Source organism: Rhinolophus sinicus, linkage group LG05 (genome assembly GCF_036562045.2).
Source record: "Rhinolophus sinicus isolate RSC01 linkage group LG05, ASM3656204v1, whole genome shotgun sequence".
In the NCBI taxonomy this organism is placed as follows: Eukaryota; Metazoa; Chordata; class Mammalia; order Chiroptera; family Rhinolophidae; genus Rhinolophus; species Rhinolophus sinicus.
This window is the reverse complement of record NC_133755.1, coordinates 99,944,092-100,088,270: the sequence shown is the minus strand read 5'-3', so window position 1 is coordinate 100,088,270 and position 144,179 is coordinate 99,944,092. Positions and strand designations below refer to the sequence as shown.

At 34.6% G+C, this 144,179-nt stretch overlaps 1 protein-coding gene and 1 non-coding gene across 2 annotated transcripts; both read right to left on the bottom strand.

Moving 5' to 3' along the window:
* Positions 1-26,640: 26,640 nt before the first annotated feature.
* On the bottom strand, positions 26,641-120,902 carry HCRTR2 (hypocretin receptor 2). The gene is made up of 7 exons (XM_019734592.2): positions 120,188-120,902; positions 60,028-60,206; positions 51,360-51,603; positions 46,719-46,834; positions 31,987-32,207; positions 29,176-29,297; positions 26,641-27,125 (listed from the first exon to the last, which is right to left on the bottom strand). Exons 1-7 carry the CDS (start codon positions 120,408-120,410, stop codon positions 26,896-26,898), a joined length of 1,335 nt encoding a protein of 444 aa, XP_019590151.2. The 5' UTR covers positions 120,411-120,902; the 3' UTR covers positions 26,641-26,895.
* Positions 56,912-57,015, bottom strand: LOC141571932 (U6 spliceosomal RNA). The gene has a single exon (XR_012496974.1). It is a non-coding gene; the product is annotated as a U6 spliceosomal RNA (small nuclear RNA).
* Positions 120,903-144,179: the final 23,277 nt, after the last annotated feature.

The window sequence follows — 144,179 nt, the reverse complement described above, 5'->3', positions numbered from 1 at the left end:
AGTTGGTCGATGAAAAATATAGATTAAAGAGCATTAGTTCAATAATTAATTCTACATAACCTGAATATTTAATGGCATCAGGTTAGAATAGTCCCCAGGTATCACTCTTTATGATAATAAGGCATATGCCATATTCTTGCTTTCTTTGGATAAATTGATGCACTCAATCAGAGCCTCCCGATCTGCTCACAGTGCTACTACCTCTTTCAGCTAAAATTAGACATCTCTCCATGGTTGTGTTTTGTTGATTTTATAATTTAACTTTCAGTAGATAAGCTTTCTCCCAAGAGCTTGATAAACATTATAACTCTAATGTTCTAATAATGTCTTTTGCTTTGACACAGATATTTTAAATTTAATTTAGATTTTCTTTCTTTTTTTTTTTTTTTTGTAGTGGAACATCATTTACAATTGGCCTAATCACAAGGGTATGCCATGGAAAGTTTTGTCTGTAAAGCAGCTAATATTCCCATCTGAAAATAGCAGTTCTGTAGATGGCTTTGACATTTTCTGTAACTTCTATGAGTTGGGTCTGATTTTCAGAAATTTGTGACACCTCTAAAAACATAATCAAGACCAACTATGGAAAATATTTTTAATTCCTTTAAATTTTATATCCCTAACTCTGTGTTCTCTGCTTCCCATTTCATGCTAACATTAGAGTTTATTGCACATTCTAATTATCAGAGTGGAAAAATGTTATGTGCCTGCTGATTCAGCAAATTTATTATTAAATGGAGAAGAACGACTAGTCACCAGATCACCTCAAAGCACCATCCATTCATATTTAAATTTAATATATGCCTTTGAAAATGAGGTCATCCACAGTGCAGACACTGTGGATGAATGATTGAGGTAAAAGATGCTTTTTGCTGAATTACAGACTGAACGATTTTTGTAAGATCAATTTTCCCCAGGAAGTGTTGGAGAAAGGTACTGGACATCCCGTGGGAGAGATGTCTGAGAGTAATATACAAGGACATGTTCTTTGTAATATATGTTCACACAACTGGAAACAAATTTATACTGTTTAAATTACCTTCTTCTCTTTTTCAAGGTAATATATTTTTTTTCCATTGTAAAACAGTTGGTACTTAAGTATAGGGTTAGAAAAACAACAAATGAAAATATTTAAATCACCAAGCGATATCCACTATTTACCTTTTGTTGCAATTTCTTTAAATCAGTTTACTTATCATTATTTTTAAAGCATCATTGTAATCATATTTGTATATACATTTGTACATTAAAATGTTAATAGCATCTTTTTTTTCTGATTGCAAATGTCAAGGAAAAAATCACAAAGATCCTACTACTTGTGGGAAACTAATGTAAATGGTTATATTTCTTAGCTTTTTTTTACATATATACATACATGCATACATATGTACCCTATATACCGCTTTTTAAAGCATAGATAGCACAAGATTATTCACAAATTATAGATGAAAATAATGTGGGGGAAAAAGGTGAAAGTTATTATGGAGTTTTAGCTATTTCCATTAAAATTCTACATTCGCTTCTTGGATTTAAGGAATTAACATTTTTTTCTTAAACAGGCTTTCCAAACTCTAAATGTTAAAACAGAAATCCAAATAACTGAAATTCCATGAGTAGCACATAAAATAAACAGTTTGTCCATGTAGTGCTGTGTTTTTTTTTGTATGTGGAAATTACTCAGTTTTCTTTCATAATTATATAAGTAAACATATAATCATTGTTAAAATTTTGGAAAATACAAAAAATTATAAATAAGAAAATAAAAACAATATGTAATTTTACCCCCAGAGATAAATGATGTTAAGATTTGATGTACAACTTTCAAAATTTTCTAGGCATGTTTATAAATATACATCACATATATTTTAACATCATTTTCCACATACTGTTCTGTAATTTGATTTCTTCCCTTAATGTACCATGAACACCTTTCCACGTCCGTATGTCAATATTACTACTGTCATGTATGTCTAGCTAATATTCTATTATGGGGATGTTTTAAACTTTATTTAGTGGAATACTCATTCATTTACTTAACAAATATTTATTGAGCACTACATTGCAGGCACAGCTCTTGCTTTTGAAAAAGGCAATTAAAGACACATAGCTCCTGCCTTCATAAAGCTTATATTCTAGTTGAAAAATACAGGTGTAAAAAAATAAAAAGCAAATACATCTATACCAGGTATCTGTACATCTAACAAGAAAAATAGAGAGGATAAAGGAGCTAAGAATCACCTGAGTTGCAGGACAAAGAGTTGCTATTTTATATAAGGTATGTAAAGGAAGAACAAGAAACGCTGCCAAACAAATGGGGAGAGATTCCAGGCAAAGGGAGGAACAACTGCAAAGATTCCAGATAGATAAGTGTTGGGTAGGCTCACACACCAGCTACTAGGACACTGTGGCTGGGGCAGAGTGAGCAAAGGGGAGAGTGACAGGGCTGGGGGTCAGACGGGCTGTGGGGCCAGCGTAGGTGGGAATTTGCAGGCTCATAGTAAGGCCTTCAGGCTTTTTCTGTTTGGTTTGGTTTTGTTTTTTAACTTGAGTTAACATTGGAGAGTATGAGTAGAGCAGATAATTTGGTTTGGTTTTGCTTTAAAACGATCACTATTGTTACTGTGTGTAGACTACAGGGAGTGAAGGAGAAAATAGGAAGCCTACTTTGGAGGCTAGTTCAGTGTTGCGGGGTGCACTGAAATATGAGGGCAAGAAGACGACGGGAAACTGAGCAGGAATGGCCAATGAAGTGAAAGGAAGTCCATGAGAACAGGGCATCCTAGAAGCCAAGTAAAAATGTTTCAAGGAGAAGGGAGTAATCAACTACTAATGACTCAAGCACAGTGAGAAGAGAGTAGTACTAAGTTAGCAATGTGGAGGTCAGTGGTGATGATAATAGGAGAAGTATTTGTGGAATTTGGGGGACAAAAACCTAGAAGGAGTAGGTTCAGGATAAAATGGAAGCAGAAGAATTTCTGAAAATAGGCATCACCTATTTACAGAAAATTTGCTTTAGAGAAGAAGAGAACTGGGGAAGAATCTGGAGAGGGATGTGAAGTCAAGGGATATGTTGGAGATAGTGGATTATATTTGTTCTGTACCTAAAGCACTTTTCCTGACTAAATAAAAACCAGAAAAGTTTTTGAATCACAGCTATAATCACAACTATTTGGCTCTTTCCAATAGCCCTTCTGTCTCTAACTTAGAAGCACCCACGTGAGGATAGAGTTCTCCTGTTGTGGTGTTATTTCTAGTTTTTCTCTCATCCGTAGTCTACATTTGTCTGCTGCTTTACTGAAACAGTTAACATGTTATTTCATTTTAAGCAGATCATCGTATCCTTACTTCCCTTTAATTCCTTCCTGAAAAGGACTTTGTCTCCTTAATGGCATTATCGTTAAAAAATAAAATATTTTCCAACAGCTTTTGCTCTTTCCCTCCTATTATAGATTGCCAAATAAGATAAACTTTGTTGATGTAACATTCATTTCCAACGTTCATTTTCCTAATAGTTGAATTGCTACAAATAGAGCCTGGAATGAATGAGACTTGAACCTGAAGCTTTCCATGTAATGTCACTCTTTATTCATTAAGATGCTGAGTATAAACTTTCCATTGAGAGCCATTCCATTGCCTTTTTTTGCAGAGTACTGTATTATTTTTTCAGTTTTTTATCTGCCATGTTCTCCTACTTTGCATTTTTCTCCACATTTTCAATTCATCAGTTTTTTTTCTATTGCAATATAAAAAATCACCCCAAAACATAGTGTCTTAAAACAATAATAATTCATTATTACTTACTGTTTCTATGAATCTGGAATTTGGTAGTGGCTTGGCTCCGTGGTTCTGTTGCAGGACTCTCTAGGTGCAGAGTTTTTTCAGAGGGAGGATCTCAAAAGCCTCTTCATCACGTGTCTGGTGTTTGAATTGAGAGGACTTGACCAGCTGGTAGTCATTGGACATAGTCTCTGCCTCTACGTAGTTTCTCCACAAGCTCTCTCCAGCACAGTAACTTCACGATAACTGGACTTCTTACATGTTAGTTAAGGGCTCTCACTACACATGACCCAAGAGAAAGCCAGATGGACACCAGTATTTTGCATTTTGTAAGTTGAGTTTGCCTCGGAAATCATGCAGCATCACTCAAACTGTATTCTACTGGTCCAGGCAATTACAAAGTTCTCCTTAGTTTCTGGGGAAAGAGACATTGACCCTCACCTCCTAATAGAAGAATGTCAGGTAGTATTGTAAAAACAGTATGTGAAACCGGATGTATATTGGTGCAGCCACCTTTGAAAGATTACAATTTGCCACACCTTCCAAGCATACCAATCTCCTTTCCAAATCTTGTTTCTCTTTCTAATTATGTTCTTGTACTTTAACATAGTCTCTAGTTCTACACAGTTTTCTTAATCTCTCATTATTCTCCTGGCTTCACTTCCATGCTTCCCATCCTGAAGTCTATGGTAAAGAATTTCTTCCACATGCTTTATTTTCCTCAGATGTCTTCTATTTGTGATCCTTAAATACACTAAATATGTCAGTCCCGAAATCAAATTATCTCTGCCTCTGTACCACTGAATCATACTGGAGAAAATTGCATTGTTGTGTTTGTTAGCATTGTTATTATTATTATTATTATTATCATCATCATCATTAATGTCTATACTCAAAGTATTTTACACTGCCAAGCACTATTCTTTGTCAACTAGTTAAAAATACTCCCCATTTTCAAAGGTAGTTACAAACATTTACCACTTTCCACAACTCTCTTATCAGCAGAAACTTTGGTTGGTTTTTCACAGAAATTATCTTATTTTCTGATTTAATACTGCCAACATTTAATTTCTAAAATTCAAATATTAGTTTGCTTATTTTCACCATTTTTAAGAAATAAAAACATGTAATACTCTAATTTTTAAATAGATATAGCTATTTTATATCCATTGTTTTTGAATTGCCCTTTTTTATTTTTTAATAGATATTGCTATTTCAGTTTTAATGCTCACAACCTATGTATAGCACTGCTTCCATTTATACCTAATGTTATTAAATTATTACTAAATTGGCTTGTAATATCTCTACCTGCCTAGATATATTAAGGTTTCTGACCAGCCAAATAAATTACCAACTATTTTAAATGTTTCAGCCTCTTAAAAAAAAAATACTTTAGGGATTTCTAGTCAAGATGGCAGAGTAGGTAAACACTGGGCTTACCTTCTCTCATGACCACATCAAAATTACAACTAAACTACAAAACAACTATTATTGAGAATCATCTGAAGTGAAGCTGAACCAAAGTACTACAGCTAAGGACATACAGAAGAAGCCACCTTGTGACTGGTAGGAGGGGCAGAGATGCTGAACGATCTGGTCCTACACCCGTGTGTGACCATTAAAAATCAGGAAGGATATCTCAGGTGTGGAGGTTCCCCTAGGATGAGCAAGGGGCCTCAGCATCACACCAGGCTCCCCAGCCCAGGGTTTCAGTGCCAGGGAAAGAAGTCCCAAAAATTTATGGTTGTGAAAACTAGGGGAGATTGTGGCTGAGTGAGACAGAGGGTGGCTGCACTCCCCGGCACATCGGTTGGAAGGCCTGTACATGGACTTACCTGCTGATGGACTTACTCCGAGCTCCAGTGCTGGGGCAGCAGTTCCAAAGGCAAAAGGGAGATACATGGAAAAACTAAATTGTCTCGGGGCAGGGGGAGGGCTAGAGGAGCAGCTTTCTCCCAGATAGAGGAGCTGATGAAAGCTATTGTTTCTTTGTTGAGCCCTCCCCCTTCCCAGCATGCAGATGCAGGGAGCCACCATATCTGCGTCGCCATCAACCTAGCTAACACTATTTATTTGTCCCATCCTAATGATTCTGAGGCCCTGCCCCATCCAACTTTCAGGCACAACCAAGCCGCTTCCAGTGGTTTTTTTTGTACAAATCACCTGCCTTGGCTTATGCTGCAGAGTTTCCTAATATGTCTCAAAGTTTCACAAAACCCAAACAAGCAGCATCTGGCTTGAGCATGTCCCATACCACTGGCTGAGCAGTCCTAAGCCTGGCACTAGCAATAGGTGGCCTTGGTTCGTGGTTTGGCCTCTCAAGGCACCTCTAGCACAGGGCAGGTGACAGCCATCTGTGTATTGTTTTGTGACTCTTGCCAGATGGCCCTAGGCAGGGCACAGACTGTGGCTGAATTTGGCCTGCAGCAAGTCCCCACCCAAGTGGTTCTGGGGCTGGCATGCCCAATGGCCAGCTTCACACTGAGTTAGAGCATTACCTGGCTGCTTTCAGGATGACACACCCAAAGGGCAGACTGGGCAGGCACCAGAGCCCTGCTGAAGTAAATCCTGTGTAGAGTCAGCCCCTCCACAACAGCTCCTTCACTGTAGTAATAGCCAGTCCTTACAACTAATGAGCTTGAAGTCAATCCCTTCTATTGATGTGCAAACAACAGGAGGACACATACAACAAACACAATGGAAACACCTGAAGCACCCAGGTCTGGTGACTAGGAAGATTGTACCACTGGGCCCTACAGGACACCTACTACATAAAACCATTCTACTAAAACCAGGAGACATAGCAGCACTACCTAATATATAGAAACAAACACAGTGAGGAGGCAGCCAAAATGGGGAGACAAAGAAACAAGTCCCAAATAATGGAACAGAACAAAGCCCCAGAAAAAGAACTAAACACATTGGAGACAAGCAACCTATCAGATGCAGAGTTTAAAATACTGGTTATAAGGATTCTCAATGATCTCAGGGAGAATTTCAGCTTTGTTAGGAAACATAAAAATTGAGATAGAAAAACATAACAAAAGAACCAGTCAGAAATAAAGAATATAATAACTGAAATGAAGAATACATTATAGGAAATCAACAGTAGATTAGGTGAAGTAGAGCATCACATCAGCAATTCAGAAGTTAAGGTAGCAGAAAACACTTTTTAAAATTCTTTTTCTTTCTTTCTGTTTTTTCCTGTTTTCTTTACATGTTTTCTGCTACCTTTGATTTCCTGTAATGTAGTCTTCATTTTAGCTCCATTGCCAATGCCTTTGTTTATATTTCATCATTACTCTGGAAGGTGGAAGGTGGAAGTTGAATAGTTCCATGAAACCTTCTGCCCAGAATGCCTCCTCATCTCCACATTCAAACTCCAGCAAAACCTGTTCCTTCCAAAGCTACGGTTTTTTTAGGCAGAGCCTAAAGTTGCACCCTGTCTGGTATCTAGCACTTAAAATTTATTTTTAAACTTTGTTTATATTCTTCCTCACAAATGAGTTATCTTAATATGGGTGGGGTTTAGTCCTACTCATTTGTATATCCTCTCTTAGTACAGTGTTTAGGTAAGTAATACACACAATTTTTTTTCCCTTTTGCTCCTAACACTTTTTCACAGAATTTAGTGAAATAAAGTAGAATAGTGGATACATTATTTTTCATTAATTAATTTAGTCAACAAAGGTTTTTTGAGAGCCTACATCTTATAAGGCACTGTGCTAGTCCCAAGTGCTAGCATTCAAATTTTATGAATAGAGCCTGGTTCTTGCCTTTAAGTAATGTATGTGCTAATGGGAAGGAAATGCTTAAATTAAAAGACACAAATGAACAATTTATTGAAAAGATAACTGATACTGCAGGATTCCGAAATAGTATCTAGTAGATTACTGAATTAATAATTTTTGAGAGGACAGTTGCTTATCCTTTCTCGAAAGTGTTTACCTTTACAATCTTAAAAATAATCACAGACCTGAAGCTATAAAACACCTGGAAGAAAACATAGGCAATAAATTCCTTAGCATTGCTCTTAGCATTACCTTTACAGATATATCTCCTTGAGCAAGAGAAACAAAGGAAAAAATAAACAAATGGTACTACATCAAAATAAAAAGGTTTTGCACAGCAAGGGAACCAATCAATAAAATGAAAAGACACCCCATTGAGTAGGAGAAGATATTTGCAAAAGATACATCCAATAAGGGGTTAACATCTAAAATATATAAAGAACTCATACAACTTAGTATCAAAAAAACAAATAATCCAATTAAAAAATGGGCAGAGGGCCTGAACAGACATTTCTCCAGAGACATACAGATGGCCAACAGACATATAAAAAGATGTTCAACATCACTAAACATCAGGGAAATGCAAATTAAAACCACAATGATATATCACCTCACACCTGTCAGAATGGCTATCATCAATAAATCAACAAATAACAAGGGCTGTGGAGGATGTGGAGAAAAGGGAACCCCCTGCACTGTTGGGGGGATTGTGAATTAGTGCATTCAACATGGAAAACAGTATGAAGATTCCTAAAAAATTAAAAATAGAGCTGCCATATGATCCGGCAATTCCACTTCTGGGTATTGATTTAAAACACACACATACACACACACACACACACACACACACAAAAACACACAACACTAATTTGAAAAGATATATGCATCCTTCTGTTCATTGCAGCATTACTACTAATAGCCAACACGTGGAAGAAATCTAGATGTTTATTTATATCTGAATGAATAAAGATATGGTATGTATATACAATGGAATATTATTAAACAATAAAAAGAATGAAATCTTGACATTTGTGACAATATGGATGGAAAACAATAGAGAGTATTATGATAAGTGAAATAAATCAGACAAAGGAAGACAAATACCATATCTCACTTATATGTAGAATCTAAAATAAAATAAGTAAATGAGTAAACAAAACAAGCAGACACATAGATATAGAGAACAAGTTGACACTAGCCAGAGGGGAATGGATGTGGGAATGGAAAATAAAGAAAATATAGATATTAAGTCAAATATACTTAATTGCCCCCAAATTAGTTTTTTTAGGGGAAAATATCACTGAAATTAAAAAAAAATAGATTTACTGCATAGCACTGTAAAAAAAAAAAAAGTAACTGATATGTTCATCAATATTTCAAATCCGTCAGTTGGACAAGGATTTAAATTTATTTGACAGTTCAAAAATCCTTTCTGGGAGATATTTTTAAAATAATGATGATTAAAGAGTGTCTCTATGATGCAGAGGATTACCAAATTCCCCTTGGGCGTTCTAAGATATATAAAGCAGGGATGTTCACTCTTCAGTTGTGACATGGGCTGGGACAACTTATCCAATCAATAAGCGGTGGAATTTTGAGCCAGCACAATCTTTTCCACAGAAGCCACATTCAGGGTAAAATGGGACTCAAAATATGCATTTGTAACTAACTCATATGTATATATTTTAAATTCAAGTTCTCCCTCTGTGTTATAGGTTATCGACAGAAATCATTTGCTAAACTATATAAACTTATATGCAGTTGTAGCTAATTTTCAGATTTGCTTAACATTAATCTCTTTAATTTTTTCTAGTTATATTTATCTTTTGTGCTTTCAAACAGATATATTTGTATTTATTTGTTTCAAAAAGAATTTAAGCACAAGGTAAATATTTAAAAATTAAAATGCCAGGGAATGGAGGCAAATAAGGAAGGGAGGTAAACAAAGTGGAGCTACTTGGGGATCAGTCCATACAATGTTATTCATGACATCCTGTATATTTGCTTAAGTATGAGTGGATAGCTTACAAATGTGCCTCTAAACTTTCTAGCAGACAATTTGAAAAGTGAGCACAATTTTTTAAAACTAGCAAATCGTTCAATGTTCTTAAGATGAAAGCAAGCTTTCCTGGTATTAAGTCCAGGCAGAAATTTTTCCTTATGTACTCCTTAATAAGATACCTTGGAACACCTTGAACAATGTCCTAAACACTGCTAAGTGGACAAAGTAACATGTTCTTAGTAGTGCTCTTCGTTGAATACTTCTCAGTGACCAGCACTATCATCACAACAATGAACACTAAGACATACAATGTTTATATTAGTGCGAATGTGTGTGTGTGTGTGTGTGTGTGTGTGTGTGTGTGTGTGTGTACTACACTAAGAAGGAATGAGAGGACACAGCTCCACAGGGAGATAATATAAGGATGAATTTTAAAGTAACTGGAGGAGGAAAAAAAGACTGCCGACCTTACAGAAAATTCTCCACAGATACTGTTTTCTGTCAAAGGTTTTGATATGCAAAAGACAATAGTGAGTTCTATAAGCTCTTCTAATTATCTTCTGATTATCTCCAGTTTCTGAAAGACCGTTTGGAAGTCTATTTATAGGTAAGTCCAAAGTGACACCATCTGGTGATGGTAGCAAGAGTTATTATCAATTGTTATTATCAAATGTTGTTAGTTAAAAACTTGTGATTTTCCAGTCAAGATGGTAGAGTAGGTAAACTCTGTGCTCACACGTCCTCTCAAGGAGGTAGTCAATTACAACTACAAAACAACCGTCATTGAGAATTGACCGAAGTCTTGCTGAACAGAAGCCCTGCAAATGAGGACTTACAGAAGAATCCACCTTGAGAATAGGAAGGACAGGGACCTGGAAGGGCTGGTGCAACACCCATGTGTGACCAGTAAAAATTGGGAGGGATATCTCAGCTATGGAGGTCCTCCCCAAGGAGTAAGGCATTCCCGGCCCTCCCCAGCCCAGGGTTTCAGTGCTGGGGAGAGAAGTCCCCGTAACTTCTGGCTGTGAAAACCAGCAGAGATTGTGGTTGAGTGAGACAGAGGGTGGCTGCACTCCCAGGTGCTCCTCTTAAAGGGACCACGCACAGACTTATTCGCTGATAGACTCACTCGCTCTGAGCTCCAGTGCTGGGGCGGCAGCTCAAAAGTTGCCAGGGATATACGAGGAGGAACTGAATTGTTTAGTTTCAGGGTGAAGGCTGGAAGAGGCAGCTTTCTCCCAGATGGAGAAGGTGGCAGAAGCCATTGTTTCTTTGTTCAGCCCTCTCCCTCCCTGTATGCAGACACAGGCAGATGCCAAATCTGAGTCTCCATCAAACTGGCTGTCACCTTTCATCTGCCTGACCCTAGTTATTCCCTGAGACTATGTGCCTCCCAACTTTTGGACACACACATACTGCTCTCAGAGGCTTTTCCATATAAACAGCATGCCTTGGCTCATGCTACAGACTTTTCTAAAATCTTTCAAAGGTTCACAAAACCCAAACAAGCAGCATCTGGGTTCAGCATGTCCCGTACCTGTGGCTGAGCAGCCCTAAGCCCAGTACCAGCGACAGCTGGTCTTGTTTTGTGTCTTGGCCTCACAAGGCACCTTTAAGCACAATGTGGGCAGTGGTCGTACCTTGATTGTTTTGTGGCTCATGCTAGGTGGCCCCAGGCAGAGCACATACTGTGGCTAAACTTGGCCTGCAGTGGGTCATCTCTCAGGAGGCCCCAGGGCTGGCAGACCCAGTGACCAGCTTCAGACTGAAAAGGAACATCACCCGGCCACCTCCAAGGAGCAGACTGGCAGGCATCAGAGCCCCCCTAAAGTGAACTCTGCTCTGTAGAGTCAGACCCTACATGACAGGTCTTCTACTGTAATCACAGCCAGTCCTCACAACCAATCAGCCTGAGGGTCATTCCCTCCTATTGACATGTAAACAACAATCAAGTTTCAACTACAACACGAGGGCACACACAGCCTACACAATGGATACACCTAGAGCATCTGGCTCTGGTGACCAGGGAGACTGCACCACTGGGTTCCACAGGACACCTACTACATAAGACCACTCTGCTAAGACTAGGAGGAATAACAGCTTTACATAGAAACAAACACAGGGAGGCAGCCAAAATGGGGAGAGAAAGAAACATTTCCCAAGTAGAATAACAGAACAAAGCTCCAGAAAAAGAACTAAACAAAATGGAGACAAGCAGTCTACCATTCACAGAGTTCTAAACACTGGTTATAAGGATGTTTAATGATCTCAGGGAGAACTTCAACAATGAGAAAACATAAAAATGGAGGAGAACCAAGATGGCAGAGTAGATAAACACTGTGCCTGCATCCTTCCCTGAACACATTAAAATTACAACTAAATTATAGACCAATCAGCCTGAAGAACCATCTGAAGTCTAGCTGAACAGAAGTCTTACTGGTGTGACTAAAAATGTAAAGAAGCCACTTCAAGACAGATAGGAGGAGTGGAGACATGGAATGGGCCCCAAACCTCCCTGTGGCAGTTGAGAATCAGGAGAGATATCTCAGTTTTGGAGGTTCCTCCATAGGAGCAAGGGACTCTAGCCCCCCAAACAGGCTCCCCAACCCAGAGTACTGGTGCTGGGAAGAGGAGCCCCCACAACATCAGTGGGGATTCTGACCATTTGGGTCAGATTTGGGTGAGACTGAAGGTGGCAGGAAACCCAAATATCCTCTTAAACGGCCTTTGCACAGACTCACTTGCTTACAGACACTCACTTTGGGCTCCAGTGGAGGGTCAGTGACTCTTGAAGGAGCCTCATGGACATACGGGGAGCAGGCTGAAGTGTGTGGCTCAGGGGGAGGATGGGAGGACAGTTGGCATTTTCCTGGTGAGAGATCCTTCTCTCAAGCAGCCAGAAGGTGGACGCCATCTTTCCTATATTGAGCCTGCCCCAACAGGCCAAATCTGAATCTCATTGGCTTGATGGTATCCACTGCTCCACCCCGCGGACTCAGCTGGGACCTCACTGAACACAACTCTCTCACCTCTGGACACACTTTCTCTGCAAGCAGCCAGCCCCTCCTGCATTGCACTGTTTCTTGGAAAACTATTGGAGTTCATGGGTTTCAGGTGGGTGGCAACTGGTCTTGGTATGCTCTGAAACTTTTGCTGAGTTGTTTCAGGCTCAGCACTTGCACAAAACCAGAGTCTACATTAACCTGGTGACCACACCTATTCCTACTCTGCCTCAACTAACTCGTGTACCACACGAGGCTTTATCAGTGGCTGATAAAGCTGGCAGGTGGCAGCAGGGCACCAGTTGTCTTGGCTTTTTGCAGAGTTACCCCAGAACTAGTACTGGTGGCACCCATCCTTGGTTCATAGTGTGTTTTCTCCCACGCACCTCCAGATTGAGCACAAGCAGCAAACAACTGCGGATAGCTTTGTAGCTCCTACAAGGTAGCCACCAGCAAGTCACAGGCAGTTGCTTACCCAGACCTCCACTGAAGCCCTTCCCAAGAGGGCCTAGGACCAACATGCTTGGAGGTTGGCTTAAGACCACAGCAGAGCACTGCCCAATTAGCCCCACAAGTGGCACACACAAAAGCTGGTCAACAGTCACCAGAGCCCACTGGGACAAATCCCACTCAGTGGCATAAGCTGTAGACATGACCAAACCCTACAGCCAATCAGCCTGAGGGTAAATCTCTCCCACTGATGTGTCAATAGCAATCAAGGCTCAACTATAACAGGAGAGCACATACAACCCATACAAGAGCCATTCCTGGAGCACCCAGCTCAGGTGACGAGGCAGATTGTGCCAATGGGCCCTAAAGGACACCTACTACATAAGGCCACCCAGCCAAGACTGGAAGACATATCAGAGCTACCTAATACACACAAACAAACACAGAAAGGCAGCCAAAATGAGGAAACAAAGAAAGGTATCCCAAATGAAATAACAGGGGAAAATTCCAGAAAAAGAACTAAAAAAAATAGCGGCAAGCAATTTTCAGAGTTGAAAACAATGGTTATAATGATGTTCAAAAAACTTAGTGAGAACTTCAGCAAAGAGATTGTAAGCACACACAAAAAAAACCATAAAAACCAAAAAGACCAGTCAGATGTGAAGAATGCAATAACTGAAATGAAGACTGCACTAGAAGGAATCACCAGCAGACTACGTGGAGCACAGTATCAAATCAGTTATTTTTGAAGATAAGGTGAGAGAAAACACACAATTGAAGGACAAACAAACAAACAAAAAAACAGAATCCAAAAAATGAGTATAATTTAAGAGACATCTGGGTCAACACCAAGCATAACAACATTGGCATCATAGTGGGCTCAGAAAGAGAAGAGTGAAAGCAAGGGATTGAGACCCTATCTGAAGAAATAATAGTAAAAACTTTCCTACCTGGTGAAGGAAGTAGACACACAAGTCCAGGGAGCACAGAGTCCCAAACAAGACAAACCCAAAGAAGCTCACACATAGATACATTATAATTGAAATGGCAAATGTTAAAGACAAAGAGAGAATACTAAAACCAGCAAGAGAAAGGCAACCAGTAACTTATACAGGAGTTCCCATAGACTATCAGCTGATTTCTCAACAGAAACTTTGCAGGCCAGAGGGACTGGCAGGAAATAGTCAATGTGATGAAAAGCAGGACCCACAACAAAGCCTACTCTACCCAGCAAAGCTATTTAAAATTGAAAAACATATGAAGAGCTTCCCCAACAAGGAAATGTTAAAGGAGTTCACTACCACCAAACCAGTATTACAAGGAATGTTAGAGGGACTTCTTTAAGATGGAAAAAAAATAAAAATTAAGAATAAAAAAAAGACAATAGCTATATATCTATTAACAATTGCTTTCAATGTAAATGGATTAAATTCTCCAATCAAAAGACATAGGAGAGCTGAATGGACAAGAAAACAAAATCCTTACATATGCTGCCTAAAAGAGACTCACTTGAGACTGAAAGACATACACAAACTTAAAGTAAATTGATGGAAAGAGATATTTCATGAAAATGGAAAGAAAAAAAAAAAGGTGGGGTAGTAATACTTATACCAGACAAAATAGACTTTTACAACTATAAGGCTGTAAGAGGTAATAATGAAGGACCCAGTAATCCCACGTCAGGGTTTGGGTATCTGAAGAAACCCAAAATGCTGCTTTGAGGGGACGATGTGCATCTATATATTCATTACAACATTGTTTACAATGGCCAAGATGTGGAGGTAACCTGTGTGTCTGTCGATGGATAAGTGGATAAAGAAGAGGTGGTACACATACTTATATACAATGGAATATTGCTTGACCAGGGAAGGAAATCGGTTCTTGCTGTCTTGCTGACCTGGAGGGTGTTGTGCTGAGTGGAGTATATCAGACAGAGAAAGACAGATGAAATGTGATTTCGCTTATATTATGTGGAATCTAAGAACAAAACTAACAAACAAAACAGAAATAAACTCATAGATACAGAAAACATTTTCATGATTGCCAAATGGGAGGGGATTTGGGGGTATGGGTGAGAGAAGGGGAAGGGATTAAGTACAAACTGGTTGTTGCAAAGTAGTTATGGGGATGTAGTATATAGCATAAGGGATGCAGTCAATACTATCGCAATAACTCTGTATGGTGTCAGATGGGTACTACATTTGTTGGGGTGATAGATGGAAGAATGTTGAAGGACAGGGTGAAAAATGTGAGGGGATTAAAAAGTACAAATTGGCAGTTGCAAAAATAATCAATGGGATGTAAAGTAAAGCATAGGGAATATAGCCAATGGTATGGTAATTGTAAAATGCTAGGTGGGTACTAGACTAGTCAGCGGTAGCATTTCTTAAATTATATAAATGTGTAACCACTATGCTATACACCTGAAATTAATATAAAATAATAATAAATGTCAACTGTAATTGAAAAATTACAATGAGGGAGAAGGGGAATAAGAGGTCCAAATTTCCAGGTATAAAACAAATAAGTCATGGGGATATAATATACAGCATAGGGAATATAGTCAACAATATTGTGATAGCGTGGTACAGTGTCAGATGGTTCCTGGATTTATGGTGATCACTACTTTAGGTATATAAATGTTGAATAACTATGGTGTACACCTGAAACTAATATCATATTGTATGTTAGCTATATTTTTAATAAAAATCTTTTTTAAAAAAAGAAAATTTGTAATTGGGAGAATACCCATGAATTTTAATAAAAGCCTATGTTAACCAGAACAGAGCAGAGCTATATGATGTAGCTTTCATGAAACTGGGATTATTTTGACATTTTTTGAACATAAGAAGGCAAACAAGGATAACAGCTTAAATGAAATACTACTTATTCCAGTCAGAAGTGGGCAGAGAGACCCATGGATTACAAATATTCTCAGAATATGATGGGGTCCAGTCTATTGATGGAAGCTATTGATCCCCTAGTCCTAGGGTATAAATCAGTGGTTAAATGTCAGCCTAGAAGAGCTGAATTAGAATTTCTGAGTTTTACCCTAGACCAACTAAAATATGGTATTGGATGGTGTCAGGGGATCTGCAAATTTAACAAGAATCTCAAGGGATTTGAAACAGAGATGGGTTAGTAGTCCCTGCCATGAAAGTGTGGCCACAATAATTTTAGTTTGGAAATAAGGTATAATCAAACACTGCAACCATCTTAAAATGTCCCAGTAAATCATTCACAGAATGCCCACCTTCAAGCATCACTGTGTTGACATATCCTCAAAGATCATCTGGTGGAAAAATGAAACACAAACATTGTTGGATGAGGTGTCTTGCTGTATGGGTGACCATGGTTTACACTAGCTAAAATCTGAGGTCAGAAGCATTACATTGTACAACTCTTGGTGGCCTTATTGGGGCATACTTATACAAAATAATGATGTTTATTCAAAATATTTTATTTAAAGCTCTTTTTGATGGTAGTAGCTAGAAAGCTGTTTCAGTGGTCTGTTTTGGATACCCCTTGCAGCGATGTGATTTTGTCATATGTATATAAAATATTAACTAGCATTCTGTGCTATGTAACAAGTGAAGGTGTTCTATAGCTATCAGATTTAAACACTGTCTTAAATCATTTTTTTCAAATATTTAAAGGAGGGGGCAGCACTGTGTCATCCTGTTGGAAAATCTTATTAGGGAACATCTTGACAAATCCTGAATCTTGAGGAAATATTGCACTTCAGAACCTGTGTAAGCATCACTAGCAGGGCTTACCTGCACTCTTTGAAAAAGTCATAGGAAGGTGGTTTTGGTTTCCTGAACAAATTGCATTCAGGACTGGCTTCAACCTGCATGTGGGTTGTTGATGTGTGATAAGACTCCCCCAAAAGAATCTCCCAAAAGGATATGCAGAATGCTGTTAAATTTTGAACTGGATTTCTGCTAAGAGACTGAAATAAATATTTTGTCTTTCTCAATCTTCTGAACTCCATGATCTCCCTTCATTCCAGTTATGTACAAAATAAATCATTATAAGAACACTAATTAGGGTAAAGAAGGTAAGAAAAGGCCCCTTTCAACAATAGACATGTAAAGACCATCGAGTATCATTTAAAGTTAAATATTCAGATTCTATTGGTAAAACAAAACAGAACAAAAATATGCTTTATAGATGCTCCCTTACACTAATACATCCTAAAGGCCTAAACTGGACTTTCATATGAAGAAAGTGGGCTTCTAGGATTGGTGGAATATAGATGTAAGGGAGGATACTTACATTGTGAAGTAAAGAGAAAGGTACAGTTTTTTAATAAAACATATTTTAACTAATTAAGTCAAGTCTTAAAAACCAAAACGTTTGACAGAGCACATGGAGAATTCTCCTCTTGGAGAGGAAAACTGCCATATGATTAGTTTTATCATCAAATGAAGGGAGCTCTGCTACCCTTTCATGATGACAGAGAATGGGAAGGTAACTTCTCTTATTACAACAGCTCTCACAGCAGGACTAAAACCACTGAATTTATAAAGTAAAAGAGTGCCAGCCACAGACACATTTGAAATGGAGAATTTACTATTTTTAGAAGATGAATAAATAAGGAAATTATTAATGGCTAGCCAAGAAAAAAAAAGAGATGACCTACCTCTGCCCCCAAAAGCCAAGATTGGACAATAAGAAGTAAGAGTTGTGGAGGATTTGCAGAATCAAATTAGGCAAATTTATATAGTCTTAAAGAGAATTTGTAAATAATGAAATTATTTTCAGAGCAGCTTCTGACGCAGGAGAAGAAATAATATGGGCTGATGATAACAGAGTTTGGGTAAAGCAGTGCTGTAATAAGGCCGTAGCAGACTTTCCACCTGGAGATGTGAGTCTCTGGAGGGCAATCCCAAAGAAGAGCACGTGGCTGGCTCTGCTGGCCTGGCAATCTAGCTCAATAAGGCCTTTACGCCTTGCACGAATCATTTGTTTTCAACGCTGTAGGAGGGCGGCTTTTTGGTTGCATGTGGACTATCATGATCTTCATCAGGTCAAAGAGTAAGTTTTTTTTTTAAAAAGTAAACAATATCTAGTAATGAGTGTAATACCACCTGATTGTCTTATTTGTCTCTGGATGGGGAGCAAGGTAAGTCCAGGATGGGACTGATGAACTAGGATAAAATAAAAGGGTCAAGAATCCAGTAGTTCTTTTGGAGTTGAGAAGGAAAGTTGTAGTAGGCACATAAGTATGACATTAAAGGATGGATAAGTGATTGTTGCCTCAGATAGCCTATTAGAGTTTTTGTCATTTCAGAGGAGGATCTGTTGTCATAGGAGATAACGTACAAAGAGCAACCTAAGAGCTGCACTAGGCAAAACTATGAGAGTGATTTGATAAAAAAGAGCGAATACAAGTCTTTCACATAAAGGAGACTTAGGAAGTGTAAAGATGGATTCTGGGAGCTTCATCCCTATGAACCCAGGGCTGGAGGGTCTGACTTCAAGCTAGGTGCTAACATATGTGAGTGAAGGGAAAAGAGATCAACAGGCTGACGATGCTAGTGACAGGGAGAGGTTGATAATGGTAAAACCCCACAAAGGGGCCAGGTTTTACTTATGAATGAAAGAGTGGTCATCAGGACCTAGGATTGGTGAGGAGAATGCTGGTGCTGTTTTTCAGTTTGACGGTGGTTGGAGAATGGGAATTGGTGTTTTCAATGTGTGGCTTAATTTTGGTAAAAAAAAAAAAAAGAAGAAGAAGAAAGTATGAGTGAGTGGTGTAAACTCTGAGAATATAGGCTATGGGGTATTTTGTTCTCAGTGAAAAGGAAGTTCCAGTGGGTACATGAAAACAATTGGGAGAAAACAGGACAAAAGGAAGAAGTGGGGAAAGAACTGCCATGCGATTATTATCAACTCATTAATTCAAGAGACATTTATTAAATGACTTTTATATGCCAGGCACCATTCTAGAAACCAGTGATATAGCAGTAAACAACACAGAGAAAGTCTGTGGCATAAAAAATACTTAGTTTCTTATTGACTATTTACATGAAATTTTGGAAGGGATGGGAAGTTTAGAGATTTCTCTTTTTCTTCCCAAATTGATATAACCATATGAGTATTAGCTAGCTAGCTAAATAAATAGAAAGAAAAGAAGACAGGAAGGACGGGAATGGTGTTAGGGAAAAGGCTGTCTGGAATAGCAGAAATATGGAACCTAGCTATTTATAAAAGCCTGAGGAAAACTAGTCACCAAACTAAAAGCTATAATTTAAGAGAGGAGTAAACGAGATGAAAAAAAGAAATCTTTAAAAGGCTGGGAAATAAAATTAATATACATTGTGAGATATTCTCACACTAAATAACTGAGTGATTTTATTAATACACATACACACACACACACACACACACACACACACACACACACAGGGTGCCAAAAAAATGTATACACATTTTAAGAAAGAAAAAAACTGTACTTTGTAATACTAAATATATAGCAATAACAAAAGGTGAATACAAGTTATCTGTATACATTTTTTGGCACCGCCAGTGTATATAGTCATTATATATGTATATAATATACACATATATTCATATATATGTATATATGTGTATATTATATACGTATATATGTATATATTACATATATATGTATATACATACATATATGTATATATATATTCATATATTCATATACATATATAGTGATTTTATACATATATATAATCACTTGGTTATACACACATATGCATACACATATGTATATGTGTTGATAATACTCTAAAATAATAATTTTTTCCATTCCTTAATGGATATTCTGCATGATCTAGACACAGCTTTATAAACAAGTTCTCCACTTTGTCTATCTGAACCATATAAGGAGAGCATTTAAATCTGTGCCCCTATGAAAGGGAATATTACTTTTTTCTGGAGAAGCTCTTGTTATCACAGCTGCAATAAATTAAGATTCATGTTGCCATGTACTGCTAAGGATTTCCCAGTCCCACAAACATTTTGTTTATACGGTTCACTCTTTGGGAATTATCGTATTAACTCAAACATTGTGAAATTAATTTGAAATTACATAATAAACAACAGCTTGTATTTTTTTTAATTGAGCATTATCTGTGTTATTGCCTAGAAGTTGGCCCTATGAAAAGATATGAGGGAATAGACGTTTGCTTCCAAAAATGGCACAAACAGTATCTCCTCAGGCAATGTCCCTAGTGATGTGCTGGGGCCTTGGCCTAAGAGTATCTCAAGGCAAGGGAAGTAAAAGCTAAAATAAATAAATGAGACTATATCAAACTTAAAAGCTTCTGCACAACAAAAGAAACCATCGACAAAATAAAGAGGCAACCAACTGAATGGGAGAAGATTTTTGCAAACAATATCTCTGATAAGGGGCTAATATCCAAAATATACAAGGAACTCATACAACTCAACAAAAAAACAAAACAACCCAATTGAAAAATGGGCAGAGGACCTGAAGAGACATTTCTCTAAAGAGGACATACAAATGGCAAATAGACATATGAAAAAATGCTCAACATCACTAATCATCAACGACATGCAAATAAAAACCACAATGAGATATCACCTCACTCCATTTAGAATGGCTATCATCAACAAGACAAATAGTAACAAGTGTTGGAGAGGCTGTGGAGAAAAAGGAACCCTCATACACTGTTGGTGGGAATGCAGACTGGTGCAGCTGTTATGGAAGGCAGTGTGGAGGTTCCTCAAAAAATTACGAATAGAGTTACCATATGACTCAGCAATCCCTCTCCTGGGTATCTACCAAAAAAATCTGAAAACATTTATCCATAAAGGCAAGTGTGCTCAATGTTCACTGCAGCTTTATTTATGGTGGCCAAGACATGGAAACAACCAAAATGTCCTTCAATAGATGAATGGATTAAGAAGTTGTGGTATATATACACAATAGCTGTAAGAAAAGATGAAATAGGACCGTTAGTGACAACATGGCTGGATCTTGAGATTATAATGCTAAGTGAAATAAGTCAGACAGAAAAGTAGAGAACCATCTGATTTTACTGATATGTGGTATATAAACCAAAAACAACAAAAGAACAAGACAAACATCTGAAAGAACAAAAACTCATAGACATAGACAATAGGTTAGGGGTTACCAGAAGGTATGGGGGGAGGGGGAAGCGGGGCTCTAGAAGAGGGTAAACGGGGTCTAATATATGGTGTTGGAAAGAGAACTGACTCTGGGTGGTGAACACACAATGTGATCTATAAATGATGTATTACAGAATTGTACACCTGAAATCTATGTAACTTTACTAACAATTGTCGTCCCAATAAACTTTAATTTAAAGAGAAAAAAAAGAGTACATCGAAATTGGAATCCTTTCCAAGTTGAGGCAGCAAGCTTAGCTGAAGTTTGAAAAGGGAGCTGACACAGATTCAGAAGACCACTGATAAACAGATAGTCTGGGAAGAAAATAAACAACTTTTTTTAGACGTAAAATTGTAAAAATTTTTGGATATAAAAATGTGAAGTTTCATCCTTTTTCCTTGCGCTCACCTTCATTTGTTCTCAAATTAGCCACTTGCCACTGGTTCACCACTGGAGATAAGAGCCTGAGGCAGTGAGGCATACCAACTGGCTGTGGTTGGGCTGAAGGAGGATTAGGGAATTCTGTAGGGCAAGGCAGGTGGTGGAGGGGGGTCAGCCCATGTTTAGCTTGAAGATAGGACTAGGGGTAAGGATTACAGCTGGAGAGTGAAAAAACAGTGAAAAAGCAGGTCAAGGTCAGAGAGGTGTTTTAAGAAACTGTTCTCTGTTGCCCTACTTCCCATTCATGGTCACTGGTCTAGATGAAGTGAAGATGGGTGTCCTTTCTTCAGGGCTGACCCCAGCAGGAGGCGTGGCCAAGTATCTAGTTGTGATAATGGATTACTCCAAGCAAAACATCCTCACCACTGAAATAGCTAATCTTTCTTGGGATTTTACTCTGAGAGTTTTACTTTGTCTTTAGAAACCACCCCATCCTCAAAGCACAGTTCCCTAGAAGGTGTGGAATATTTGCCTTGCCCAGTTACTCCGGCTCCATTTTTTATACAAATTTGAATAAGTAGTGCTGAATAAAAATGGATTTTTAAATTAAAATCCTTGGTAGTTGATTCTGTCATTCATCAGAATCTACGTAAATGAAAAGCAGAAAATATACATTTTAAAATGCGCCATTGAATTGAAAATAGTCCTAAAAGTTTTATATATAAGGACCAAGAAAAAAATTGCGTAATTATATAAATGCTGTACTTAATGGTTTAATAATAAGTCAAAAATCACATGGTCATCATTTACTTTTGTCAAAACAATATCAAATCTTGTCAAAACAAGATTAAATTTCTTGACTCAGATAAAAGCTCCAAATTTTACTGCTCTATGTACATATGTGGTTTTACATAATTTTTATAAAATATTTCTGTATTAATTTTAACTGTCTTATAGTACTGCTCTTAAAACAACATTAAAAATCTTTTATATCATGATTATCCCTGGTTATATAAACTTATTGGTAAAAACATTTTGGTTAAGTATTGTACCAGAGGGCTTAATTGAATCCTTAACTGCAAAGATTTGACACTAGTTATGAGTGAATATCCAACTTATTGAATCAAGGACAACAACATTTTTCATGCAATAGAGAGGACAGTGTGAATGTGATTATCAAATTCTCAATATGGTTTTTACTTAAAAACTACATAATGGGCATCGTTCACAGTAGTTGGTGCGCTGTCACATTGGATTTCATAAAAAATGTCTTCATGAAGACACAGTAAATAACACATAAATAACTTTAAATGTATAATTGCTAAACAAGTGACAATATGTTACACACATGGGATACAAAAATTATAGAAATACATTTCATGAAAAATTTAAAGACACTCTAACTCCAAACTGTATAAAGAAAATTTAAAGTAATAGAAATATGTGGCAAATGGGAGGAAGCTTTTTGCCCTCTGTGACTATAGTTCTCTAGAAAACAATTCCCTTTCAAGCTTGGGAGATAACAGTGTTTTTCATGCCTTTGCAGTTCATTTTCTGTAATAGCATAGACTTACAGTAACAGTGTTTTCTGTTTATATATTGTCTCTAAAAAAATCTATTGTTTTGTTTCATGCCATTTGAAAATTAACTGCATACAACCTAATGGAATTTGCTCTTTTTTTTTTAATTTGTAGGAAATAGAACAGTCATCTGTTATAAAATTAACTAAAATTGAGAAGTTTTCTAAATTCTAATGAGTATCCCGATTTTTTTTGAAATGCAATTGATTATTATTATGATTTATATCAAATGTGAAACATTCTATTATTACACTAATATTAAAACAATAGCCCTCCTCACAATTTGTGTCCATAAACATCTTCAGGGTTTATCATTCTGATATTTCAGGTTTATATGTATTCAAACTATATTTTATAAGCATATTTACCTCTATCTTCATTAAAACAATGTGCACTGGGAGTGAAATTCAATGTCAGTGTGCCTAACACTTTGCAATTAACTCATCAATGATTTGTAACTGTTATTTAATATCCAAGAAATTCTCCAAGGCTTGGAGATTATAGAAGTCATTTTCCTCAGAACCTGAAGTCATATTTTGCCAAGAATAAATAAATTAAACTATCAAACTTTTCATCGGTTTGTAGAAATTCGAAATTCAAATGGATTTCATATTAGATAACATTATTATCTCATCCTATCGATAACAAATTTTAGTAACATTAATGACATTTTTCATTAAATCTTTGAAATATAAAAAAGAGAGATACATATTTTATGTATAGCATTAAATAGTCACAATACTTTCTTTTTATAAGAAGCCTTCTCATTTGTGTTATTAGCACATAATGAGGTAAGTAGTTGACCCTTTGTTCCATAAGATTGGCAGCTTCGGGGAACACATGTTTCTTTACCATTTGTTCCATTAAAGTAACCATTAAGGTAAAAAGATTTAAACCTAGATCTCTTAGGAGTCCTATATCACCATGTTGAGAGAGATGTACACAATCTCTTATTCCACTCTTGCAATATCTAGTAAGTACTGGTGTTTGTTTTTCCTTCCAGTCTATATGCACTTAGAAACTGTCTGCTTCTGCAAAACTTAACCTTAGTAAGTGTAAATAAAATAAAATTAGAAATTTGATTTTTTTTTCTTCTTTTTTTGGTTAGAAACTCAAGTCATCCAGGTAGCCATAAAGCACACAAGGGTTTTTTAAAACCAGTCTTCTTTCACACTGCCCATGTAATTCAGGGACCATTGTTTTATAAACCATAATCTCTGAGTGAGATGACATTGAATGATATTCAACATTGATACTCAGCCTCTTCTCTCCAACCAGATTGACAGTAGTGATGACAGTGGTCCCTGTTGTAGATACCTGTGCAGTAAAATACTTTATTTCACATGGGTTAATAAACAGGTGCCAGGTTGTATTATTTGGAGGAGTGGGTCTCAAATTTTAAGGTCTCAGAATCACTTGTGGGGCTTATTAACATACAGATTCCTGGATACCACCCCCAAAATTTCTGATTCAGATCTGGGATAGGGTAGAAATTTGCATATCTAATTTGTTCTCAGGTGATGCTGATGCTGATGCTGAGGATTCAGGAACAACACTTTGAGAATCACTAATTTAGTGCAAAGGAATTCTGACTTCTGAGTCTGTCCTCAGCACACAATCACAAACTCCTGCCTCTCTGAGCCTTTCTCTTTTCTCTCTCTCTCTCTCTCTCTCTCTCTCTTTCTCGCTCTCTCTCTCTTTCCTTCCTTACTTCCTTCTTTCCCTCCCTCCTTCCCTCCCTCCTTCCCTTCTTTTCTTCCTCTTCCCTCCTGTTCTCTCTTGCTCTCCCTTTCTCAATCTCTCTCCTTACATGATAAAGAACTAGATATATTAGGGTCTAAAGGATTTAACTCTTACTCTGAGATATTACTTAGCTATTAAGGCATATTATCAATATTATCTGAAGTTATCATCAAAGTATTTAAAGTGCTAGTTTCCATCACAATCTGAAAATTACAACTCTCTTTTCATGCAGCATAAATAAGAAAAAGTCCTCAAATACACAAAGGGCAGAACGAACAGTTATACTACTTTGTTTTCATTTATATTGTTCTGATAATTAGCAATATAATTTCAAAAAACCTCATATTCCAGAGTAGTTGTTGCTTTTAGTTGTAAAAGCACAAAGTAATCCCCAATTATAAGGTACGAAACAACTTGTGGGTAAATTTGGCTGTATGATTTCTTTCTGAAAGTGATGAGTTGAGTAAAAGCAAGAAAAGAACAAGATAATGTTTGTCTTCTATGAAAATCTTTCTTAAATATTGTTCTCCATATCTTTTGTTTCAATAAAATAAGAACACCTCCTACTATAATATGCGAAGAACAATTTTTCATGAACACTGGGAGTGAGCATATCTTTTACATTCAGTTTAATTTTAACATGACTATTCGAATCAGAAAAATTTTGCAGAGGAACAAATATGAAATATCTGGTGCTTTGAACCCCAGAGCTCACATCTGTACAAAATATACTACATTTCTATTCATTTGTGTGTAGGTTAAGAGCAAACCTCTCCATTCTCCTAATCACTTGGCTTTCAGCCCAAGGCCCAGGCGGAATTCGCTGACATCAACAGTGTCACTAACTGTTGTGTCACTAACTAAACAGAAACAAAAAAGCCCTAATGTCCAGGTAAGGAAGAGCATCGCTGGTTTCTTTATTGCTCTGTCCGTGTCGGAATCCATCTCCCAGAATGCTTTGCTGCCCTGCAGACTCTTTCAAACTGTCTCTCTCAGTAGACTAAAGCTCTTTTAAAGGCACGTTTACATTCACCCCCAACTCATTTCCTAGCACCTAATACAGCGGGTGCTTTGTGATAGGTGTTTGACAAATGTTTATGAAATTTAAATAAATGCAATTGTTTACCACCAAATCTCCATGGCATTAACCTGTGCAGTACAGGACCCAACTGTGATTTACTAGTCCACTATCCCCTGTCTTTGTAAATTGCATTCTTAATTTAATTCCCCATAGCCAACTACATTATTTTTATTGGTTAAAGACTATAACAGTGTAATTTTATCTCATTTTTTAAATGCTGAAGTCTTGGAGATGGAAATCATTATGTATTCATAGTTACTCTAAAAGTTTTATTTTAATACTGAGTCTTACTGGCCATATGTTGAGATGAGAAATGCTAGCAATAGTAAAGTTACAAACCTGAGAAAATTGTGTTGATGCATGATAAAATTAATGGAAAATAAAGTTTAATAGTATATTTATATATATATATATATATTTAAAGGTAGCTTTTGAGTAATATAATATGCTATTTTGTATATAAATATTCTCTCAGATGTCACATCATAATGACAGTCTTTTGTGACTTTCTTTTTTTTAACTATAAACTGAAATGTCTGTTGTTGATTCAGTTAGTGATTGCTATTTCTTTTAGTAGTTGAAAGAAAATCACTGGATAACTCTTGGTTATTCTTAGCAACAAATTTGAATTTCGAGATTGAAATAACAATTAGAATTGGAAATGTTTAAACATTTAATTGACACAAATCATAATACATGAAGCTAAAAGTGAAATAGCCCGAAATAAATTCAGTAGAAGGTTAAATGTCTAACATATTTAAATAAAAAATTGAGAATTTTTTTTAAACTGACATTTTTATTTCCAAAGAGCAATAGATTTTTCTTTTTTAAAAAAAATGGGTCCACAGAGTAACTTTAGCTTTAGGTCATGAGGATAATAAAATTTCTGTGCACAGAGATATTTTTAAAAAATAATAGTTTTACTCAGGTATCCTTCTCATATGAATAAATATTCTACCAGTTTTGAAGCGTCCCCGTTCCATTGGCTGCTGGGAGTGTGCTTATACTAGTGAGCACAACTTGCTCTGAGAGTTTTGATATGTTATCAAAGTTGCTGATCTGGGTGGTCAGCGACTTCCGGCTCTCTGTGCTTGTTCGCCCCCTGGTGAGCCGGTCCTCGGGGTGATGGTGAACTCCAAGGCAACAGCAAGAAAATGCAGCTTTAAATTCCTCTCGAAATTTTCCTGGCAAACCAGGGAGAATGAAAGGAAAATGAATTGTGGTAAATGTTTTAACAAATCATGAATAGGGTACAACTGAGTTGCTCCCTTGAGCCAAACTAACAACGAGGTGTAACATTTTGCAAAGATGGGGAAAATAGGAAAAGGAAATTGAGTTACTGGAAGCTTGGTAGACTCCTGAAACAATGAGGTATTTTTATAAAATAATGAGACTGCTTTTCATGTGCGATATTTGGAGTTTGTTTCATTCCTTTAGAGTCAAAACTCATATTTATGAATATGGGTTATTTTTAACTAGTTAACTATACATAATAAAAGTGATCATCAATAGAAGAAAGCCCAGAAATATTTAATAATTTCAAGAATGATAAAACTTATACTTAGCCAAAACTATACTGAAATTACCCCTGCATTTTACTCTGAAGAAACTGTTCTACTGAAACAATCAATTGAAAATATCTAGAAAAACATCTTCAAATACTTAGAAAATCTCTAAATTTTTATAATTTGCATAGACAGAACAACAAACAAAATGGGAAAATAAACAACTTTTGAAGTTATTCCTTGTCTTTAGATAACTGACATGAAATTAGAGAAATATGAAAATGAAACAATTACATTTTTAAGGGTAAATGGCAGTGTTGGGAATAATTTCTTTTGTCCAAGCCTCAATTACCAACTGGGTTACTGAGTGATTAAATGAGAAGATGAAGGTTAAGGGCCAACACAATAGCAGGGACATAAGTCCCCAGTGATTATCAGCCTCCTTTCCTGCTTCGGTCTTAACTACATAATAGCACTTGGACTTGGTTCTATGGCTTCCAGCTTCCATTTCAAACACTTCTCCCTACTAACTCCTAGTAGGTTTTACCTGCTTGGTGCAAGGCTCAGGGCTTTAGTTACCCTCAACCCCTTGGCAATTGCTTCCCAGCGGCTTAACAAACCACAGCTCCACGTGGTCCCTTCTCCCTTCAAACACTGCACCTGAAGAGTCCTATCCGTTGTCTCAGACCTAATGTAGTCTTTATTTTGGAGACTGGAATTGGGTGTGGCAGGGGAAAGCATGAAAAGGGGCAACTGAATACAAAACAAACCTCACATATATACAACCTGATTCTCTGACAAGTGAAATAAAACATTCATACATATAGGGTGCATGCAAGGTTTGAACAAAGAGTTATTTTTAAAAAATCTAATTGACTAGTTGGCTGTCTTTTTAATTTTTATAACCCAGAAAGTCAGATATGAAGTTGGAAAATGCCCATACTTTATTAAGTATGCAATAAAATAAATCACTCCTCCATATATAATTATAATATATTTGGAGATAGAAATGAAAAAGAAATAGCCAACCAGTTAGAGAAGAAAACAATGCAAAGATGTAGCTAATTAAAACACATTTTTAAAAGTCAATCAGGCAAAATGTTTTTAAATAAAACAATAATTAGTTAAATGATTTTTATAACTATATTGATGCCATAAACAGAGATAGATGAAATAAGTTACAGATATATGTATCATTTAGTTGAGGTGTTATTTAGGAGTAATATCATTTGGTCAGTGAGAGATCTTGAGAAAAACCCGAGATGTTACCCACAAAAAAAATGTAAATTTAGAAAAGTATCTAAAAGTGCAAATGTTCCAATTCAATCTCAATTAGGCTACGAATGTTGGCCAAGGGAATAATATAACAAGGCTGTTTTAGTTTCAGATAAAATTAACTAACATTTTTAAAATTTAAGTTTAATGTATGACAAGCAAGATTCCGTGTTATTCAGTTCACACAATTTTCACTTCCTTCCTATTTCAACATTTCTTCCAAATTTTAGGGGGAAAAATCCCTTAGATAACTTTCTCTGATGACTCAGGTTACATGTTTTCCTGTTCATAAGGGAAAAACCTGAAGACAAATCAGATCAGGGAAATATTTTTCTCCTTGTATGGCATCTAAGCTCTTCACACAGTTCAAGAGTATTCAAAACCTTCAGGCCATTGGTCCCTCATCCTTGGTTAGAATTGTGATTTTCTATAGAAAAAACAGTTGAAAACTCACCACTGAGAAAATTATAAATAATTGGGTTCGCAGCACTATTGGCATAGACAAGCCAGTGTGAAAATGTAAACCAGGCATACACAGTCTCTCTGTCTTCAGTGTGGGTAAACATCCCAAATACTCTGTAAGAAAAGAAACAATAACAGGATAACTAGTGTGATTCTGGAGAATACCTTTTAAATAATTCAATTCAAGGATGAACAAAGCCCTTGAAAGAAGCTGCCTGACTCCCCTCTTCCTCTGTGGCAGACATTGATGTTGGTAGCTTTATGGCACCACAGTGAGTTTAGAATAACTTCAGCTCCTAAACAGAACCTCTAAGTCACGATTAATAAATCAAAAGTCTAATCAGGTCAGAGAAGCCGGTCTCTGTCTTTCTTATAAACAGCAGATGCAATATTATTTCTTGTGGGCAAGAATACAGAAGTTGAATATGTAGCTATTAATATTTCTTTCATTTTGTCTGTAAATGCAATTGAGCAGTGTTTGTTGTTATTCCATTAGCATTTACAAAGCACTCCTAAATTGCGGTGTCTAGGTACTTCTTCCTACTTTTATTTGTGCATTGATCAAAGTATTAAATTTCTTCAACTCCAATCTTCCCATGCTGAGATTTACCGCTGGGATGTCTTTATATCCAGAGGAGAGTTAGTTTTCAGTAGGCAAAATTCTGGTAATTTCTTAAAATGTATGAGTTTTAATTATTTTATTATTTCTAACTCTGAAAAATCTTTCATTATGATACCTTTAACGATCATTTTTAAGATTTGTCTGTATTTAGAATATCCTGTCTATGTAATTCTATTCACTAGCCAACAGCAGGTAACTTACAACTACTCCATCAATTTATAGGCTGAGGATTATAATGCGTTTCCTGTCAGAGATTCCACCACTGATTGTGTGATTTGTGACCATGATAGATATGCATTTCCAGAATAAAGTGATGCTTTATGGATGACTGGAATTCTACAAAAACTACAATATAGTGTGAAACAACATGGACAAATGGAATTAGTAATATGTTATGACTCTCTACCACAATACATCTTTGAAATCCTAGACAAATCAGAACTGCTTTAAAAAAGTTGGTTTTGATAGGCAAAAAAATTAATTAATTGATTTCAAAGAAATGAATTTAGAAATTTATATGAGAAAGAAAACAAGTAGATGCAAGGGTAAACAAAGAGATACACATTTGAAGTAAATGTGTGTGGCAAAAAGAAAAATAATTTTTGAGGTTATTTAAAAATTTTTGTATTTTGTGAAAAAGAGCAGGATGCTCAAAAAATTGAAAATATTTTAAATTAAACATGGATTTTCCCCTTAGAAAGCAATTTTCTTTTCTTGGAGAGAAAGGTGTTTAAGTCAGAAGAATAAGTGAAATATTATGGACAAATAGGTATTTGGAAATAGCCAAACAAAAGGTACAAGGGCTGACATGCTGGAAATCCAAAGGAGCAACCCAGAGAGCAGTAAACTTAATTTTCATTGAATTTAGACTGACTAAACTAAAAGGAAAAAAAAGGAAGAAAAAAAAAGAAGGAAAAAGAGAGAGAAAACTCATCCAGTATCACAGCATATTTACTAAGTTCTTAAGGGAAGAAAATAACATCTAGCAAAAGACCACAATACATTTGTATAGGATTTCTGTGGTCAAGAAAAATAAGGGGTATTATGAAAAGATATGGAAAGCAAAGTAGCTCATTTTCTTGTGAGCTAGTTTATGTTTCAAGAACCCAAGCTGCCAAAAGTCTTTTACCTTTAAGACGATGTCTGTAGTAAATAATATTATTAAACGAAAGGGCATTTTGCATTTTTTTCTCCATTTAAAAAGGCATGAAGCAATCAAAAACAAGGGCCAAAGACAATTAGGACTCTTTACAGCTGATTATACCACCTTTCATATGCGTGACTCCCCCCAAAGCTCTCTCCAAAGATCCCAGCTGTGAGGAACATGATATTGACTCTAAATCAGCAAGAAGTGAGAGCAGCAATCCTAGTTTTAGTTCTAAGTCTATTATAAACAGAATTAGTATTACCTTGGGACTAGTCTATGTGCAACAGTTATGATAATTCTCCATAAAATGGCTTGCCGTGAAGTTCAAATGTACCATTGCCCGGCATCAGCTGTGTTGTGTTGGTCAATTGTTTGAACTTAACTGTGTGTCTATAGTGTAACAAATAACATACTTTCTCTGACTGAAAAATTTAGTGCTGATTTTTATTAATATTCATCCTGAGTTTGATTCAATGACTTTAGGAAATGGATTTTCTTTCTTTCTGTTTAAGCGTTCAAAACACGGTATGTGTCACAGTGTCATTTTTATGTGCCTGTGCTCACAAACACATTTTTAAGTATAATTAGAATACTAACAGAACATTCTTATCTCTTTTTTTTTTATCCTTTAGAGAGAATTCTGTCACAATTCCCTATGTCTTTGAAAACAAAGTTTGGGAAAACCCATTTGTTTTGATCAAAAGAGAACTCCAAACTGTAAATGAGATTTTTTTTTTTTTTTCATTAGAATTTTTTTCCTGCATCTAAGGCTTAGCAATTAGCTTGAAGAGGTCAGGGGACCATCTGTTTTATGTTTGCCATTTAAAAGAGAATTTGCATGGACAAGAGAATTTACAATCTGAGCACTCTACAAGGCTGTTTCCCTTACCTGCTGGTAACAACAACAGAGTTATCTAGCCTGACAAGCTATCTAGACAGGGTGTAGATTTTTCTCAGGCTTAAAAAACAAAGCTCTTCATTAAGAACCAAGAAATAATAGGTCACTACATTTTCAAATAATAAATGAACTTTACCTCTTTAGCACATTGAGGATGCTAATTGGTAGATAGCAAATTGCAAACACCAAAAGCACAACCATCAGCATCCGGGCTGTTTTCCTTCTGGCTCGGATCTGCTTTATTTCAGCAGCCACAGCGCTAATCCTGGACTTGGTCTGCTGTCCTGGCCCTCGAGGCTGTGAGACAGGCTGCAGGGGCTTCCATTTTCTCTGAACTACAGATGATGTTCCAGGGATCTGAAAGGAGTGGAGACCCTTTATTGTTACCTGACTGAGCAAAGTTCCACTTTGGAGAAGTGATTATAAGACACAGAAAGGAGAGCGCCCCAGGCTCCTGTGGTCTGAGAGGTTTGAGGGCCTATTTCCCCAGAACATTTACTGAACAGAGTGTGCTTGAGTGATACATGTGAGTGCCAAATAGGAGATTGAATGGAAAAAACAAAAAAAAGTTGAAACATTACAATTTTGTCAAGGTCTAAATTAGAGAGCTGCAAATGGAATAGATATCTCTTTATAAAAAGAGAAGTTGTAGAGACAATGGAATATTCAATGCTATAAAGAAATGAGCTATCAATCCATGAAAAAAAATAGAGAAAACTTAAATTTACATTTAACTAAGTGAAAGAAGCCTAACTGAAAAGACGACATATATGGTTCTGACTATGTTAATCCTGGAAAAGGTAAAACTGAATACAATAAATAGATCAGTAACTGAAGTAGGGAGGAATGAAATTGGCAAAGTACACAGGACTTTTAGGGTAGTGAAAATACTCTATATGATATCATAATGATGGATTCATGTCATTATATATTATACCATGTATTTGGATACATTGTCCAAAGCCACAGAATGTACAACATTAAGAGTGAACTGTAAAATAAACTATAGACTTTGGGTAATTATGCTGCGCCAGTATAAGTTCATCAGTTGTAACCACTTTTGTGAGGGATGTCATAATTGGGACGCTGTGCATGTTGTCAGCTGGGGAGTACATAGGAATTCTCTGTACCTTCCAGTTAAATGTTGCTGAGAACCTAAAACTGCTCTAAAACAAAACAAACAAAAAAACTCTTAATTAGAAAAAAAGAGAGAAATAAAAACTGGAGAAGAAGAACAGTAAAGGGATGGCAACCATATTATCTTTTTAGGAATTCTGTTTCGGCTCAGATACCAAAATTGAAAGAAAAACCTAACAGGTAATTGCAATGGGAACCTGAAGGATTTTTCGTGTATCAATACTGCCACCTGCTGCTAGGTGGCGGGATAGGACTTAACTATTGCTTTTTATTAGGTTTTCTGCTTCTCCGAGTTGGCCAATGTAAACCTTTGCATGAAGGGAATAAAAAATAAAATATTCTCTGTTGCTTACTATGTATTGTTACGAAATAGCTTGAAACCAATTTTATGGTGTGTCACTTTAACATGCACACAAACACACTGAGAATCCCTGTGGTCTTACATGAACATTTCAAATACCTGGAATTAGTAAAGACAGTTACACAATTTTTCTTTTCAAGTTATTTGATAACAGCAAGGAGTCCCTCCAAAAATAATATTTTCTTAATTATAAGCTCATGGAGATTGACAGTGTTTAGTGAACAAAACAATAAAATTCAGCACGTGTAATTTTTTTAAAAAGAAAATGTGCCAGTAAGCTTATACATATGGCCATCTTAGTTCTATTAAGATCATTCAGCTGTTGTTTTTATATCTGGGCTGCAAACTGGGATAGACAACTGTGTCCCTGTGGTCTCTCAGAATGGATGTTCGATGGATTATCATGTTTTATACATCAAAAGATTGAGGTCTGTTAGATGATCTTTGAGAGCAGAATTTTACTTTGATATTTACACAGATGAATTAATATAATGCTTCTTTTGACCATATCTATTCTCTCTCAAAAAAGAACAAATGAAGTTAATGATACCTGGCCTTAAATAATGGCCTTAAAAAAAAAGGAAAATGATTTATCTTCTTTCTCTGTATGTCCTGCCATGTAGGCCGACCTTTCCATATAGTGGTAGCTCCACCTGTGATTCTTATCCGTGATTGGCAGGTGATAGGAGCTGAGAATCCTTCCTCCTCTGTAAGTCTCTTTTTAAATAATCTTTAAAATAATTGAGGAGAAACTGCAATAGATGTTAGAAAGTTCCAGAAGGACTTCAGCATAGGTAACCCTATAAATGTCTGCTAAATGACCTTGAACTGTTTTCTAAATGATCTCTGAGAGATCATTAGACTTTAGCAATTGTATTATTGAGTGCTCCCCTGAAGGAAAGAATCAATACCCTGCATCTGATGACCTCTACAACCATCAGACACAGAGTTCCCATAAACAGAAATGGCCACAGGGAATATGGCTATGGTCCCTGCAATCAAAAAAAAAAAAAATAGCCGTGATCACATCCCCTTTTAGATGATGATCTAAATAAGGACAGAAGATGTTTAATTCTGCACTTTTGTTGAGGATACATGCAAATACCTCATTGATAAGTTGTCTCTGTCTAGAGAAAGTCAGCATAATATTAATAGAAATCAGTGATACTAACTGAGCACCAGGAACTATGCATAATCTTGAAAAATCTAATGCATTCCTGACAGTAGATTATTATAAATTTCATATCATAGATAACCAAGCAGGCATTGAGGAGAATGAAATAAAATATCCAAATCTGTATCTTTAATAATTGATAAGCTAGAATTAGCACTCAGTGCTGTCTGACTATAAAGCTCATCTTTTCCCATCATGATGCAAGGTTTTCATTTATAAACTTCACATTATAAACACAATGTGATATAAATGTCAGTAAAGTTTAAACATATGTGTAGTTATATGAAAGCATTAATAATAATATAAAAGAGCTTTGAAAAATCCAGCCTGGGAAACTGTCCACATGGACAGGTCTTTTTCCCTGCCATGTCAGTATCTGGAAAACACACACACATACACACACACACACACACACACACACACCACTTTTATTCCACCATTATAAATAAACTTTAAAATCATCTTTGACATGAAAATACATCCTGGAAGAGGTATGATTATAGCTATGAATTGAAAATATCATATAAGTGATGGAGCTTGAAATCTGCTGTCTTAAGAAGTATTTATGACCAGGATGAAGTTTTAGGTAAAGACAAACATATTGCAGACATTAAAAGGGAATAAAAATATATTATGAATAACCAATAGGTTTGCAAACGTAAATGGATACTTTGAAAATTTAAAATACAAACACTAACATTACGTATTGTTATAAACCTTTCTACAAAGAAAGTTTGGATCCAGATAAATTCACTGATGAATTCAATCAAAGAGTAGAGAATAAACAATACCAATCTTATTCTTACTCTTTCTTAAATAAAAAAAAAAAATGATAATACTTCCAACAAACTATGGCCTCATTTGATTATCCTAATAATCAAAGATATGACAACAAGGAAAAGAACCCACTGATGAAATATCTCTCAAGACTAGAGATGAAAAGCTCCTTTAAAATATATGATCGAATCAAGAAACATACAAAAAGGATAGTAGATTTCAGTCAATAAATCAATAAGAGTTATTACAGCAATGCAGTGTAGTTTAATATTCAAAAATCAATCAATGTAATTTATCATATTAACAGAATAAAAGAAAAAATATGATCATTTCAAAAGATTAAGGAAATGAATTTGAAAAATTCGATACTTTTTCAACATAAAACTCTCAGTAAACTAGCAAACCAGTAATAGAAGGAAACTTTCTCCACCTGATAAAACTATTGATGAAAAACCTCTAGTCATCATCCTACCTAATGGTAAAAGATGAACACTTTCCTCTAAGATTGGAAATAAGACAATGAAGTAATCTGTCATCACTTCTACTCAACATTGTACTGGAGATCCTCACCAGTACAAGGACACCAGAAAAATAGATAAAAGGCAGAGAGATTGAGAAGACTTTATTGCTTACAGAGACAATCATAAGGAATCTACAAAAAAGGCACCAGAACTAATACACGAATTTAGCAATAGGCAAGAAACAAACTCAGTAAATAAAAACTGGTTCTACCCCAGCAATAAACAATTGGAAAATTAAATAACACAAGTTTCAACAGCAAAAGCATGTATTTAACAAAATGTGGACAAAATATGTATCCAGAAAGTTAAGAAAATTCCTGAGATAATAAAGAAGACCTAAATAAATGGAGAGACCTAAATAAATGTTCATGGATCAGAAGACTTAATATTGTTAAGTTGGCAGCTGGAAGGGTATAAGAGTTTGAATGATGGCTTTTTCTTAGGACTTACCAGATGTCCAGGAGGACAGTTCTTTGTCTTTCCTCTATTCTTTAACTCATTAAGCACTTTATTATAATAGAGGGCAACTGATACTTAAGAGGTGCTGTCTCATATGAAACAATAACCTCCTTATATTTCTCTGTCTGGCAGGAACAGAGACTTTTTTCTTGTTCCTTACACGCAGTGCCATTTGAGGAGGATTGTGTTTAGAAGACCAATGACTTCTTTCTGTTTACCTCTGACTTCTTGACAGTTTTTATTTGACCTTGGCACTGCTCTGTTAGAGTTTAGAGGCACATGCTAAGTTTTATGATGAGGATCATAACTTTCTTTGTCCCAGCCCTTGACTTCATTCTCACAGTAAATAGCTCTACTTTCAGATGCTACAGAGAGCCCTATGGACTACAACTGCTCTCCCTGGCCCAACCCCCACAAACCATACTTCCTGTCCCTTGTCAGTTCCCAGATCTGTTGTCTCTCAACATTATTCCATCACAAAGTCAATTAGCAATTTGTTTGTTGTTGTTGCTTTGTTTCTAGAATTTTTTTTCCCCTCCTTCCTGGGATCCAACAAATGGTTTTCAAAGAATAGGCCCTCTTATGCTTCTGAACTCTTATGGACTTTAAAATCTACAGGTACAAACAACTTTTGGCTAGGTCCCATTATATCTGCAACATGTTGAATTGTGTGTTTATCTTTTTTTCCTTCCCTAAAATTTCAGCAGAATTTTCTAAAAGAAATTTCCCTCTATCTTCAGTGTGTTTTTTAAAATTTTTAAAAACCCATCATTTTCTTGTTTTTTCTTTTTAAAAAACAGATTTATTGAGATCTAATTTATATGCCATAAGTGTACCCTTTAAAGGGATACAATTAAGTGGTTTTTATTGTATTTACAGAGCTGTGCAATTATCATACCATCACTATCTAATTCCAGAACATTTTCATCACTCCAACATAAAACTGCAAACCCATTAGCAGTCACTCTCCACTGGCCCATTCTATGACCGCGGTCAACCACAAATCTGTCTGGCGCTATAAAGTTGCCTATTCTCTATATTTCATGTAAACAGACTGTTACAATATGTGGTCTTCTGTGTAAGGTTTTTCTCACTTAATGTTTTCAGGATTCATCCATATTGAAGCATGTATAAATACTTTATTTCTATTTATAACTGAAAAATAGTATGCATATATCACAATTAGTTTATCCACACATAAGTTGATGGACACTTGGATTATTTCCACTTTTTGGCTACTATGTATAAGGCTGCTATAAACATCCACATTTAAGTTTTTGTGTGAACATGTTTTCAATTCTCTTGGGTATATACCTAAGGAACGAATTGTCACATGGTAATTATTTGTTTAAGATTTTGAGAAACTGCCAACTGTTTTCCAAAGTAATGGCATCATTATTTTCTATTCCTACCAGCAATGTGTGAGAATTCTAATTTCTCTATATCCTCACCAACAGTTGTTATTATCTGTCTTTTTAAATTTTATTTTAGCCATTCTATTGTGATGAGGTATCTCGTGGTTTTGCTTTGCATTTCCCTAATAACTAATATGGTTCTGATGTGCATTTCCCTAATAACTAATCTTTCAATGTGCTTATTGGCCATTTATATATATACATTTTTTTGAAGAAATGTTTAGTCAAATCTTTGCCCATATTTAATAGGTTATTTCTTTTTATTGGTGAATCACAAGAGTTATTTTTGTATTTGGGATACTAGTCCTTTATCATATATGTGATTTGCAGTTCTCCCATTCTGTGGGATGCCTTTTCACTTTCTTCATGGTATACTTTGAAACACAAAAGTTTTTATTTCAAGAGCACACAATTTATATATTTAAAATTTTTTTTTTGCCTGTGGTTTTGGTCTCATGTTTATGAAACCATTGCCTAAACAAAGGTCATAATGATATGTGACCAAGATCACATAATAAATGTGATTTCTTCTAAAAATTGTATAGTATTAGCTCTTATATTTGGATGTAAAGTCCATTTCAAGTTAAATTTTATATGTGGTATAAGGTGAAGTCCAACTCTATTCTTTTGCTTATGTATATATCATTATCTCAGCACCATTTGTTGACAAGACTATGATTTTCCCGATTGAATTGTATTGGCACCCTTGTCAAAAATCAATTGACCATAAATATAAGGGTTTATTTGCAGACTCAAAATTCTATTTCATTGACCAGTATGGCCATCTGAATTCAAATACCAGATTGTCTTGATTCCTTTAGCTATATAATTAGATTTATCATTTAAGCAGTGAGTCTTCGAACTTTGTACTTTTTGAAGATTATTTTAGCTATTCTCTATTCCTTGTATTTCCATATTAAGTTTAGTACCAGCTTGCCAATTTGTGCAAAAAATAAAATAAAACAAAATAAAAAACAGCTGGGGAATTCTTCAGTTTTAACAATGTTAAGTCTTCTAATCCATGAACATGGACTATATTTTCATTTGTTTAGTCCTTTTTAATTATTAACGATATTTTGCAGTTGTAAGAGTAAAAAACATGTACTTCTTTTATTAAATTTATTCCTAAGTATTTTATTTTTTGTGGTTCTGTTTTAAATAAAATTGTTAATTTCATTTTTCAATCATTCTTTGCTTGTATATAGAAAATAAATTGATTTTTGTCTATAGATCTTTTATCCTCAAAACTTGCTGAACTTGTTTATTAGCTCTAACATATTTTTGCATGTGGATTCTTTATGATTTTCTCTATACAAGATCATGTAATCAACAAAAAGAGATGGTTTACTTTTTACTTTACAAACTTGATTCCTTTTATTTTATTATTATTAATATTATTTCTAGACTGGTTAATCTGGAAAATCTAGTTCTATTCAATATTGAACAGAAATTATTAGAGCAGATACCCTTGTCTTGTTCCTGATTTTAACAGTCAAATATTCCATCTTTCACCATAAAGTATCATTTTAGCTGTGGGGTTTTTTAGATGTCCACTATCAAATTGAGTTGCTTAATTCTTTTACCTTGAAAGCGTGTTATGTTTTGTAAAATGTTTTTACTACATCTATTGAGATGATCGTGTGTTTTTGTCTTTTATTCTATTAGTATGTTGTATTACATTGATGATTTTCATGTGTTAAACCCATGTTACTTTGCTGAACTACATTATATTTGGTCACCATATATAATCATTTTTATATATTAAATTTGGTTTACTAGTAGATTGTTGAGTATTTTAACACCTATATTTATAAGTATATTAGTATATAGTTTTCTTATGTTGTCTTTGTGAGGCTTTAATATCAGTGTAATTCTGATCTCATGGAATGAGATGGAGAATATTCCCTTCTCTTCTATTTTTTGGAAGAATTTGTGAAGGTTTTGTGCTACTTCTCCAAATATTTGGTAGAAGTCAATTTTGAAGACATCTAGGTTTTTCCTGTGGGAAGTTCTTTATTACTAATTCAATATTTCACTTATAATGGGTCTATTCAGATATTTCTATTTCTCCTTTGGTCAGTTTCAGTAGTTTGTCCTTTTACAATTTCTTTCCATTTCTTCTATGTTATTTAATTTTTTGGCATATGTTGTTTTATAGTATCTCTGTATTCCTTTACACTAGTTTTGTTGTTGTTGTTGTTGTTGTTGTTTGTTTGTTTAAATTTCCGTAGTGTCTGTAGTGATGTCCCTCTTTCACTTCTGATTTTTGTGATCTGGATCTTCTTTTTTCCTTGCTAATTTAGGTAAAGTTTTGTCATTATCTCTGATCTTTTAAAAGGACAAACTTTCAGTTTTATTGACTTTTTTTATTGTTTTCTTATATTTTATTTATTTACACTCTAATCCTCATTATTTCCTTCCTACTATTTGCTTTGGTTTTTAGTACTTTTTCTAGCTCATTTCTTTTCTTTTAATCTTTATTAAATTTATTGGGATGATATAAATAAAGGTTAGTATTAACCTTTATATAAAAGATTAGTAAAATTATATAGGTTTCAGGTGTGTATTTCTATAATACATCATCTATATATTGCCTTATGTCTCATTTCTTAAGGTAGAATGTTATGTTATTAATTTGAGATCTTCATTCTTTTTGAATAGTTATTACAGATGTCAAATTCCCTTCAAGTACTTCTTTTGCTGCATTTCATAAGTTTTGCTATTGTATTTTCATTTTCATTCATTTAAAAGTATTTTCTAATGTGTTTTGTGATTTCTTCTTTTACCTATTGATCATTTAAAATTGTAACGTTTAATTTCCAGATACTTGTCATTTTCTCAATTTTATTTCGATGATAAATTTCCAGTATAATTCCATTATAATGGCAGAAAGTACTTTTTCAACACTTTCAAGTGTTTTTAAGCTTGTTTTATGGCTTACTATATGATCTGGCCTGGAGAAGATTCCTTGTGCACTTGAAATGAATGCACAGTCTCCTGTTTCTGACTGATTATTTTATAGATAGCTGTAAATCTAGTCAGTGGATAGTTTTGTTCAAGTCTAGTTTCTCCTTGTTAATCTGCTGCCTAGATTTTCTACCTATTGCTGAAAGAGGAGTATTGGCGTTTTCAACTATTATTGTTGTATTGTCTATCTCTCCCTCCAATTCTGCTAATTTTTGCTTCATGTATTGTAGGTTTCAGTTGTTAAATGAAGATAAGTTCATAATTTTTATACCTTCATGATGGATTGACATCATTATAAAATGTCCCTTTTTATCTATAGCAATACTTTTTGTTAAAATCTCTTTTGTCTAATATTAATATGGATACTCCAGCTTTCTTTTGGTTACTGTTTGCTTGGTATGTCTTTTCCAATATTTTACATATAACCTATTTGTCTTTGAATATAAGATATATCTCTTGTAGATAGCATAGAGTTGGAACATGGTTTATTGTTTGTTTTAAATATTCTGCCAATCCCTGGAGTGTTTTACTTATTTACATTTAATGTAATTATTGAGAAGCTATGATTTATATCTGCTATTATGCTATTTGTTCTCTCCATATATTATATCTATTTAGTTGCTTTATTTTATATTAAACAGATAATTTCTAGTAAACCATTTTAATTATCTTATTTCTTTCCATACATTCTTAAAGTTATTTTCCTAGTAGTTACCCCAGGGATTATAATTAAAACCTTAAACAATCTGTTTAGATTAATGTCAACTTTTAAAAATCAACTTTTATTTTTATTGTGGTGAAATCTATATAACAAAATTTACCATTTTTTAATAGCTAAGACTATTTTTAAATGTATTTTTTAAATTACAGTTGACATACAATATTATATTACTTTTAGGTGTACAACATAGTGTTTAGTCATATACCTTACTAAGTGATCAGCCTGATAATATGTCTAGTACCCATCTGACACTATAAAGGTTATTATAATATTATTGACTATATTCACTATACTATACATCCCCATGACTATTTTGATAACTGGCAATTTGTATTTCTTAATCTCTCAACTTTTTCATTGATCCCCAAACTCCATCCCATTTGGCAACCATCAATTACTTCTCTGTATCTGAGTTTGTTTCTGTTTTGTTTGTTCATTTATTTTGTTGTTGTTGTTTTTTGTTTGTTTGTTTTGTTTTTGTTTTAATTCTACTAAAAATTGGTGTTAGCAATATTTTTTTGGATGTGTCTCCTAGGGCAAAGTAAGCAAAAGCTAAAATAAACAAATAGGACTTCATCAATCTGAAAAGCTTTTGCACCATAAAGGAAACCAACAACAAAACAAAAAAAAAGCAACCTACTGAATGGAAGAAGATATTTACAAACAATACATCTGATAAGGGATGAATATCCAAACTATATAAAGAACTCATATAGCTCAACATCAAAAAACCAAACAATCAATATAAAATGTGCAGAGGATCTGAATGGACATTTTTCAAAAGAGGACATACAGATGGCCAAACAGACACATGAAAAGATGCTCAATATCATTAATCACCAGGGAAATACAAATCAAAGCCACAATGAGATACTACCTCACACCTGTCAGGAAGGCTATCATCAATAAATCAACAAATAACAAGTGTTGGTGAGGATGTAGAGAAAAGGGGACCCTCATTCATTGTTAGCTGGACTGTAAATTGGTACAGCCACTATGGAAAACAGTATAGAGGTTCCTCAAAAAACTAGAAATAGAACTACCTTACGACCCACTAATTCCAGTTCTCGGTCTTTATCTGAAGAAATGCAAATTACTAATTTGAAAAGATATATGTACCTCTGTGCTCACTGTAGTATTATTTACACTAGCCAAGATACGGAAACAACCTAAGTTTCCATTGATAGAGGAATGGATGAGAAAATACGGCACATATATACAATGGAATATTACTTAGCCATAAAAAATGAAATCTTGCCATTTGTGACGACATGGATGGATCTAGAAGGTATTATGCTAAATTAAATAAGTCAGAGAAAGACAAATACTATAGATTAATGCCAACTTAATACCAATAGTATGTAAAAACTTTCCTACAATATACCTTCATTCCTTCCTCTTCCTTTGAATTACATCTTTATAAATTATTAGTTTAATCTTCAGAATTTTATAATTATTGCTTTATGCTGTTGCTTTTTTGTCAAATATGAGAAGAAATTGCTTACAAACAAAAATACATTTATAATCTTTTACATTTACTTATGTAGTTACCTTTACTGACGCTCTTTATTTCTATGTGTAGAATTGAGTTACTGCCTTTTGATTCTGCCTCTGCAATTATAATGTTCTATTTCCTCACACTAAACTAACTTGTCATCACCAAGTATTAATTAAGTTCTCTTAGAAGAGTGTTGAAGAATAAAGGTCAGTAGAAGAGACTATAATAAAAATTGGGACAAGGAAGTGCTTTCAAAATTGGAAAGAACTTGGACATTTTAAATTTAGTTTTAAGTTAAAATATCTGTTATAGTTCATCTCCAGTTCCTCACACAGTACCAGATACATAGTAGTTGCTTAATAAATATTTGTGGAATGAATTAATATGCGTTTACATGATGATTAAGTTTAAAGTGTTGAATTATATGAGGACTAGAACTGGAAAAATCGCTGACAGATGCATACAGGCCAAGTAATCAAAGAGTAAGTAGGTCTTAAAAAGAAGAGTTTTAGAGAAGACTGTAGAATTTCAAGACTGACTTCTCTGAGTCACATTTTCAAAGAGAGATTTAATTAGATTATAGCAAAGCATAGAATAATTCTCTTAATGGGGCTTAAAGTTCTTGAGAAAGCCTTCTAGGACAAACATTTTGCTCACTAATAATGTTACACTTACTAATTCCAAAGTATGGAGCTGATTTCATGCATCTTCCTAATAATATGAGCAAACAGGACAGGCCCTCCATTTGATGGCTCACTTGATTTAGCCTATGTGTTATTTAGCACACATAATGCCTTGGAACTCTGTATGCAGACATTAACAGCTGGAAATTGAGAGTTGCTCCAGCAGAATTCTATATAATCACCCACTTGTGGTTAATTTAGTTTATTGTGGCTGCTAAAGTGAACTGAGCTGAACTTGACATTTTCTATTCCAATATGTTTTGTAAATGTTTTCAGCTTCCCAGCCCAGGCATTTTACTGCAAATCTTCTGAATCATGCAGCTTAGATTTACCAGGACAATTCATCAAAGGAACTCAAAGAAATGTGGATTATTTCTGAACTTGTAGTATAATTTTGAACTTAATTTAGAGTTTGAGAAATGTAAAATTATAAGCTTAAATAACAAAGCGGTAAATTGGTTTTGAGTACTGTCATTGTGCAAGTTACCATGTTAATGTTGGGGATACAATGATGAACAAGACAGACTCAGGTACCCTCAAAGAGTTTTAAAGTTATGTCAATCTATAAATAAATGAATAAGCAAATATACGAATCTATGATATGTAACATTTCTCGTCTAAATCTAAAAAACATATTTCTACTTCTATAAGCTCATTAAATGCTTTTTCTCCTTCAAGAAAATTTTCAAATTCTATTTTTTCCTCTCAACTTCCTCACTGACTGGGCAATGGATTCTGTTTGTCCTCCTTTATCTAAACTTTCTAAGTATTGGGTTGGTGCAAAAGTAATTGCAGTTTAAAAGGTTAAAAATAATTGCAAAAACTGCAATAACTTTTGCACCAAACTAATACTGTGTCATTATTTTACTCACTTTTTTCTTACAAAGTATTGATTGAGCAACTGACACAGGCTAAGCATGTACTAATTGGAAGGATACAAGATGCTGGCAAGAGTGTACTGTCTTCAAGTTAGTAGAGGAGATAGACAAATAAAAAGTCAATGTAATGTTATTTAAAAATGTATGAAAGAGATCGATTTAAGAAAGTAGTCACAAACACCAAGTCAGCACATGCTTCTTATTTTAGAAATATAAGCAGAATTAGTTGAAAGGTTGAATAACAGCTTATATTGTTACAGTATTTTATTTAATAAAAACTTATTATGCTCAAGATACTTGAATGAATCTACCTAGTAACTGTAACAATGCTGTATTATAGAACTTTAAACCCCACTTTAAAGATGAAAGAGAGAATTTAGACAGACATTTAAATAATTGAAAAAATTCATGTATCTATTAAGTTGTAGAGTTTGGTTTTAAACTCATATAGTTTGGACCTTAAATCTATGTTTTTTACTTTGCTGTACTATATCATTCCGTATTATTCACGCCTTAGCTTATAAGAAGATCCCCATTGTCCTTTGACTTGCAGGGTCTTCCTGTGATAAAAGGATGCCTCCCTTCTTTGTGGTCAAGCTCAACCACATGACTTGTTTTGACCAATGAAAGGTGAGGAGACATAACAGCCAGTTCAAAGCAGAAACTTTAAGAGATAGTACATATTTCTTCCAGCTGTATAACCCTTTCCCTCAGTCCCAGCATGGCATGTCCCAGGAAATGCTTGCTAGTCGTTTAGACTGAGTTTTGGAGTGAGAGGACAAGTGGAGGCTATTCGTTTAGACTGAGTTTTGGAGTGAGAGGACAAGTGGAGCATAGCCACAGCCCGTCCTCAGGACTGACATGGAAGCCAAGTGAGACAAATTGTTGACACAAGCCACATACTTTTTTTTTTTTTTTTTTTAACAGCTGAATAACCTAGCAAAAACTGACCAGTATGATAATAGTCACCAAGAAGCAGGGTACAAAACTAACAAACACTTGAAAAATACATGACACTGACTTCATGGGCAGGTGAAGAGTGTTGAGGATATAATCATCAGGAATATCACCATTTATGGTTTACAGTGGTACACATTTGTTATTTTAGTTAAAAGGATTATGGCAGAGAATACTAATAAGGGTTGGTATTAGTCATATTTATTAAGTCATAAAAGAGATGACTTATTTGCAAAAATAGAGGAAAAGAAGAAAGTTGGAATTATGAGACATATAGAGTTGAAAACTGCAACTGTTGCTCATATCCAACCAGTAAAAGACGATCTTGAAAACCGCTTTGAATAACAAGGGTTGAAGAGGAACCAAATTAAGATTCATCCTCAGACAAAAACCAAATGAAAGGTTTGCTAAATTATTTTAATGAATTAAAGTGGCCCAATAAATTCTTTCAATTGGATCAAATATGTCAGAGCAAATAGACTAAGGGCATGGCTTTCCACAAGCCTGGAAATCTCAACGTACTGGCAATACGTTTAGAGAAAGAGAGATATACATCTTTAAGTAATGTGGCATTTTAATATACAGTTTACAAGATGCTGAGCTATTTTGTTTGTACCTTTATAAACCATTACATGTTTGTTGGTGATTCCCTACAAATCATTATGGTTTAGCTTAAATATTACCTGCTCTGAATTAGATCCCCCTACACTAAACCCTCCTCTGACTCCCTGTGCTTCCATTTGTTATGGTGATTTTCGCTCTGCATCTGACTATTTCCCTCCTGTAGGCTATGAATTAATCAATGACTGACTGGAGCATTTAGCTTTTACTCAGACACATATGCAAAAGAAACATGATAAATATTTGATGAGTGAACAACTGAGTGAATGAATACATTCATTGATGTAGTAAAATTATCTAACAAATTTCACTACTCTCAAATCAGCATTATAAATAGTTTCTCTAATTCTAAATTTTGCTTGATTCTTTTACTGTTCTAAAAAAATTTTCAAATTTGGAGATTTAACCCATAAAATAAAAATGTATTACATAAATCTCATAAAAAATAATGTTCTTTACTTACAGTATCAGGAAACTTTAAAGGAATTTTTATTTGTTATTTCTCATAAAAAGTGAAATTTATAATATTAGTCCCAGACAAAAATTGTCAATCAATCACAGAGATTTGAAATTTACAGTTATTAAGTCAGTTGACAAAATATATTCCTTAAATATATTATGCTGATTCAATCTACACTTAAATTTTGTTTTTAAGTACATCTCGAAGAAAACAAAAAAAAAATTATTTAAAATACGTACCTGTCGGCACCACAGTTTACGAAATATTTGCAGATAGGCCAACACCATAAGACACAGTGGTGCCATGTATGTCACCAGAAAGAAACAGATATGATACATCTTGGGGTAAATTTCACCTGGAATGAAAGTGAAAACAATAAAATTTTATAATTCATAGATTCAAAGAAAACTGTCAGTGTTTTGCCTTCAGAGTACACATTTACCTTCTATATGATTTCATTGGCATGTATATACATAAAAGGGAAAAATAATGTACAACATTATCTACTTACATTTACTCATATACATATATACATATATGTGTATATGTGTGTATGTGTGTGTGTGTGTATATATATGTATATAGTCTGGCTAGGTCTTATTTTTGGGAAAACACGGTACATATACACATATATACATACGTGTGTGTGTATGTGTATATATATATATATATATATATATATAAAATACTAAATGTGAAGGCTTAATTTCATTTAATGTACTCAGAGAGGAATAATAAGCCATTTCTTAAATTGTGCTGCCAGTCGATACAAAGAAGCGTTCATTTATCAAAGAGCCTTTCTTTTTGTTTTGATTATATGTGGCTAATTAACAAATATCCCGTTGAATTATCCTATACTTGCATTTATAAGAAAATACATGACTCAATTACAACCTAGTTACTACTGCTTTTGTTAATATGGGAAGAAAATGTAAACTCAGTTGATTCCTTCTTATTAGAATATGTTTCCTGAGAAATGGGAAGCATTCCCAGCTGTACTTTCAAATGTGGAAAAAATTCAGAAAAATAAATGCAGTAAACATTCGATAATGATTCTTTTCATTGACCTACTAGAATATATACAAAATTTCTCTTTAAGTATGTTGTGTATATACGTATGTGCACATGGCTAATTTCTTTTTTTATATATTTCACTTATTAGGTAAAAGCACCTCTAGGATTATAGTGGTTTCTTATTTACCATTAAGTCTATGTACACAACTGATACCTATCACAGATTAAGCATTTATAAAAGAGTCAATTAGTAAATGAATCAATGGCTTAACCTTATTATTTTAGATTGTTCTAAAAAACATATCCATTACTGAATTTTTAAATGCTTTAAGAGATATTTTCCTTACCTGGTTTTTTTTTCTTTTTTTTTTTTCTTACCTGGTATTTTAATTTATTAAAGTGATCCCATTACTTTTATTTAAATGCAAAACAGAAAACAAAAAATATCCTACATGGATTCCATGAATATTAAATGCAATAGTTAAATATAATTCTAACTGAATGCTAACAAGAGTTTGTTTTCACTTCTAAAAATTACATAAGTTACTTTGACTTTGATTTTGGCAATGGGTTCCAATACTGTCATTGAGGGATAATGCCATCACCTCATGCATTTTATTCTTTTCATTATTTTAGAAAGAGCTTCTAGACGCATTAAGAATTGGTTATGTGATCAAATGTGGTAAGGGCAATTTATAGGCAGGATTAACTAACAGTAATTTTGATGATGACCATACTAATGATAACATTTATTGAACAACAATTCATTTAATTCTTACTGAATATATTTTAAACATATCTACGAGTTGAATATCCTCCACTTTCTTGATTCCACAGCCTTATCTTCTGGAGTTAGTTGAGTTTAATATTCTCCTTATTCTTCCTTCTAAAACTCTGTCTACTTTCTCTGATAGATGTTTTTCTCCACCATAATCGTCAGAGGGGACAGCAGAACGCCTGTGTTGCTAGGTCTAAGAGACCAATTTGAGGTGTGACTTTTAGCTTCTTTGTGGCCCAAGACTCTCACACCTAGCTCATCAGTTTCTAACTTCCTTTCAAGTTTATCCTATCAAACAGGCTAGTTACATAAAAACTGATAGAAACCAAGCAGCCTGACTGGAGGAATAATAAACAGCCTTTCCCTTTGAAGTGCTACAGCCCTTGCAGCATTTGGTGAGCCAGATTCAAAGAAACTGGAGATTGACTTCAGCACTTTGCAGGGACCTGAGTGGCTTTGAACTTTTATTTGTTTTGAAGAAGGTGTCACATGAACCCACATAAAAATATACCTTTGAAGCTTACATACCTGTAAAGTCTTGATGTCTGCCTCAGACTAAATTGAGTGAGTAGAGGAAGGTAGATTGATAGGTAACTTTCTTTTTTTTTAAACTGCTGCTATGGATACCATCATGGTGATAACAGTTTGGTGTTTAAAACAGATGGGAAAGAAAACGCATTCAGCAGTCTGTATACTTATAAATAGTTGGAAAAATATGTAATTGGTTGGTGAGTGTGTGTTATCATAATGAACACCCACCCAGAGAAAAATTGGCCAAGCAAAATTATACTTTCAGGCTATGATAGGCTGTTTCAATAAAGGGATTATTATAGATAATTGGTGACACAGGATAGTCTCAAATTCCTCATTTCACACTTAGTGTCTGACCTCATTGGAAACCTGGAAATACAATTGAAATTTTAAATTGTATGTGTTGTATGTGTTGAAACTATCTTTGAAGTCTCTCTGCACTTGATGAGCAATGTCTTTAGTACATTTAAAAACATTTATATATGTTTCATGTAGCTGCATGAAATTTGTTGCACTTAAGGATTACCTAAATTACAAAACATTTTGAATGATTGACACATTAAAAATTGGTGTCTGTACTCAACTGATGAATAGAGGCATATCTGAATAAATTTTTGCACATATATCAAACCAACAAATAAGGATCAAATGCGGATCTTTATTTAGGCTTTGAAATCAGAGATAAAATAATAATATGTATTAGACAAAACTTTATTAAAAAATATCATATATCAGACAGACAAACCTTAATTTCTCTCAGATGAGTTAAGGTCCATTATTGAGTCAACATGTTAATCTAATTATCTTAAAAAAACCTACCAACATTTTCTCCTTCATGTTACACCTATCAGGGTCTTAATGGACAAGTAAGTGAAAATAATTTCCAAAATATGTAACTTGGATTATCTTTTCAAAGCTAATGGATTCATTAAAGTTTACTTGAATCTATAATTTAATATCGTCTGCCTAATAAATATTTTCAATAAACGTTCCTATTAATACACATACACACACATTTATATACTTTCAAAATCTCATAATAGGCCAGATGCCATAATTAATTTGGCTGTAAAGAAATGATCCATTATGATTTTTTTCAGACCACTAAAGAACAATTTGGCAATAAAATCCAAGAGAGAGATTGTGAACTCCCAGTGTCCAGAACAATGTTTGACAAATATACATGCTCATTAATCGTTGGATGAATGAATAGTTAGACAATTAAATCTTTGATTTAGTGCAAAAAGAATGTTACTTTTCTTCCAATAGGATCCATCTGTGAAACTGCATTTATAAACAAGGAATCAAGAGAGTATGGATATAATTCTGGAAGGATTTTTAAATTGTAGAAGCATGAATTGAGTGACTAAAGCAAACAATGAACATATACAAAGACATATTTTAATATCATTAAAATAAATATTCATACATTTTATTTCTGTTTGAGTGTCGAATGTGCCTGCCAAAAGTTATAGTTTGTGGTCTATTTGTATTTTTTAACAAGCCATAGGCAATGATGAATACAATGAGTTGCAGACGTAATTTATCCATAAAATATTACATCTTTCTGGTAATATTTTCAGTAAAACAGAGTTCTCAGTTATTTTATACCATGAGTGAGACAGCATTTACAAGACTTTTCCAAATGGAATATGATAGATATGAATCAAGTGACCACATTGTTTACTGATTCTTTCTATAGTGTAATGTTGGTTGTAAGACAATTATGATATCATTGTCTGCTTTTATAACCATGTTATTAACTTAGGTTAAAGAGAAGAAACAGTTCATAAATTAATCTCAAAAAGAAGATATTTCCCAACAAATTTTTAATAATTGGGCTAAATAGCATTCAGACTTTAAAGATGTTTGAACTTTAGAGAGCTGATATTGTAAGATATAATTTCTTATGATGTGTTTCAGTTGTGACTATCACACGTGTCCAAGTTTTAACACTTTCAGTTGAACATGAACTTATAAATAGCCTAAATTAACCAAAGCTTATGCTATGCAAAATTATTATAATAAACTAAATGTCTAATAAGCAAAATGATAAGAACGTGCTTTGAATTCTTTTATATTCTTCTTGAAAACATTAAACGATTAACAATTTCACTCAATATTTGAAAACTGATTTCATAGATTTTATTGTTTGATTTTAAAGACGATCAAATTCAATTTGGTATCGCTTACTTTTAGCCTTTGTAATAACTTTAAGTAATTATGGGCTAATATAAAAACATTTGTAAATAGTTTTACTAAGTGATTTCTGAAGGCTGAGTTTAGATTTTAAGGTATTCAATAACAACTGCTTTTGGGGGGTAAATGTTTTTGCTAGAGGTAGATAACAAAAATGTTCAAGGTTGAAATCATTTTTATATATTTATTGCTCAAAAGTAATTAGAAAATGATGTGGCTATTTACTTAATCATAATAACTAACAAAATTCCCTATGTTTTCAATTTTTTTTTTAATGGGAATGAATGCTACTTGATTATTCAGGGAAACATTTGCAACTCTAACATAAATGTTGGCTTGGGGGCCGTCATGTACTTACCGCCCCAGTGCTCATCGCACACTGTAAAGAGGGTGGTTTTATTGGCTAAGCCAGGGAGCATGGTGCTGCACTCCATGACAATGGCCTGAGGAATCATTATAATGCAGGAGACAATCCAGATGATGACGATGCTGTTCCGGGCTCGTTTGGCGGTGCTCTTGAACATCAAAGGGTGACAGATTGCGTACCATCGATCCAAGGCAATGCAGCTCAGTGTGAGGACAGACACAGACACTGACACCGTCTGGAGAAACAAGGACATAGTGAAAGAGATGCACCAGCGGTTCAATGGGTCACTCTGAATATTTTTTACCTGATTAGAAAAGCAGTCAGAACAAATAACCATTTTCGAGGTTGCCAAACAACATTTCATGCAGTGCTTTCTATTGAAAACAAACTTTGCCAAAAATAATATCAAAATGTTAAGAAAAAAAGACAACATTTCTCATTAAACATGAAAAAGATGCTCTGAAAACACTGTAACCTTTTATGCAAATGTTTTAATTTATAATATGGTATTCTTTGAAGAATTACTGTCATTATTTTGTCCTAAAACTTTTCCACTGATAAGGAAATCATATCCTCAAAGGGAAATAAAACACATACCTGTGCATAGCCTGAACTTGAAAACTCTCTTTCACTTAAGAGAAAATAATGTGACGCATCGTTTAAAAAAATAATGTAGTCATTTGATTGCAATTGCATTTAATTACCATTTTCGAATCATGGATATCTCATTTTATGTTTTCAAATAACAAAGGCCATTTGTACATCAATTCATTTCTAACATGTTACACACAAGGAAAGGCATGAGATATGTTAAAAGAGAGTTCTATGTGTCAATCTCCTTCTCATAGTTTGCGCAGAGCAGTTACAAGCAACTTGCTTCTAAAATGCCAATAGGCTTATCTAGTCCAGATTTCTACATAACTAATAACACCACGAATGATATTTAAACTTGAAAATTTAAGGAAATAGTAAGGAAACATGTTAAGCATGCCTATACCCACATGATCTTATAATATAAATTAAATATATTTACACAATTATATTTAATGTAGTTTGCTATACTTGATGAACCATTGATTCTGATACCACTCTCAAAATTCCATCTTTAAAATGAAGCCTCATTCTCTTTTCTGTTATTTTTTTATTACAAATTTTTATTTATTTTTTTTCTCAGTACTTCTAATACAATTATTTTGTTTATTGATTTATTCTCTGTCTTCTCTTTTGAAACAAATCTCTATGGCAGGAGGAATAGCTATTGTATTTTTCCCCACAACAGTGTCCCCAGTATCTGGCACAGTGTTTTCTGTGTTTAATAAATACATTTTTTTTAAATTAATGAATAGTTGCAAGGCTCCCTGTAAGGTGATAGATGCAGTCCAGTCATCCTTCTTTTTTCTTTCCTACTTGTATTGCTCCATTGTTGTATTGTATGTAGAAGGAAAGGTATCTCTGTTTCTTCCATCAGGACCTTCCTTACTGATGAACTGACTATTGGTGAGGGTGAGTGAAAGGGACCAGAGAGCCCACACAGAACAGGAGAAAAGGCTCTGGGTTAAGCATCAGGATGACCCATCTATTCTCACTCTCCTGCCAGCTACGTATGCAGTGTTGGGTCACCCACTTTACAGCTTTTGGCCTAATGTGTATGTGTTGTTATTTTTTCTGTTAAGTGAGTGAAATTGACAGGATAAGATTCTTGCCACTCTGATTGTTTTCATTCTCTCTGGAAAGGCAGCAGAATATAGTTGGAATCAATTATGCAACCACGTTTCCTGGGCATGAATCCCATCTCACTTGATAAATGTGTGACCTTGGGTAAGTTATTTAGCCTTTCTATGACTCTGTCTTCCCATCTGTAAAGTTACATGATAATAATACCCAACCATGGAATTGTAGGGAGAGTCAGTTAAGACGTGAAATGCCTAGACCTGTGCTAGCATATAAATGCTGTGTGTTTATTACTTATTGTGATTATGGCAATAATAATGATGATTGTACTATTAGTTTTTTCTTCCCTTCTCAAGCATGGAGTTCTAGCTTTTAATTGGAAAAGACCACTTTTCAGTGAAGACTAGTCATAGAAATTACAAGTAAAGGCTTAAACTGTATTGAATTCTTGGAAATAAATTTCATTTTAACTATAATCTTAAAGGGCTGAACTCTATCAGAGTAGGCTTAGATTGGAAGACACCTGGGAATTCCCTGGTGATGCCTTAGAGTGCATTCAAGTCTCTTTCCCACAAGAGTCCTCTTCTCTTCTCAACCTCCATTTCCTCCCTGTAAATATGCCAAGCACCCACTGCCCCCCAATACTCTTGCTATTTGGGAATAGAATTGTGACAGTCTAGATCTGCACAGTTGGGGGGTTAGGGCTATATTTATCCAACTGAGAAATTAGAAGTGTAAAATGTTCAACAAGGATTAGTGATTTATCATTCATGGATTCTAATCAATATGGGTGAATATGATAGAGGTAGCATGATTCAAATTACAAAGTGCAATGCCTCCTCTGTTATGTGCCAATGGGAGAGAATATGCTGCTATGGTTAATCTAATGGTAGAATCCACTAAATGGACCCTTGCCAATCAATAGTTAATGTACTGCTACATATTTGCTGATGTATAATACACACTAGCTTCCAATTTCCAAGGTTTCCTTGGGGGAGATATAACATTGCATCTTGTCCTAAGTGATTATAAATGAATTTTGTTGCCGCACTTTTGGGTGCATCTTTCACTTAGATTTTGATATTAGCTTAAATCAACCTGATAGTTAATAATTTGAGAAATGAATCTACTGGGTATTATAAATGTTGTGAATGAGAAGAAGTGAGATGATGTGAATTTCTGCTGTCAGATGCTTGATCGTTCATCTATGGGCACCCTGTGGCCAGGGTCATGTTTAGAGATTTCCTTTGGCAGAGAATGAGTCTATTGTATGTGTGCATATAGGTATGACAGAAGGACCTCAGAGATCCATGACAAGTAGAAACAGAAACTGTGCCATATCACAGATTTGGATGACCGGCTCTCTCTGACCACTTAGCACCTGCCACCTACATCTCAGTTGGCTTTTGTTCTTCTTTTCCTGGAATTTCAGGTGCAGAGCCTTTCTTGCAGTTAAAAAAAAAAAAATCACTCTGAAAAGTAGGCAACTGCTCTTGTGTGAGAAGAAAAATGAAATATAATTTTCCAAGAAATTGATGATAATTATTCAGCAAATAACTCAATAAATGTTAATGGTCATGGATTTGTAGAATTATTAAAGAAATAAAAGTGTCATTTTAATTATTCATATAAGATTTGTTAAATTTGTGGGACTTCTAAGATTTCTGAACATTTGCCAAAGTACTATATCACTCATAAATCTAAAGGTTGTATTGTATTATATTTGGAAGAAAAAGAACCTATAAATCATAGAAAATTAGCAAATGTCCACAGAATTTTATAATATATAGTTTTTCAATTGTACAGTTGACATACAATATTATATTAGTTTCAGGGGTACAACATAGTGATTAGACATTATGTAACTTACAAGGTGATCACCCTGATAAATCTAGTGCCCGCTGATACCATACATAGTTATTACAATATTATTGACTATATTCCTTATGCTATACTTTACATCCCCATGCCTATTTTGTAACTACCAATTAGTACTTCTTAATCCCTTCACCTTTTTCACTCACCCTCCCAAGTCCAATTCCATCTGGCAACCATCAAACAATTCTCTATATCAATGAGTTTATTTCTGTTTTGTTTGTTCATTCATCTTGTTCTTTAGATTCCACATATAAGTAAAACCATGTGATATTTGTCTTTCTCTGTCTGACTTACTCCACTCAGCATAATACCATCTAGGTCCATCCATGGTGATGCAGATAACAAGATTTTAGTCTTTTTATGGCTGAGTAATATTCCATTGTATGTGAGTATGTGTACCTCCTCTTCTTTATCCATTCACCCATTGATGGACACCCAGGTTGTCTCTATATCTTGGCTATTGTAAATAATGCTGCATTGAACATATGGATGCACATGTCCCTTTGAAGTAGTGTTTTAGGTTTCTTTAGATAAATACCCAGAAGTGGGATTCCTTCTTTATCTCTTATAATAGCCTTTGTTTTAAAGTCTATTTTGTCTGGTATAAGTATTGGTACCCCAGATTTTTTTTCATTTCTATTTTCATAAAATATCTTTTTCCATCCCTTTATTTTCAGTGTGTGTGTCTTTCCATCTGAAGTGAGTCTTTTGTAAGCAGCATATGTAAAGATCTTGTTTTCTTACCCATTCAGCCAACCTATGTCTTTTGATTGGAGCATTTAATCCATTTACATTTAAAGTAATGGTTGAAAGATATGTAGTCATTGCCATTTTATTATTCATAGTTTTGATCTTTCTCTTTTCTTCTTCTTAAAGAAATCTCTTTAACATTTCTTGTAATACTAGTTTGGTGGTGAACTCCTTTTGCCTTTTCTTGTTTGGGAAGATTTTATCTGTCCTTTGATTCTAAATGATAGCTTTGCTGGGTAGAGTAATCTTGGTTGTAGATCTTCGTTTATCATCACTTTGAATATGTCATGCCAATACCTCTGGCCTGCAAAGTTTCTGTTGAGAAATCAGCTGGCAGTCTTATGGAAGTTCCCTTGTAGGTAACTAACTGGTTTTCTCTTCCTGCTTTTAAGATTCTCTCTCTGTCATTAAGCTTTGGCATTTTAATTATGATGTGTCTTGGTGTGGGACTCTTTGAGTTCATCTCGTTTTGGACTCTCTGTACTTCCTGGGCTTGTATGTTTATTTCCTTTTCATCATTATTTGTTAGGAAAGATTTCCATCAGTATTTGTTCAAATATGTTTTCAATTCTTTGATCTCTTCTGTCTCTTTCTGGTACCCCATGTGATGTGAATGTTGATATGCTTGATGTTGCCCCAGAAGCCCCTTAAACTCTCCTAATTTTTTTTAGTTCTTTTTTCTTTTTGCTTTTCTGATTGGGTGTTTTCTGCTAACTTATCTTCCAAATCACTGATTTTATCCTCTGCATCATTTAATCTACTGTTCATTCCTTCTAATGTATTGTTTATTTCAGTTATTGTATTCTTCATTTCTGACTTTTTTTTATGCTTTCTATCTCCATTTTTATGTTTCCTATCTCTTTGTTGAAGTTCTCACTGAGATCATTGAGCATCCTTATAACCATTGTTTGGAACTCTGCATCTGGTAGATTGCTTGTCTCCATTTTGTTTATTTTTCTGCAGCTTTGTTCTGTTCTTTCATTTGGGACATGTTTCTTTGTCTCCCGATTTTGGATGCCTCACTATGCTTGTCTCTACGTATTAGGTAGGGCTGCTACATCTCCCAGTCATAGTAGAGTGGCCTTATGTAGTGCGGCCCAGTGGCACAGTTTCCCTGGTTATGTGAGCTGGGTACTCCAGGTGTATCTCTTCCGTGGGTTGTGTGTTCCCTCCTGTTGTAGTTGAGCCTTGGTTGCTGTTTACACATTAATGGGAGGGATTGACCCTCGGGCTGATTGGTTGTAAAACATATGGAATGCTTCATGAATGTGCATGTTTTCCTTGCACAGGGGCTATGCTAATCTTCTCTGTATGGTTCCAATTTTAGCATATGTGCACCCAAACAATCTTAAGTGCCACCAAAATTTGGCTGGGCATTTTATAATATGTTTCTAAGTATTCAGTAAGACATGTGTATCATATACAGGGAAAAAGCCATCAGTTTCAAAATAATACAATTAAGGAAAAAACTACTTTAGTTTAAGAATGGCTTGTTGACCATTAGTACTGTTTATTCTATTTGGGAAAATTCTACAGAAAATAAATATTGCGAGAATTTGGAGATACTAGTTTTACTAGTGTGCCAATATTTTGTGCATTTACAACTGTCTATCAAGAAGTAATATTGAATGAGGTAATGACTGGATCTAGTCTTTTCCATCTGACTTAGATCTTATGGTTACTCAGTAGTTTTCTCCTTGGTCTATGGAGAAGAGTATCAACTGAGGAGTTGATGAGACTGGACACTGTTTATAGAGAAGCAGAATCTATCAGGAGGTAAAGATGTTCCTTTAACTGTAGAACCTGGTCAGTTGTACTATGTGAAAAAATACTGCCAATAACTTAAAGAGAGACCAATACCCTACAGCACTCACTGTTTCACACTGCTTTCAGTCTGTCATCGAGTGCTCATAGGAGAATCTGGAATATTTTGCCTGTATAAAGTTATCACTGTGCATTAGAGCAGGACTGCGTCATCTTCAAGATGATACATCCCTCCATCACTCATTCTCCACCAGGGAATCTTCTGTTTCATGGAAAGAGCATGAAATAGTCTTTCAGCAAAGATAATTCTAAGCAACTAAAGCCACCTTGAAACTTAAGAGGATTCCTCAAATTTCCCTCTAGTTGGTTACTGGGACCAAGAGCAATGCAAAGGTTGCTGGAAGTACCACGGGGATAATGAACTATTAAGACTTTTCTGCTGTTATGATTTCCCCAGTGTTTCCATGCAATACCATAAAACCCATTTTTTACAGATTTTTTTTTTAAATGAGGGTATTATTTTTTTCTGTTGCCCATGTACTATTTCTCTCAAAAAATTTTGGTACAGTTTATTTTTGTAACCCATTCATGGTTTTCAGCCAACTGACACAAGCTAATCTCATAGTTAAACTTAATGTTTATAATGAAGCTTATAACTTCCATGGCATTTCCCACTTAAATATTCCATCAATAATGTCTGACATAAAAAATCATCATTTCTTTGTATAAGAGGTCATTGAAGAACTAATGGGTCATTGAAGAACTAATCTCTGTAACATTTCAGATCCAAAAGACTAATTAATATAATTTCTATTAATGGGCTATTTGTGGTCTTCCTCAACTTTTGTTTTTATTAAGATTTTATTTTTTTGGAATAATTTTAAGATCACATCAAAACTTAGGAGAAAGTACAGAGATTTCCAATATATCCCTTGCCGCCACTATGCATAGCCTCCCGTATTATCATCACCCCCCACCAGAGTGGTGTATCTGTTACAAGTGATGAACCTACATTGACATATCACAATCACTCAAAGCCCACAGTTTACCTTATGGTTTACTCTTGGTGTACATTCTCTGGGTTTGAACAAATGTATAACACGGATCTACCACTATGCATTATTGTTATACTGCTTTAAAAATCCTCTCTGCTCTGTCTATTCATCCTTCCCAATCCTTGGCAACCCCTAGTCTTTTTACTGTCTCCATAGTTTTGCCTTTTCCAGCATATCATATTATTGGAAGCATACACTATGTAGTCTACTCAGATTGGCTTCTTTCCCTTAGTACTAATAAGCGTTTAAGGTTTCTCCTTGTCATTTCATGATTTGATAGTTCATTTCTTTTTTATTTCATTTTAAATTATTTATTTATTTATTTATTTATTTTTATTAAATTTATTGGGGCAACATTGGTTAATAAAAGTATATAGGTTTCAAGTGTACAATTCTACAATACATCATCTGTACATAGCATTGTGTTTTCACCACCTAAAGTCAAATCTCCTTCTGTCACCATATATTGGAACTTCTTTACCCTCTTCTACCTCCCTGCTCCCCCCTTACCCTCTGGTAACCATTAAACTGTTGTCTGTGTCTATGAGTTTTTGTTTGTTTTTTTGTCTTGTTCATTTGTTGCTTGCAGCTCATTTATTTTTCAGTGCTGAATGACATCCTGTTTTCTGGATGTACCACAGTTTATTTCTCCATTCATCTAGCGAACAACATTTTGATTGCTTCCAAGTTTTGGTAAATATGAATAAAGCTGGTATACACACTAGCTTGGTAACTTTTTTTTTTTCAAAGATTTTAGAGCTATGAGAATATCAATCAGAAAATTACTCTCTGAAAGTATTTGTTCTTAAGTTCTTGTAGGGCAATTAGTTATAGGCAATTTTCTTTCACTACTGCACAATAAAACATCTAATGATGACGATGACTGATATTTATTGAGAACATTATTATGGTTTTATAAGATCATCTTCCAGAGGGTAATCACTATGCCAAGTGATTTATATAAATTATGTAAGTAGACTAACAATAACCATAGGTAATAGCTTTAATTAAAATTATTATCCTTTTAAAATAGGTGAATCACAAAAAACTTATGTATTTGGCTCAACATACAGTGTAGTGAATGGCAGAACAGAGATTCTAAACCTAGTAGTTTGATTCAGAACCTACATTAAAACCTGTTCACTATACTGCTTTGATCACATAGCTCTTAATGTCTCAGTATGAAATGAAACCACTTCTAAAAACAGATAATCCTCAATTATTTGTTCTGGGAGTGGCTCAGTCATTATTTTGTTCCAGTTGCTTATTTTATAATCAGAAAATTAGAGATCAAAAAAGTTAAAAGTTTATGCAGCATTTAATAATGACTTGAGGATTCTGTTGCTTTATTGTTACCCAGAGCTTAACTTGTTTACCCAGAAAGTCTCAAGTACTATTTTCCTTAAGTTTGCCAACTCCTTGGGCAAGTATATTTCTTTCTTAACTCACTAGTTAACTTAAGAGAGCACCGTGACTATACATGAAAATGCTTTTTCAGTAGCTTCTGTGTTTGAACCCCACAAAATGTCAAAAACAATTACCTGTAAATAAGGAATCACTTTACAGAGGGACTGTCCAAAGAACCATGTCTCAGTGATGTCCACAACCAGGGTGGCTGGAAGGCAGGTGATGGTCACGAGCACATCAGCCAGAGAAAGGTTAACTATGAAGTAGTTGGTTACCGTCCTCATGTGGTGGTTCTTCCACACTGCCACACAAACTAAATTGGAAAGAAAAAGGAATAGTAACTGTTGTGGACCGAATGTTTGTGTCCTCCCCACATTCATAAGTTGACGTCCTAATCCTCAGTGTGATTGTATGAGGAGGTAGGCCTTTGGAAGGTGATTAGGTCATAAGGGTAGAACTTTCATGAGTCAGGTTAATGTCCTTATAAAAGGGACCCCATAAAGATCCATTGCTCCTGCCACCATGTGAGGACACAGCAAAAAATCTGCTGTCTATGAACTAGGAAGTGGGCCCTCACCTGATATTCAATCTGCCAGCACCTTGATCTTGGACTTCTTAGCCTCCAGAATTGTGAGAATGCATTTCAGTTGTTTGTAAGCCACCCAGGTTATGATATATATTTTTTTATAGTAGACCAAACAGACTAAGACAGTAACTAAACAAAGAAAATAGGTACTGATGAAGAAACACCATCGAGCTAATTAATATTCCTACAAAGTCCACAAGTAAATATTGAAAAGGAAAGATAATCTAAGGCTGGGCTGTGTTTTCACTGAATTGGTTAATCTGTGTGAATGCATGCTTAAAATCAGCTTGTTTACCTTGTAAACATTTCTCAATGTATCACAAAGCTGTGTTTATGTTTACTTGATTTTGAATGGTTCTTTGCAGAAGTTAAAGAATAACTGTTTGTTCTTCTTTCTGTTCCTCAGTGCTCAGCATGTAGTAGATACTCAAAAACTATTTATTGAATTGAGATGAATTAGTAGCTAGCTATTTTCAGTGAACTGTAGTGTCTGCCTCATCGATGACATTTACCCTTATCTGCTCCCAAACTCTGCATTTGGAACTTTAATAGATGAAGAGGCTTGAAAGACAAACATCAACAATTATTCAGCTCCTATTATTGCCAAATACTGAGCTAGATAGTTCATATACTCAGGTCATTTACTTTTGATAACGATCCCAAGGGAAGATGTCATTGCCAACATTTTACACGTGAGGTAATTGAGAAACAGGAAATTCATGGAACTTGTCTAAGTTCCACGGATAGATGTCTCACAAAGCACAGAACAACTGGGATTAAACACCATGTGAAGAGTTAGTTGACTTCTTTTGTCAAAATGAAGGAGTTATAATAAAGTACATATAAATTCTAGAAACTCAATACTCCTTTCAATTACTCCCAATGGCCTCTAAACATCACCTTAAATCAAACATACTTTTCAGTACTTTCATAGTTGGGCCTTCTTCATTATCTTTCAGTATATCCTTATGTTTAAAAGCTGAGCTATATCATTGAGTTGCTCTTTATACAAACAGCATTCAGTGCTGGTCTCTCTGCCCTCCCTCTGTCTGGTATATCCAAAGGTTCCATAATCACTGGCTTCAGAATTATATAGGTATAAGCACTGCTACCACATTGACTGATGTTTTGCTTCACTGAAAGTTACTGTGAATATGCCTGGAGTATCATTAATCTGTCAGAGCTGTCTCCTATGCATTCAGATGATGTAGTGATTAGTAACCTTACACAATGAAGAAATAAAAGCACATTTTGTTAAATTTAAATCACTGACTGAGGATTTATTTTTGACAATTATGCATCATTTATTAAGAGTATCATATACTGAAAATACTTTTACTAACTCCTGAAGCTGAAATTACCCTTCAGTCCCCAGCAGATGCTAATGTAATAAAATAACTATATTTCTGAAGATTTAATTTTGAAAAACTTCGTATCTTCCTCTAAATCCAGTACCCTAGTACCCAAAATTTCAGGTGAAGTTTATTAAACTGGTAGTTTTTATTATCTGAAAATGCTGCTGCTGAATGATTTATTTCTCAGAAACACTTGAAACACACACACACACACACACACACACACACACACACACACACACACGCAAGCACACTTATGCACAAACCCATCCTAGCAGTTGACTAACACATCATCACAGCTCGTTATGTGAAAATTGACAAAAGTATCATGCTGCTGGTACTTGGTGAATAAATGGTCCAAACAATGCAATTTTGAATCTACAAAAGAAAACAGACCAAAAAATATAACAAGTTCTAGTTTGTCTCCCAATTCTCCATACTTTGGAGGTGAGAAATGGCAGTGATGGAAAGACAATGTTACTGCATTATGTCTCACCAATATGAAAGCAAGTATATTTTCAACCAATACTACTATACGACCTACTATGTGCCATACCCTGTTCTGAGCAATTTAAGTTATTAAGTATCTTAAGCCTCATAATAATACCATGAAGTGATTACTATTAATATCCCAGTTTAACAGGTGGGAAGCCACGGCCAAAGAAGCAATGGAATCTGTCAAAGGTCTAATAGCTAGTTAAGTGCTAGAGCTTAGATTTAAATCTTATCCAGCATGCTATGTGATTATATTGTGCCCTTTATTGAAGCAGAGGTGAAAATGAATGTCTGTTTGACAGGACCTTAACACGTTCATAGAATTTTGGAGAAGGAGATCATTCAGTCTAACTTACCCTTTGATATATAAAGCACCTCTGTAAAATCCCCATCCATCCACTTGAACAATTTCAACAGTAGGGAATTCATGACTTGCTAAAATCCCTGAGTTCATTTTGTGGTGGCTTTAAGTACTAGCAAGTTTTTATTCATGTTGAGTTGATACCTGCTTCCCTTTCATTTCTGCTCAGGGGTTTTTAATTCTTCCCAGGAAGCAAAGAAATAAGCCTTACCTATTTCTCTACATTGCACCTGCATTAGTTTCCTAGAGATGCTGTAAGAGAGTACAACAAAATGGATGTCTTAAAACAACATACATTGATTGCCTCACAGCTCTGGAGACTAGAAATATAAAATCAAGGAGTCAGTAGGTCCATGCTCCCTCTGAAACCTGTAGAGAAATTGTTCCTTGACTCTTCCCTGCCTCTGGTTGTTTGCTGGCAATCTTTGGCATTCCTTGGCATGCAGCTGCAATACACCAATCAATCTGCCTTCATCATCATATGGTGTCCTTCTGTGTCTCTGTCTTCACGTGGCTGTCTTCTTTTAAGGACACCAGTCCAATTGGATTAGGCACCCACTCTACTCTAATATGACTTCTTCTTAACTAATTATATGTACAATGATCTTATTTCCAAATGAAGTCACTTCTGAGGTACGGGTTGGCACACTTCAACATCTTTTTTGGGGAGGGACACAATTCAACTGATAACAGTCTGCCCTCTGGTCCCTAAAAATTCATGTTTTCCCATATGCAAAATACATTCACTCCATTTCAACAGTCCCCAAATTCTTAACCCATTCCAGCATTAACTCTAAATCCAAAGTTTCATCTAAACATCATCTAAATCAAGAATAGGTGAGATTTGGGGTAGGATCCTTCCCAGGGCAAAATTCCTCTTCATTTATGGACCAGTGATACCTAGAATACAAGTTAACTATCTCCAAAATACAATAGTGGGACAAGCATATGGCATATGTTCCCATTGTAAAAGTGGGAAATTGGAAGGAAAAAGGGGTCACTGGTCTAAAGCAAGTTTGCAAGTTTGCAAGTCTGCAGGGCAAATCCTACTAGGTTTTAAAGCTTAAGAATAATTGTCTGTGGCTTAGTGCTCTGTTCTTCTGGCCAAGCCAGGTGATGGCCATAACTCCTCAACCATGAGTGGTGCCCTGCCCTCTGGAAACAGTACAGAAATCCTTCTATGACTCTTCCTAACTTCTGATGGTTTGCCACAAATCTTTGGTATTCTTTGGCTTGCAGTTGCATAATGCCAATCTCTGCCTTCATCATCACATGCTGTTCTATGTTTTTATCTTCACATAGCCATCTTCTTAGAAAGGTACTACTCCTATTGGATTAGAGGTTCACTCTACTCCAGTACAACTTCATCTTGACTAATTATACTTGCAATGGCCTAACTTACAAATAAGGTCAACATTCTGAGGTACTGAGGGTTAGGACTTCATCATATCTTTTTGCAGAAACACAATTCAATACATAACGGTAGTCATTCAAATATTTAAAGGCCACAGCTATGACTGTTCCCCAAGCCTTTGATTACTCAGGCTAAATATCTCTTGAAGCCTCATGTTCAACTGCAGGGTTTTGCATCCCACATCACCCTGGTCCCTTTATTCTCAACACACAAGATTATCAGTAATGGCTTGAAATGAGTTACTATAACGGCAAACACATTTACAGGTGTGATCTAACCAAAGCAGCAAGCAACAGGATGATTGCTTTGGTCAATATCACTCTATTAAGACAGCCCGAGATCTTGTTAGCTTTCTTAACAGCCAGGTAATACTTTTTTGGGTTATATATGAAAACAGTTACTAGAAATTTGTTCTGTTGTGTAGATGTTTCTTTACTTTTGAATCTTGGGGAGAAAATGACAAAACAAAATCTATAAAGAACATTATTTGGACAATTGAAGAAATTTGAATTTAGACTTCATGTTAGATAATACCACTGTGCCATTTTAAAATATCTTAAGTATGGTCTTCACATTATGTACATTCAAATATTAAAGACTATGGCCAGGCCTATTTCCCAAGACTTTGCTTCTCTGGGCTAAATACCACCAGACCCTTTCTATATAATAGCAGGATTGGCCCTCTCAAAGACTAGGATTGGCCCTAGTCTTTTTACTGTGAAAACGCTTCAGATTAACAGTAGCTAGCTCTGCATGAGCTATCAAGAATTGCACAAACATCTTTCAGGGGCCATGCGCATATTTCCTAAATTTGTGTTGAACAAATATCCATTTGTTCATTCATTAATCCATTCAAAATATTAAAGGTATAAGGCGAACACTACCTTCTCTTGAAAGCACATTACATTTATGCAAAGTTAAATTTACCATCTTTTCCTAAATTCTCAGCTCGGCCTTCATATTTCTCTGAAGTATAATATCCTTTCTTTTTCTCCCCAGTACCTATGTTTGAAATCTCCTTCCTCTGTAATTTTATTTCTACACCTATTGCAAATATCTGTTCAGATTATGGTAATTATTAGCTAGAGTACTGCAATAACCTCCTAATAGTTCACCTTCACCCTGTCTACCTTTACTCCTATCCACTTTATTTTTTGATATCATTCTCTTCAGTTACAGTATCTCTTTCATTTCAACAGGAGCTCTCATTTTCTTCTTTAGGTAAAAAATCCTCAGATGGCCATTCTACCATTAAATTCTAGTTGAACTTTCTTTCCCTCTACATCCTGCAATGCTGCCCATAAAATCTCAGAGCTGCAAGATAAGTTTGATATCTCACTTTATAGCAAACGTATTCTATGGCCAGGCCATTGTAAATGCCATAGCTTTGTTAGGAAATGACCAAACTTCACATCAACCCATTTTTTCAAGTAACTAAATTCTACCTAAAAACATCCAAAACCAATCAAACATAGAAAAAAAGTTTATTTCACAAAATCTCTCTTAATTAGCCTAATACCACATGACCTCATTCTTCTTTAAAAGCCTATCAGATGGTGTACCATTCCTGGTCACGAATCACATTCTAGAATTATTATAGATTACTATGGGTATTTCTATATATATTTTCTTATTTCCCTACTGGTACAAAGGCTTTTTTTAATTATTATTATTATTTTTTTATATCATGTTGACCTGGCCTTTCTCTTTTTTTTGCACTTCTTGTTTAGTATAGCTTTTCTCCCAACACAAACATGGCCTAGAACATACTTTGCAATAAATAAATATTCATGGCATTGATTTGTTCATAAATTATAGTATGTTGCTGCCATTGGTATGGTACATTTACCCATGAGCTTCTTTAAAAAGAGAGAGAAAACTTTGTTACTTGTCAATAAATCTCTTTGTTCACAATTCTCCATATACTACTTTCTGATAAGCTTTGATAGGTCCCAAGACATGAATTTGATACTACTTTTGAAATCAGTTCTTTGAATGATCATGATACACCAATATTAAAGTTCATTTGCAGTGAGTTTGTACTTGAAAGTCTGCCTTCATTAACCAAGGACAAGGGAGGATTAGGTGATCAATAGTTGATACCAGAAAGTAGGAATACAGTCAGTGAAACTCCAGCTCTTAGAAGATTTTATTGACATAGAGATTTCTGAGATTCAGAAGTGCCAAGAAGCTAAAAGTCTGTTTAGTCCTTTCTCTCTCACCCCTCATTTCATTGACTTTCTCTTCTATAAAAATCTAATGATATATATCTCCTGTCTTTTCTCTGTAGGACTGACATATAAAAGTGGCTCAAGACATATGGAAACATTTGCAGGTTGTGATGCAAAGAGGGATTTTTAAAATAATATATAGATAGAGTCTTCAGGAACAACCTTACTTATTTTCCTGTTATTGTATGGGCCAAAGGTGAAACTGACTTTCAAATGGGAAAATAAAATATAAGTTTGAAAACACCTTTGTCATTTTATTCTGCACTTTTAATAAACTGATTTTTGCTTTATATCTATCAAACCCACATATGGAAAAACTACTTTCTCTCTCAAATCAATACTTGTGCTTGGAAAATTTAAACTAAGACTATATAAGGTAATAAAGTATTAATCTGTTAGTGATATGACTTTATTAAAAACATGAAGTTGCATAGGTGAGATTGTATCGCTTATTAAACATATACGTAGGTCTTGAAATGTCAACTAATGATTGCTTTCATGATTATGCATTGTACATGGTGTATTACTGAGCATCTTGAAAACATTTGTACTAAATATATCAATTTTATTTTAAGCATTTTCAAATTTATTTAATTTTTTATAACATTAAAATATGGTATGGATGTTACGCTAAAGGAAATAAGCCAGATGCAAAAGGACAGTAATTGTATGGTTCCACTTATATCAAGAATTTAGTCAAATTCATTAAGATGAAAAGAAGAATGGTGGTTGCCAGGGGCTGAAAGGAGGGGAAAATGGAGTATCATTTTCTAAGGGGATCAGAGTTGCAGTTTTACAAGACGAAAAATGTTATGGAGATGTAAAATGCTGATGGTTGCCCAACAATGTCAGTGTACACTTAAAAATAATTAAAATGGTGATTTTTAAGTTATATATATTTTATCACATTTAAAATCAGTTTCAATTACAGAGGGGGCTATAAAATGGAAAATGAAATTTGAACTATAACGATGTCCCTCAATAACTTAAACACAGAATGAAAATGCCCGAGAGCAATCATAACTACTCATTTTACAATTTTTTAAAATTCACAAACAGCTAAAGTAGTACAAGAAAACACAGTTATTTAAAAATATTGTAGTTCCACAACATTAATGGCAGTGTTAAAGACAGTAATCACATAATTTTTATATACAGTTTTCATTATTTATAAAATCAAAATATAGTTTCTAGTACGTTGTGCTATTATAATTTAGATATGTTAATGAAAGATTGCCCAGTTTTCTGGTTTTTTTAAACTTAATTTGCAAATATATGTATACAGTTATGTAATATATTTCCTTGACTGTTATTTATCATATTACACGTGTAAAATAATAAACATGTCGGGAAACAACTTTAGAAAAATACTGTAGTTCCACCCTTTGCCACAAAGTGTCAGTGAAAGCCTTTGAAACTGCTTGTCCTGTCACTTCAAGGATGAGTTCTAAACTTTAAATTACTTGTAATCACTATAATGTAGAAATGAATATATTTGTTTCAAGTGGGATTTCCTAAACCAAAAAGTTTCTTTTTCAAAGGATGAAATGGCTAATATCTCAGTTAAATACAAACAAATGAATTAAGGTGAAATAAAACAATTTTTCTCAATGCAAAACAACAACAAATAAAGCAACTGAATACACATGGAAAATAGCTTATAGCTTAAATTTAACTCCTGTAAGGAAAACAGGTAGAAATGGAGTCATCCAGAATCATTACACAATGTAGATTTTAGAAGCAGGAAAGTTGACTAGTAGTCATAAAAGGGTACTAAAAACTTCCCATGAAATCCTAAGATTTTTTTTTCCTTTTTCTTACCTATTTTGCACCCATCACTGTAGCATTGGCCCTCTTTTCCACTGTCAGTTTTGCCTCCTTCTCTTTCTGGGCCAAGACGCCAATATGCTGTGCTCAAGCCTATTCTCCACCTCCAAACCTTGTCAAGGTTGTCTATAAATTTCTGACTGTACGCAGAGCCACAGCAGGCAAATGTGCCACTTCTTGGGTTTTTTTTTTTTTTTTTTTTAACATAAGTCTGCCAGATGGGACACTGCCAAGAACCACATCTGTAGTGTGAATTGTGCCACACAAAAGGTTACCTAAGATTAACAGAAAGCAAACTTTTACAAAAGTTACTAGTATAGATGCACATACAGCAATACGTATGTCTAAAACATTTCAGTTTTTGGCTTCCCAGGAAAATATAAAAGCCTATAATTTGACAAATATGTTTTCATTGGCACCTGCACATTATGTTAATATAAGCAGAACTTCTCAGAGAGACTAAATGATGTCACTGGGGTGTTGATATCAGCGAGCAAGTGTGGCGAATAATTAAGACACCACAATTAACAATTCATCTGCGAAGGGATTTAGCAAAGCAGTATCTTCCCAGACACAAATGGGCAGGGAGAAACTGCATAGAAGAATGTTATAAAACAGAAACACAAAGGAGATAATCATTTATAAGAATCAACTCCAAAAATATTCTTCAGAGAGGAAAAATACAGGGAGGAAAGCCAGAAACCAGGTTTGACTTTTCACCTGTCTGTGAGTGGCATGAGTCCTCGCAGGGAGGTGCTCAACCTCCTAGGCACCAAGGGTTCTCTATAGGAAGGAGCTGCCAGAGACCAAAACAGCGCTGTTATTATAATAATAAGTATTCCTAGGCATTTAAGACTGGCCTGTGAATAAGGCGAGGCTCCATGATCTTAGCATCTGCACTTCTGAGTGGCTACATTCAGTAGCTGTAATTTCACTTCAATGGACTTTGTTCAATAGTGAAATATGAACTTCCTGGTTACCCATGTCTTTTTACTCTTTACAGGTAAGTCACTACAGGTGCGTGTCTCCAGTGCTGCCTCTCAGAATTGCATCTGGACGTCCACCCTGTCCTCAGAACTCTTCAGAGATACATGGTCAGTCTTCACCATTGTCCATTTTTCACTGATTAATACACACAAACACAAGCAACCTATCCTTCCCATGACATTTGACTTCTGTTTATTTTACTGCTTGCAATGAAATTATTTTTTGTTCTGCTTTGCAAAAATGCTAATCCTCTTTCATCCATACATATCTTCAATCCTCTTGTCTTTTTCTTCCACACTTTTTCTTTATAATTTACTCTCACAACTTCAACTCTCAACTCTAGGAGACTAATTTCCAAAATAATAACTCTATTTCAGGGTTATCTCTTGCTTGCCATACCAAAATTTCCATCTATATATTTTTTCATCTTCTAGATGGTTTATCTTTACTTCACACTCAACTCATGGATCATGAAATATATATACTACACATACGAGTATATATTCCATGTTAAACCATTTGGACACTTTCCAACAGATTATGAAGAGTCTGTGAAGGATTTTAAGCAATGGAGTGACAAAATCGTATTTTTATTTTTCAAAGATGACTTGGGGGAATGTGACTATTATATATACTTTTAAACTGCAAGCATGGAGACCAATTCTGGTAGTGTTTTATAATTCCATGAAATAAGGTGGTAACAAAAGAAAGGAAAAAAAAAAGAATGGTTTCTAGAAATAATAATGAAGATGAAACATGAGGTCTTGGTGAGGGATTAGATATAAGGGTGAGGGAATGGGAAGAATGAGAGTAGTTACCAGGTATATTGCTTGGGATTTGAGTGGAAGATCACGTTGCTCACTGACCTATTGTATAAAGGAGACTGAGGTGGCTTCATCTGGAAGTAGGGTAGAAGATGAGGGATTCTATGTTGTATACATGAGTTTGTAATACTTGTGAGTGCCCTACTATCAATATCAGTTTGGCATTTGGGGATTTATGGGTCTATTTTTCAGGAGACATAATTCAGTTACAGGTAAATATTGGGGATTCATCAGAATAGAGATACTAATTAGCAGGAACCTGAGTGGTTTTATTGAACAGATGGAAACAATTGGAGCTCAAGGTCTGTCAACTAAGTAAACAACCGGCTTTCAGCTGCAACCCCCAAGGACAAACTCTAGCAAGGATAAACTTGAAAGAGACAAGCTCTCCTAAAGAGTGAAGCCCAGCTTCAAATGCCTTCATTTATTGACTAGAATGAGGTTTTCTTTCCCAATACTGTCTGTCAAAGCAAAGGAAAATACTTTGAGGGAGAACATAACCATATAGAGTATCACATAATTTCTAGAAGTTTTCATGCAAAATGTCATTCAATAAAAAATCATCAGGCATACAAGATGGCAACACCACATGATGAAAAGTCTTTACATAAAAAAGAAAAATAAGCTTTCTGAAACATTTAAATAAGTAGACTAATAAGTTCAAGTACTTATATGATATTATGTAAAATATTAATAAAGAATTGGAAAATATTCAAAGGAAAATTGCAGAGCTTAAAATATCCATCAACAATAAGTGGAAATCTAATCATACATTAAAATACTATACAGCAAGGCAAATTATAGAACTATAGCAACACACACAACATGAATGATCTTACAAACATAATGTTGAATGAAAGACACACAATAACATATGCATTTTGATTCCCTTTAGATAAAGTTAAAAATGGGTAAAAATTAGTCTATTGTATTACAAATCAGGATATGGTTTTCATTTTGGTTGCAGGGTGCATGTTGGTGGGGAGAAAAATGTGAAGAGAATTTCTGGTATTCTGGTAATATTACACTTCTTGGTCTAGTTATAAGCATCTGCACACTTTTTCTAGTGATCTATGTATGGCTTATATACTTTTGTACATATGATACTTCAATAAAAAGTATATTAAAGGCAACAACAGCGACAACAGCAGCAACAACAAAGACCATTAACTATAAGAGATAATTATGCAAATTGACCTTTCTCAAGTAAATACATTGGAAATATCTTCTCACACTGTGGCATGTATTTTCATACCCTTTGATGTATTGTAATTTTAGGGTTGTTTAATTTATCAAACGTTCCCTTTATATTTGATATTTTTTAAATTTATTTTTAATTATAGTTGATATACAATATTTTATTAGTTTCAGATATACAAGATAGACATTAGACAGTTATTTACATTACATTACAATACAGAGTAATCACCACAATATATCTAGTACCCATCTGACACCATACATAATTATTACAACATTATAGACTGTATTCCCTATGCTGTATTTTACATATGTTAACTGGAAATGCAACAGACAGATTTAACAGTAGGTAGACAAACCCATCTAGTAAAACTATCCAAGCTAATAGAAAAATATTCAAACTAAAAAAGAGAGAAAAAAAGATTGAAAATGCAGGACCGAATATGAGTAATACATGTTGAAAATTTAAAAATACATGTAATTAAATTTCAATGTGTGAGAAGAGAAATAGAACGAGGCAGAAATAATATTTTAAAAGATATTAACCAAGAAGAGATATTATCCAATAATTTTTTAAAAACTAATTAAAGGCACCTATCCACAGATTTCAGAACTGCTATAACTATCAACTACCGTGTTTCTCCGAAAATAAAATCTAGCCGGACAATCAGCTCTAATGCGTCTTTTGAAGAAAAAATTAATATAAGACTCTGTCTTAGTTTACTATCATATAAGACCGGGTCTTTAATATAACATAACATAACATAATATAACGTAACGTAACGTAACGTAACGTAACGTAACGTAACGTGATGTAATACTGGATGTTATATTAATTTTTGCTCCAATAGACACATTAGAGCTGATTGTCTGGCTAGGTTTTATTTTCAGAAAAACATGGTATGGTAAATATAAGACAAACAGTTACATTATAGTAAAACTGTTGAAAATCAGTGACAAAGAAAAAAATCTTAATTCAGAGAAAAAAATACATCACCTTCAAAGCATCATAATGGAATTGACAGCTCTTTTTTTAAAAACGGGAAGTTAAAGGACAATAAAATGTCATCTTGAACACAATGAAAGAAAGTAATAACAATCTACAATTGTATATTCAATGAAAATATGCTTGATAAATGAAAGTGAAATAAAGATGTTTTCAGACAAACAAAAGCTGATAGAATTTGTCAACAACATCTGCAAACCAAAGGAAAAACTAAGGGGAATTAAACAAAAAGAAAATGATCTCAGTTGGAAATACAAAAATGTAGAATAGAAATGATAAATATGTGATTAAATATTAATTATATTTGTGTAGAATAATAATAAACATCATCAAAATGTTTTATGGGGTTTCAATAACAGTAGCAGAAAAAGAGGCAAATGAAGTTACGTGTTCCAACTTTATCATAGTGTTCAGGAAATGTTCAAAATACTAATTTACGAGGTCTTAAATTTAACAACTTGTTCCAATGATGTTGCTAACTTTTTTTTTTTGTAATTATTCTCTTCAAACATTAATAGGTTCTATAGCGGTAAAGATCACACATTTTGGAGTTTAAAAACCTAATTGCAATTCCAGCTTCAATATCCTTTAACCTTGGGCAAGTTACTTACCATCTCTGTGCTTCAGTTTTGACATATGTAAGATTGAGATACCTGTACCTATCTTCTAGAATTATTTTAGTGAACATAAAAGTACCTGGTACAGAGCTTACAAGATGAATGCACCATAGATTTCCATTTAAAAATTGTGTTTTTCTACAAGGTGAAACTTAATAAAATTATCCACAAGTTATCTCTGTCATCTGAAAACAAAGACTTCTAGCACTGACTATCTTAAAATTTCACTTAAGATACTGATCTTTATTCGATAGTTAAAACTTGACTTGAAATCAGTGATCAAAAAAAAGTTCATAGTTTTAGGACTCACACTGAGTAAGGGAAAATAAATCCGTTTAGATAGCATGCCAAAGAAAGTGAGATTTTTAAATTTCAACTTGATGCAAGGAGAGAAAACAAACAAACAAACAAAATGAATGTCCACTTGGATCTTCAGGAGAACAAGAACAATGGCATAAACAGCCACAGCTGCTCAAAATTCACATCCCATGGATTCAGTGAGAACTCCCAAGAAAATAGGAATTGTGTGGTGCATTTTAATAAGTGAATATATAAAGATTGTATTAATTAATTGCCCATTTGACTAAGTAATATTCATACTCCAGTGAATGGGCATGAAAGTGAATTACATGCAAATGAATGTAAATAGTTGCACATTGACAAAGAGAGGATGCTTCTGAAGCCACTATTAGTATTGTTAAGTTTTTAATTATATGCTGAAGCCAAATGTTTCTGTTAGACTAGCTCTTGGAAATTAAAAAAAAAGGAAATAATTTGTTATACAAAATTGTGTTTAGAAAAATGGGTTAGGACACATCTGTTCTGTGGAAGATGGTGGTCAATTAACAGAGATGGAGAAATTAATCACAGCAGGAGGAGCAGGGTGGAGGTGAGGAGATTGTGAGTTTCATTTTGGTTATCTTAAATTCGATGTGCTTAAGGAATGTACACCAAGAAATTTGCTATGGTGTACTTAAATTTAGAGAAACAGAAACAAAATGTATGATTAAAGATACTTGCCTAGGACGATAGGCATTTATTAAAGAGAAGACATGTCAAAATAGCCCATGTTGGCTTGTCTTTAGCTTGTCATTTTACCACCTCATAATTTTGCAAGATTTGACAATCTTTTTCCGTTAATGTCTGAGTTCATTGTTTTTTCTTCTTTTCCTTTCATATTTTTTGGTCAAATAACACTTTATAATAAATGAACCTGCCATATTAGAGTCATACATTTCTAATTTAAAAAGACCCAAAGTAGACACTTGTTTTTACAAATCCTTGCTTCCTTTCCTTAAAAAAAATTGCAAGTACCATAGTTTAAATTAGAAATCAACAACCCTGACACTTTCAATTGTTAAAGTGGGTGTTCCTTTGTTTTATTAAAACAAAGAGAATGATCCACTGTATAATTTTATATGAATATTTTATTCTTGTTTTTCTTCTCAAAAGAGAGTATTCTTTCCACATGTGTCTATTTTTTTCCCAGTGACATTAAAAAATAATGAATATTGACTTTTTGCTGGTCAAAGATTAAAAAGTACCCTTAATAGAACATCCAAGTCTGTGTCTATTATTAAAATAATAAGGAATTGCTATTTACAAATTGTATGCATTTTTGCTTAAGTACTGAAATGTGTGTAGATAACCAATAGAAGTAGACTATTGACTGGATCATGTTCTTCAGGAAAAAAAAAAAAAAAAAAGAACAGAAAAAAACAAAACAGTGTATTTTTCTTGGTGCTTACTCATACCACATCTCTGAATTTCCAGTCTGGAAATGGCATAGGAAAGAGCCTAAGGGCATAGGAGTTATGGGAAGTAGCAATTGCCTGCACTAATCATAGAAAATGTTAAATTACCTAATATTAATCACTGAGTCACAGACGTCAATAAAGGATTTTCTACAGAGGTGAAGCAAATTCTCTGTTATCCCAGGCATACATGCTGAAGTTTGGGTCAAGGATGTGTAGTTGGTCCTGAAGTCGGGAAATCACAGGGGCTAATATGTGGATGGGCCTTGGTCTTGTTGGCTAGAAATGAATTAGAAAGGAAGTATTTCCTTGGGTAATGACGCTCAGATGACCTGAATTCCTATTCATTAATTCATAGTTTCAATACATATTTATTAAAGATAACATTTCAGTTTGCAAAAAATGACTAACACATGTTTTAACATATGATCGTTCATTTTGTGCAAAATACAAAACAGTATACTATGGTTTGGGTTTTTAAAATTTGTTTCCAAGTATTCATGTATCCTTTCATATTAAGTGGAAAATTTATATGGTAACTAATATATGCTATTATGCTATGCATCACTATGCTAGGTGATGGTGAAAAGTGTTCTGATTTAATTCCTTCAATATTTCCACCCTCTACATCCTGGGATATATATTCCAGAAAAATAATGTAATTTCTCGAGTTCACCTTTTTGTTAATTCATATTACACATTTAAAAATTCACTTTCATTCATTTAAATGAATTTTATTTAAATTCATGCATAAATTCATTTTTTCTTTAATTCATATTATACATTTTGAAGAAATTCTCAAAGTTTCTTTATTAGGGGGTTTCTGCTCCTGGCCTATGAACTATACTTTGAGTAATGTGGCTCTAAGGATCCTGCCATCTCAAGCTCTTTTTTGTTGCTATTGTTGTTATTACTATAGTATTATTAGAGATATTACTGCAAATACCACCCATAAAATTTTTTTTATTAAGTTTATGGTCATTGGTCAAATCTTAGTAGTTTATTATCTCTAGAATTTAAAATAGAATGGAGAAAGCTTGGAAAAGTTTCAGTTGATATGTTGTTATATAAAGTCATTTTAGAAAAAAAGAGAAAACATTGTTTAATCTAGTAAGGTTTAAGAGTACAGTAAACTTATTGTCTTAGAAAATTGTTTTCACTCGATACAGCAAGTTGAATGAGAGCTTAGCAGAACACTGGAATGGGAATCAGCTCTCAGATGCTGTTTGGTGCCCAAGATTGGGACATGTTTTTGGAAAAATTTTGGGTTCACTTATTAGGTCTATCAACATTATAACTAGTTCACTGAAGAAATCATTGAGGTTCCAATGAGGAAGAATGAATGTAATGAATATTATGGTCATGACTTCTCAACAAACTGTAAGATGCAAAAGTCTTACATTTCAATCTATATTCCAAGATAAAGATGCTATGAAGCAGCATCAAAAACTGAATTCTCATGCTCAGGACGGCCAACACCTACAAATCACATATTGAACTTTTACATTTTGATTTTTGCTACTAAACTCTCTTTTTTATCCAAATTGGAAGTAAAAATTCTTTGTTCTCCAGGTTTTAACTTCCTTCTTTGAACTTTTACATACAAATTTCAAACCTCTTTTCCACCCCCATTCTGCTTGACTTATTTTTCCCTGGTCCTACCATTCATTATTCATGTTATGATGTAACTTCACATGCTCTTTCTGCTGTGATTCTGTTATTCATCACTGTCATAGTAATCCTCTTACTACTTCAACCATGTCTTCTGTATTTGTTCTGAGTCTTAACTGACTCTTCCCTCACTGTCTATTTTCACCACAATGCCATAGGCCCAAACAAAAACCTACTGAATCATCTTTCAGACACTAACCAGTGCCTAAATAATCTCCTGTCTTTCAACTGTCAAGTTACTAGTTATTTGGCTAAAAAACAATTGTTGTGCCCATCTTTATATATCTTCTCTGAACTCTCTGTCCCAGAATATTGACATCTTCATTATATAGATTTATCTACACTTCTAAATCTCAATTTCATTTTTAGTTTAATTCCATTTATCTTTCCTTTTCCTTCTTTCCTTATTCACAATAGAAATTGACTCTTTTGTTTTTAATTCCCTCTATTTTCTCCACCAAGTGTAACCTGGAGCATCTATTTTGAATTAAGTACTATGTACCACGGGGAAACTAGAGAGGCATGTGATGCAATATCTGTCTTCAGAATAATACGGTTTTCATATATAAAACAATTATAGGAACACTCAGGAACAGTCAATAGCCAAATATTTAGTTCTGTGTGACTGGCTAGGTATATTGCACTTGATAGATTTTTAGACAGTACTAAATTCCCCATGCAAACACATCTTATAACATTAATGCTTTTCATGTTACAGAAAATGAGAACAGATTTGTGGGTGTGTGCGCACATGCGTGTGTGTGCGCGTGTACACACACACACATTCAAGAAAAACTAGTCTTGGACAGAACTGGATTCCAATTCAGATTCCAATATGGAACAGTTCTGTGACTTTGGTCAATCTATTTCAATGGTCTAAAACCAATGTGGGCACTAATTTCTACTCCATGGAATTAATGTGAAAATTGATTGAAATAACATGTTCATATCTCCATGCCTGACTCCCAGTAAACAATAAATATTTGACAACTGAGTGAGTGTCAATGACTTATTACTAATGGATAACCTTGGCTAGTCACTTAAACCTCTCTTAAGCCCTATGTGTAACACCAGGATAAAGATAGTACTTACCTCGTAGAATTATTTAAGGGCTAAGTGAAGAAATCCTAGTGATAGAATAATGCCTGACATTTAATAGAAATACTCACTAAACATCAATTATAATTATTACAGTATGCTGATTTCCCCCTATTTTACCTCACTCATATTTTAAAAATAAAATTCTGTCACTTTTATAAAAATAGATGCATTAAATTTGAGATAGGAAGTTACTTTTTTAATAAAAAGAAAAAGCTTCAGCAATCTCTACATCTCATTTTCATGAGTTCTTTGATACTGCAAAGAATCTTCTGGGGTTTGACATCACCCCACAGCTTATATTGTTCAGAGGTTAAACATAAGTTCAGTGAATTTAGGTGCCTTTACACTACCCTTATGCCATAGAGTTCATTTTTATTTCTTCTCGACTCCATCCTGAACAAATAGCACTTTAGAGCACTTTAATTCACCTTACATTGTAATATGGGTTTAATGAAGCTCATGAAGCCACAGAGGAAAAAAGATAAAAAGGAGGAGAATAAGAAAGCAGAACCTCAAGAATAATGGAGAAGACATGAGGATCAACACACTCTAAAGACATATGCATTGGTGACATTTGATAACTGCTCCTCTTATAAATCTCCAACGATTCCATAACCCAGTGTCCCTGAACTTAAAACTATCTTGTTTATTCCTCCTACTGCACATTGATGCTTCAATTAGGATAGAAGCACAAAACAGTCTAGACTGTCTTTCTGTCAGTGTTGTGGTGAGTGCCCTATGAAAATGCTTTGTCAATGATAAGCAAATGATGTAGGGCTTACAAAACATTTCAAGTACATAGGCCCTTCCATAAGGCAAAGAATGTCAATGGCATTTATTAGCAGTTAAACTTAAAATAAGCTATAGTTAACAGAAATTATACTTTTAGTCTCTGTTAATTAAAATATTGTAATTTGATTACAGTGAAGTGTTTAAATGCATTTACATTTTATGAACTGCAATATAATTCTTCATATATCTAAAACACATATGTATATGTAATAACAATACACTGTATTGGCAATTACTAGGTACTTGAACATTGTTGAATGAATAAATGGGAGTGATTGAGTTGTGTTCACATTTTTATTCTCTATGCCTTGCACAGGTTCTGGAACATATCATAGTAGAAGCTTTCAAGAAGCACTTCTTTATTTGTTTGTCTTGTTCTTTTGTTGTTTTCAGTTTTAAATCCCGCATATCAGTGAAATCATATGGTTCTCGACTTTTTCTGTCTGACTTAGTTCACTTAGCATAATAATCTCAAGATCCATCCATATTGTTGCAAATGGCACTATTTCATCTTTTCTTATGGTAGAGTAGTAGTCCACTGTGTATATGTACCACATCTTCTAAACAAACGAAAACTCATAGACACAGACAATAGTTTAGTGATTACCAGAGGGTTAGGGGGGAGGGGGGTGGTAGATGAGGGTAAACTGGATCAAATATATGGTGATGGAAGGAGAGCTGGCTCTGGATAGTGAACACACAATGTGATATATAGATGATGTATTATAGAATTGTACACCTGAAACCTATGTGACTTTATTAACCATTGTTACCCCAATAAACTTTAATTACACACAAAAAAAGAAGCATTTTCTGAGTTATGTATTTTGCCTACACAGACCAAACTTGCAACAACTCATATGCCTTTGGGTCACCATTGAGACTAGAGCACTGACACAGCTAATCTGGATTATGGTCAATAATTCAACTCATAGAAGTTTGGGAATGAGAATGCTATTCATGGAGTTAGATATGAATAATTTTCTTATTGATAATGAACAAAATTATTCTAAAAAGGTCAATTAGGTAGAAGTGAGTATGTGATATATGTGAATTAAGTGTGATTACATTGTATGTCAGGTAAACTGTCAAAGAGTCTTTCTTCAGCTTCCTTCATAATAGACAGATTTTTAATTGAACCTACAGTTTATCCTAAATATGGAGGGATTGCACATCATATAGAAATTTGAAAAATCATAGTATGAAAAGTATTCAAGTGATAAAAGATCACCAGGTAATAAACTTAGAATCAAATTTAGAAACCAGCGTTAACATAAGTAACACAGTAATGACACATAGCCATAAAAAGATGCCCTTGACCCCTGTGTCCCAAAACTTATTTTGCAAATAAGGTTTGTTTCTAAAAGTTAATTGGGATCAAAGAACCTCAAACAGAGGGAATGCATCCCATCTAATGGTGTAAAATTTCTTTCAGGAATTTCCATAAAATGTTGTATTTTTAATTCATGCTTACAGAATTAATGATAATTCAGAGAAGGCATAAAGGAGAGTTGAGTAAAGGCCTATTCACCAAAGTAACCAGATGGACTGTTTTCATGAATTGACTAAATCTACTAATTGCTTGGCATCACATAGATACAGCTGAAACGATTCCAATTGCTAACTGAGAATTTTTAAAAATGTCAAATATGGTGTCAATAGTTCAGGGAAATTAACTAGCAGTTCAGAAAAAAAAAAAAGGAAAATAACCCAGAAAAAAAAGGGGGTCATTAGAAGGAAAAAAATGCTTTATGTACTCTGTTTCGGTAAAAATTCACTAAAATGACAATAGATATATACTTGTATTCACAAAATAAGTAGACTCTACTATTTCTTGTTTTTAAGTAGCATCTTATGTGAATTCAAGTTATTACAAGTATATTTGGCAAATTCTTTAGCAACTGGTTCTTTTTTTCTTTTGTAAAAAAAATGCATAACATGAAATCCATTCTCTTAACAAAATTTTAATGTAGAGTGTTAACTCTATGTCCATGGCTGTACAGCAGATATCTAGAACTTTTTCATATGCATGACAGAAACTCTAGACCCACTGAACAAAAAATCCTCATTCTTCCCTATCTCCAGCCCTGTAACCACCATTCTATTCTCTGGTTCTGAGTTTACTTAAGAAACCTCATAAAAGTGGAATCAAACAGTATGTGTCCTTCTGTGACAAGATTATTTCACTTAACATAATGTCCTCAAAGTTTACCCATCTTGCAGCATATAATGTATATAAGGCTAAATAATATTCCATTATATGTACATGCCACATTTTCTTAATCCCTTTATTTACTGATGGACACTTAGGTTGTTTCTACCTCTAGACAATTGAAACTAATGATTTGAATATTGAGAATAATGCTGCAATGAACACAGGAGTCCAAATATCTCTTCTAGATCTTGTTTTCAATTCTATTGAATAAATACTCAGAATTGGGATTGCTGGATCATAGCTCTATTTTTAATTTGTTGAGGCATCTCCATACTATTTTCCATAACAGTTGCACTATTTTGCATGCCCACCAACAGTGCACAAGTGTTCCAATTAACCTACAACCTTGCTAACACTGGTTATTTTCCGTTTTTGTTTATTTGTTTGTTTTGATAATGGCCATTTTAACAGATGTGAGGTAATATCACATAGTGGTTTTTGATTTGCATTTTTCTGATAGTGATGTTGAGTATCTTTTCATTTACCTGTTGGCCAATAGTATGACTTCTACGGAAAAATGTCTCCTTAAGCTCTTTCCACATTTTTAAATTGAGTTATAGTTCATTTGCTATATATATATATATATATATATATATATATATATATATATATATATATATATATATATATGTATATTTTAGAGAAGTTTAAGGATCTCAACAAAGTTGAGAGGAAGGTACAGAGGTTTCCCATATATGCCCTGCCCCCACTCCACACACACTCACACAACATAGCTGCCCCATTATCAAGATCATTCTCCAGAATGGTATAATTTTACCAGGGATAAACCTACATTGACATCATAATCACCCAAAGTCCATAGTTTACTTTAGGGTTCACTCTTGGTGTTATGCATTCTAAGGGTTTTGACAAAAGTATAATGACTTGTATCTATTATTATTCTACCATACAGAGTATTTTTACTGCCCTAAAAATCCATTGTACTCCACCAATTCATCTCTCCCCCTCTAACACTCCTGGAAACCACTGGTCTTTTTGATGTATCCAAAGTTTTGCATTTTCCAGAATGTCCTATTATTAGAATCATACAGTATTTATCATTCTCAGATTGGTTTCTTTCACTTAAGAATATGCATTTAAATTTCTTCCATGTCTTCTATAGTTCATTTCATTTTGGTGCTGAATAATATTCCATTTTATGGATATACCACAGTTTATCTGTTCATATGCTGAAGGACATCTTGGTTACTTTCAAGTTTGGCAATTATACAAAGCATAAAAACTCCCATGTACAGGTGTTTGTGTGGATATAAGTTTTCAGCTCCTTTGAGTAAATACCAAGGAGTGAGACTGTTGTATGATATGGTGGGCCTATGTCTAGTTTTTAATAACTGCCAAACTGTCTTCCAAAGTGGCTATATCAATTTGCATTCCAACTAACAACATATGAAAGTTTCTGTTACTCCATATCCTCACTAGCTTTTGGTGTTATTAATGTCCCAAACTTTGACCATTCTGTTGGTATGTAGTGGTATCTTGTTGTTGTTTTATTTTGTATTTCCTTGATGACATATGATGTAAAGCATCTTTTCATATGTTTTGGTTGCCATCCATATGTCTTCTTTGGTGAGGTGTCTGTCAAGGTCGTTGGTCCATTTTTTAATTGGATTGTATGTTTTCTTACTGTGGAGTTTTATAAGTTCTTTGTATATTTTGGATAGCAATCATTTATCATATGTGTCTTTTGCAAATATTTTCTCCCAGTCTAGGGACTGTTTTGTCATTCTCTTGACACTGACTCTTGAAGAGCAGACGTTTTTAATTTTTATGAGGCCAGTTTATGAATTATTTATTTCAAAGATTGCATTTTTGTGTTGTGTCTAAACAGTCATCAACATACCAAAAGTCATCCACTTTCCCCCTCCCCCTATATTATCTTCTAGGAATTCTATACTCCTATGTTTATGTTTCACATTAGTTCTGTGATCAATTTTGGTTTAATTTTTGTAAAGGGTATAAGGTCTGTGTTTAGATTAATATTATTTTTTGCATGTAAACAGCCCGTTGTTCCAGTATCATTTGCTTATTTGCTCCTTTGCATTTCCTTTGCTCCTTGGTCAGAGATCAGTTAACTATGTTTATTTGAATCTATTTCTGGGCTCTCTGTTCTGTTCCATTGATCTACTTGTCTATTATTTTGCCATTATCACTCTGTCTATATTATTGTAGCTTTATAGTAAGTCTTGAAGCTGGGTAGTGTCAGTCCTCCATCTTTGTTTTCCTCCTTTAATATTGTGTTAGTTATTATGGTCTGTTAGCTTTCCATATAAACTTTAGTATTAGTTTGCTGATATCCATAAAGTAACTTATTGGGATTTTACTTGGAATTGCACTCAATCTATAGATCAAATTGGGCTGAATCTGACATCTTGACAATACTGAATCTTCTTACCCATGATCATAGAATAGCTCTTCATTTATATAAGCCTTCTTTGTTTTTGAACATCGTTGTAGTTTTTCTTATATAACTATTATATATATTTTTTGTCAGATTTTCTTATCTTTTTTCTTGTTTTCTTTTTTTTTTTTTGCATTTCTGCAAAAAGAAAAATGCTATTGGGATTTTAATAGAGATTTCCTTGAATCTGTAGATTACTTTGGGTAGTATGGGTGTTTTAACAAAATTAAGTTTTCTACCTCTTGAACAAGGTTTTCTTTCCATTTGTTTGTTTCTGCTTTGATTTATTTCCTCAGTATTTTGTTTTCAGTATGCAAATCTTTTGCCTCCTTGGTTAAGTTTATACCTAAGTATTTCTTCACTTTTGATGCTACCGTAAATGAGATTGCTTTCTTAATTTCCTTTTTGGTATATTTGTTATTAGCATTTTTTATTTTTGGTAGTTTTTTTTATTTTTATTTATTTTTTTTCTTTCTTTCTTTCTTTTCTTTTTTTTTTCAGTACTTTGAATATTCTTGTCTGCAAGGTTTCTGCTGAGAAATCCATCTATGGTCTTACAGAGGCTCCTTTGTACATGATGAGTTACTTTTTTTCAAGATCCTTTCAAAATTCTTTGTTTCTGATTTTTGATAATTTGATTATGTTTCTCGATGTATTCTTCTTTGGGTTCTACTATGTAGAGTCCTTTAGGCATCATGAATTCAGATGTCCATTTTCCACCCCAGATTTGGTAAATTTTGAGCCATTATTTCCTTAAATTAGATTTTTGCCCCTTTGTCTCTCTCTGCTCCTTCTGGGACTTCCGTATGTGTAAATTAGTCTGTTTGATGATGTCCCATAAATCCATTCGGCTTTCTTCATTCTCTTTCATTATTCTTTCTTTTTGCTTTTCTGATTGGATTATTTTAAGTGACCTGTCTTTAAGCATGCTTTTTCTTCTGCTTGGTCAAGTCTGTTGTTGAATGCCTCTTGCAATTTTTCAATTATTGTATGCTTCAGCTCCAGAATTTCTGTTTGGAGATATCTATCTATCTATCTATCTATCTATCTATCTATCTATCTATCTATCTATGAGTTTTTTGTTTTTTTTTTCCCATGCATGGTTTTTCTGAGCTCATTGAGCATCTTTATGATGGTAACTTTGAATTCTTTCTCCGAAAAATTATATACTTCTATTTCCTTAAGATCAGTTTCCAGAGATGTATTTAATATCCTTGATTGGACCAAGTTTTCCTGTTTATTCATGTGTCTTGTCACTTTGTGATGGATTCCACACATTTGGGGAAAAAAAAACAACAGCCACCTTGCCCAGTCTTTATGGACTGACTTTGTGCATCGAATGGCCTTCAATTAGCCCAGCTAGAGATTCTGGGGGCCTCTCAAACCTCTCTGTAGCTGAGTCTTCTCTGGACGTGTGCATGTAAACTCATAAATCAAGGGATTTATCATTTTCTTTGTTTCATGAGTTTGTAATGTCTTGCTCCTTTTGGTGTCTGCCTGTTGTACTGTGGGTCCTCTGGAGCAGTAACTAGCTGCCCAGCTCTCTTTTGTTCTCAGTGACCCTCAGGCATCTAGATTATGCTGTGTTCCATCAGTTCTCTGAGACAGGTGAGGCAAAACTAGTGCCTCTAGCAGTCCCTCAAAAAGTTGGAATGTTGATACACCTCTAACTCTTCCCTTCCTCAGGGAGAAGCTGGGTGTTGGGGTTTTTTTCATGCTCATTTCCCACTGAGCCAGGGGGAAGAACTATTGTGAGTGAGTGCACGCTAGTCCAAATATTGCCTCTATTCTCAGCAGCTCCCAACCTGATGCCCTTGCCTATAGTGGCTAGATTTAGGCAAGACAGAAACAAGTCCTGTGGGCAGCACCCTAAAGTCTAAAAGTTGGGTGCAGGTTTCTGTCTTCTCTTCTTTCCCGGAGAGAAGCCAGAATCAGGGAATTTCCTTCCAATTGCTCCACGGTGTGCTGTGAGACTAAACTATGGTGAGTGAGTGACACAAATTTTCCTATCAGCTTTGACATGACTCATTTCTTGTTTGCCTGGGCTGCAGGAACCTCTTAATTGGTTTCTAAATTCTCACAAAGGGAACTGGTCCATGTATTGTAGTTGAGTTGGTTTCTCTGTTTGAGGCTAAAGAAGGGTTTGAGCCTTCCTATTCTGCCACTTTGCTGATGTCAGCATGAAGTTGCTAGTTCATTTTTAATTTCCCCCCAAATTTTAATAAGTGGCAAGACCTAGAGCAAATCATCTAAAAAACTGTGCTTTGTTTTATAAGTTGATAATTTTAAGATGTCACAAGATTGACCGTCACCTTATTGAAACCTGACCTTTATTAAACAGCCACAAACCCTCTATTCTCCATGAGACTCTACATGCTGCCATTTCATGTTCTTTCTTTTTTATTTCATTCTACCTTCCCAAGTTCCCCAACACTTCAGGCCTATATATTCCACCCTGGCAGCTTCTTATTCCTACCCAGGGTTTGACTTTGACCTGCTGGTCTTCTTTTTTGTCTGCCCTCTCACCCCCTACTTCTCTTTTCCTTTTATGTACTTTAATTTTCTTCTCTCCCCTGAAAGTCACCTAGCCAAAATCTGATCCACAGTGAATGGGAAAGGAAAAAAAAAAAAAGAAAAAAAAAGTATATATATAGCCAATGAAAAAGCATAGCAAGTTACCTGCATTGAACACATGAACAGTTTTGCAGTATCTTTTTTGAGGCACTGACTTTATTTAGGATGCCTAAAGAGTTAGAATTTTAAATTAAGTGACCTCTTGTCAGGTACATCTTGCCTGGACCAAAGGAAGATGCATCATTTATGATGTGTGTATTTGCAGAGAGCAGCTTAAAATACAAGGACACTTATTATTGAACAATGATCCAAATACATTCTTTCTCAGGGTCAGATCAGCACTTTGTGAAGTAAAAAGGACTCAGTCTCTTTCTATTCTGCCACGTTAGCATATGGTTCTTTATTCTCAAGTTAGTCATCAGATAATTACAAAACATCTACCTCAAATCTTGGTATCAGACTTTCTCATAACCAGCCAGGAAGAATAAAAACAGATCTTTAAAAATGATCTCTTGGTAGTGCTTTTGTTTTCCATTAGAGAGCAAAATCTATATCAGTATCTCCAAAACTGAATTCCCTTTAAATCACATTGGCTAGAAGTTACTGACGTGTCCACCTCCATACCAATCATTGGGAAAGGGAAACAGGATTGACATGGTTGCTTTGGAAAAATTATGAATCATCACTGAAGTCAGGCAAATTGCCACTTATAAAAAGTTGAGATGCTTATAATAAAGAAAAAATGGGAAATGACATGAGTAGGTATCTATGTCTACTTTAGTGTCATTTCCAAATATGTTGTAGCCTTGAGGAGACAAAATTCCTCCATTCACACTAGAAATAAACCTTCCACTCAGGCTAGAACTGCAGCCATGATGGGGTTCTTAAAACATGCTGTATTCATCTTTCATCCTCAGTATTGACCTAGGAATTTATGAATAAATGCTAGACATTCAGCATATTCATGGGATATCAGTAAAGACAGGTATTGCTGTATGTGTGTGTATCAATTTGACATTTGTGGTTGTATTTGCTGTTGAGCACTTACTTACAGAGAGACTCTGTACTAAACAGGGGACAAGACAGCATTGTTTCTACTCTCAGAGTACTCATGGCCTAGCTAGTAAGACATCATTGAATAAACATTAACATTAAAATGAGGTAGGTATTGTGACACACAGTCCAGCATGCTGTGGAAGTACTCGTCCCAGTACCTTGGAAATCACACAAAGCTTCCCAAAAGAAGTTATGCTCAAATTGAGACTTAAAGGAGAAGTGGGAGTAGGCCAAGAAGCTATACACACCATGTGTTTCAAGGCTCAAAGGTCAAGGGAAAACATCGAATTCAAGGTCTGAGGGGAATTCCAATAAGGCTGGAGGGAAGAGCTGGGAAGGAAAGTCCAAAAAGATGGGGTTAGATCATGAAGGGCTTTTAAAAATACCAAGGTGTTTGGAATTTGTCTCGACTCCACAGCAGATAGGGACGGGCCACACATAACCCCCAAATTAAAAGAAATACAAAGAAAAAAAGAAGTTGTAGGAATAAGAAAAAAAGTCCATATTTTCCTATCAATATTTAGGAAATAAGCATTTTCCAGACCCAAGCAGAGTATTAATCGCAGGTATTATAGCAGTGATATGAATTATAATCATTTTATGCTTTCCAAAACTTGTATGATTGAAGGTCATGCCATTCATCATTTGAAATTTACTGTACCTTTAACATTTTTATTTATTTTCAGTGGCCTCATGATCAAATGAATGTTATAAAATAAAATAGACCTGATAATTCTCTTAAGAAGTAAAAACGTCAGTTGATGTCCAAAAGGGCTTTCAAATCCAGGAGAATGTGGCAAAGTCAGATTGCACTGGTCAAGTTCTTTTCATTGCAAGTAAAAGAAACCAACCCTAGCTTATTAAATGAATAGAAATAAGGTTGCAAGCAAGTCTTTCAGAGCCCAGAGGCATGTTTATATCTGGCCACAGGAAAAGACTGTGATCAGGAAATGAAAACCATCAGGGCCATCTCTGTGTGTCTCGTTCTCTTTCCTGTCCTCACTTAACTATTTTATTCCCTTTTTTTCCTCTCTTTGTGGTGTGGGTTTCTCAGATCTCCACTGCAACAGTGGAATATGAACGCCCACCTTATTCTAATGTAAGTCATGGCAGAGATGAAGTGGCAGAGCTACCACTTCTCGGCTGATACCATCAATTTTGTGAAGAAAATCTCTGAGGGCCTTGGGGCAGATATCCAGTCCTGGTCCATTCAGTGTGGGTCAGAATTACAGGGTTACAGTGTTCATGTCTGCTGGGCATCCAGTCCTATGGTTTTGGAGAGCAGGTTCCCTCAAAATGAGTCATTTTGAGCTAGGAATAAACCCAAAATTTCTATTACAGCACTAATAAAATAAAGACTTCTATTCTAATAACTGTGTTATTAGTTGTATTTAGTAATTTAAGGTTTGCAGCCATGCTATATCTATTATCATACCAGCCTAAAAAAATAACACATTTCTAATAATCCTATATATTTCTTTTATTTGTTAACATCAAAGAAGCTGTGCTGAGTTAGATAGCTTTGAATGGTATCATTCTTTAAAAGAAACCAAAGGACATTTTGTGGGAAAATTGTTCCATTCAATAAGGTAGGTATTCTACAGTCTTTTTCTAAGCAAATTTTGTTAATCAATAAACTGTTTTCAAGGATACTTAAACAACATGATTAAACCTCCTTTATTGTATGACTCTGTAGTATGTAACTTCAGGTAGAGATTAAATCATATCTCATGAAGCGTGCCAATAACATAAGGTAGAACATAATTGTTTATAACTCCCTTAGAGACTCCACTTTAAGTGATTAACTTAAAAGTCTGGATTAACTTATCATTATGTTATCATAGCACACAACTTAATATGACAAAGAGTTAATTTAGAAAATACATCTATAATAAAAGAATTATGGTAAATAAAATAAATATAATTTTTCAATTTGCAAATATTTTTCAGTACTTCACATCTCCTTTCTAAGAGGTGCCTCAGCAACAGTATCCATAATAGGGCCTTCAGTTAACACCCAAAAGACATAATTTAAGTGACAATGTAATTCAAGATAGTCCTTATATTCTAAGTACTCTGCTTAGGACTATGTGAACTCAAGTAAGTAATGCTTTTGTACAGATGTCAGTTTAATTAATTTACATAGTTCATCTAAGACTGGTATTGATTAAAACATAGCTCATCATTGAGTTCATCTAATTATACCCATAAATATTTATCATGGCTGACTTCCTTTACAGATTTCTCCTGGAGGTCCTGAAATACAAGTCACAAAAGAAAATGGGAAGAGTGACAGCAGCTTAAAGTGTGAGGTGCAACTTTATCCATATGTACCAGAGCAGAAATCAATAGATGGCATGGAAAACAACCTGGCATCACCTTCCTCTTCCCATCAAAATGTATGTCCCTGAACGTTTAGATCTAATCAGCAAAGAGGCAAATTTAAATGTACGAGTAATACATTCTTAAGGAGGGGTTTACAGATAAAATTCAGAATTCTGCTTCTTTTGTTAAACAAAAGATAGCTCTTTTTTAAAAGATTGAACGTCGCGCCCCATTAAGGTAACGATGCGTGGTTGTTCAAAACTTTTCCAAATAATACAAATCTCAAACCATATCCCACGATAATGTCATTAAAGCTCAGCTAGATCCAAGAAAGATACATTGAAAGAAGAAAGTCTGGCATGATTTTAAAGGCTAAATTTGTTCTAAGATCACATAGATTACAAACTGTTGTTGTTTTCTTTTCCAATATCTGTAGTTGTAGCAGATGTTTTTTAATGAAAGCAGATATAGTGACCGTTCAGCAATGGTTTATTGCATGTATTCACTTGATATTAAATACTTGTAGAGGACACAAAAAAGTACATTGGGCTATTTTACTGTTAGAAGAAACTTTAGAGGTCACCTGTTTGACCTCCCACGCAAGGCAAAAATCTTCAGTACAATAGCCCTGTTACCGTGAACTGTTTAAACATTTGAAGTGTTTGGGAGATGATGTCATTATTTCAGTCTATTACTGTATGTCATTTACAACAATTCTTAGAAGTTCTTCCCTATTGTAAGCTAAAATTTTCTCCCTATTGTTTCCACTTTTTTTGTCCTGATGCATGCCCACAAAATTTTGACCTTGTCTCCTACGTGATCATAATCTAACTGGATTTTTAGTTCCTTTCAAATGGCAAGTTTAAAAGAAATCACGTCTATATTTTTTTTAGACATATGTAAACCACTAAAAAGAGAGAAAATAATTAAATTCATAGAAAACTGAAAATCTTAACTTATTAATTTCTACATTTAACTTTAAGGCAAAGAAAACACTCCATTTTGTATGTTACGTATTTCATTTAGAATGCCAAATGCTTTCATGGTTGAGTATTTTTATTCTACAAGCTAGGAACCACACCTGTAACATAAATTGTCCTTACCTTATTAGTAAAATGTGTTTATTTATTTACGAATATCAACTGAACTGAATTCAGAATTGATTTCCAACCCTGCTATAAAGCATAGTAAGAGGACTCAATCTAAATAACCTGTGACTTTGAATATCTAAATGCAAGGGTTATTTGAGTTATGAGGTAACTTGGAAGTTATCTTCAATCCTCCCATTTTATATGAAAACATACCAAGTCCAAGAAGTTTAGCGTGTTTTATATGCTCACACATCAATTAGTTGTAAAGATAGGAATATAATGAAGTCACCTGTCTTCTAAACTTTTTTACATTACATGATAAATCCTGAACTTGAAAACTGACCCTAAGTCAATAATACAAAAAATTGTTCAGTACTAATCATTCAATTACTTTTACTATTTTCTGATGTGATCTTTATAAAAGGAACAGGTCATATTAAAAAGTTTTTAAATTAATTAAACGATAAAATATTTCTGATGCATAATAATGCATATATAACCTTTGTTGTTTTCAACAAATTTCACATGTCTTATTATTGCTGTCGTTATTTTTGAACTAGTTAGGACATGAAACTTAATTCTCAGTTTGTTGATATTTTTAAAAGCTTTGCTAATCTTGACAGGTAGTTTTTGTTTTTTCACCTTATTCTTTGTAGTCATTTTTCTTTTAAAACAAACCAAATACTTATTAAATTCTTACTAATAACCTCACACAGTTTCCATTATCTTCAGTTTCTGTTTGAAAACCAGTATCTTTTCTCATACTTTATCTTTGGTCATCTTTTGAACACACAGATAGTTTCATAAAAGAAATATAAATAAGAAGTTAAATTTTTTCTTTCAAACAAGGTGAAGAAAATTCCCAGGCATAATCTCAATCATGAGATCATTTCTTGTTGATAGAGCATAGCAAAAGCCTTTATGAAAAAAGCCACAAAAATACAAGTCAGGATGGAGAGCAAATCATTGAGCAAATAAGGTAGAGTCAATATAGCATTTGATATATACCCTCACCACCTATGTTCAACCAAGCAACAGAGTGATCCTGTGAAATGTAAATCAGATCATTCACTTTTGTGCTCAAACCCTTCTAATGGATTCCCATCTCACTTGAAAAAAAAAAATCTTAAGTCTTAGCAATGGCTTACAAACTCCTATCAGCTATTCCATATAGTCCCCAAATATATCTCTTTTCCCTGATACTAACTCCTTACTTTTCCTCATATACCCTGTGCATAATTCTATATCAGGGCTTTTGTACTAGCTATTTCTTTGAGAATGTTCTTTCCTAGGATATCTGCGTGTTTGTTTTTTTTCTCCCTTCTGAAGATCTTTGCTCAGTGAAGATGTTTTCTCAGTGAGCACTACTCTGACCATCCAGTCATAAAGTGAACCCATACCCATAAGACATTCTCTCTTTTCCCATTTTATTTTTTTCCATAGCACTTCACTCCATCTAAAATCTTAATGTACATATTTTACTAATTGCTTTTGTTCATTGTCTCTCAACTCGCAATAGAACTGAGCTCCACTAAGAGAGGGCTTCTTCCCAACTATTTAATTTTCTATCCTGTGTACTTATAACACAACTGGCACATGACAGGCCAACAAGGTAAAAAACAAAAAACAAACAAACAAAAAAACAACGTGAGTACAATATTGAATAACATTGATTATCATTGTTTAATAAGAGAGATAGCAACTAATCAGAAAAAAAATAAACTATTTCTCAAGCTTTGAGGTGTGCATGCTATTTGTCAAATGAGTGTTTATATATAGGACAAAGGACAAAGCTTAGAGCACACAGTTTTTCTCCTTATAGAGGCAATCCTAGAGATGGAGTTTAGGGTATCTTGACCTAATTATGTTGGTATTTCCAATTCTAATTTTAACATATCAATAATACCCAAAGAACTCTGAATGATGTAAGTGACTTTCTAAACTAGTTGTTTTCACATTATTAAAGCAATGAAAATATATTTAAAACAACTTTGATGTTGAACCAAATATTACATAGATAAAATTTGAGCCACTGAAGCTCAAATGGGGCATGTGTGTGGGGGGGCTGGGGGGGAGGGAGGGGAGGTTGACTACCATACCATTTTTCCCTGCCATGCTTTTGACAGGGCTTTATCCAGAGAAAAGTAATTTATGAAAATAGCTCAGCTTCTGAAGTCATACATGTACATATAAGGCAAAGATGATGAAGGCTATGATTCAGATTGTTCCTTTAATGGAGGTCTGTCACCTCCACAAAAGGAAGCATCTTATACTTATGGATATTCAATAAATACTTTCTAATGGGATTTAATTTTGTGAATGAGCGAAAAAGGAGTGAGCAAGAATAGGTGATGAACAAAAGACCCCAAATAGCCAAAGCCATCCTAAGAAAAAACAACAATGCTGGAAGTATCACACTCCCTGACTTCAGCTTGTACTACAGGGCAACAATAATCAAAACAGTAAGGTACTGGCAGAAAAACAGAGACACAGACCAATGGAATAGAATTAAGAATGCAGAAATAAACCCACACAAATATGGCAGATAATTTTTGACAAAAAAGCCAAAAACATACAATGGAGAAAAGACAGCCTCTTCAATAAATGGTGCTGGGAGAATTGGAAAGCCACATGCAAAAGAATGAAACTGGACTGCTACCTGTCACTATATACCAAAGTTAACTCAAAATGGATCAAAGACCTAAACATATGACCTGAAACAATAAACTGCATAGAAGAAAAGATAGGTACTAAACTTATGGACCTTGGGTTCAAAGAGCATTTTATGAATTTGACTCCAAAGGCAAGGGAAATAAAAGCTAAAAATAAATGAATGAGACTACTGTGTTTCCCCGAAAATAAGACCTACCCTGACAATCAGCTCTAATGCATCTTTTGGAGCAAAAATTAATATAGACCCGGTCTTATAGCAAAATAAGAATGGGTCTTATATTATATTGTAGTATATAAGACCCAGTCTTATATTATAGTAAAATAAGAACGGGTCTTATGTTAATTTTTGCTCCAAAAGACACATTAGGGCTGATTGTCCGGTTAGGTCTTATTTTTGGGGAAACATGGTATATCAAACTAAAAAGCTTCTGCACAGCAAAAGAAACCATCCACAAAATAAAGAGGCAACCAACTGAATGAGAGAAGATTTTTTGCAAACAATGCCTCCGATAAGGGGCTAATATCCAAAATATATAAGGAACTCATACAATTCAACAACAAAAAAACAAATAATCCAATTAAAATGGGCAGAGGACCTCAAGAGACATTTCTCCAAAGAGGGCATACAAATGGCCAATAGACATAGATAAAATGCTCAACATCCCTAATCATCAGAGAAGTGCAAATAGAAACCACAATGAGATATCACCCAACCCCAGTTAGAATGGCTATCATCAATAAGACAAATAGTAACAAGTGTTGGAGAGGCTGTGGAGAAAAAGGAACCCTCATACACTGTTGGTGGGAATGCAGACTGGTGCAGCCGCTATGGAAGGCAGTGTGGAGGTTCCTCAATAATTAAGAATAGAATTACCATATGACCCAGCAATCCCTCTCCTGGGTATCTACCAAAAAATCTGGAAACATTTTTCCATAAAGACATATGTGCACCAGTGTTCACTGCAGCTTTATTTATGGTGGCCAAGACATGGAAACAACACAAATGTGGTTGTGTTGGCAGAATCATGTCAAAGCAAAAAAGAGTATGAGGATCACCATGGAAGGAGTTTCTGTACAAGTACAAGCTTGGAAATGATGTTTGTCACCTTTTGTTCAACATCGATTACTAGAATTCCCTTGCATAGTCATACCTAATTGTTGGGGAAGTCAGAAATTGTAGACTGGCTTAATGCTAGGAAGAACAGGAACTAGATTTGATGATCAGTCAGCAGGTTTTGTCTGAATCAACACTTTTGATCATTAAATGTACAGTTTACCCTTCTCCTCACACATTAAATGCACTCAGGCCCTCCGCAATGGAGACAATCCAAAGTCCAAACCATTACCTTCAACAGATGAATGGATAAAGAAATTGTGGTATATATACACAATGGAATACTATTCTGCCTTAAGAAAAGATGAAATAGTACCATTTGCGACAACATGGATGGATCTTGAGATTACAATACTAAGTGAAATAAGTCAGACAGAAAAAGTAGAGAAACATATGATGTCACTGTTATGTGGTATATAAAACTGAAAACAAAAAAAGAGAACAAGACAATCAAATGAAGAAACAAAAATTCATAGACATAGACAATAGTTTAGTGGTTATCAGAGGGTAAGGGGGGAAGAGTGTTCTAGAAGAGGGTAAATGGGGTCTAATATATGGTGATGGAAGGAGAACTGACTCTGGATAGTGAACACATAATGTGAGATATAGATGATGTATTACAGAATTGTACACCTGAATTCTATGTAACTTTACTAACAATTGTCATCCCAATAAACTTTAACTTTTAAAAAAAGAACAGGTGATGAAAGAAAAGAGATCTATGTAATTAGTAAGTATTATTTTCTGAATAGCAAAAATAAAAATGAAAAAAAATATATTAATCCAGGTTATCAAAGCTCTTCTTTAAAATTCAATTAATATGTTACTTTATTTGAAAAATTTTCTCTACTCTTATTCCCAAATCTGAGAGGCTATGGATTCTCATATAACCTTGAATGTTACTGTGAATGCAGAAACTTTTGTTTAATTGTTTAATATTGTTTTATCTCTAAATTTTTAAATATCAGATATTAAAATTGCTTCTTAAATAAACTAATTACTTAGATCTATGGTGAAAAAACATTTCAAAACCAACAAAATTAGTACTTATATTTGACCAACATAAGTAGATGTTAGTAGATGTTTCTAGATATTTGCTTACTTTTCTAGATACTCGCTGTAAAATTTTAGCTTGTGAATCTAAATAATCTGGTAAAAATGAGGTCAATCCAAAATATTATTAAAGTATAGACTATTACATTAACCTCCAAATAGGTAGAAGGTGAAATGTAATTCTTAAATTTATGTAAACTCTTCCTAAGCACTGTATATGTCCTTTATGGGTTCATTTATACTCATTAAATAAGTTTTGCCTAGCCCTTTTTTCTGCTACTAATAAATCAATATAGCTAAGTAAGAAAAAAATACATATTATTTCTACTATTTAATAATGTATTTATAAATGCACAAATAATTATCTCATTTTTCCCATTATAAATTAGAATTTTGTCATTGAAATTTACTTTTAAAATTTTATACACATATAGTTTTGAAGTGAACATGTGTATTTTGATATAGTTCTCTAAGTGATCTGTTCATGATTGCCTCAATAATTAGTATGACCTAAACACAGAAAAAAGAAAAGAGTAAAAGTCTAAGTCTGAATGGAATTTACTAATTGCATCACTGATGGAGCTGACAGAGATTCTTGGGCTACATGTGATTCTCTGCCTAAAGTGGAATAGGAGAAATGGCACCAATTGGAAGACAGAGAAAGCCTGAGGCATCTGCTCTCCCTGCATGCAATTCTAATACACAAGGACCTTCAATGACCAAAGGAGAAAAGAAGATGCTCATCCTCTAAAATTTTAGAAAACTTACCAAACATGTTTACCTTAATTGCTACTCTTATCAGCTCAACTCTAGGATCTACACCCACTAAAGCATGTAAGGTGGAGGCAAAGAGTAGGGAGATGGAAAAGTAGAAAAGTGCAAATGGCAGTCAAGAAAGAGGGAGCAAGGTGGGATCAATGTTTGCTGAATAAGACAATCTCTTTAGTCTTTTAGGCTCAATTTAATTTCAAGAATTTAAAAATGTAGCTATTTCTAGTTGAGTTAGATTACCTCATATTTTGTAGAGAAAATATTTCAATACTAGTCCATAGAGTCTGCCTCATGAATTTCATAAATTTAGATAGTACAGTGCTTATAAACTTGACATTGTGTATTAAATCTGGGAAGGAAACGCTGCCAGCACTCAAATTGGCAGGAAAGGAAGGTAAGCTCCTCTGAAGTTCACCATTAGGGGCTCCCCGATAATGCTCTATGAATTTAAATATGAATGATAGAGGCAGGGAAGGAAAGTTATATAAGAAAACAAGACAAAGAAACCTTGGAATGAAGATTCAAAAAAAGGGCACAGTTAAAAATTGTTCTAAGAAACATGAAAATCTTGGGAAACATTTTGCTTGAGTTTTCCAACAATGGAAGATTACGGTGGTCTCTCTGGAAGAGTAAGGACTCATGAATGAAGTGACATGAGGGCAGAGAACAAAAGGTCGATGAATATGAAATAAAACAGTATAGTGAGACTTGAAATTCAAGGGAAGAATTTAAAAACACTCTAGAGGCACTAGAAACTAGAACTAAAGCTGTGCAGAGAATTATTCCAAAATTCATATTCTGGAATATTTCAATATTCAATATTTTGTTCAGAATTCAATATTCCAAAGTATTCCAGAAATATTCCAGAATTCTAGAAAGAGAATGAGCTAAAACTATGTAAGGGAAGGTAATAATAGAACAGACATACAGTTTAAGAATTATATGTACTATTAAGAAAATTTAGCACTAAGAAAAAAACAGAAATATTATCTAAACATGACTCATATCATATGAAATATATTCATATAATTTCATATGATTACCAGGGAGGAAGAAAAACATGCTAATTCTCAAAGAGCAAAATGAGCAAGTCTAACTAAAATTATATCTTCACAGCACTAAAGTACAAAGATGTTAATAAAATATGTACAGAATCTGATAGTAAAACTTTATTACTAAAGAATTTTATGTATAGTCAATCTTATGTTCACTTGCAAAGCTAAGAAAATCATACTGTCTGGAAGAAAAGGGGCATTTGGATCCACAAAACATATATATATATATATATATATATATATATATATATATGTTTCTAGTGATATCTATTATATATATGTGTGTATATATATATATTATATAGATATGTAAATCAAAATATCAACACTAGAAAAATGAAGTACAAATAACTATAGTTGAATTGTGTAACCAATTATATTATAGCACAATAAATACTTTGTAAATATGTATACAGAATTCAAAGAAAATACTATAAGGTATAATAAAGAATAAGATTCATAGAATATGTTATAATATTATATAAAATATATTGAGCCTATAATTGCAGACAAGAAGAGTAAAAATTATACTAAATGCCTTGTCAGAAATGATAAATACTAAAAATTATAGATTTTAATTTTGAGAATAGGATCAGGAAATTTTAAAGAGATATATGGAATCATGAAAAATTATAAGCAGGCCAGAGGGAGAAGGAGCAGTGGATGTCTTTACTAAACAATGGATACATTTAAAAAAAAAAAAAACATTGTAAAATTAAGCTTGCAAGTCTGTCTTTCAAAATCACTAGAAAAGATTTTCAGAAACAAACAATATAGTAAAATAAAAAAAATAAATAAACAACATTTTAAGGATAGAGAACACATGTTGTAAAAGAGCATCTAGATTCAGCTAAATGATCATGATTATAAATGATAAACATTTTTATCTTGATTGTTATGAGTATGAATCTTCTAGGTGGAGAAATCAGGTGGATAGGAAGGTCCACCTGGGGCAGGGAGTGAGAGCTCAGATTAGTCAGCCACCAAAGACCAACCTTCAAGCACCACTGTACTCATTCATGTTCATGGCACAAAATGTAGATTTTAAAAATGTATTCATTACAAAAAAAAAAAAAAATGTATCCATTCAAGTCCTGAACATATTGATGGTATGCAGTGAATGGATAATGTTTTGAGGGATTTAGATTTTTGACTGACTGATTAAATCCTTCCCTTATGAATTTTTCATTTGATTCACAGAAACGGGAGAAACCTGGAATTTTAATATAATATTTTTCTCAAATCATCAATCATAGTAAACATTTATTCCCTAGCTTTAAATTATCCCCTAATTACATCTCCTTGTCATTTTTCTAAAAATGAAACAAATGTAATTATTTTAAAGTGCACAAAAAAAACATTGAACACTATTATCCTTAAATGTATAATTGTATTTTGTATTCACCTTCCCAATGTTTTTGTTTTTGAAATAGAATGTATTTCTAGAAAAACCAATCTAATATATAAATTTGGATATGTGTACTCAGGGTGGATGGATTGGGAAAAGAAAGGAGATAATGTCACAAACTTTAAAAATTAATAATAATATTAAAGAATTAGAAAGAAAACAAAGTAATGAGTCACCTTTTCTGAGCAAGCACCTACATTGCCCAAGATAGAAGGCTACTGTTTACATTTCTGAAAGTATTCATTCCTTCCTCTTCTAAAGATCGTTAGTTAAGTAGATATCAATTTTTCAAGATGCTGACCCATCCCCAACTTTCTACCATGTTGCATTTAAAAAATGGTCAAACCCACAAAATCTTCATTCTTAAAATTAGAAAGCTGGGCTAGATGATAATGAAGAGAAATTCTTCCTCAAAATCTGTGGTGAACATTTGTGCTTTTTGCCATCCAGCATCCATTTCCTTTTCTCCTGTTAAGAATAACCTGATTTTTCTTTTGGAACCCCCGCCCCGTCTTGTCACTTGCACCAATAGTGCTGGAATTAATTTTAAGGTTAGGGTAAGAATTAGGTTTTGAGTTAGTTTTAGAGTTAGACATAAAGATAGACTTGGGGTAAATGATAGGATTAGAGATAGGTGTGGGGTTATTTGAGACTTAAAGTTCTTGTGACATTTAGGGTTGTGGGTAGTTTTAGGGTTGAGGTAGAGATAAGGTTTTGTGTTATTGTTGGGTATCAGTTTAGGATTACAGGTAGGGCTTGGGTTTTTGCAAAGGATAAATTTTGAAGTAACTTTCACACTAGGTTTGGGGTTACATGTAGTTTGCATTTATAGTAGGGTTAGAGGTAAGCCTGAGTTTTTTGTAAGTGCTAAAGGTAGGTTTGGGGTTAGTTGTAAGTTTAAGTTTCTAATTAGAATTAGATTTTGGGTTAGTGTTAACATTAGGGTAAGAAAAGGGGTTAGAATTATTTTTTAGGGGTATGGTTTGAGGCAGAGTTGGGTTAAGGTTAGGATTAGAATTAGAATTAGAGTTAGGTTTGAGGTTAGAGTTAGTGTTATAGATAATGTTAGAGATAGGTTTGGTGCCAATATTAAAGTTAGGATTATAAGTAGAATTAAGTGTAGTGAAATGGTTGGGGTTCAAGCTAAAGTTGTGTTAAGTTTCAGACTCTTGATTAGAGTTATATTTGGGGCTATATTTAGGGTTAGGTATGGGATTGAAATTTGCGTGATGGTTGGGGTCTGAGGTTGATTTGGGGTTAAGAGTTAGTGTTGGGGGAGGATAGAGTTTGGGTTATAATTAGAATTAGAGGTAAGTTTGAGGTTAGCATTATGGTTAGGTTACTGTTAGATAGGTTTGGGGTTAATGTTAGGTTAGAGGTAGGCTTAGAGATAGGTTTGGGATTAGTTAGCTGTTGGGCTCAAGTTACAGATACGGTTGGGGTTAGTTTTACAGTTGGGTATAGAGATAGGATTGTGGTTAATTTTAGGGTTAGGCATTAGAGTTAAGGTTCGATTTAGCTTTACAGTTGGTTTTCAGGTCAAAGTTAGGGGATGATAAAGTCATGGCTATAACCAAAATCAGAATTAGGTTTGGGGTTAATATTAAGTTAATAATCATATTAATAATAATAATGTTAACTTAATAACTTGGGGTTAATAATAAGTTAGGTTTAGAGGAAGTACTGTTAATGTTAGGGCACAGTTAGGGTTATAGGAAAGACCAGGTTTATTGTTAGTGTTACAGTATGGCTAGACTTAAAGGTAGACTTGAGCTTCCTGAGGGAAGAACATACTCCTTGACTCATTCAGTGAAGGCTTGCTGGAGGACCACCCAGGCTACAAGCACGTGTATCATCTTCATTCTTTTACTTAGAGAAGAGCAATCTCTGAGGAGTGTAAACTATGTCAGAGAATAAACGTAGTCAGACCCTCACTTTCCTTCTCTATTTTTGCCTGTGTTTTTTTCTTGTACTTTCATTTTCTCTCTCCTTCTTCCTTCTCACTATCTATATAATACAGGTTGGTTCCTATTTTAATCAGTACTTTTCAGTTCAACCATCCAAATCTAATGAATGTAAACAAAATAAATCTCATGTACCTGGGAAGGGGTGGTCTAACTAGATCTAGGGATTCCAACAATATCATTAGGGTTCTCTCCATCTCTTAGTCTGTATCTCTGGAGGCTGGTCTAATTCTCTTATTACAGATGATTTTCTTCTGTGTGGCAAAGGGAAGATCTTCGGCATCTTTAGGTTTAATCATCCTAAGTAGCAAAGCTTAGGTAATAAAGCTGCATTTATTTCCCATAACTGATACATAAAATCTAACAGACAAACTCTAGTTATTTCCATTTGGATCAAATTATCATCCCTTTGACAAAGACTGTGTTTGGAGAACAGGAAATTATTGGTCCTTTCTGTCTCTTATCTTAAGCAGTGGGGATGGCAGTGGTGGTGGAGGGTGGGGGTGGAAGTGGAGGCAGTAGAACTGTGATTGATAGTTTCTTTCCTCTCTTCTCCACATTTTCATGAAATGTCAAAGGGACAGTTTCCTAAAGGAAGAGGTATTCCTGATATGTGAAGAAAGGGGATGTAGTTGTTGGCAAGGCAACAAGCAACAGGTATATATTATAGATTCCTATGCTATAAGTGAAATTTTAAATTCTTGACATGTTAGGCATTTTTGAGATATACAGGACTGTGTTCCTTTTTATCTTCTGTACTCTAATTAACTACTCTATTTTTTTCTGATTTTAATTTAAGCCATTTTCTCTGTTTTTTTGTTTTTGTTTTAATCTGCTTTGGGTGCCTAGAATGTCTTGATACAACACTTTCCTCATGAAACCTTTACCTAAATACATTTTTAACTTTTCCTTTCATTTTAGTATTTTAAGTGTGTGTGTGTGTGTGTGAGAGAGAGAGAGAGAGAGAGAGAGAGAGAGAGAGAGAGAGAGAAAGATGTTTCCCTTTCTGAGGGTTTTATACTGTAATGCTTCTGTCTTTTAAAAAAAAATCAATATGCTATTGATTTTTCATTTTATCTTCACTTATACTATCTGTACTATATTGTTACTGGGTATCTTCTTCAGTTATTCCTTTCTCTTCCTGCCTATTACTCTGAAAGTTGATGACTTCATAATTATCATTTTCAAAGTGTTTTGGTGAGAATTTTACTGGAAAATATGACTAAAAGAAACATGTCTCTGTCTGCATTATTAGATTTTAAAGTACTTTATATGAATCATTCCACGTGTGTTTGTAATCTAATTGTGTCTTCCCAAATGATTATATTATCATTAAAAGCATACATTTTTTGTTTTATAGAAATTCAAGAGGCCAACATCTCTTTTATTGAAAACATGATAAAGTGATAAAGAGCTGTTATTAATATCTCATTGTTTTGGTGTTTCAATAGTCATACCACGAGCTCACTCAGTGACAAAGAAACATAATTCAATACCAAACTTAAGGAAACTGAACATTATGAAGCAGAACAGAACAGAACAGAATTTCCCAAAGTAAGTCTCAAGTTTATTTCTATGACTTTATGTTTATTATAAAATTAGACTCTAACATTAATATTTTAAGTCCTATAGTGCTGATAGGGAAGTAGTAATGACATATAATTAGAGATCAGTTAGTATCTTAAATATATTTTCAGATTTGAAATAATTTGAAAATAATATCCATTTTCAATTATATATTGAATCATTTTCAAATTCCTCCAACTGATCAGGGTTTCCAGATGACATACTTGTTCTTTTTAAAAAAGAAAATGATTTATAATATGAATTCACATGTTTAAAATGAATTCTACTTATTTTGCTATTGTTCAAATATAAAGCATTATTGTCTTTTAGAGGGAAGTCATAGTTACTTAAATATTTTCTCCTATTAGAATTTTAAATAAATAAACTTGCAAATCACCAATGTTTCCAATAATATACATCCTGAAGTTACTGCAAATAAGCAAAACCTAAGCTTATAAGCAAACTATAGAAATTCCTATTCTAAGATTTATAAGATTCTACTTCCCTTTCCTAATAATGTTAAGTCAATAATACAAATGTAGGAGATATTGTCCTTTTAACTCAATTATCTATGACCATGAAAAATAAAGGCAATTTAGACAAATGAAACAAAAACCTTATTTTAAAAATCTTATGTTTTTAAATCTGTTATAAAAAACCAAAACTTTGCCCAATGTTACTGGGACAGCAAACCAAGTTGAGATTTTTCACCCATTTATGTTGCAATGCTGAGATGATAACAAGTTGAGAACCAGTCTTTAGGCAGCAACAGAGAAGGAAAGGACATGCAGAAGTCAGAAAGCAAATGGTATTAGCATTAGTTAACGGAATTAACTCGCATAGTCCTACGTCTATAAAATGAATGATGCTAACTCTAAATGACTTATTTTTAGAAATTAACTTAAAGGGAAGTAATAATAAAACAACCAAACTATTGCATTTGATGAGAAATTTGGAGATAATGATACCTTAGTCGAGTCTCATAGGTAAACAAGAGGATGAGATGGGAGCAGTAGAAACTCCTCCATAAACTGTGGTTTGCTAGAGAAGCGAATAAACCCTAAGATTGCCACTTGGAGTGGAAGGGAAAAAAATTCTCAAGAACAAGGACTTTTTGTGTGATTCTCAGGACGCTAAAAGCTGGAGGTGGCCAAAGTTTAGCTTGTTTGTACCCTGCGTCGATAGCATTATTTGCTTCATCTTTTGTTACATCTGCCATTCACTTCCTTTATGTCTCTGTCTATGTTTCATTCTCATCCATTAAGGTAATTTTATATATAAGATGCTATATTTCAGTACACTATTCATATCTCTTTAATAGTAGATACCAGATTATATTTTTCTTTAATATATTGCATTTCTGTCCTTTCCAGTAGACTATTAACTCCTTAAGGAAAATGATTATATATTTTTAATCTTTCTTCCTTCTAGTGTCAAGGATAGTACCCGGCAACAAATGGATGCTCAATAACTGTTGAATGAATGAATGAATGTTCTCTCATTATTCAGATTTCATTTATATCCATTCAACAGTAGCACAACACCAAAATTAGATCTTTGGAGAATGTCAGGATCCAGTCTGCAGGATGCTGACATTTTCTCTTGAGAAAACGGTAGTCCATGACCTTCTAAATGAATCAGTCCCTATAACCTTCCAATCATTACCCAGAAACCCTCAGTAATTTTTTTCCTTAAATCTGCTCACAGATCATGTTTTCTTATACTCATACAGCGCTAAAAATAGAACTTTAAGCATTTAATTATAGCGTTGAATAGAAAAATGAGCATAAAATGACAACATATATCCTGTTCCTGTGTTATATTCAGGGTGTATATATAGATTAACATATAATACTTAGAGATTGCCTGCAAAACAGGAAGACAATTAAATTTAGTAAACAATGAGTTTTAAATGCTTTATCAATTAATACATAACTTAATTCATGAATACTCTAAGTAAACAAAAAATAATAACTTGGGATCCAGTTGCAGGAAAGTTGAAGATGATGGCTTTCTTAATAAAAGACAAGATAGATCCTAAATATTTTTCTCAAAATGAAAATGGAAGCTTTAAATTTGAGTAGCTTGAACTGAATATAAAGGAGAATAAAATTATCTATAATTAATGCCACTAATAACTCTTTAAAATGCATGTGACTATACCATGGTTTTTATGTATATATACAACATATATTGTGTAGGAAAAAAATTAGACTTATGTATTCCAAATCTGAATTATTTTAGTTCAAAATAAAAATTATCTTCTTTAACCTACTACTACCAAATATATCTCAAGTCTTACAAATCTTTCACTATATTTTTGTGACAGCTACTCTTTGGACGTTGAATATTTGCAAACTCCAATATATTGAAGAAAAGGGTAGGTAACCATCTGTCTGCAGTGGATTTAGATAGAACTTGCTAGAGTCTTATGTTTCTTTCTTGTTTCCATATAGAGGATTAAGGATATTTCAGTAAAAAATTGCATTTCTAAAATCTTAGTGTGTATAAACCCTTGGAGAACAGTTTTTATTCTTTGTCTTAATCCTACCCATCCAGTATTTCCATATATTCAATATTATTGCCAAAAAGTTTTTGATGTTCTTACAATTTCGCAGGATCCTAGTATCTATTCTGTGTCCAACAACTCCTAACATTTATAATTTAATAAATCAGAACCACTAGATCTAAATCAGAGCTAATCTTTCACATGCTTTTGTGTGGTCAAACACCTTTGATTCTCATAACAATGCTCTGATTCATTCCATGACATAACTGACTACATTTATTGCATATAGCATAACTCATGTAAATTTTGTTTAATGGGTGAAGGGACACACAGTAAAAGGAGAGAAATTTCATTTCAATCCTGAAATAATGACTTCATATAGAAAATACGGAAGAAAACTTTGCAGTACTCATTCTGTTTTTCTCTCGAATATTTCTTAATCTTTGCTTTACTAGTTCTTTATACAGTGACGTCTACTGATCATATCAGACTTCTAAAATGTTCTTTTATGTTGAAGTTGTATAACAAAAAATGTGCACCAACTACTACAATGATTAATTGAGCCAATGTTCACACTGATATCTCTGCTTCAAATGTTGCATAATTGTCCCTTGAAGTTATCACTGAGAAAACATTTGGGACTCCCACAACTCTAACCCTTTCTTTTTTTTCTCCTCTAACTCCTCTTGGTCTTTTTCTGCATTTTCTTGTTTTTCTGCCTAATCCCATTTTAAAGCAGGTCTTTTCATCTTCTCTCCTCTGTTGCTCTTCATGGACACAATTGGATTTGTGTCAATTGTAAAAGCACCTGGCTTTCAATTTGGCCTCCCAAAATAGGAGGTCTCATGTAATGGGAAGCTTCCCTTTACTTTTTCTTGTGGCAGAAATTCTCAGATTCAGTGTATTGGGGCCCTATTTAAAATGTAGATTCTAGAGTTTCACCCTTTGAAATTCTAACTCAATAAGTTAGGTATGGGTTCTGAAATCATAATTTTCATCATGTACCTTGGATTTTTGTTTTGTTTTTTCACGCATAGCTCAAGGTGATTCTTTTCATGATTCAAGGAAATATAGCTGTGATGATTTCATACAGGAGAAAGCCAAGAGTAAAATAAAATGTAAGAAAGAATTTTCTATTCACTATGTAGTTCCTTCCACAGTCTTTCATATACATGGGGAACATGTAAGACGATATGTACATAAAAGATGACACTGATTGTTAATCACAGGTTTATTTCACCTGGCTTGACCTGTTACTTAAACTCTTGACTTTATTTATACCCAAATGTTCACCATACACCTCTCTGTACTATCTCAAATGTAGACTATCTGACACTAAACTTGATTCTCTCCCTTTCCCTACTTCAAACCAGCTCCTCCCCAGGATCCCATATATCAATAAATGGCATCAATTTCCATTTACTTGTCATGAAAATGTTGATTCTTCTTTTTCTCACACCTATATGCAATGCGTCAGCAAATCCCGTTACTGTCAAAATATACCCTAAATATCACCACTAAAATATGTTTCATAAGAGAAGGAGCTATGTGTATTTTGTTTGCTGTTATCAAAAATATATAAATATGGGTCAGCCCAGTGGCTCAAGAGGTTGGAGCACTGTGCTCCTAACACCGAGTTTGCCGGTTCAATTCCCACCTGGGCCAGTGAGCTGCACTCTCTACAGCTAAGATTGTGAACAACAGCTGTCCCTGGAGTTGGGTAGCTGTGAGCAGCCAGGGGTTGGTGTGAGGTGTGGCCAGCTACCATGTGTTTCCATGAGTGGCTGGAAGCCATTACCAGCTGGTGAGAGCTGCAGTGGGCTACCGTGTGCTGCTGTGAGCAGCCGACCGATGACTGGAGACTGACTGCCTCAGTCCCGGGGAGTTCAAGGCTCATAATACCAGCATGGGCCTGGGAGCTGTGTCCTACACAACTAGACTGAGAAACAATGGCTTGAACAGGGTGTGGGGGAGGTGGAAGAAAGGAGGGGAAGAAAATCAATTTTTAACCAATGAATTTATTTGGTGTTGCAAAATAGGTCTTGCTACTTGATGGACTTACAAAGAAATTTACATTTCCTTGTATGCTTTCAATTATTCCAGAACACATAGTCTAAGTAATTCTCACATAAACTGCATATACTGCTTGCTTAGCCACAAAGAAAAAAATCAGAGCAACCAACTAATTGTGAATGGCCGGTGACTGATCAAGCCCTACTTCCTACCGAATAGCTACACATGGGTACTCCTCTAGCAATTGTAATTCATCCTGCCTTGGCCCAATTCATCCTGACCCCTCTACACACAGCACTTGATTTTCTTCTATAAGTCTTGTCTATATGAAGAAAAGAAAAATGGGCAATCAATATTCTTTCTTTGGGCAAACATGTCTATTAATCATACGATTGTTTGCTGTTCCCATCAATTCCCTACATTTGATGAATTGCCAATATCTATCTCCAGAATATCTTTTTTTTTTTTGTTTCATCTGTTCAATTCCACTGCCTTGGTGTTACCCTCACATTTACTCTTTTGTGAAAAGTCTCAACAGGACCCTAACTGGATTTCCAGTACCTGGTCTCTCACAACTTCCACTCATGCTTACCACTGCCGCAGACTAATGTTCCTCTGGGACTTCTGGTATATCAAGACTCACTTTCAAAGAAATCCACAAGGATTTCAAACTTTGTAAATTGAATCCACCATGAGATAACACAATAGGCATCTGTGTGGCAGAGATCTACAAAATAAAGACGCTCATAACAGCAATGCAAAGCATCAGAGGAAATTACTTGAAGTCTCTATTACTTGAAATTACCCAGGAAAGTTCATGAAGCCTGCGTTTTACAGGAATTCCCTGAATGATATTTTCAGCAAAGTTATTTATATACCTGTAAGCAATCATAAATTCATTCTTGCTACTTCACCAGCTAGGTGTTTTTTCATCCTTTGGAGCTTTTCAAAATGAAACTCACATGCCAACTATACCTCAAATGCTACCTCCTCAGTGCAGGAGTACTTCTTACCCCAAGTCAGATCCAACTTTTATGTTTCTATGTTCTAACACGTAGTGTATGCCTCTTCAATAATTCTCATGCTATGGTCTATTGTTTACATGTTAGTCTCTCCCACCAGATTAGACATTCCTTGTAAGCAAGCACCATGCCTCTTTCACTTCTGTGTTTGCTTCACAGAGTGTATTAGAACATATTACACCTTGTGCGTATTCAATAAGTATTTGCTGAATGAAATAAGGAAATAGCGCCAAATTAGATAAGCCCTAGAAAACCAGTGTCTTTGGTTCAAGCTGCTTTATTTTTCTTTTCACCTTTTGCTGGTACAGTTAGATAGAGCTCTCTGCTTCTCTATTCTGTTTTTACCTCCATTTGGATGATGAAGATGTATTTTCATGACTTCAAACCAACAAACTGTAGATATTGCCATTGTTGCTAATGTGACTCAGAGAAGTCTTATGAACTCCTATACACCAGGAGAGAAAATTTATGCCAGGTTTGACATTTGCTGCTGCTCCTCTTTCCCATTCTCTGGCCAGGTACCTACAATGACTTATAGATCACTGAGGTAGTGGTGATTAGTCACTCAAACTCCAGTCCCTTACAGTTCAGTTTACCAAAAAAATGTACAAGAGAATTTGTGTTTTCCTTAAATTGCTCATATTGTAGTTTTCAACTTGCTATGCACACTAGTAGCAGAAATGATGATCCATGGAGGAATTAAATGGAGAACAGAGCACTGTATTTATTTAGTGTTCAGGAATGGGGAAGCCAAGAAATAATATGCAAATCTGTTCAAACAACTAATACTAAATTTCACTACCTGGGAAAAAAGTGAATAGTAGTCCAGCCACACAGGTTGTTATAGGATTAACTATGATGGTAAATGACAAATGCATACATTTGTTGAAAAGTTATGTAAATAGGGCAATATAACAATTCCCAAAAGCCTAACATATAAATTCTACTGTAATTCACTTGATTCACAATAAAGAGAAACATTGATAAAATTGGTTCAATTGGTCTAGGGTCTACTACAATTAGCAAAGCCTCCCTTCTCTGGGCCAGACATCACTCTTATACATTTTTAATTTGATGGATATTTCAAGATACTGAGGACCAGAGTTAGTCAAAAAGGTTTATTGTTTTCCTCATTCCCCATTGAATGCAGTGTTAAAACCATCCAGTTACTAGCAACACTGCTCTTGCGCTCCATCTGAAAGTACAATTTTTCTTTAATTGTATGCTTCATCTAGTGGACCTACAAGCAGAATTGTCATAAGTCCCTGGCAGTGGGCAGAATGACAAAGGAATCCTAAAGCTGTGGGCATTCACGAAACATCCTGAGCTCTGATAATGGCCCTTTTTATTGCTGAAAGTATGAAGTCATGGTAACACACAGTCTCAGTTTTCTTACCTCATTTGGGACACAAATGGTCAAATGTTTCCTTAGATTTTTATAAAAACATAAAAAACATCTAAGAATTAGTTTGAAACAAAGAGGAAAGGGGTTAAGTAAGGACTTTTTACATTACATGCTCTCCCTAGTTATTACAGAAATGTATCGTGTTATTTGGAAAGATCTTGGTATAACTTCCTTGAGGAAAAAAACAAACAAACAAACTTACACAATTTGTAAATCCCATTTGCTTTTCATGAGAAGAGCAAAATACTTTCATGATAATGTCAAGGGGATCTCAGTACTGGGGAGAGATTTCCAAATGTTCTCCTGAATCATTACTTTAGTAGTTATGTAATACTCATTTTAATGTGTGTATTCCTAAAGATATTGACTGGCAGTATCACAAACATAATTCAAATTACTGAGGTTTTATTTTAAATTTTTATATCGAAGAATGTTAAAGCCTACAGTGACTAATTTAAAAAAACAAAATTCTTAGAACTGAAATATTGCTGTTTAATGCCTGGCACTGTTCAGGACAGTGAGGATACACCCACAAAAAAGAAAAATAAAGGATCTCGTCTCATGGAACTTACATGGTACTTAGGGGAAAAAAAACAGAAAAAAACAACAACAGATAAACCAAGAATATAAGTTCAAATAGTAATAAGTTCTATGACAAAATCAAATGGGATGGTATCATAGCACGTGAGGGGGATGATGTTTCAGACTGGGCCTTCTGCCAGTCTTTGGTGGGAGATCTGACATGTGAACCGAGAAGTAGCTAGACATGAGAGGGTCAGAGGAGGTTGGAGATTTGTGAGGACTCTAAAGGAGGAATATACTGAGTCTGATCAAGGAAAATAAATTATGCTACGATGATCAATGAGATCAAGAGATGCTCATTCTTACGTGAATGTTAAATCAAGGACCTTCTCATCTCTAGTGAATGTATCATTTTTGCTTCCCTAAAAGTTGGTTCATTTACTCAGGGAATAGTTGAAAATATCTCGACCTTGGGAAAGTCAAGGCTTTATATCTACTTTTGGCATTTTTAAAGTTTAGAAGGTAGTTTCTTCATCCTGCATGAAAACTAACAAACAAACAAACAAAAAAAAACACCACAAGAGTGTATTAAAATCCTATTAGCCATACAATGCAATCCCCAAAATGTGTGTGTGTGTGTGTGTGTGTGTGTGTGTGTGTGTGTGTGCATGCGCATGTTTTTATTTATGTGTTTTTAAGTTCTTAAGTTCTTATTCTCTTTTCTACTGAGATAGTTTGGGTTTCTTTCAGTGATTAGTTGCAAAGTTCATTATGCTAGGTGGGAGGGGAACACATGAATCCATAAAGTAGGGTAATTTTACTGACTTTCAGGAATCTATGAATCACCATCACCATCTCTGATGACTTCTAAGAACAAGGCCTTCCCAGGCTTTCCTGCTCTGAACTGTAAATCAAGCCTCAGCACATCCATGTCCCAATAACTATGAAGAGCTTTTCCTGCACCAGCTGGTGAGATTTGTTAATATATTTGTTTTTAAGCTTTCTAAAATTGGGAAACTTCCATATTAAGTATCCTAATTGGAGAGATTAAGTTTTAAGCTATTTTTTCATAATGAAAAGCTGACTCAGTTTCACCCAATGACAAAATGGTCTCATAAGCACTTAACCATAACTCTCTACTTCTATCCCAGAAAGATTAGCACAATTTGCAGATTTCAAGAAAGCACTTAACCATAACTCTCTACTTCTTTCCCAGAAAGATTAGCACAATTTGCACATTTCAAAATAGTATTTATAGGCAATATAGTTCTTTACCAAAGTGGGTGACTCATAAAATTCATTCTCAACTGAGGAAATAAATTATTATTGACAGTGCTTTTTTGACCCCATTTATAGCATTGTAGTGATAAAATGAAGGCCCCATATGGTTGTAAACCATATGATTTCCAAATTCATTTTAGAGTCACTGAGTAGGAATAAAAACTCACTGAAAATCTAGAAAATAATATTAAAACTTTTAATCATTGCCATATTCCCATTGTGAGCTAGTAATAGCAAATATTTTAATTAATTAATTTCTACTTTTAAAACTCCATATATATATGGACATTTTAAATTGAATTTATTAGGGTAACATTGGTTAATAAATTTCAGGTGTATACAACTTTATAATAGAACATCTGTATACTCCATTGTGTGAAAGTCTTTTAAACTAATCACAGGTTTATAAATTCTGAAGTGTTATCATGTCAACTTTTAGAGACATGTTCTCTGTAATTCCCTAATGGTTGACCTAGGGTCAATGTGATATCTTATTGATTATTTGAATGACAAAAATGCCATTTAAGATAAATTTTCAAATGACTATATTTGGGGAGTTGCAAGTAATTTAGAGTAAAAAAATTGGGGATTTCATTAGATCTCAAATTTTTCATTTTTTGGGTTTCAGTGTGAGGTAATAAAATGATCTAAAGGCCAAAATGATGGATGAGTAGGCGTATAGGTGACTGATTGAAACCCCCAAAATATGTTATTACAAAAATAATTTTAATGAAAACATTATAGAATATTGGAAAATATTAATAGAACCATGGCATACAAGAGTCAGGCATACGTCTTTCAGGAAAGAAATATGAAAAGTCATTTGAAGAGAAATTTCTTCTCAAATTTAAACAGTCACCAATGTGAAAATAGTTACACTTTTTGTCTATATTTTAGTCTTCCTTTTCCCTTTCTTTATTTTTTCCTCATTTTCTCTCTTTTCTTTCCTCCTTATGCAGCATGTAGAAAGCCTCAAAGAAGTAATTATTTAGAGAATTTTGATTACATCTTTTATTATCATTTTTTTTTTTTCATTAAAGTAGGCTTGATTTAATGAGTCCCAAACAGGACACAAACTCTAATGTGAAAATGTTCACACATCTTTCTCCCTTTGGATTTATCCTTTATTAACCCCAAAACGCTCTCATGAAAAATGCAAAGCAATGACGGCACTCTCCGTAAAATTTTCTAAGGGCTTCCTTTAAACTATAGTATCAAAGCCAGACAAGCTCTTCAGTGGGAAACACAGGTCTTTTGTAACTGAACCCTTGTCTAATGCTACAGCTTTGTCTCTAGACTCCCTTTATCTACAGGTACACTTGAGTTACCCAACTGCTTAACATTCTCTTCACAGTCCATGCTATTTCACGCGTCTTTGCTTTTGCTCATGTGGTTTCCTCTGCTTAGAACATCCTTACCCAATTTTCTTCACCTGTATAACTTGAATTTATGCATTAAAACTCAATTTAGGTGTCATTTCCTCCTGAGTCTTTCTCTAATCCTCCAAATGGAACTAAGTGTTCTTCTTATATACTTTCACTACACCCTGTAACCCATCAATCAGAGCACTTGCCACATTATATTGAAATAATCTATCAATATTTTTGTCTGTCCCACTGGCAAGTAGGTTCCTTGGTTTCTATTATCTTTGTACCCTAGATGCTTGGCACATTAATTACCACAGCATTTCTTAATATTATGTTACTTTGATTGGCAGAGATCCAAAATGCTGAGTGCATCTATCTATCAGCTTATTTTAGGCTTATGCCTTTAGATACTTGATTCCTCTAAATTCCCTTTTTCTGAGTCTATGCAAGTTAAAAATACTTTTAACTATTGTATGGTTTCTGTGACAGAGACAGGTTTCCTTTACACTTTCAGCCCCACTTGCAGTTAGGGTGACACAATGTAATTGGTTTTAGCCGAATGATTATGGACATGATTGATATGTGTTGCTTTAAAAGTCAGTATATTTTTTTCCAGTTCACTCTTTTCCTACCATGACAGCTTTAGAGACTACATAACTTATCCCCAAATTAAAAACAAACAAACAAAAAACTTAAAACAACAAATATTTATTATCTCACAGCTTCTAAAGAGTCAGGAATCTGTGAGAAACTTAGCTAGATTGCCGTGTCTCAGAATCTGTCATTAAGTTTCACTCTAGCTGGGGGCTGGGGAACGGTGCTGTTACAGTCATCTCAAGACTCAATCTGGCAGAAAGATTTCCTTCCAAGATCAGATATGAAGTTGTTAGCAGGCCACATTTCCACAATGGCTGTTGGATGGATATTTCAATTCCTTATTATGTGGGTTGCTCATAACAAGGAATCTTACTTTCTCCAGAGCAAAAAAATACAAGAGCAAGAGAGTGGGTGGGGTGGGGTGGGGGGGCTCAAGGCAGAAGCTGTAATTTTTTATAATGTAATCTTGAAAGTGACATACTCTCACGTATGTCACGTAATCTTGTATGTTGTTGGTCACCCAGATCAATCCTGGCACATTGTGGGAAGGGATTACACAAGGGTGTGAATGCCAGAAGATGCAGGCACATTAAGAGCCATCTTAGAGGCTGGTTACCACAAAGGCCACCTGTTAAGTTGGTACATAAAACATGGAGGGCACCTGGATCATGAGTTATTGGATGAAACACTCTCCAACTCACATTAGCTATTAAATAAGCAAGGAATAAACTTTTGTGATCAGGGTTTATTTGATACTATGGCATAGCCTACCTATTCAGACCAATAAAACTCTCATAAAGATATGTCTACAGAAAGAGACTATGATGATTGAAAGGACTTGAAGTATTCTAGGACTTGTAACAGCAACTTCTTATTTAACATGAAAACTTTGGAACTCTTTTGTATTTTCTTTTTCTCGAGGTTTGTGAATTTAGTTACTATGTATCTATGTGCAGATGTTTCCAAAATCAGGTATGAGACATCATTGCTGAAGGCCAGACAAAGATAGCTAGCCTCCTTTATCTTGGCCTCTTCTAATACAGAAAACATAAACTTTACCCAAGCTGACACACAACCCTTTGATATGTCCATGTACTCAAACTTTTCTTTTAAAAGATTTTAAATCACTTCAAGTACTTGAATTTTTTCACTAAATAAGACCTACCTGCAAGATTGTTGTGAAGAATAAATGAGATGATGTATGCAACATGTCTTTTGGAGAGTGAAATATTACATAAGTATTAAATATAATATTAATATGTATTTAATAATGAAAGCAAATTACTGGAAAATAGTCAATCACAATAATCCCAAAATATTTTAAAGAATAAAGTACATATTTATTCTGAACAGTTTGTTTTTTGTTTATGAGAAAATAGTTCTATTGGCAAGGAATTGACTGCTATATGAAATTTATATCAAATATATTTACTTGGTTAAGAGGTCATCTCTCATTGAGAACAAAGGTGAAATGAACAAATTCACTCCTAAGAGTCAGCTATTTAAAATACAGGTTATATATGTCAGGTATTTTATCCAATAGCATCTCAAAAGATTCCACTGTCAGTACATAAAGGTCATTTTATGTCTACTGTGATGGTGAATGCCTTTTTGAACATATATAACACCTTATGTTTTAGGAACACTATTGTGTGATATAAAGATTGACCTGTTCAGTCAAATCAATAGAGACTTCTGATTGTTTTTTAAATATTAATTATGTTGGGAAAATAAAACAAAATGCATGTATGCGTTTGACAACTGAAAAAGAAAATAAAAAGATCATTAGATTATCTGAGATATTCAATGTTTAGATCCTCAATCTTAAATTGTGTCTAAGGATTGTACTATAAATGACAAAATGATCCTCGGCCACAATTATCTAACATTTATCCAGTGAGTCACCCCCCTGAACCGGCAAAAGCATTTTTGGCAGCACCTATATTACCTGGAAATTTTCTCTTGTAAAGTAACTTTAGTCTGACCTTGACTAACTTATCAAATGAGCTCATACTCACAGCTGAACTATCAGGAGAAATACCATGACGACATGCCAGAACAACTCCGTAAATTGTCTAGAGGGCACACCTAAGCATCATTTCCACTTTCTTTTCCTCTGTGTTTTTAATCAGAATTAGAAGCAAGGGAGAGAGAAAGGATGAAGTAATAGAACACAAGTGGGCCACAGAATCTGATAAATTTGTATATGAAACCTAATGATGCTATTTATTGTATGACTAAACTTTGGATTAAGTTAAAATAGCTTTTGGAATTTTATTTTTCTCATTTGTAAAATAAAGCTATTAATCTTCTCATTAAACATTGGTTATGAGGCATCAGTGAAATATATATATTCACTGTGGAACGTGGCATATAGTACTCGATAAATTTTCTTCATTTACCTTTGCAGTGAGAAAAGGAACTGGAGATGAATACCGTGAGCTTCACCTATCACATGCCATTGACGGAACCTTACCAGGGAGCCATCGCTTACTGGAGCCACATCACTAAGGGTGTGGCATACGTCAGAATGCTACAAGAAGAAAGATGGAAAGATGTTCCCTGACCAGTGAAATAACACCGGCAGTGGATACTTGTGAAATTTGAGTTGCTGAGCGAGATTCAGGGACTTTGGAATGCTAACGTAGCTGCAGTACCTGAGGATTTGCAAATATATTCTAATATATGAAAATATGAAATAATACAAATTCGTATGAATACATATAAAATTCATATATATATCCTAATGAAATCAAGAAAAAACTTGAAACTGGAATGCTGTATTTGTATTTGAATATTATATTTGGCCTCTTTTGAAAATTGGTATCATGTTCATTATTTTACTTCTCTCATAATTTTCTTCAAATATAGGAAGACTCCATTACATTCAAATTACCAGTAGCACATGTTATCTTATTAGTGTCTATCCATGATAAATGTTGATGTTATCTATGAGACAGACATTTAAAAAGTTATCACTGAGATTTTGTTTAAGTCGAAAACATGACTTATTTTACCTGGTAAAACTAAGTTGTTATGGTTTTAGTAAAAACGTAGAGGCATCAATTTAATTCTTATTCAGCTAAGCATGTTTTGCATTCTGTAACTAAAACCATACAGGTTTAAAGCTTAATGGCTATATTTATATTACCTTTTACTGTCACTATTCATGACTTCTATGGAGTCCTGGCAGAGATTAGTAATGTATTATCTCTAACCTCTTTCTGCTTCCTGTGTAGGAAAGGGTGGGTTTACAAACACCCACAAAGCTGAATTAGACATTAGATGAAGCAGAAAAAAAATCTCTTAGGCTTAGAAGTAGTGAGAATTTCCCCTCCATACAGTATAACTCTGCCATTTCCATCTCTGGGACATAAGATTAACTCTGTAAGAAGCAACCTTATTACAGATGTTCCTCCCATCCCACCCACCCAACTTAGCTTAACTGTTATTGGGTAAATTACTTAATAGGCAGTGTGCTTTAACTGAGTTAAATCAACATATTATCAGTGTGTTTGTCTGTGTGTATGTGGGCGTTATTTAAAACATTAACAGTGATAGACCAACCAATTAACAATTTAAAAACTCAGTGAATGGTACCCAGTGCAGGCAAATTTAAACTGTGAGAGAAAGAAAAAAAATATCATGATAGGAATGACTTTTACAGAGAGATGGGAAGGCATTATTAAGTAGTTAGTGAAAAGGCACTAAACACACCTGTCAGGGGATGGGGTGGGTGGAGGTGGTATGGGAAAGCAGAGTAATGTGCCAACTCCATTTTGCTAATAGCTTTTAGGAAAACACTCAATTGAAAAAAGGCTAGAACATAAAGAGACAAAGAGATACAGAAACACAGAATGGCCATGAAGACAGAAGATGGCTGCAAACCACATCAGGGAGAGACTTCAACAGTACGAATGAAGGAATAGAAATGGGCATTTAGTGTTTACTATGTAGGGAGGGGAAAATATATGGCACTATACATATATATTTTTCCCCTCAATACATACTACATATACACACTAAAAATATATATAGTGCCAAAAATGTATACACATTTTAAGAAAGGAAAAAACTATTAAAATTTTTAATACTCAATATATACCGATCACAAAGGATAAATACAAGTCACATTTGACTTCTGCAATTACAAGAGGTTCTCAAAGTGGTTGCCATCAGTGTATAGACGCTTCTGCTTATGGTGCTTGAGCAATGTTGACCAAAGTGCCCACTTGCATGCATTTTTTGCCATATATATATATATATATATATATCCACACATCTACTGCATGCATACATACATATATATTTGTGTGCATACATCTCTATATATCTATATATCATATATTGGTAAGTTCTCTACAAGGCAGGCATTATCAGCCTTAATTTTCAATTGGAAAAATAACTGACTTGGAGAGTTCAATAATTTATGAATGGTCACACAAGAAGGGAGAAGCATAGCTGAACTGATGTAATCTGTTGAATATTCTCATTTTCATATGGAGATAACAACAGGAAAGATAGAAACAATCCAGGTGAAAATTAAGATTTTTTTGAATGCAGAAGTAAGAGAGGCAGAGAATTGCTCATTTCCTCCAAATGCTTAATGTTTGAACTGACTGGAATCCATCTGTATATCCAGTTTCAACTGAAGGAATAAGTAAGAATTACATTAAATATATTCCTTTTAATGTCCCCAAGAGTTCTCTTTCCCCAAACACATTAATTTTAAAAACGTAATATTGTTCAAAATACACTGGTCAAATAATTGGAGGCATCTACTTGGCTATAGTGCAAGATATACATAGGAATAGGCTGTATGGGGCATAATTTTAAAGATACTAGAAAAATACTGCTTCCAAAAATAACCATCTTCCTCCCTAGGACTTAAATTCTATAGTTAAACATGTGTGTCTTTTATTAGAACACATACACCTATAAAATTCTATGTAGAGTAACATTTATTTTATTTTGAAAATGCCACTTTTTTAGCCAGGAAACTGCTTTCGATCTCTGGAAACAAACATCTGATAGTGGAGAGGGGGCATAAGGAGAAAGAGGAATTGTGGAGACAAGAAAATAAGGTGGGGATGAGCAAGACTTGGTCATTCTGCTCAGAGCATATCCTGTTACATCACTTTACAAAAGGACACTGTGGGCGAAATGACTTCTAACTGGTATATTTTATGTGTAAGTTCAATAAGGCTGAGATTTCCCAGGTAGTCAGTTACATGCAAGTGCAAATGGTGGATGGACCTGAAGGGTCAGTGATTACATCTGCTGCCTATACTGTGGTATTTCACTTTCAAAACTAATGATGCATCTTTATCTTGCACGAATAATGTGATTTCTTGTCCTGCCACTTTTTGAATAAAATTATTTACACCAGAGGGGCAAAAAAACCCCACAAACTAGTCTCAATCGAATCCATTTTGCAAATTTGACAGTGACATCAAAGAGCAGGAAGTGGCTTGTGAGTCATAACACTGCTCATTTGTTTAAATGTCAAACGTAACCTCATAAACTTTCAGGGGATATGTTTGTAAGAATGGGTTTCAGTTCAGCCAGAGAGGATTTCAGTGTCATTCAGTGCTGAGGAAAACAGCTGTCCGTATCTTAAGAGTAGGGTGTTTTAAGTAAATCTGTCTTTTTAAGCTAAACGGGATTGGCCATTTCAGCACTTAGGGCTGTGGACAGTGCACTCTTTCTTGACAAAATGAAACAAGTTTGTCTCACTGTAGAGGTGTTTCCTTCTTGAGTGTAAAACACTCCCCAGACTAGAAAGCATGGACCCCTAAACCATTCAGTTAAGATATAAAGACTATGCAGTTCTTTGCAAAGGTCTGTGCAAAGCCAGAATGAAATAACAGCCAAGAGGTACAAATTTTCTCACAGAGCATAAGCCTGAGAGAAAATTAAAGGGAAATATAATGATTTGTAGTTAAACATGTCAAAATTTTACTGCAATGCAATAACATTCTTCTTTGGATAGGTTTTGGTTGGAGAGAATGATAGAGTCATTAACCCCTTGTGGTAATTTATTAACAGTGGACATAGATGCGGAAGAGAACAGGAAATACATTTAATAGCTTGCAGACAACCAGGAGCAAATAATTCATTCTTTATATGCTTTCTAGCTCTAGAGTAGAATATCAATGGGGAATTCTGGATCTGAGGTCAAAAGAAATGGAATAGAATCTGAATCATGTTCCTTAACAAGTCATTTCATTTCTCTAAGTCTTGCTTCTTTATCTATCACATGTGGGTCACTTTGAGGTTTAAGTGAGACAGTATATACAAAGGGGTCTGGCACACAGTAGGTTCTCAGCAGATTTTCAATTTGGATCATTCACTTCTCATTAAGTGTTGGCATGATGCAGTGAAATGTTGCTATACAAGTGGTGATGTGTCTTAATAGTTGTAATCCTAAGGAATAGATAACAAGTAGAACGGAAATAAGAAAGATATAACTATTAGCAGACATATTCTTATAACAAAGGACCCTAATCATGTGTATTCCACCTTTTTTGCATCCTCAAAAGATTATCTTTCTGTCTAACCTTTAAAAAAAAAAAAAAAAACACAAAGAAAAATAGCCTGAAAACAGTACAGAAAGAGCAAACTAAAGTTCTCAAAGAAGTCTTAGCCCTCTTATCAAATACTATTCTACCAACTTTCTCCAGAATGCCTCTCAGTCGTATATTTCCAACTACTCTGCCTGCTAAATTGGTGAGAGACTACTTTGAAAGTTTCCTGTCCAGACTGACACATTTGGGGAAAGAAGGTAAAAATGAGGTTGGTGCTGAAAGCCTGGTAAGTTTTTCCACTATAGCTACAAATTATCTGCTTTGGAATTCAAAGTCTCCCAGCCTATCTCAGCTCACTCATCTTCTTCCCTTTTAATAACTGAAAATCCAGATCATCTGCTCCTCACCTCCCCCACCCCCTCCTGTCATTTTCAACAGCCCTTCCCACCACACTGCCCTCTACATTTGAAACACCTCCCACTCTCCATTCATCAAGGTACATGCTCCTTCCATTCACAGTTCATGTTAAGCCCTCCCGTCCCTCCCTTCCCAAACTCCTTTTTCTTAAGTGGATTCCTCAGCTGCCTTTGTAAACTCCAGCTACCAAATTGCTATTGCATCCTCTGCCCAACCCTCAAAAATTATGCAAATGTCGGGAGTGGGGAGGAAATGTATGTTTGCATGCAAAACCTAGATAAGGACAAAGAGAAAGAGCCTAGCATTAAGCTTGGTCTCCTCTTTGGGGGAAAAAAAAATAGATACCAATATTTCCCCAGCCTGGCAACAAGCACGCTCTGGGTGGGGGATATATAGATATAGTTAGATATAGATATAGATATATAGATATATAGATATAGATATAGATATGGATGGAGTGGATGAATGAATGACGAATGAATGGATGAATGATTGGGATCTCTTTGGTACTTTTCTCAAATGCCCCTCCTTCCTAAGCTGCTTGCTCCCAGCAAGGGTATAATTCAGCTTCAGTGTGTGAGTGCACCTTCCTGCTTTGCCTCTGTCCCCACTCTGCCTTCTTTTCATGACAACCTCTAGACAGAGCCTAAACCTCCTTGCCAAAGGTCACTCTGCCTCGCTCACAAATCCTTTGTGACTTCAACAGCCTAAGCAAGCGTGTTCCTTAGAGGTACAGCTTTGCATTCTGCCAGATTTACCTCTTCCCAAACCCCAGAAACACCCAGCCACGTTACACAAAAGGCTGACTAATTTCCCCCGCACTCAAAATCCACCTGGAGACCGAGTCGCTGCCCCTCTCCCTGCACTTGTAACCTAGGAGCCCGCAAAAGAAACGCGATTCCCCGCTTCTCCCTGCAAAAAAAGAATCACCCTTTCTGGGCTCAGTCGTGGTTCCTAAAACCAGAAAACTTTTTCTTTCTTCTTTTTTTTTTATTAATAGAAAATCCCCACCCTGAGAGCTGCGACCTCTTTGTTTGCATCCCAGGAGGAGGGAGGGGTCTCAGACTCTGCAGCCGGGAGTGGAGGGGACGCTCCAGTCCTTTGGAGGGCTGCCCGGGACCAGACTCACCCAGGACGTTCCCAATGAGAGCCACCACGAACACGATGATGTAGCCGGCGATCAGGACCCACTCATATTCTTTCGGGTGTAGGTATTCTCTCCACAGGTACCGCAGGAATTCCTCGTCGTCATAGTCGGTGGGGTTTAAAAACGGCTCTTGAGTTTCATTGAGCTCCGAAGCAGATGACCAGTTGCGACAAGGGGGTGAGTCCTCCAATTTGGTGCCGGACATCACGGGCTCGAGTCCGGTTCCGCTCAGTGCTGCAAGCTGCTCTTCCCTTGCCCCATGAGCACTGATAATTCGCGGTGGCAAAGGCTGCTCGGAGAGGAGAGAAGGGGCTCCAGAGCAGAAAATGACGTGAAAAGTTACTGAGCCAATGCCTCCCGAGTCTTATGCCCGGCAACTTCTGCCGCGGCTTGGCTGTCTTTGCAGTCGATGTTGCACCGGGCAGAGCGGCCGTTGAGGACCTAGCACCTGGCTGCAGCAGTGACACCCGGAGGAGAAGCTACCTCTGGCTGGGCTCAAGCTCAATTACTCCTCATTCCATCAGAGTCCGCAGCCCACAGCCTCCTCCCGCGGAGGGAGAGCCGAGGCTGAAGTTGGGGGTGGGGGAAAGTCATGAAAATTATTTTAACCTGTTTCTCTGTGAGTTAAATCTGCCTCTTTTCTACTCCCCGCCTCCCATTTCTCACGTGCAGTCTCTATAAACCATACACAGACATGTGTAGGTCTCTGGACATGACAAACACGTCAGCACTTGGTTAATATAGGATTTGTTGATGCATTTGTCTCTGTGTTGTAAATATAACGGGAACGAGGAGGAGCTTCTGTATTCCTCCGGCAGGACTATGCAAAAGTCATTTCAGGCAAATATTGCAACGTGTTTGGTTTTGCCAATTTAGCACTTGCTGAACCTTTAAGGCTCTCTTCCTCTTCCCCTCCTCCAAACTGGGGAATCAGACCTTAGTTGAATTGAAAGAGATCTTCAGCTGGAATTTGTATTTGCAACAGCCAGTGTCCTATGAAGCACAGCAACAAATTCTTGAAGGACACCAAGAATCATAATAGTTCATGGTGTCAAGCCAAGGAGACAATAACATACAAAACAGCATTAAACATTCTCAGTAGGATGTAGCTGTAAAAGCACAAAGGCTCTCCCCTGCTGAATACCACACCCAGCTGCTCTTTCTTCTCATTGACTCAGGACTGATATCACCTGCCATTCTCTCAGTTATTGATTTTTGTCTCTAAGAAGAGTATTTTGGGATCTGAGGGAGAGTTCAGAATCCTTCCATTCTCATTAAGCGTGACAGGAATATCACATTTGATTGATTATAATCTTAGACTTGGGAAGGACCTTGGAATCACCTAAGCTGAACTTCAGATTGAGAGTAGAGCCTCCTGATAACATTGTGGATATGCCCCCCCTGGTGTGGCTGTGATCACCATCATTTACTGCCTCCGCCATCATGGGACTGCTCTAAAGTTTACAAAACTGTTTCTTACATGAAAACAAGGTCTTAAACTAGCACCTGTCCCTCTTAGTCTTTTAAAACCAATTCCTAGTTTGTATCTTGGTGCTACATAGAATGAATCTTCCACATAATTCTTCACATATTCAGAATAAGCCTGACTGCCCCCCTCCCCCGTCCATGCTCCTTATGTTTACTTTTTCTCCAATTATTTTCACTATCTCTACAACCTATATTTGCTCGGTCTTCCTTTAGACAATTGTCAATATCTTGCATAATATGTTACTGAGAGGAAAAACAGCAATCTGTTTTGGGTCTTGCCAGTACACAATGTCTACTATTATTTGGATGCAACCAATGTTTGTATCTAATTATTTTTTCAGAAGTCACAATATACTGTTGGTTCATATTGAGCATTTACTCAACCACCCGCCCCCTCTCCCAATCATCATTCTTCACATTTGTTTTGCACACTATGGTTTACAAAATTCTTTTATATACATTATTTTAAAACCTCTCAGGAGCTATTAGTAGCCTTGTTTTACAGATGAGGAAACTGTTCCTGGAAGAATTCAATGATTTACCGTAAGTCAAGTAACTCATCAGTGGCAAAACCACCCAGTTCTTCTGATCCCAGCTCGGTGCTTCTGTTATTATACACATATTATATTTCACAAGAAATGCTATTAGGGTATTTTCCCATTCTGACCTCATCAAATTTCTTTTTTAATAGAAGGAAATAAATAGGCATTTTATTTTTTTGACAAATGTTGACATAGTTGTCCTATTCCACTTAAGTTATACAAAGTTACTACTATCATGCATTTTACTTTCTAGTGAAGTTAGACAGAAAAAAATCAACTAATAAATACATAAAAAAAAAAAAGTAACATTAGGAAGAGATAAGTGCTATGATGAAAACCAAACAGGGCGAAGTAATAGTGAGTAGAGAATCCCAAAGACCATATTAGAAATAGATGGTCAAAAGGGTCTATGTGAAGAGGTGACATATAAATTGGATATCCGAATGAAATATGCACATATTGATATAATTTTGTTAACTTGATGTTTAACCAGACCTTTTTAAACACTGACCTGTTATCCAAAGCATGAGCCATTTTTCCAGACCTCTTGTCTTTGGTAAATTTGACAAGCAGGCCTTCTGTAGCTTCATGCAAGTTCATTGGTACAACTCTGCTAACTTCATCCTGTGGTATAATGGGTTCCTCTGATGTATTAATATCTGCACTTTCTTCTTTCCTATACTATACTTTTCAAAATGGGAAAAGTAGTTGCAACTTTAGTATGAATCTATATTCATTAATGTCTGCAAATCCTTCTTATTGACAATTCATAAATATGGACCCAGTGTGCTATTTACTCAGTGCCCTTAGCTTTCATTTTATGCCTCTTCAACTTGTCTACACTTTAATCTGCTTTTTTTAAGTCTTCATCTACAATTAATCATCACTCTTTTCCAAGTTTAAGTAAGGAGAAGTGAGACTATTTTCAAGATTTTGTCCTGTTATCTGCTTTATGTTGTGACAAGCATGGGTTTATCTTGGTCCTATAAATATTCCATTTCCTTCTCTCTGTAATTGATCAGGTGATTTATTTTAAATATGTGGTACTCCAATGCCATATACAAATTCCACTCAAATCTTCAAATTATTATTGTTTTATCTTTTGCAAGTACCTTGTGAGATGATAACTATTACAATACTCATTTGATGTGATCTCCTTCCTTAGATCTTTTGATACATTTTTGGACATCTGAAAATAATTTTTAGTTCTGTAGGTATTATTCTCTTCAAAATCTCTCTGCTGGATATAAGGAGAAGGATGACACTGATTATCACAAGACAGTAAAAAAAGTTCCAAATTTGTCTGGTGATGACCTCTTAAGGTTGTTATAAGAATTAAAAGAATTGATATTTTTAGAACAGTATCTGGTATATAGAAAGTGATCTGAGAATGTCTGCTGTATAAAATTTAAAACTATATGATCTCATGGTGTGAATATCATTTGCTATACATATCAATTACTCTTTTTAAGTGTTAATATAGTTTTTTTAAAAAAAGAGATGTAGCTCACAATAGTCTGAGTAATTGTTTACCCAGCTTATATTTTTGTCACTTTATTTTAGCTCCCCTACTAACCTGAAATATTAAAAATGAGAAAGAGAAGGAAAATAAAACTCAATACCAGATTTCTTCTTTCTTTCAGTGGTTGTGGTTAGGTTGCTCAGAGATCTCAGACTGTATGGGTTGTCTCAGATTTTACATTATTATCTCTGATATGTAGACCATACTTACTATAGGATAACTTTATGGATCCATTTCAATAAATATTTTGAAGTATCTCAGATGTGCCTAGGAGTTTAGCTAAGAGCTGGGGTCATAAAGATCAATAAGACATAGTTCAGCCTCAATGATCTCACAGTCCACTAGTGAATTAGAAGAGTTGGATTTATAGAATCACTGTGAGTTTCTAGAGCAGGGGAATGCACAGTGTCATGAAAACATGAAAGAGCACCTAATTTTCAGCTTGGAGACAGTCTAAATGGATGGCTCCCTTACAAGGAAAGTCACTCTTGAGCAGACCACTTGAAGAGAAGGAGAAGATTACTAAGTGGTTAAGTGTGGGAGGTGTTCAGATAGAGGGAACAGCATTTCATAAAGACTTGGAAGCAGGAGAAAACATAGAGTGTATGAGCAAATGCAAGGTAAAGAAAGCAAAGTCAGGCTTTTTAAACAATCTCTGGCAGTGATGTGGAGAATGGATTAGAGAAGGGTGAGACAGAAGATAAGGATTCTGTGTAGATTAACAGAATGATCTTTTTGTCACAAGGAAGGTAGTGATTGTGGGGCTTGAGGGGATTTGGTATCATTCAAAATTTAACAGTTTGAATATACATCATTTAGAATGCAGGCATCTTTTTTTGTGGTATTTTTTCTTCGTTGAGGAAGGTTGTCTACATGGAAATAGTATGTTTGAAGTTTATTTCTCTTTCTTTGTATATTTTGAAGAAAAATTGAAGAAAGAAACACAGAGGTGTTCCACTATTGACTTCCTGATATTTGAAAAGAAGTTGTTTTCCTTCCTTTTTGTCTGTCAGAATGAAACGAAAGTTAACTTTGAGCAATCTCAGTAATGACTGTACTGAGCTTTTTTATTCCCCAAATAAATGCATTAGTTTTGCAAGAAATTATCTGATATCTCTAGGCTTCAAACACCACATTTTCTTATAATATGGCCTAGAGCTAAATCTTTCTGGAAAAGTCTCTGAATCATGGGGTGCCTGGAAATCTATTTTTCAGAGAAAAAGGGAGAAAGGGACTTCTTCTCCTTCTCTTTCTCCTCCTCCTGGCCCCTCTACCTCCTCCTCCTCTCCCTCCTCTCCCCCTCTCCCTCTCCTTCTTCTTTTTGGTGGAAAGAAAAGCAGGTTTATTCCAAAATGCCATCATTAAGGGAAGACAGTGGACTCCATCTCACAAAGACTGCCTTCCCACTCTTAATACCACAAAAAAGTTTTGTAGACACGCAAGGAAGGGCAGAGCAAAGAAAAGGAGAGGTTGGTCAGGCAATTCCTGAAAAAGGCACTTCCCAGAGGCTGGTGTGCCTCAGGGTCAGGAGCAGATTCCATATGCATGCAAAAACTTCTCCCAAGTCAGCACCAGGCACGCACTACAGGCATGGAATCGGCCTGAAATAAACAGAACCATTGAAATTGGTGGGTGTGCATCGTACACGTACAGTAAACACAGTCGTCAAAGTTTGGCGGGAGGGTAGAAAAGAAAGAAAAAAAAAAAAAACAAGAAAGGGACTTCTGATAGCTTGTTACTATTAGGAGTAACTCTTGAGTACTGTTGCTAAGAATAAAATAACCTCCTGCCCTAAAAAAATCTTACACTTCAACAAAGTCATCTGTTGCAAAATTCTATGAAATATTTCTGTTTCTTTTTCTTCCCACCCTTCTTTTACCCCCTCCCTCTTTTAATTATGTCTTATTTCAGATAAGGTTCCCTCTGCTTTTCTTGTCTCCTATCCTGCATTATCAAGTATGACATTTTCCCATCACGGTTCTTTGATTCAACAATATATGAAACTCCCTCTCTATTCCTATCCCATGTTGAGCACAGACAGACACTGTTTCTCTTTTATTCAGTTTTTGTCTCATGCAAAGCATAGAGGAGTGAGCAAGTAATTTATAATTCAGTAAAGCAAATGTCCTTAGGTGTACACCTAAAAGGGATTGAAAATGCAGAAAGAGACATCTACTCTATCAAAGTGGGGTCAAGAAGACTATCCAGACGAGATGTTATCTAAGCTCAGAACTGAACAATGAGAGTGGTAACCAGATTATGGAAGGGTTGGGAGAGACAGTTGGTACCAGATAGAAGCAAGTGACTTGTTTGGGCGACAACATGAATAGTTAGCATTCATAGAGGGCTTACTTGGGTCAAGCTCTGTGCCAAGCACATTATATGTATTAACAAAATTGACCTTCAGAACGCGAGGAGGCAGGTCTTATGAATTGTTATACCAATTTTAAAGATAGAGAAAGTGAGATGTGGAGAGGTTAAGTAATTTGCCTAAGGCCACACAGCTAGAAAGTGGCAGAGTCCTTGAGAAGAGCTGTCATGATTCAATTACCAAAGTGTTTCTTTGGCATTACTCTATTCTGTTTCCACAACAAAGAAACAAAAACAGTTTAATATAATCAGCTATTTTCTCTATTAGTAGTAGTAATATCGCAAAGTTTTGATTCTTAAAAATCACATTTGTAGTTATATAAATTTCATATATATTTTTAAAAAGTTTTATTTTAAGTAGTGTTGAAGAGCAGAATTACATACGAAATTTATATATCCCTCAAGGTGATGTCTCCTCCAAAGTATATCCATCTCCTTCTTTGTTCTCTCAGGTATAAATGTTTTTGTCTATACTATACACTTAATGGCATAAATGTTGTCTAATTCGTCTTTTCTCTCCAGAACTTAGCACAGCACTTTACATGTAGCTATTGGTCAATCTGTTGATCTGAACTGAATTGAAGGGAGGGACTCCTTTTCAAAAAGTGAATATTATGTGAAAAAGTATACATTATCTGTCACCTTTGGTAATGTAGAACCATGGAAATTCTCGAATGTGTAAGTATATCGTGTATATTACTAAGTCTTTTGCCTGGAAAGAACTTATTTTTTTGTCTAATGTACTACTCTATTCAATTACTCTTTCCATATCTAAAGATTCTTTTTCCTTGTTACAATGACAAATGGTTAAAATAGAAAAAATAATACAGAATACAAAAAAAATAATAATGAGTTTCAATGCAATCCTAAAGTGCAAAGTAAAACTTTTGGGGTGCTTGCCCATTCTAACACCCTTCCCTGAGAACAAACATTAGTCTCAGCCACTCTGAAGATTGGCCTCCCAAGGCAAGTGTGAGTGCAAGACCTGCCTTTCCAAATATCATTCCTTGGTCCATATGAGATCCTGCTATACCTATGGGCTTGTGTTCATTGAGATATCCCTGTTTTTTTCCATAAATGTAATTTTTCCTTGAGCACATTTGAATGGGCTCTTCCTTGAAAATAACACTTGGATACTTGGCTAACAGAAATTTACTCTTAGTAGTAATCAGTGAGTTTGGCATATAACAATTAAGGCACATCATCTAATTTTCCATATAAAATAAATTTTCCATTTTATTGTGTTATGAAAATTAATTAAATTCTAATTTTTAAAGATGTTGATTTTTTTTTTTAGAGTAGTTTTAGGCTCACAGCAAAATTGAGAGAAGGTTCACAGATTTCCCATATACCTCCATCCCCCACACAAACACAGCTTCTTCCATTATCAACTCCACCAGAGTGGTACATTTGTTACAATTGATGAGCCTACATTGACACATCATAATTGCCAAAGTTCATAGTTTACCTTATGGTTCCCTCTTGGTGTTGTACATTCTGTGGGTTTGGACAAATGTGTGATGACATGCATCCATCATTATATTATACAGAATATTTGCACTGCCCTAAAAATGCTCTGTGCTCCACCTATTCATTCTTCTTATTATTGTTGCAGGTGTACAAAACAATGTAATAGACATTTACACCCCTCACAAGTGATACTCCCCAATCTACTACCCATTACCCATCTGACATCATATACAGCTGTTGTAATTCTATCGACTCTATTCCCTATGCTGTATTCCACATCCCATCTCTCTCTCTCTCTCCATATATAACATGGAGAGAGTAATTATAGTTGGCATTCAATATTACTCAGTTTCAGCTTCAGGTGTATACCACAGTGGTCAGGCAACTACACAGTCTATGAAATAGTTTCCCTAATAAATCCAGTGCTCATCTGGCACCCTATATAATCTTTACACCATTATTGATTATATTCCTCAAACTGTATTTCATATCCCCATGACAACATTATGACTACTAATTTGTGCTTTATAATCCCTTTACCTTCTCCTCTATCCCTCCTCCCACCTAGCAACCATCAGTTTTTCCTCCCTATATCTCTGAGTCTATTTCTGTTTTGTTTGTTCATTTATTCTGTACTTTAGATTCCACATATAAGTGAGATCATATGGTATTTGTCTTTCTTCATCTGACTTATTTCACTTAGCATAATATTTTCTAGGTAACTAATCATTAGAGAAATGCAAATAAAAGCCACAATGAGATACCACCTCATTCAATTCAGAATGGTTATCATCAATACATCAACAAACAACAAGTCCGGTGATGATGTGGAGAAAAAGGAACCCCTGTGCATTGTTGGTGGGATTGCAGATTGGTGCAGCCACTACGAAAAACAGTATGGCGGTACCTCAAAAAATTGAAAATGGAACAACCTTATGACCCATCAATTCCACTCCTGGGTATCTATCCAAAGAAATCCAAAACACTAATTTGAAGAAAAAAAAACCATGCTCTCCTATGTTTATTGCAGCACTATTCACAATAGCCAAGACATGGAAACAACCAAAATGCCCATCAATAGATGTTTGGATAAAGAGACTGTGATACATTTACTCAATGGAGTATTACTTGGCCATAAAGAAGAATGAAATCTTACCATTTGCAATGACATGGATGCACCTATTTATTCTTTCCTCCCACCTAATCCCTGGAAACTACTCATCTTTTTACATTCTCCATAATTTTACCTTTTAAAAGAATGACAAATAGTTGAAATTATATGCTATGTAGCCTTTTCAGATTGGCTTCTTTTTCTTAGGAACATACACTTAGGTTCCATCATATCTTTCATGGCTGACAGCTCATTTCTTTTCTAGCACTAAATAATATCCCATTGTCTGGATGTATCAGAGTTTATTTATCCATTTGCTTACTGAAGGACATCTTGGTTACTTCCAAATTTTGGCAATTTTGAAAAAAGCTGATAGAAACTTCTCTATGCAGTTGTTGGTGTGGACATAAATTTTAAAATCCTTTGGGTAAATATCAAGCTGGAGAATTGCTGGATCATATAATGGAACTATATTCAGTTTTGTAAGAAACATCAGAACTGTCTTCCAAGGTGGCTGCGCCATTTTGTATTCCTACCAGCAGTGACTGAGAGTTTCTGTTGTTGTACACCCTCACCAGCATTAGGCATTATCAGTGTTCCAGAATTTAGCCATTCTAACAGGTATGTAGTGGTATCTTATTTTAATTTGCATTTTACTGATGACATATGATGTGGAACATCTTTTTAAATGTTTCCTTACCACTGTATATCTTCTTTAGTATGGTGCCTGTTAAGATTTTGGGCCCATTAGGTTGTATGTTTCCTTATTGTTGAGTTTTAAGAGATTTTTATATATTTTAAATAGCACTTCTTTATCAGATGTGTCTTTTGCAAATATTTTCTCCCATTCTGTGGCTTGTCTTCTCCTTCATTTGATGTTGTAATTCACAGAGCAGCAGTAATTAATTTTAATGAAGTCCAGTCAATGATTTCTTTTGTAGATCATGCCTTTGATATTGTATCTAAGAAGTCATAGACATACAAACGGTCATCTAGGTTTTCTGCCATGTTATCTTCTAGAACTTTTATATTTCTTCATTTTATATTTAAGTCTATGATAGATTTAATTTTCGTGAAGGACATAGGGCCTGTGTCTAGATTCATTATTTTGCACATGAATGTCTAGTTTTTCCTGCATCATTTGTTGAGAAGATTAACTTTGCCCCATTGTATTACCTTTGTTCCTTTGTCACAGATCACTTGACTATATAAGGGTCTATTTCTTGGCTTTCTATTCTGTTCCATGATATATATTCCCCCTATTCTTTTTCACCAGTACCACACTGGGTTACTGTGGCTTTATAGTAAGTCTATAACCATTATAACTACTTTAAAATTCTTCTTTCCCATTGAATGGTCTTGGCACTCTTCCTGAAATTCAACTAGCCATAGATGTTATATATTCATCTTTGAACTCTGAATTCTATTCCATTGTTCTCTATTTCTATCCTTTTACATGTATAACCATATTTTGATTATTGTAGCTTTGTAGTATGTTTTCAAATTAAGAAGTGTGAGTCCACAAATTTTGTTCTTCTTCTTCAAGATTGTTTTAGCTATTCAGGATCCCTTGCAGTTCCATATGAATTTTAGGATCAACTTATCCATTTCTGGAAAAAAAAAAAAAAAAAGGAACTCTGATAGGGACTGCATTGAATTTGTAGGGACTGCATCAATTTGAACAGTATTTCTATCTTAGCAATATTAAGTCCTCCAATCCAAAAACATGGGATGTCTTTCAATTTTTTTAGGTCTTCTTTAATTACTTTCATCAATATTTTACTTTTTTCAGTCTATAAAACACTTCCTTAGTTAAATTTATTCCTAAACATTTTATTATTTTGGATGCTATTTTAACTTGTGTTTAACTCGTGTTGATTCCATTTTCAGACGGTTCATTGCTAGAGTATAGAAATATAACTAATTTTTGCATATTCATCTTCTATCCTGAAACTTTTCAGAACTCATTATTAATTGTAGCAGTTTTGTGTGTTTGAAATCTTTGGAACTTTCTATATATAATATTATGTCAACTGCCTAGCATAGCTTTACTTCTTCCTTTCCAATCTTGATGCCTTTTATTTCTTTTTCTTTCCTAATTGGCTAGAACTTCCTGTACATTATTGAATAGAATAAGTGGAGTGGACCTCCTCATCTTTTTTCTGATTGTAATGGGAAACTTTTTTGTCTTTCATCATTAAGTATCATGCTAGGTGGATGATAGTGGATTTTCATAGACGTTTCTTTGTCCAATTGAGGAAGTTCCATTCGATTCCTAATTTGTTCAGTTTTTCTTATCATGAAAACATATTGGATTTTGCCAACTTTTTTCTACATATGTTGAAATAATCACATGTGTATTTTTTTAGCACCCTTTGTGCTATCACTATGATTATACTATGATTGTATTACACTGAATGTTTAAATTAATCTTGTATTCCAGGGATAAATCCCACTTGTCCATGGTATACAATCCTTTTAATATTTTGCTGAATTCAGTTTGCTAATATTCTGTTGAAGATTTTTTCATCTGCATTTATAAGAGATATGGGTCTGTAGTTTTCTTTCTTGCAATATCTTTGTATGGTTAATATCAGAGTAGTAATAGCCTCATCGAGTACTCTGGTTTTGATTTCAGTTTTACTAGTTGCTAGTTGTTTGAAATTGAGATAGTCACTCAATAACTTAATGCTTCAGACTTCTCAATCTCTGGAACTACATACAAATTTTTGTGAGGGTTAAATAAGATTATGTGTACTTTGTAAACTGTAAATCACAGTATCTATGTTAAATTATAAGAAGTGTTGGTGTCAGTGTTAAGAATAATAGCAGGGAGTAGAAGGGTAGATTAAGAAACATGTACCTTAACTAGGATTATTACAATTTATTTCTCTTAGTTTTCATCACAGTATCTATAAAATGAGTCACAATAATTCTAATTGTGTTACAATAAGTACCTTAACAATAATAACATAACTATAATGATATAATAATAATACATTACTAATACTACATATATTGAGTATGTATTGCCCAAGCCCTTCACATATATTACTTTAGTTATCCTCACAATACCTCATTCCCTAAGTGAGGATGGTACCTAAAGTTTGGATAGTTTTCCAAGGTCACACAATTTGGAAGTCATGGAAAATCAGTTAAGTCTGTGACATAGTAATACTAATAAAGTTAGTCATTTTTTACTCTCCTCTAGGAATTGCTCTCATGTTTATGTAAATAAGATGAGTCAACTTTTGTTGAGATATTCTTCAAAAACTTTATATATTTTCTGAAATAATCAATGGTTTTAAAATAAAATAAGAGTGAATCAATCTATTTTTTTTCTATCACCTTGAAAAGCAACTTCTTTTAAAACTTTTTTCCATAATGTTGGAAGGAATTAACATTATGCCTGTTGAAAAGGTCTAACCACCACCCTTGCACACTTCTGCAGTGAATAGCTCTTAGGCCTTGGCAATTCAGACAAGTGTTTCTGAAATAAAACACTACACATGTATAGAAAACATTTAATACCAATGGCTGAATATCTTCCCGTAAAGACAACAAAGACAGTATCTATTTCTTTTTTTTTCTTAGCACTCTAGTAATGATGTAAAATAGGCTTTAGACATCCTTGACTGATTTTTGTGCTAACATATAAAACATTATTCAAATACAAATTTGACAATTAAAAGAAACTCAGAATTCTAAGGTATTTCTGTTCTTTAACTGAGTTTGTTATTTGGTATTTTACATAACAGTTAGGGACCAAGCTTTGAAATTTAGTAGAGGCAAATCATCAAAATAAAACCAATTAAAGTTGGCAGTAAAACCATGGATTCATTTAATCAATTTAAACACATAGCATTAAATATATGTAATCAATGTGTGGCTAACAGAATGTGAGTTGAGTGTGCTTTGCGGTTTCATCCTGGACGTGGAGGTGAGACATCCTGACTGGTACTGTTCATAGGTGCTTTTATAAAAGACATGCTCATTATTAGATTGCAATCACTATTTTTTAAAAAATTTTTTATGAAAGATAGTTCTCAGAATTAAGAAATTCAAAGTTTAGCAAAGTGTAGCATTGAAGTGCTCTAACCTTTTCAAATATTCTAAATGATTTCCAATTCAAATTTCTGAGAGCCAAGTACATTTGTCTTGCTTAAGTAATATATTACAAACAATTTCTGAAAATAATATACAAATTTTATATTGATATGATTAAATGTAGAGATTCAGGACTGGTAAATTCCCTCCTCTCTTAGAATATACTTTAAATCATTCAAATTCATTTTCATCACTAGAAACAAATTTAAATTGCTTACATGATTGAGGCATTGATATCATGAAGTCTAAGTGTGAACGGTGGCTGACATACTTTATTTAAAACTCGTGTTTAAAGAGTTTATGCTTAATTTCTAATTTATTGTTCATTTATGGATGCATGTTTGGCTTTGTCAAAATATTTTCCTATATCCTCATTTGATCTTTCTTGTATTTATGCTTAATAAAAAGAAGAGCAAAAGCACAGATAAAAAAAAATCATAATAACAATTTCCCCATCTCAATTTGTATCCTGTTATGTCCACTTGCATTTGTTGGTAAGATCCTGAAAAATAGTGGTCACATCTGCTCTATCTCAGAGAAAAGCCCTCCTATGTAATATTGAAGCCTGTTGGGTGCCCACACTAGTCTAAATGTTTAAATGCATTGATGACCTCTTTTGAAATAAAATAACAATTATGAACAAATAGATTTTGGAGTCTTAGCATTAAAGTGATTTTTTTTCTACAAATAAATTCTGTATTTGGTTGAAAGAAAATAAAGCAGAACTTTAGAAAAATTACAAATGTAAGAAATGACAGGGAACAAAAAGCTTTGAAGGTCTACATAACAGGGAAATTTTCTTTTTTATAAAGTCTTCTGGCTATGTTCACACTGGTGTATTCAACTATGTAATTGTTCTTAGGTTGTAAGTAGCCATGCAAACATTTTTGAATAAAGATATTAACTTTCCCCACTCACGACAATATCTAAGTTCACAACTTAGTTGTGAATAAAACAGGGGAAAAAATGTTTCTACAAGAAATGGGCATTTTGTTTTCTAATACTTCAGTTTCCCTGTCTGTCAAATGGCATTTGAATGCAGTATTCCTCTAAAATGGAGGTTCTTAAAATTTGGTGATTCCCATACATATTTAAGCATTTAATTATATGCACTAAATCCCAGTCCCATTGAAATAGTCATATAAACATACATACACACTACCTGAAACCCATCCATGAACTACAAAGTTCAGAACCCCAGACTTATAAAGTCTTAGCAATTGGAAGCATCTCAGAAATACACAATTTTCCTGCCATAAATTAAGGAGCATCCATAAACTAAGACTGAATAGGAGGATGGAAGTTGCTTCCCATCACATCTCAGAGTTAGGTTTCTCTAGCCACCAACCTGCAATCTACCCTAGCCCTCTACTTACTGAACAATTGTTTCATTCAAGTATTTGATGTAAACACCTGGAGAAAAAGGTGGTGGATAGGTGAATCGTGAGGCATGCCCAATGGTCACTTGATAGAATGTCTTTCCCTATAATTTCCAACCAACAAATGATAGGTTAATAACTATTTGTGTGTGCATGTGTATATGCAAACCTAACATAACATTTTTTATTAAGCCAACAAATGTAATTATTAGTCAAAGTAACATATATTTCCCAGTACATTCACTATAAGACAACCAGGATATAGTATTTATTTTCATCAATTATGTAGACTTTTGGTGAAATATTATGAACTCATATTTTATACTTTAATGCAAATATTGATATAGACTTCAAATATAACTAATAAATGAAAATAACCAAAATAAAGAATTAACTTATAGTTTTGAAGAAAATAAATATGCAATGGTTTTAAATATCTCTGAAACTGGTGGTTTCCAAATTTCTTCCCTATTAGAAATACCAGCAAACTTTAAAAATCACAATGACCCAGACAGAAAAAGTCAAGAGCCATATGATTTCACTGATATGTGGGATATAAAACTGAAAATAACAAAGGAACAAGACAAATAAACAAAGGCACAAAAACTCATAGACACAGACAATAGCTTAGCAGTTACCAGAGGGGAAGGGGGCAGGGGGTGGTAGACGAGGGTAAACAGGATCACATAAGTGATGATGGAAGGAGAGCTGACTCTGGGTGGTGAACACACAATGTGATATATAGATGATGTATTACAGAATTATACACTTGAAACCTATGTAATTTTACTAACCATTGACACTCCAATAAATTAAAAAAACAAACAAAAAACAGAAAAAAAAATCACAATGACCAGGTAAATCCCATATCAATTCAATTAAATCAAATTGTTTTGTAATGACAGCCAGGTACCAGTACTTTGGTTTTTTCCTGTGTTTGTTTGGTTTTTTGTTTGTTTGTTTTATTTAGGATTTCTGTATCTATTAATGTGTTTGCAACTAAAATGGATCCATCTTTTAAAAACATATTTGATATATAACATTGTGTAAATTTAAAATGTATGTGTTAATTTTATACATGTATATATTGTATATGATTGCCATTTTAGTGATATTTAGCACTGCTATTATATTGCATAGTTATACGTTCTTTTTAGTGGTTGGGATTGTCATGAGGGGTGTCATGCAGGGTCTCTGGTCCTGCTCCCCACATAAGAAAGCAGGATATGGTGAGGCCAAAAAGGAACGCCCACAGAGCCATAGGTAAGGGAGTCATACCACTATAGTCTTGCTGGCGGCTGGGTTGGAGAAACAGGAAACAGGATCCCCTCGATCCACAACCCTCACTCCGCCGCTTCCTAGCTCAGCCACCATCTTCTTGCTAGCCCCGTTTTCTCCCAGCGCAGCCACGGCAGTTATATTAGTAGCCAATGGCTCACTGGTTAAAGCTGATGGCCAACTAGCCACAGCTGATGGCCATCCAATCACAGTTGATGGCCATTTCTTACCTGAGCCAGCACCTTTCCACGTGAGGGCGAGAGCCTGTAAACTGCACTCCTGGCTCTGTCCCCACAGGGATATTTTAGTTTTAGTCACTCAACAAGTTTGATGATTGATGATTGTAGTACAACACTGTTGTCTATATTCTTTATACAGTGCATTGTGTCTTTATGGCTTATTTATTAATACTACTCATTGCAAGTTTGTACCCTTAAACATCAATCTTATCCTCACCACCATCCCCTGGTAACCACTATTTTACACTCTGTTTTTTATGAGTTTGACTTTTTTAGATTCTATATATAAGTGATATCATGCAGAACTTGTCACTCTCTGACTTATCTCTGTTAGCATAATGTGCTCAAGGTCCATCCATTTTCTCTCAAATGGCTGAATAATAGTCCAACATATGTTTTTTTATCCATTTTTCTGTTGGGTATTTAGGTTATTTCCATATCTTGGCTCTTGTGAATAATGCTGCAATTAACATGACAGTGAATATCTTTTCAAAGTCTTATTTCATTTCTTTTGGATGTATACCCAGAAGTGGAACTGCTGGATCTTATAGTATGTATATTTTTAAATTTTTGAGGCACCTCTATTTTTTTTCATAGTGGCAGACCAATTTAAATTCCCACCAACAGTGTATAAGTGTTCCCTTTTGATGACATCTTCACCAGCACCTGTTATCTCTTATCTTCTTGATGATAGCCATTCTAACAGGTGTGAGTTGGTGTCTCATTATGGCTTTGATTTGCATTTCTCCAATGATTTGTGATGCTGAGCATCTTTTCACATGACTGTTGGCCATTTTGATGTTCTCTTTGGAAAAAAAAAATGTTTATTTAGTTCTTCTGCCTATTTTTTAATTGGATTATTTATATTCTTGCTATTGACTTGTGTCATGCAGGGTGTCATGCGGGATCTCAGCTCCTGCTCCCTACATAAGAATGCAGGGCATGGTGAGGCCAAACAGGAACACCCATGGAGCCATAGATGGGGGAGTCATACCACTATATTCTCGCTGGTGGCATCCGCCTCTCTGCAATCCGCTCTTGCTAGCTCAGCCACCATCTTCTTGCTAGTCCCCTTTTTTCTGCTAGCATAGCCAAGAGCAGTTATATTAGTGGCCAATGGCTCACTGGTTACAGCTGATGGCCAACTAGCCACAGCTGATGGCCATGCAATCACAGTTGATGGCCATTTACTACCTGAGCCAGCACCTTTCCTCATGAGAGCGAGAGCCTGGGAACTGCACTCCTGTCTCTGTCGCCACAACTTATATGAGTTCTTTATATATTTTGGATATTAACCTTTTATGATATATGGTTTACAAATATTTTCTCCATTCCATAAGTTACTCTTCATTTTGTTGTTTATTTTACTGCGCAGAAGTGTTTGAATTTGATGTAGTCCCAATTTGTTGATTTTTGCTTTTATTGTTCAGGCAGTAGTAGTTTTTAAAGATCCTCCAGTTATACCAATATTGTAACAAAATTTGGAACCACAGTCCTAAATCTTCTCAATTTAAAGTGCAGTCTTCAGACCAGCAGCATTGGAATCACCTGGGAGCTTGCTAGAATTGCAGAAACATGGCCTACCCCAGACCTACTAAGTCAGAGTAGCCTATATTATTAACAATATCTCCAGGTGATTGATATGTGTGCTGAAGTTTAAAAATACTGATTAAATTGTGAACTATAAATTAAACAAAATTCATAAGTAGAGTAACATATACAGAAAATAGTTTGAGCAAAAATATTGCCATCAAACATGTCTGTAACAGTAATCTTGAGGAAAAAAGATAAAGCTTCATTTTTCTTTTCACTGACATTTGCCCTAGCTGATATTCTGGTTTTATTAATCAAACATCAGGTACTTTATCTACAAGATTAATTATTCCAATTTCTTTCTAATAAGACATCTTGCATTTGCCAAAGAATCAATTAGCAATTTTGACTTTAAAATGTCAGTTTTGTTGTAGATCTGTATTGTGAAAATTAATGACTGTAAGTCTTTTTCAGTGTAGCAATAAGAATTTTTTAACAATGTGGCATCTTTTGCTATTATGTGAATAAATTACTGCTTTTGCATTGATGCAAGTATCCTTTCCTCAGATTATGGTATATAAACTAAATATCTTACATTGTATATCATTTTCTGAGATGAATATTGAATGTATGACAATTCCATACAAATCATAATTATTTTCCATTATTCAAGCATTTATTAGTTTGGTAATATTTGTTGCTTGTCTACTGTGTACCAGAACACTAATACAGAGGAAGTTTTCACAAAGTACATACAATTACTACCATATACTGTTCATCTTTAAACTTAGGTTTATATAAAGCAAATATTAACAGATCCAAAGGAAGAAATAGACAGAAATACATAATATCGGTAGTATTGAGGATTTCAATACCCTACTCTCATCACTGAATAGTTTATCTGGACAGAAAACACATAAGATAAATTGGACTTAAAAAACCTGTTAGACCAGATAGACTTAACAGACATTTACAGACATTCCATCCTAAAGCAGAATTCACATTCTTCTCAAGTGCACACAGAGGTTTCTCCACAATAGTTCATATATTAAGTGATGATACAAGTCTCAATAAATTAAAAGAAGATCGAAATCATATCAAGCATCTTTTCTGAACACAATGGTATGAAACTGGAAATGAATTACAAGAAGAAAACTGAAAAATTCACAAATATGTGGAGATTATACTACATGCTACTAAACAACCAATGTGTTAATGAAGAAATAAAAAAGAATTTTAGAACTATCTTGAGACAAATAAAATGGAAATACAACATAAGAAAACTTTTGGAATGCAGCAAAAACAGTTCTAAGAGGACACTTCGTAGTGATAAATGCCTATATTAGGAAACAAGATCTCAAATAAGCAACCTAACTTTACACCTAAAAGAACTACTAAAAGGAGAACAAACTAACCCCAAAGTTAATAGGAGGAATGAAATAACAAAGAGAGCAAAAATAAATGAAATAGAGACTAAAATGACAATAGAAAAGACTGATAAAACTGAGAGCTAGAGTTTCTTTTTTTTGAAAAGATAAACAAAAATAGAGAAACCTATAGTCAAACTCACCAAGAAAGGGAGAGGACTCAAATAAATCAGAAATAAAAAAGAAGATGTTACAACTAATACCACAGAAATATAAAGGATCCTAAGAAATAAAAAAAAATACCATATAAACAATTACATGCCAACAAATTGATCAACCAAAATGAAATAGATAATTTCCTATAAACATACAACTTACCAAGACTGAATCATAAAGAAATAGAATCTCTGAACAGACTAATTACTAGAAAGTACATTGAGTCAGTAACCGAATACCTCCCAACAAACAAAAGTCCAATACTAGATGCCTTCACAGGTGAACTCTACCAATATTTAAAGAAGAATTAATACTAATTCTTCTCAAACTTTTCCAAAAAACAGAAGAGGAAGAGGACTTCTAAACTCATTTTATGAGACTACTATTGTTGTGATATCAAACAAGAAAAAGGACAAGAAAATTATAGGCCACTATCCCTGATGAACATAGGGAAAAAAATAAACAATAAACTTACGTTGGAAAATCAATTTAGAAAAATATTCAGCATGCCAACTGCAACAGTAGATGGAAGAACAGAGTACTATCAAGCAGAGAAGAGATAGTAATTTCCCTACCAATGGCTATTCTATGGAGGGGTCGTAATTTATATGAAAGATGTAGGATTTTTCTTAGTAAATGGGGAGAGATCAGAGAAATTGGATACTAGTTTTGTTTTTTTAATTAACTTTATTGGGTTGAAATTGTTCAGTAAAATTATGTAGTCTTCAAGTGTACATTTATATATCATCTATATATTCGATTGTCTGTTCTCCTTCCACTACCATATATTTGACCCCCTTTTCCCTGTTCTACCACCCCCTCCCCCCCCGACCTTACTCTCTGGTAACAACTAGACTGTTGTCTGTGTGCATGAATTTTTGTTTCTTTGTTTGTTTGTTACTTTCAGTTTTATATCCCACATATGAGTGAAGTCCAATTAAAAAAATAATAATGAGAAAGGGATATCATGTTCAGGGAAAAGAAAGAAGTTTAGTGTGGCTATAATACAGTATGAGAGGAGATGAGGTAAAGGCAGTTGGAAAAGATTGTTATGAGACCTTATATGCCGCATGAAAGAGCCAGACCATTTTTCTTGGCATGTGGAATTCTCAGCGGTTGTAACATGTAAGCAACATTAAGAAAAGTGCTTTGTTTGTTTGTTTGTTTTAGAAAGGATACTAAAGTGAAACATGAAAAAATCAATGAAGACCAAGTAGGGTTTATTACAGTAGTCTACGTATGTATCAGAATATAAGAACATAAATTACATCAGTAATAAAATAAATGGGAAGGAGGGAGCACATTAAAACAGCATTTGGGGAATTAGATCTACAGGGCTTAATTGCTGGGAGACTATGAAAGGAAAATGTAGTGAGATAGGCAACAAATCTACTAGTAGTTTTTCCATGGGGTAATATGCTGGTGATAAGGCTAATAATTGAAAGAGAAAAATAGGAAGAAAAGGCAGTTTTGGCTAGGGAAGACATTAGTGAGTTTAATTCTCATATCTTATCCCTGTGGAAGTTCTTAGCATTGCTCTTAAGGAGACAATGGTAATTACTAATCCAGAGCTCACAGAAAAGCATGGTCCAGCCAAAAGAGTTCAGAAGTCATTAATGGACACAGATGGCCATTGATGCTGAATAGTTTGTATCACTTAGAAATTGATGAAAAAGAGACCTGAGCCTAAGATCCTATAGACTATCAATATTTGAAGAACACATGGAAGAAAATGATTCTGCAGATGACATTGAGAAAGAGCTATGATAAAGTGAGAGAGATAGGAAAGAGTAATGTCACCAATAAATTTTTCTAAGAAAATTGAGAGGAAACGTGTGCCAGTCAAGATCTGTTGCCGTTTGGTGTTCCCAAACATGATACTTGACTAATTTGTGAATTCTATTCCTATTTTTAAGGGCCTCATAATTACACAAAAAGAATACAAGAGCCTAGATTTGATAACAAAAATTGTTAGTGAAGTACTCTGTGCTGTTTAACTTGGCTTTAGTCCCTATCACAGAACAGGTAGTGTGAGGCTTTTAGGCAAGAAGACTGGTTACCTGGGATCATAACTTGGCTCTGCCCATTGTATGTAGTGATCCTGAGTATGGTACTTACCTCCAGGTCTCATTTTCCCACATTAAGTGGATATCATTGTTACCAACCTCCATACAATTACTGTGTGGATTAAATGAGATGCTAAGGTCAAGTGTTTAGAAAGAGCTGGTACAAAGCACCTACACTAAATAAATGTTAGCTATTACTGTAAGCAAAATGTTTCTTTAGGTTGGCTAGGATCCTCAAGTTTATATCAGTCACACAATTCCCCCCGCCAAAAAAGGAAAAGAAATGGGAAGCATTTTGAAGCAAGTCAGTAAGTTTCTGGCAAACACTCCTTGTTGAATGACTTGTTTTTGTTTTGTTTCTTTTTTGTGTGTGTTTTGTGTGTTTTTTTTTTTTTTTTTGTAGTTTTTTAAACCTTGCATTAGGAAAGGCACTAACATTTGGGATGAAAGTGGCAATAGCAGAACCCAAAATGTGGGTGTGTGGGCTTTATTGTATTGAAATAATTACAGAAACTGGAGGAAAGCATTTTATTTCACCTTCTAAGGAAAATATGTAAGGAATTCATACAACTCAACAACAACAAAAAACAAACAATCCAATTAAAAAAGGGGCAGAGGGCATAGAAAGACATTTCTCCAAAGAGGACATACGTACAAATGGCCAATAGACCTATGAAAAGATGCTCAACATCACTAATCATCAGAGAAATGCAAACAGAAACCACAACGAGACATCACCTCACACTGATTAGAATGGCTATCATCAACAAGACAAATTATAACAAGTGTTGGAAAGGCTGTGGAGAAAAAGGAACCCTCATAGACTGTTGGTGGGAATGCAGATTGGTGCAGCCGCTATGGAAGGCAGTGTGGAGTTTCCTCAAATAATTACGAATGGAATTACCATATGACCCAGCAATCCCTCTCCTGGGTATATACCAAAAAAATCTGAAAATATTTATCTGTAAAGATGTATGTGCTACAATGTTCATTGCAGCTTTATGCACAGTGGCCAAGACATAGAAACAACCAAAGTGTCTTTTGATAGATGATTGGATAAAGAAGATGTGGTATATATACACAACAGAATGCTATTCTGCCGTAAGAAAAGACGAAATGGTGCCATTTGTGAAAACATGGATGGATCTTGAGATTATTATCCTAGGTGAAATAAGTCAGATAGAAAAAGTCGAGAACCATATGATTTCACTGATATGTGGGATATAAAAAAACTGAAAGTAACAAAGGAACAAGACAAACAAATGAAGAAGCAATAACTCATAGACACAGACAATAGTTTAGTGGTTTCCAGAGGGTAAGGGGGGGTGGTAGTAGATGAGGGTAAATGGAGTCAAATATATGGTGATGGAAGGAGAACTGACTGTGGGTGGTGAACATACAATGTGATATATAGATGATGTATTACAGAATTGTACACTTGAATCCTATGTAATTTTACTAACCATTGTCACCCTAATAAATTTTAATTAAAAAATTAAAAACAATAAAATTAGGGAAAAAAAAGAAAAATACAAAATAAGTGATGATAGATAAGGATGGCAGTATTCCTAAACTAAAAATCTGAATGTCTAGCAGGGATGTCCAAACTTTTTACAATGTTTTTTACCAAGGGCCATATGCAGTAAAATACACAAACAGCCGGGCCACTCACTCGAGGTGAAGTACATATTGCCTCACCTGGTTTATTTAAGTAAACTGAATATATTTTTGGAATTTGCTGTGGGCCAATTAACAATGGATTACGGACTACAGTTGGCCCATGGGCCGCAGTTTTGACACCCTTGGGATTCTAGAGCATACTGTAAGAAATTCAGAGATCCAAACTCATCAAACTGTACACATTAAATATGTATAGTTCTTTGTATATCAGTAGTACCTCAGTAAATCTGTTTTTGTTTTTTTAAAGATAATTTGAGGGATGACCTTTCAAGCTATTTAGAACATTCTTTAATTACATGGTAATTGACAAATCATGGAAACTGCTGTTCTGCTAACTTAAAGTATTTCTGAAGTGGCACATTGTGCCCAATAGTTTTAAACTCCTGTTGATTATCTTGAAGTAATACGTTTTATAATGTTTTACATGTAATGCAAGGGCATCTTTATTCATCTATATATCTATCATCTATCAAACTACTTACTTACCTAACTACCTACCTCCCTATCATCTGCCTCTATTTATTTGTAGATTGTGCACAGGTTGTGAAATGTTATGGAAATAGAAGTATGTGCACTGCAAAAATGTTATCTTCTTAATTCAAAATATTCTGTTGATCACTTTTAATGGATTTAGTCTTAGGTGTTTCCTTGATTAGGAATAATGAAGATGACTCAGAATTAGAGTTCGGATAGCACGCACAGCTGGAAAAATATACTTTATTATTTAATCTTGGTGCATCCACTTTAGTTCAGTGCTACCACTTTAATTTAAAAGATGCAAAATCAAACACTTGGAGAACTGTGCTACAAAAACAAAAAATATTATATATTTGTCTTCTATCAACTGCTTATATGTTAAGGTTTTCAAAAGCCCTTGACACACAGGTTTGTGTCTAAGAAAATAAATGTGCACTAATGTTACTTTAAAAAAATTATATGGTCCAATGAAATGTACTCTAATAAGTGCCATCATTTCTCTTAAAGATTCTTTAGTTAATTATCTTTATTAATTCTTTTAAGCTTTGGTGATGATAAATCTCACCATTTAATTTACTTTATGTACTATTTTGACATCTATCATATCTTGCTTCTATTCCTTCATTAACCACATTGGACTTTTCTGTCCTGTCTTTAATGATTATAATGTAAAACATTTTACTGACATAATTTTACCATATATTTTCCCCTCTTGGTATTCTGTCTTATAAGTTATGAAGAAAAATTCTTCGATGTATATTATATGGCTTTTGATGACTTTTTACTCTTGTTTTGGCAATAGTTTATTTGTACATATCTCATATTTGTAATCTTCTAGAAAACGTGTATGTATAACAGTCACCATTAATATGTTACCTGTTAAAATAATTTTTATTTCCTGCCTTAGTTTTCTAACTCGTCTACTTGTGGTTGTTTAGGAATAGATACTATGTTGGGAATAGATGTTATAGATTTTTATACACCCAACAGCTTGATTCCATAAACTACTTTATCCTTTCGAAATGTATCAATTTAAAGAAATACTAAGCTCTTCTGTAGGAATGTATTTTGCAGAAGTCACATTCTTTAAAAAAATAAAATCAGTATATCTATTAGCAATTGGACATAA

Excerpts from the sequence above, each read along its gene's own strand:
- HCRTR2 (XM_019734592.2), bottom strand. The coding sequence starts at position 120,410 with ATGTCCGGCACCAAATTGGAGGACTCACCCCCTTGTCGCAACTGGTCA. Across the intron at positions 60,207-120,187 it reads TCTCATTGGGAACGTCCTGG|TTTGTGTGGCAGTGTGGAAG; the intron begins GTGAGTCTGGTC and ends TTTCCAATTTAG. Across the intron at positions 32,208-46,718 it reads GTAAACTGTGGTGCCGACAG|ATCCCTGGAACATCATCTGT; the intron begins GTACGTATTTTA and ends CACTCCTTTCAG.